This window comes from Bufo bufo, chromosome 2, assembly GCF_905171765.1.
Source record: "Bufo bufo chromosome 2, aBufBuf1.1, whole genome shotgun sequence".
Classification (NCBI taxonomy): Eukaryota; Metazoa; Chordata; class Amphibia; order Anura; family Bufonidae; genus Bufo; species Bufo bufo.
This window is the reverse complement of record NC_053390.1, coordinates 432,829,772-432,973,950: the sequence shown is the minus strand read 5'-3', so window position 1 is coordinate 432,973,950 and position 144,179 is coordinate 432,829,772. Positions and strand designations below refer to the sequence as shown.

The window sequence follows — 144,179 nt, the reverse complement described above, 5'->3', positions numbered from 1 at the left end:
CGGCCTTTCATAGAACTGTACTATCCTTGTATGTAATGCGGACAATAATAGGACATGTTCTATTTTTTTGTGGAACGGAAATATGAACATACGGAAATGGAATGCACACGGAGTAACTTCCGTATTTTTTTTGCGGACCCATTTTTTGTGGTCCATTTCGCGGACCATTGATGGTTCCACATATGGTCCGCCAAAAAAACGGAACGGACACATAAAAAAAATATGTTTGTGTGCATGAGCCCTAAATGTGATCCCTAAAGAATCATATGGCTTGTTTGAGTCAGAATACCCTGGTCTCCAGCCACCATAATGAGGTGTTTGCTTCACCAACTGCCACGTTTTCCCTGAATGCCACCAAGGATGCAGATTTGGATTCTTAAAATTTCACCCGAGAACATTAGAATGGCCTCTAAATGCACAGGGTTGGTCCAGCGGGGAAAGCTGCTCTACACATTTTACCCAAACATGAGCGATTTCTGCTTGTCTGAAGTGATGGAATTTGCCCTCCTGGTATTCTGCTCTACCCTAGTCAAAGAAGACAAGTTGGTATTAAGCAATTTAACTTGAATTCCTGACATCCAATCCCTCATAGTGCTGGACACATTGGAATGTTGCCCAGCAGTATTCTACAGATCAGACTCTTAAATTTATACAGTTTAAAATCTCTGATGCAGTTATTCAGTTGCTGCTTATGTTGTCCACAAGTGAGCAGGAAGGTCAGGTGTCATCTTCCCAGAATAAGAAAGCTTTACTGTCTTCTAGGCTATCTTTATTGAAGTCAGTTAGATGAACAGTATTGATGGTAGGTCAGACATTCCATTATCTCACAAGCATCAAAAAATCCTATTGGCTGCCTTCAGCAGAAATGTCTGACCTTGCTCTGAAGTCACATAAGTCCTCAAATCTTGAAAACACTAATTTGTTCAGTCTAGGCATTATGAAAGAAGTTAAGGTCAGGTAAAGAGCTTACAAGTCTTTCACAGAGCTCAAAAAGCCCTTTCGTCCTGAGGGACACCACCAAAAGTCCCAGGGGCAGACCCACGACTTCCAGGGACATCCCAAGAGAAGCTTTTTTATAGTGACCAATTCAGAAAGAGGCACCTTCTAAAAATATGGCTTCAAGAAAAAGCCTTAGTTCGGTGAGAATGGTTGATCTCCCTTCCCATTCATTTATAAAAAAGAAAAAAAAGAAAATGGGAGAACTGTGCATCGGAATGTTGAGTCATACTGTAAATGTTATCAGGAAATGCCTAGTGCTTCCTTTAGAGAGGTTCCCTTTTCAGAAAACACCTCCTCATTATGTCAACCCAGTCTAGATCCAGTCTTAGATACTGCTAGCTCAGGGAAATATTTCCCTATTGGGTCAGGAAACAAGGGGTGGATAATAGTGTTGGGTGAGCATGCTCGGCCAAACACCATTTTCACTCGAGCATCGCTACGCAGCCAATAAACGTGCAGAGAAGTATTGGCTCCTACTGTAATGCCGTAGCCATGTTGGTTACTGGCATTACAGTGATTGGCTGGCTGGAACGAGTCATCAGGTGCTATATAGCACCCGATGACACGTGGTTCGGCTCAGTCTTATTCAGGGAGAGCTGCAGCAGAAGGGACAAATAGTGTAGGGACAGGAATTGTTAAGTGTTGAAAGGTGTTAGAGACCCAAAAATCCTTTTAACAACTATTGTTTTATCTGGCTGCAATATATATTATTAGCACAACCTGCAATTGTTTGGCTGCTGATGACAGCAACATTACCTGTGCTACATCTCCTGTATAACGTTTGTGCATCCTAAATATCTGTGAGATTCAGTCAAATTTTTTAGCCGCTGGTGACAGCGACATTACCTGTGCTACATCTCCTGTATAGCGTTTGCGCATCCTAAATATCTGTGACATTCAGTCAAATTTTTTTGCCACTGATGACAGTGACATTACCTGCACTACATCTCCTCTATAAAGTTTGCACATCCTAAATATCTGTGACATTCAGTCAAATGTTTTCGCTGCTGGTGACAGCGACATTACCTGCACTACATCCCCTGTATAACCTTTGCGCATCCTAAATATCTGTGACATTGTCTAATTTATTTGCGCATACACTTACAAAACCTGCGCTACTGTACGTGTGACATACTTGCAAGCATATATACCATTTAATAGGCTCACGGCAAGCAGTAAGAGACAGAGGCTGTGGTGCACGCAGAGGCCGTGGCCCTGGACGCGCTGAAACTGGGCCTGCTGCCAGAGCACAAGAAACCCACTCATCCACGATACCTAGCTTCATGTTCCAGTTCGCAGGGCGGCGCAGGACACCACTCTCGAAGTCAGACCAGTGCGACCAGGTGGTCGGTTGGATTGCAGCAGATATTGCTTCCAGTCGGATAAGCACCACCCTGTCTTCCACAAAGTCCAGTCTCAGTAGCCAAGAGTCTGGTCAACAGAATCCTCACCCTGATCCTCCCTTCCTCCCACCATGGAGAGTCCTGGCAAACAAGTGAACCCACACTCGGATATTCCAAGGAGCTCTTTTCAGCGCCATTCCTTGATTTGGGCCTCTCGCCAAGCCCACTTGAAGAGGGACATGAGGAGATCTTGTGCACTGTTTTCCAAACTCTAGAGCATCCACAGTCAGAAGATGATGACAGGGGGGAATGGAAATTAGTGTTTCACAAGGTGATGATGATGATGATGATGAGACACAGTTTCCAATAAGTCAATGGCAATTAGTGTCTCAAGAGGTTGATGGTGTGGATGAGACACAGTTGTCAATAAGTGAGGTTCTTGTTAGGTCAACAAGTCAGGAGGATGACCAGAGTGAGGAATTGGAAGAGGAGGTGGTGGATGATTAAATCACTGACCTAACCTGGGAAGGTGGCAAGCCGAGCGAGGACAGCAGTACAGAGGGGGAGGGATCCACAGCACCGCAACAGGCTGGAAGAGGCAGTGGAGTGGCAAAAGGGAGTAGGGAGGCCACACCAAACAGGCCCACAACTGTTCCCCGGAGCATCCCCTTGCGGCAATCTTCCTTGCCAAAGGGTAGGTGTTCCGTAGTCTGGCGCTTTTTTGAGGAAAGTGCGGGCGATAAAAGAATTGTCATTTGCAACCTGTGCCGTACCAAAATGAGCAGGGGCGTGAACGCTAGCAACCTCACCACCACCAGCATGATCCGCCACATGGCATCAAAGCACCCTTATAGGTGGGTCGAACGCCTGGGTCCACAATCAGTGTCTGCGGGTCACACCATTGCTCCTCTTCCTCTGTGTTACATGCTGGCCAATCCCCTGTCCAAGATGCAGGCCCGGATGCCTCCCGCCCTGCACCTGGACCTTTGCAAGCACCATCAGCTAGCACATCCACTTCTGTGTCCCAGCGCAGCGTACAGATGTCAATACCCCAGGCCTTTGAATGAAAGTGCAAATACCCAGCCACCCACCCACAGGCCATAGCACTAAATGCGCACCTTTCCAAATTGCTGGCCCTGGAAATGTTGCCATTTAGGCTTGTGGACACTGAGGCTTTCCGCAGCCTGATGGCGGCGGCCGTCCCTCGTTACTCAGTCCCCAACTGCCACTATTTTTCCCGGTGTGCCATCCCCGCCTTACACCAGCATGTGTCCCGTAACATCACCCGTGTTCTGACCAAGGCAATTATTGGGAAGGTCCACTTAACGACTGACACATGGACAAGTGCTTTTGGCTAGGGACACAACATTTCCCTGACGGCACACTGGGTGAACATTGTGGAGGCCAGGAGCGAGTCGTACCCTGGGATGGCACAAGTGCTACCGACGCCAAGGATTGCGGGCCCTACTTCCATCAGGATTTCTGCCACCACCTACAGTAGTGACTGCAACCCCTTCTTCTCCTCTCCACTTCCACCTCTGAATTCTCATCTTGAAGCACCAGTCAGCCATCAGTCAGTAGCTGGAAGCAGTGTAGCACTGCAGTGGGGAAGTGGCAACAGGCCGTGCTAAAACTAATTTGCTTAGGTGACAAACAGCACATTGCCGCAGAGCTGTGGCAGGGTATAAGGGACCAGACTGAGCTGTGGCATGGTTGTGTCTGATAATGGCTGTAACTTGGTGGCTCACACACATACCATGCCTAGCCCACGTGTTCAATGGTTTCTCAAAACCCAACCCAATTTGCCTGAGCTACTGGTGAAGATGCACCATCTTGTGCCAATTTCCGAAAGTCATCCACAGCTGCCGCCGGTCTGGCAACGCATGCAGCAGCGCTTGCAATTGCCAGCCCACTGACTGTTGTGCGAGGTGAAAACACGCTGGAACTCCACGTTCCACATGTTGGCCAGGCTTTATGAGCAGCAGAGGGCAGAAGTGGAAAGCCAGCTGCAACATGGTCGTCACCTTTCCAGTCAGCTTCCACTCTTCACAAGCGACGAGTGAGCATGGATGTCTGACCTCTGTGAGGTTTTACGCAACTTTAAGGAATCAAAACAGACGGTGAGTGGCAATGCCGCTATTATCAGCGTAACCATCCCACTTCTGTGTCTACTGAAACGCTCGCTGCTCACAATAAAGGTGGACGCTTTGCATGTGGAAGACGTGGAAATGGGGGAAGACAGTACACAGGGTGATAGCCAGACCACCCTCAGTTTGTCTTCTCAGCGCAAATTGTATGATGATGAGGAGGAGGAGCAGGAGACGGTTGCCTCCGCTATAGAGGGTAGTACCCATAGCAGGTTTATTCCATCTCTTCAGCGTGGATGGGCCGAAGAGGAGGAAGAGGATGAGGAGATTGAGAGTCATCCTCCTGATGAGGACAGTGAAGTCTTGTCTGTTGGGACTCTGGGACACATGGCTGACTATGTTATGCTGCCTTTCCCATGACCCTCGCGTTATACGCATTTTGGCCAACACCAATTACTGGTTGTTCACCCTTTTCGACCCCCGCTACAAAGAGAACTTCTCATCTCTCATTCCTGTGGCGGAGAGGACTAGCAAAATGGTGCAATACTAAAAGGTCTTTGTGGAAAAATTGCTCCAAAAATTTCCAGCTGACAATGCTGGCGGCAGAGTACATAGTTCCTTTGGCAACCAAGGAAGGGAGACTAGGGGAACACACAGCAGTTCTAACAGAGGCAGGGCAACACTCTCCAAGGCCTGGGACAGTTTCATGGCACCCCGCCAGCACCCTCACCCTGATGCGTAGCCTAGTGTCATAAGGAAGGAAAAGTTTTGGAAGATTGTGAAGGAGTACGTAGCAGACCGTGTCAGCATCCTCAATGATCCTTCAGTGCCTTACAACTATTGGGTGTCCAAGCTGGACACGTGGAATGAACTGGTGCGCTACGCCTTGGAGGTGCTGGCCTGCCCTGCCGACAGCGTTTTGTCAGAGCGGGTATTTAGTGCTGCTGGGGGCATAATAACTGATAAGCGCATCCGCCTGTCAACTGAAAATGCTGACAAGTTGACTCTTATCAAAATGAACAAGGCCTGGATTGCTCCTGACTTCTCTACTCCACCAGAGGAAAGCGGCTGAACATAAAGGCACTTTAAATGTGGCTTTTATGGTGTATTGAATACACTGTATTCCCATGCACCCCTTCCACCACAAAAAGAGTACATGGTTCAATCTTGCTTTTCTCGTCCTCCTCCTCCTCCATCATATCAACATGCTTATTAGGCTGCCCTAGCTCCTAACGTTTTAGAGGGTCAGCTCAGCAGCAGACCCTCACCCGTAATGTTTTAGAGGGTCACCAGCAGGCCCTCGCCCATAATGGTTTAGATGGTCAGCTCAGCAGCAGACCCCCACCCCTAATGTTTTAGATGGTCAGATCAGCAGCAGGCCCTCGCCCCTAATGTTTTAGAGCGTCACCAGCAGGCCCTTGCTCCTAATGTTTTTGAGGGTCACCAGCAGGCCATCAATCATAATTTTTCAAGGGTGTGTATGATGCCCTCCTTTATGTGTAATAAAGGGTGTATTGGAGTGCCGGTTCCTTGTAATTTTTGCCAGCCCTTTCACTTAGTGCATAGGCTTTATGAGTGTAGGAGTCCCACTACCTGAACAATTGTACCACAATGTGAATAAGGCCCTCCTTTATGTGATATACAGGTTGTATCGGAGTGCCTCTTCCTTGTAATTTTTGGCAGCACTTGCACTTTATATACAAGTAAATATACAGGAAAGAATTTATCCTCTAAAATGGACTTTATCTTCGGTTTTGTGTGTATTATTGTCAGTCTGTAAAAGTGGCGTACTACTCGGACAACATCGTTCCCAGCAGCGACCTGGGAGTTCCAAGATGCAGACATCCTCCCCATGCTGTTCCCGAACCATTTCAGTGGTGTTTCCATCAATTTCTGACCTTTTCCTGTGAACCAGACACCCTCCCCTCTTCAGAGCAGGGGGTGCCTGGTTTAATGCTTGGGTTCTCCCATTGACTTCCATTGTGCTCTGTAGAGCACCCAAGCATCCCAAAGTGTTCTACTCGAGCACCAGAGCACCCAAGCACTTTGGTGCTTGATCAACACTAGTGGATAAGTCACATTTTTCCTGTGGAAAAAAAAAAAAAAAAAAGTCAGACCATTCAGTAAAGGCAAGTGCTGAATGTCAAATTACTGAACCTTTTTTTTTTTAACCTAAGAAATTCAGCATGGAGGGAATTTAGACCTGAACAAACTCCTATAGAGAGACATGTTTCACATAAAGGTTGACTTCAAAGACGCTTTTCATCTCAATTGCACCAAAACACAGATATTTGCTACTTTTCAGATGGAGGAGCAGGCTGTTCGACTTAAATATAATGGTGTTTGGCCTGTTAAACACCCTGTATACCTTCTCTCGAGTAATGAAGGTGTTAATGGTCATCAGGGGGAGATTGTCTAATTTATTTAGATCTTCTGGTGTTCCATTTAGACAGGAATAGGCTGTTAGAACATTCTCCAGTTGTTTGCAGACATAGGCTTTGTTGTAAATGTTCCCAAAGAAAAAAGGGAAAAAGAAATTAGCAATTTTCTAAAGACTCTGTCTCTCAGAAAAATAGTAAGTTTTAAAGAGAGGCTTGTCACTATGTTACCAGGCTTCTAAACAGCTCCAGGTAATTGTTGCCAAATTCAGTTTTGGTTGATTGCTTTCCTTTGAAACAGCTTGAAATACAGTGGAGTAGTGCAGCTCCCTCAGGAGGTGTGGGCAGAGATGAGGGAGCTTATCCTATTGGGTCTTCCCAACTCTAGCCCCATCGCCAAGAGTCCTACTCACATCACAGTGACATCAGATGTGTTTTTGACTGGATGGTGTTCCTTTTCCCACAGTTTAGCAGTGAGAGGAAGGTTGTCAAAACTAGAGGCTCCACATCAACTTGCTGGAGCGGAGAGCAGCAACATTGGGTTTACAGAAGTCAGTTTCCCCATCTCCCTATCTTTTCTCAGTCTTTGTTCAAAAGGACAGCAGTAGAGTTTAGCGGACACCTGGAAGTTTGGGTTCGACGGGTTCAGCCAAACTTCGCAAAAAAGTTTGACTTCGGGACCCGAACTTGACCCCGAACCTGAACCCCATTGAAGTCAATGGGGACCCGAACTTTGGAGCACTAAAATGGCTTTAAAAAAGTCATGGAAAGGGCTAGAGGGCTGCAAAGGCAGCAAAATGTGGTTAAGAGCATGGCAAGTGCTCTGCAAACAAATGTGGATATGGAAATGACTTAAAATAACATAAAATACGTAAAAATAAAAAATAATAATCTTGATCTAGGAGGAGGAGGTCCATATGGAGTAGGAGGTTGAGGAGGCGGTGGATGTGGCGTGGCGGTGTAGGTGGAAGTGGCAGTGGAGGAGGAGGTAGTCAACACTGGTTTTTGTTTTTTATTTTATTATAATTTTTTTTTAACCACCTGCCATCTGGGCCATTTGCCCCCTTCCTGACCAGGCCAAATTTTGCAAAACTGACATATCTCACTTTATGTGGTAGTAACTTTGGAACGCCTTTATTTATCCAAGTCATTCAGAGATTGTTTTCTCGTGACACATTGTACTTCATGATAGTCATAAATTTGAGTCAAAATATTTCACCTTTATTTATGAAAAAATCCCAAATTTACCCAAAAATTTGAAAAATTCGCAATTTTCTAAATTTCTATTTCTCTGCTTTTAAAACAGAAAGTGATACCTCATAAAATATTTATTATTTAACATTCCCCATATGTCTACTTTATGTTGGCATCATTTTGGAAATGTCATTTTATTTTTTTAGGACGTTAGAAGGCTTAGAAGTTTAGAAGCAATTCTTCAAATTTTTAAGAAAATTGCCAAAACCCACTTTTTAAGGACCAGTTCAGGTCTGAAGTCACTTTGTGGGGCCTACATAGTGGATACCCCCATAAATGACCCCATTAGAGAAACTACACCCCTCAAGGTATTCAAAACCGATTTAACAAACTTTGTTAACCCTTTAGGCGTTCCACAAGAATTAAAGGAAAATGGAGATCAAATTTTTAAATTTCACTTTTTTGGCAGATTTTCCATTTTAATCAATTTTTTTCTTTAACACATCGATGGTTAACAGCCAAACAAAACTCAATATTTATTACCCAGATTCCGCGGTTTACAGAAACACCCCACATGTGGTCATAAACTGCTGTATGGGCACACGGCAGGGCGCAGAAGAAAAGTAACTCCACATGGTTTTTAGATGCCATGTCCCATTTGAAGCCCCCTGATGCACCCTTACAGTAGAAACTCCCAAGAAGTGACCCCATTTTGGAAACTAGGGGATAAGGTGCTTAGTACTATTTTTGGGTACATATGATTTTTTGATCATTCATTATAACACTTTATGGGGCAAGGTGACCAAAAAATTGGTTGTTTTAGCACAGTTTCTATTTATTTATTTTTACAGCGTTCACCTGAGGGGTTCAGTCAAGTGACATTTTTATAGAGCAGATTGTTACGGACGTGGCGATACCTAATATGTATACTTTTTCTCATTTATTAAAGTTTTACACAATAATAGCATTTTTGAAACAAAAAAATTATGTTTTAATGTGTCCATGTTCTGAGAGCTATAGTTTTTTTATTTTTTGAGAGATTTTCTTATGTAGGGGCTCATTTTTTGCGGGATGAGGTGACGGTTTTATTGGTACTATTTTGTGGGACATACGCGTTTTTGATCACTTGGTGTTGCACCTTTTGTGATGCAGGGTGACAAAAATTGCTTGTTTTGACACAGTTTTTTTTTTTTTTTTTACAGTGTTCACCCGAGGGGTTAGGTCATGTGATATTTTTATAGAGCTGGTTTTTACGGACGCGGCAATACCTAATATGTATACTTTTTTAAATTTTTTAACTTTTTTTTTCATTCCTTACTTGGGCACTTTTTTTTTTTTACATGTGAAACTTTTTTTTATTTTTTTTATTTTCAACCTTTTATTTTTATTTTTTTTATTTTACACTTTTCGTCCCCCATAAGGTCATACAAGACCTCTGGGGGACATTTGCTTCACTTTTTTTTTTCCCACTGTTGATTTCTCCTGTAACTGGGGCTGACATAGTAGCCCCAGTTACAGGACAAATGCACCCCTAGAGAGGCTGTACAGCAGCAATCCAGCACTGTACAGCCTCAGAGCAGGGCTGATCGAGGTCTCTGAGAGACCTCACACAGCTCCTGCACACTCCGGTCACGGCGGTCACATGACCGCCGGGCCGGAACAGGAAGCGCACAGCGCTTCCTTCTCTGCAGACACAGCGCTCGGTGAGCGCTGTGTCTGCAGCGATCTAGAAGGCAGGGACACCTGGGCACTGTCCCTGCCTTGTCTTAGGGTTGCCCTGCTGTCACTGACAGCGGGCAACCCGATCAGCAGCTGCACGATTAGCGTGCAGCTGCACTTTCTGAACGGACGTTCTGGAACGTCCGTTCAGAAATAGACGTCCACCCATAGGACGTTTATATCCTATGGGCGGACGTAAAGCGGTTAAATTTGGGTAGTCCCCAAAACATTGGGAAATATAAAAAATAAAACAAAGAGAAAGTGCGCTGGAGTACAACAATGGCTGGGTGAGGCCTGTATACATGTCTATTCTGCACAAGGTACGGACAAGTCCTGTGGGATCCCTGTCTGGTTTATTTTAATGAACGTGAGCTTGTCCACATTGGCTGTGGACAGGCGGCTGCGCTTGTCTGTGATAACCCCCTCCTGCCGTGCTAAACAAATGTTCAGACAATACACTGGCTGCAAAGCAGGCCAGCACCTCCAAGGCGTAAAAAGGCAAGCTCAGGCCATGTGCCCAATTTGGAGACCCAGAAGTTGAAGGGGGCAGACCCATCAGTCAGTACGTGTAGGCGTATGCACACATACTGCTCTACCATGTTGCTGAGATGCTGCCTCCTGCTAAGACGTTCCATATCAGCTGGTGGTGCTAGTTGTTGTGGCGTGCTGACAAAGCTTTTCCACATTTCGGCCATGCTAACCCTGCTTTCTGAGGTGCTGGCGGTGCCCCAGCTGCATTGGCGATCTCTTACTCAGCCTTCGCCTTGTGCTTCCACTGAGCCCCCGCTGTCGCTTGTAGTCGCGCATCTTCTGATCAGTAACAGATGTTTTTACTAAATGTAGTTCCCTGTCAGCAATGCAGAGCAGGGTTTTTTCACCGGCAAAAATGGTAAAATGTCACCCGAGAATGTAACGGATGATTTTTAGAAATTTAGGTCCCTGTCACCTATGCAGAGCAGGGGTTTATTCACAGCAAAACTGGGTTCATGTCACCCACCAATGGAACAGACGATTTTACAAAATTTAGGTCCCTGTCATCTATGCAGAGCAGGGGTTTGTATATGGCAAAAATGGTAAAATGTCACCCAATAATGTAACAGATGCTTTTGCACCCTGCTCCCTCTTCTGCTGTGCTGGTACCTCTGTGCGACCACCGCCTCTTCCTCCGAACTACATAGGTCACTCACATGACCTTGATTCCATGTGGGGTCGAGGACCTCATCGTCGTCCACATCATCTTCCACCCACTCTTTACCCCTGCCCTCCTTGTCGGTCTGCAGACTGCAGAATGCCGCAGCAGTTGGCACCTGTTTTTCGTCATCATCAGAGACATACTGCGGTGGTCTTCCCATGTACTCATCCTGAAACATAAGTGGTTGGGCATCAGTGCACTTAATCTCTTCCACTTCTGGGGCAGGGCTAGGTGGATGGCCCATGGAAACCCTGCCAGCAGAGTCATCAAAAAGCATAACAGACCGCTGCATGACTTGGGGATCAGACTGCTTGCCTGATTTGCAAGAGGGTGAGTTGAAAGACAGATGGCCATGGACTGTAGGTGCCAACTCTGATCTTGCAGCAGGGGACTGGGTGGGAGACAATGTGAAGGAACTGGAGGCACTGTCAGCCACCCAATCTACTATAGCCTGTACTTGTTCTGGCCTCACCATTCGTAGAGCCGCATTCAGGCCTACCAAATAATGCTGAAGGTTCTGTCGCCTACTCGTACCTGAGGAAGGTGTTTCACTTGTGCGTGTAGCTGGCACAGATCGACCACGTCCTCTACCTGCAACAGGATCTCCACCAACACCAGCAGCACCACGACTAGGGCCATGTCCCTTATTTGACGCTCTCCTCATTCTTTGCGTTCACCCACCAAACTAACAGATGGTTTATGTCAAGCAACAATGTAACCGCCAATAGTGAACAATTAAGTTCACTGAGAGTAAGGCGGTGCCAGGGTCATAAAGAGGAAACATTTCTTGGAGGTCACACAACAGTGTGACAGGCGAATTTTATACAATTTCTTCATGGTCACAAAAAATGTGAATTTGTCAACCAACAATGTAACAGCAGTATTTACTGGTTTTATTGGACTGTCAGAAATACAGCGCAGGCCTCATATGTACTATCTAGCACAAAAAGAGAGTTTTTTTTCAACTGACAATGTAACAGCAGTATTTACTGGTTTTATTTGACTGTCAGATATGCAGTGCTGGTGTCAGAAAGAGAAAAAAAAAAATCGCTTTAGGTCACACAAATATGTGACAGACTAATGTAATTGAATTATTTTCACTGGCAGGTATGCACTGCAGGCCGCAGGGGTACTTGACCGGCAAAAAAAGGGAATTTGTCCCCCTGGAATATAACAGATGGATTTAATGAATAGATTTTCCCTGTCAGATATTCAGCACAGGGGTACTTGACAGAAAAAAAAAAATGGGAATATGTCCCCCCCGCAGCCCTGAAGTCACAGACGGATTACCTATATTATTTTCCCTTCCCCTGGCACATATTCAGTGCAGGTGTCCTTAAAAAATGTCTAGATGTCGCCCACTACGCTACCAGAACAGGATTAAAGCAATGTCCCTGGCACACATGCAGTTGTAAGTGTACTGCACTTGCTAAAATGGTTGCCCACGCCCACCTAACAAACAGACTGATTAAAGCTTATTTCTCTGTGGCACTGGGCTCAGGGGTACAAAAATGTAGCATAGCACCCACAAAAATAATCGCTGTAATTTGCAGATTTAACACCAGAATTGTTTCCTAATCTCAGCTGCAGCATCCTCTCCCTACACTAGTAAGAGCAGAGTGACGTGCGGCGCTATGTGACTCCAGTTTATATAGAGCCTGGGTCACATGCTGCACTGGCCAATAACAGCCATGCCATTAGTAGGCATGGCTGTGATGGCTTCTAAGGGCACACTAGTTAAACGCTTTTTTGAAAGGGTGCAGGGCAGCCAATCAAAAAGCGCCATTAAATCGCCGAACACCGAACTCAAACCCGAACTTTTACAAAAAAAACTTAAAGTTCGGTACGAACCCGAACTTTACAGTTCGGGTTTGCTCAACCCAAGACAGCAGTACAGCAGTGTCATACATAAACATGGTGGGGGCATGAGATCAAAGAACCTTTTCAGAGAAGACCTAGAGATGTTAAGGTGGGCCTTGGACAACAAGATGAGCATTTTTTACCATTGTATTTTACTTATTTTGGGCAAAAAATCATGTATTTCAATTTGTCTTTATGAAAAATGTGTTTTAGCTGTTATTCCATTTATATTAGAGGCAACGCTCATGCTGATGCAAAAAGGGATGATGGAAGAACAGCGGTCACATCTCACTGTCCTGTGGCTGTTGGGGACCCACAAGTACAAAAAGTTACATGAAGGATGTAGTGGATTAGGATGAGGAACTATGAATGGAGAAGGAGTTGGTGGTGCAGGGGGACATAGAGTTTTCCCAGCCATATACACTCACCTAAAGAATTATTAGGAACACCATACTAATATGGTGTTGGACCTTCTTTTGCCTTCAGAACTGCCTTAATTCTACGTGGCATTGATTCAACAAGGTGCTGATAGCATTCTTTAGAAATGTTGGCCCATATTGATAGGATAGCATCTTGCAGTTGATGGAGATTTGAGGGATGCACATCGAGGGCACGAAGCTCCCGTTCCACCACATCCCAAAGATGCTCTATTGGGTTGAGATCTGGTGACTGTGGGGGCCATTTTTGTAAAGTGAACTCATTGTCATGTTCAAGAAACCAATTTGAAATGATTCGAGCTTTGTGACATGGTGCATTATTCTGCTGGAAGTAGCCATCAGAGGATGGATACATGTTCTCATTCTGTTTACGCCAAATTCGGACTCTACCATTTGAATGTCTCAACAGAAATCGAGACTCATCAGACCAGGCAACATTTTTCCAGTCTTCAACAGTCCAATTTTGGTGAGCTCGTGCAAATTGTAGCCTCTTTTTCCTATTTGTAGTGGAGATGAGTGGTACCCGGTGGGGTCTTCTGCTGTTGTAGCCCATCCGCCTCAAGGTTGTGCGTGTTGTGGCTTCACAAATGCTTTGCTGCATACCTCGGTTGTAACGAGTGGTTATTTCAGTCAACGTTGCTCTTCTATCAGCTTGAATCAGTCGGCCCATTCTCCTCTGACCTCTAGCATCCACAAGGCATTTTTGCCCACAGGACTGCCGCATACTGGATGTTTTTCCCTTTTCACACCATTCTTTGTAAACCCTAGAAATGGTTGTGCGTGAAAATCCCAGTAACTGAGCAGATTGTGAAATACTCAGACCGGCCCGTCTGGCACCAACAACCATGCCACGCTCAAAATTGCTTAAATCACCTTTCTTTCCCATTCTGACATTCAGTTTGGAGTTCAGGGGATTGTCTTGACCAGGACCACCCCCCTAAATGCATTGAAGCAACTACCATGTGATTGGTTGACTAGATAATTACATTAATGAGAAATAGAACAGGTGTTCCTAATAATTCTTTAGGCGAGTGTATATGGGATGAGGAAAACACTCATTATGGCAGACATGCTGCTGCTGATGACACAACAACCTTGAAACAACTTGGTCAGCAGTCATACTGGTGAACATGGCAAGCTGCATGATTAGTTGCTTCCATGCTGACAAGCATATTGTTAGCATCAAGCAAAGTGATGGCTTTTGGCTAGGCATGCTTTTACACCCTCGCCATAAAAGCAAAACTGTAAAAGTTTTTCTGATACCAAAGGCGAGGCAAAATTGTTGCATTACCAGGATACATCCTGTACCCAGCTTGCCAAAGCTTTCGCCAAGCAGAAGCCTGCCACCTGCATGTCTGACCAAGAGGCCCCTCTCTGCACCCCCACTGAGTCCTACCGTCTCTGCCAACACTACCACTACAAGTAGCAGAAGCTGCTGCAGCTGCAGAATTGTTCCAATGCAGCAGATCTCAGAAAATGGACTATAACACAAACTAACAGTTTCTGAATTGAATGTCTGTGGTGGTGAATAGTTAGTGGAAGTTGGGACTGAACAGTAAGCAGAGGTTTGTTAGATTAAAACGTTGTAGTTTAAAATCTCATTGTACATGCTGAGACCTGACTCACTGTCAGATGGGCTTCACATTCTCTGCTGAGCATATGAGAATATAAAGTAAATGGTCAAGAGCCTTTTTGTATAAGGCTAGGGGCCAGGGCTACACAGTAATATGGGTGTGACAGGTAGAGATGGCCTTGTGGTTCGCCCGGCGGTCTTTTCGCGGCGAACTTTGCTCGTTCGCGTTTCGACGAACATATGGCGATATTCGCACGTGCCATATTTTTTTGCATGGCGCCGAACTTTGACCCATGACACATCCATCAGGTGGGATAGGACAGCCAATTGAGATGTTTCAGCACATGGACACACCCCACAGTTAGGGACACCAAACGCTAGCTAATAGGGTCACAAAAGTCCTTTTAAGGACTGGTATAGATGTGCTATCGATAGGTGTGATAAAGAGTGTGTGATATACTTATAATATATAATTATAATATACTTTCTAACTTGGAAATTATATTATAGTGTATTTGTATTGTGCAGCAGTTGTGTGCAGTTCTGCTGCGATACCGCAGCTAGATAGAGGGACAAACGCTATTGGAGTGACTAATTGCAACAGGTGTGATATACCTGTTGCCCCCAAAAAAACAGCTTGAGGGCTGCGATATACCTTCTTCCACAAAATCCTGATTGAGGGGTTCTATATACCTGTTTCCGCCAAATACTGATTGAGGGGTGCCATATACCTTCTTCCTCAAAATACTGATTGAGGGGTGCTATTGCTATATACCTTCTTCCACTAAATACTAATTGAGAGCTGCGATACACCTGCTTCCACAAAATACTGATTGAGGGGTACTATACACCAGTTTCCACCAAATACTGATTAAGGGCTGCGATACACCTGCTTCCACAAAATACTGATTGAGGGGTGCCATATACCTTCTTCCACAAAATACTGATTGAGGGGTGCTATTGCTCTATACCTTTTTCCACTGTAGGGATTTCCCAAATGGTAGCCTTCAGATAAATACACAGTAGCCTTTTAGTGGTGGAAATCAAAGTAATAAATGTCTTTTATTGTTGGCATACCACAATTCAACAGCCAGTAGTGATCAGCTTACTTCAGCTGACACTTAAAGAAAAACAATTCAGTCTTGAATCTGAACAATCACATAGAAAGTTTTAGGGCACAGTACCGTACTCCCCACGGAGTGGATGGGAACCTTGCTTTGTCCTTTGTCTCTCGGCAGAGACCCTCTGGTTTTCACTTGGCTCCAAAAACACACAGCTACACAGAGCTCCACCATTAGCCAGGTAATCATCACCCCTGACCCTGCTGACTGACTTTTTGTATGCCCGTCAAAACCCGGCCTGGACCATGAGGAACAGCCACCCACCCTGCACTTTGGCTGCTCCCAGTAAGAGCCGGACCGGATTAGCTTTTCACAGCTATGCTAACTATCAAAGTGTCCATCAGCAACTGCTGCGGACATATGCACTACTGGCTCCTACTTCACCGAGGCCAGGAACCTTGGTGACACATATCTTCCATCTATGATGGTCCCTTGTGCCTTTCTACATATTCCCCCCTCTGCCCAAAGCCGGGGGTCTGGGCAACTCCAGCAAACATGCAGTGTACTCTGGATAGGGCATCCGAATTTCCTTGTAGCCTGCCCGGCCTATGCTCTACCGAAAACCTAAAGTCCTGTAGGGCTAGAAACCAACGGGTGACATGGGCATTCTTACCCTTTCTCTCTCTTAACCATTGCAGAGGGACATGTGTAAATCTCCATCCCAGGAGATAGTATCGGAGACAATCAAGGGCCCACTTAATGGCTAAGCATTCCCTTTCAATTATAGAGTAATTCCGCTCTGCCGGGGACAGTTTTCTGCTGAGGTAACACACGGGATGTTCCTCCTCATTTATGACTTGAGACATTACTGCCCCTATGCCTACTTCTGATGCATCTGTCTGAACAATAAATTCCCGGGAGAAGTCAGGGGCTACCAAGATGGGCTGTCTACAGAGGGCGGACTTAAGTTTTTGGAAGGCCTCTTCAGCCTCCGGGGACCACTTGATCACAGCAGATTCTAGACACTATTTTGTAAGGTCGGTCAGGGGTACTGCTATTTCTGCAAACTTAGGAACAAATCTCCTGTAGTATCCCACAATACCGAGAAAGGCTTTGACCTGTTTCTTGGTAAGTGGGCGGGGCCATTTTTGGATAGCTTCCACTTTAGTTACTTGGGGTTTTATTATACCTCTACGATATATCCCAAGTATCGAGCCTCTTCCAACCCCATGGCACACTTGGATTTATAGTGAATCCGGCCTTTCGTAGCGCATCTAGGATGCTCTGAACTTTACTGAGGCGACTCTCCCAATCTTGACTGAAGATCACTATATCATCCAAGTAAGCGGCAGTATATTCTCGATGTGGGCGTAAGATTTGGTCCATAGCTCTCTGGAAGGTGGCGGGGGCCCCTTGCAACCCAAACGGCATCCTAACGTACTGGAAGGACCCTTCCGGTGTAGAAAACGCAGTTTTTTCCCTAGCTTCTCTCGACAACGGAATTTGCCAGTATCCCTTTGTAAGATCCAGGGTAGTTATGTATCTAGCTGGCCCTAGTCTCTCAATGAGCTCATCCACCCCGGGCATGGGATAAGCATCTACTTTGGACACCTCGTTTAATTTTCGGTAGTCATTACAAAATCGCCATTCTCCATTGGGCTTTGGGGCTAGCACTATGGGACTAGACCACCCACTTTTGGATTCCTCAATTACCCCCAGTTTTAACATTCTCTCGACCTCTTTGGAAACTATCTCCCTTCGGGCCTCAGGTATCCTGTACGGTTTTAAATTTACTCGTGCCTGAGGTTCTGTTAGAATTTCATGTTCCACGACCTTGGTTAAGCCAGGGGTTTCTGTAAACAAGTCCCTATTCTGCTGTAACAGGAGGTGGCATTTTTGGGAAGGGGACAGGGTTTCGGCGATTTTTACATTGTCGATGGTGGCGTCTGGTTGGGTCAACAGACATGGGCTCTCAGGAGGGTCCCTATCCTTCCATGGTTTTAACAAGTTGATGTGGTAGATTTGATAGGGCTTTCTCCTACCTGGCTGATGTACCCGGTAGTTAACTTCGCCCACCCTCTTAGTTATCTCATAGGGCCCTTTCCACTTGGCCAGGAACTTGCGCTCCACTGTGGGGACTAAGACTAAAACATGGTCCCCAGGACTGAACTGTCTAAGACGGGCCGTCCTGTTGTATATGTTCGCTTGCGCCTCCTGTGCCTGGAGCATATGCTCCTTCACAATAGGTGTCATTTGAGCTATTCGCTCCTGCAATGTAGTCACATGTTCAATTACACTTTTGTAAGGCGTGACCTCACTCTCCCAGGTCTCCTTAGCGATATCTAACAGGCCTCGTGGATGCCTTCCATACAACTCAAAAGGCGAGAAACCTGTTGACACTTGGGGTACCTCTCTGATTGAGAACAGTAGATAAGGCAACAGGTAATCCCAATCTCTGCCATCTTTCTCAACCACCTTTTTCAACATGGCCTTCAAAGTTTTATTGAAGCGTTCCACCAGACCATCTGTCTGTGGGTGGTACACTGAGGTACGCAACTGGTTAATTTTTAATACTTTACAGAGATCCTGCATGACCCTGGACATGAACGGGTCCCCTGGTCAGTCAGGATCTCCTTGGGCAGTCCTGTTCTGGAGAAAATCTGAAACAGTTCTCTGGCTATAACTTTAGAGGTAGCTTTCCTCAAGGGCACCGCCTCAGGGTATCGGGTAGCATAATCCATTACCACTAATATATATTGGTGCCCCCTTGCGGATTTTACCAAAGGCCCGACTAAATCCATCGCAATTCTCTCGAATGGTATCTCGATAATTGATAATGGTATTAGAGGGCTGCGGAAGTTTGCGACTGGAGAGGTTACTTAGCACGTAGGGCAGGATTGGCAGTAATCCTTAATTTCTTTGTAGCACCCGGGCCAATAAAGCCTCTGCAAAACCCTTTCAAGAGTTTTAGCAGCCCCTAAGTGTCCCCCTAATACATGGCTATGTGCCAGGTCCATTACCATGCGTCGGTATGCTTTAGGAACCTTGAGCTGTTCAACTATTTCTTCCCAGATTTTAGTCACCCGGTACAACAAGTTTTCATTCATTGCAAAGTGAGGGTACCTTTCGTCTGCCCCTGGCTCTTGAGGTGCCCCATTGACTACCCCCACATTGTTTAAGGCCCCTTTTAGAGTCTCATCTCGGAACTGAGCAGTCCCAAAGTTTCCCCGAGACACCTCTAAGTCGGGGACAGTCTCCTCAAGAGCAGACTCTTCCTCATTTTCACCTACCATGGCCGAGAACGGAAAGTCAGGGACCATCTCAGGGTCAAGGAGCACAGGGCTGTCTGCAGCACCAGGGCGTTGCTGCGGTACTGCCTTGGCCCACAGGTCCCAGAACACAGGACAGTCTCGGCCAATGATAATCTCATGCGTCAACCCCTGCACTACCCCTACCTGGTGGTATACCGTACACTCTTCTGTTTTTAAGGTCACCTGGGCTATTGGGTAGACCTTGGTATCACCATGAATGCAGGTGACTCCCAAGGTCTTCCCAGGAACCAACTTATGAGGAATACGGGCCGTTAGGAGCGTGACCAGGCTCCCCGAGTCCAGAAGTCCCTTTGTGGGGTTGCCATTCACATTGATTGTACAAAAAGGGAGTCCTCCCTCAACATTAGGAACCGCACTACACGCAAACAGTGAAGTTCGTCTCCCCACAGAACAGTCCATTTGTTCTGGGCTGATGGGACATTGGGCTGCCATATGTCCCAGGCCACGGCACCTCCAGCAGATGACCTCTCTTAAGGACGGCCGTGGCGTTGGTTCTGATAGACTCTTGGCCGCATAACGTCCACCCCGGGGGGGTTTTAGTCCCTTTTTCTGCACTTCAGTGTCAACCCGTGCCTTCCAGTAGGGGGAGTTCAAAGATCCTGAGGCAGCTATGGTTGGCTCTACAGCATAGTACCTCTCTACCAAGCCTATTAAGTCATCTGCAGTCTGCGGATTTCCTTGTGCTACCCAGCACTGTACCGGCTTAGAGAGAGCATGCTGGAATCGGTCCATTACAACCCGCTCCACCATTTTGGCTGGGGAACAGACATCCGGCTGTAGCCATTTTTGGACGAGGTGCAGTAGATCAAACATTTGGGACCTGGGAGGCTTGCCTCTCTGAAACCCCCACTGGTGCACCCTCTGAGCTCGGACGGTGATGGTTACCCCTAGACGTGCCAAGATTTCTGCCTTTAGTCGGGAGTATTCCCGTGCATCCTGCAACGATAAGTCATAATACGCCTTCTGGGGTTCGCCTGAGAGTAAGGGGGCCAGCACCTCGGCAGATTGCTCAGCTGGTAGTCTCTCACGCTCAGCGACCCGCTCAAAGACTGTGAGGAAGGCTTCTACGTCATCCTCTGCGGTCATTTTTTGTAAGGCAGATTGCACGTTTTTTTCTTCCGCCCACATTCTGTTCAGCAACATACCCCGCTGGTTGTGCTGCCACCCTCTCTCTTAAGGTTGCAATTTGCTCCGCCAGTAGGCGGTTTGTCTCCTGCTGATGTGCATTAGCCTCCTGTTGTTGCTCCAATGCCTGTTGCTGCTGTAGATTGCTCTGCACCATCTGCTTGATAAGATCCTCCATTTTCATTGACTCTTGTTAAAGCTCCGCTGCTGCTTTAACCCAGGACATCAATTGAAAAACTTCCTTTCAACAAAAAAATCCATTCAGTAATTTAGGCCACTGGCCCTTTAAGAGTCCAACCAGAGGTGGGGGGGAAATGCTTCTGACATTTAACTTGTTGCTGCTTCAAGCAATCCTGGGTGTGCCCGCATCCGACACCAATTGTAGGGATTTCCCAAATGGTAGCCTTCAGATAAATACACAGTAGCCTTTTAGTGGTGGAAATCAAAGTAATAAATGTCTTTTATTGTTGGCACACCACAATTCAACAGGCAGTAGTGATCAGCTTACTTCAGCTGACACTTAAAGAAAAACAATTCAGTCTTGAATCTGAACAATCACATAGAAAGTTTTAGGGCACAGTACCGTACTCCCCACGGAGTGGATGGGAACCTTGCTTTGTCCTTTGTCTCTCAGCAGAGACCCTCTGGTTTTCACTCGGCTCCAAAAACACACAGCTACACAGAGCTCCACCATCAGCCAGGTAATCATCACCCCTGACCCTGCTGGCTGACTTTTTGTATGCCCGTCAAAACCCGGCCTGGACCATGGGGAACAGCCACCCACCCTGCACTTTGGCTGCTCCCAGTAAGAGCCGGACCGGATTAGCTTTTCACAGCTATGCTAACTATCAAAGTGTCCATCAGCAACTGCTGCGGACATATGCACTACTGGCTCCTACTTCACCGAGGCCAGGAACCTCGGTGACACATATCTTCCATCTATGATGGTCCCTTGTGCCTTTCTACACCACCAAATACTGATTGAGAGCTACGATATACCTGCTTCCACAAAATACTGATTGAGGGGTGCCATATTCCTGTTATCGCCAAATGCTGATTGAGGGGTGCTATATACCTGTTTCCGCCAAATACTGATTGAGCGCTGCAATACACCTGCTTCCACAAAATACTGATTGAGGGGTGCCATATATCTGTTTCCACCAAATACTGATTGAGGGGTGCCATATACCTTCTTCCACAAAATACTGATTGAGGGGCGCTATTGCTATATACCTTTTTCCACCAAATACTGATTGAGGTCTGCGATATACCTTCTTCCACAAATACTACTCTTCTCTACGGACTTAGGCCTCATGCACACGACCGTTGTGTGCATCCGTGGCCGTTGTTCCGTTTTCCGTGATTTTCTGCGGACCCATTTACTTTCAATAGGTCCGTTAAAAACTCGGAAAATGCACCGTTGTTCATCCGCGGCCGTGATCCGTGTTTCCTGTCCGTCAAAAAAATATGACCTGTCCTATTTTTTTGACAGACAACGGGTCATGGACCCATTCAAGTCAATGGGTCCGTGAAAAAACACGGATGCACACAAGATTGGCATCCGCGTCCGTGATCCGTGGCCGTTGGCAACTTTCACACAGACGGATTGCAGATCCGTCTGCATAAAAGCTTTTTCAGATATGAGTTTTCACTTAGTGAAAACTCATATCCGACAGTATATTCTAACACAGAGGCGTTCCCATAGTGATGGGGACGATTCAAGTTGGAATATACTGAGAACTGTGTACATGACTTCCCCCTGCTGCCTGGCAGCACCCGATCTTTTACAGGGGGCTGTGATCCGCACAATTAACCCCTCAGGTGCCGCACCTAAAGGGTTAATTGTGCGTATCATAGCCCCCTGTAAGAGATCAGGTGCTGCCAGGCAGGAGGGGGCAGACCCCCTCCCTCCCCAATATTATATTCATTGGTGGCCAGTGCGGCCTCCCCTCTCGCCCCCCCCCCAGTTAAAATCACGTTCCGAATCCCCCAACATTGGTGGCCAGTGCGGCCTCACATCTCCCCCCCCCCCCTAGTTAAAATCACGTTCCGAATCCCCCATAATTGGTGGCCAGTGCGGCCTCACCTCTCCCCCCCCCCCCCCTAGTTAAAATCACGTTACGAATCCCCCATTATTGGTGGCCAGTGCAGCCTCACATCTCCCCCCCCCTAGTTAAAATCAGGTTCCCCCATCATTGGTGGCAGTGGAGAGTTCCGATCGGAGTCCCAGTTTAATCGCTGGGGCTCCGATCGGTAACCATGGCAACCAGGACGCTACTGCAGTCCTGGTTGCCATGGTTACTTAGCAATTTTTAGAAGCATTATACTTACCTGCGAGCTGCGATGTCTGTGACCGGCCGGCGCTCCTCCTACTGGTAAGTGACAGGTCTGTGCTATAAGCAATGCGCCGCACAGACCTTTCACTTACCAGTAGGAGGAGCGCCCGGCCGGTCACAGACATCGCAGCTCGCAGGTAAGTAGAATGCTTCTAAAAATTGCTAGGTAACCATGGCAACCAGGACTGCAGTAGCGTCCTGGTTGCCATGGTTACCGATCGGAGCCCCAGCGATTAAACTGGGACTCCGATCGGAACTCTCCACTGCCACCAATGATGGGGGAACATGATTTTAACTAGGGGGGGGGGAGATGTGAGGCCGCACTGGCCACCAATGATGGGGGATTCGGAACGTGATTTTAACTAGGGGGGGAGAGGTGAGGCCGAACTGGCCACCAATGATGGGGGATTCGGAACGTGATTTTAACAAGGGGGAGGGAGATGTGAGGCCGCACTGGCCACCAATGATGGGGGATTCGGAACGTGATTTTAACTGGGGGGGAGAGGTGAGGCCGCACTGGCCACCAATGATGGGGGATTCGGAACGTGATTTTAACTGGGGGGGGAGAGGTGAGGCCACACTGGCCACCAATGATGGGGGATTCGGAACGTGATTTTAATTGGGGGGGGGGAGAGTGAGACCGCACTGGCCACCAATGAATGTAATTTTAACTTGAAGCGTCCCCATCACCATGGGAACGCCTCTGTTAGAATATACCATCGGATTTGAGTTAGATCGTGAAACTCAGATCCGACAGTATATTCTAACACAGAGGCGTTCCCATAGTGATGGGGACGCTTCAAGTTAAAAAGGGGCAGTTATTACACAGTTCTCAGTATGCGTCCCCATCACTATGGGAACGCCTCTGTGTTAGAATATACTGTCGGATCTGAGTTTCACGATCTAACTCAAATCCGATGGTATATTCTAACATAGAGGCGTTCCCATGGTGATGGGGACGCTTCAAGTTAAAATATACCATCGGATTGGAGAAAACTCCGATCCGATGGTATAAAAGGGACTTCTGACTTTACATTGAAAGTCAATTGGGGATGGATCCGTTTGCAATTGCACCATATTGTGTCAACGTCAAACGGATCCGTCCCCATTGACTTCCATTGTAATTCAGGACGGATCCGTTTGGCTCCGCACGGCCAGGCGGACACCAAAACGACTTTTTTTTCATGTCCGTGGATCCTCCAAAAATCAAGTAAGACCCACGGATGAAAAAACGGTCACGGATCATGGACCTACGGACCCCGTTTTTGCGGACCTTAAAAAAAAACGGTCGTGTGCTTGAGGCCTTAGGCAGAGGGTCATTTAGAAAATGACAGGCAGAGGAAGAGGCAGACTGTTCCGCAGGGATGGTAGGGGTCGGGCAGGTGCATCAGGCCGGAGCCTAAGTGGGAAGTTGGAGAAGGCGCGTGCGATAACTTCAAAGGGCGCACCAGAGTTGGTTGAGTGGCTCACTCAGCCTACCGCTTCTACACCCTCATCATCCTCTGTATCTGCACCCTCCTCACTCTCTGCTGTGTGCACCCCCAAAGACACCACCACCACCACCACCATAGCCCCTCCACTCGAGTCAGAGGAATTATTTTCCCATCCATTCCCAGACCTTACCAATGTGCAGCCATTCTTGGCATCAGATGAGGAAGAGGAAGTAGCAACGGCTGCCACCCAGCGGTCTGACGACAGTTCCCAGATCAGCCCAAGGAGGGTGGTCCCCGCTGTTGCTGCCTACTCCGAGATCTCTATTGTCAGTGGTGGTGAAGGTGACGATGATGAGGTGTCAATGGACGTCACATGGCTGCCCACAAGAGAGGAAGAGCGTTCAGAGGGAGATACGGAGCAGCAGATAGGGAGGAGAGGGAGGAGAAGCAGGCAGAACTCGCAGTGCACAGGAGGCAAAAAGTAGACTGCAAATGTATCTGGAGCGAGCCATCCACCATGCACAGTCACATCTTGCGCTCCCAGGACGCCGGCACATGGCTCCGCAGTGTGGGCTTTTTTTAACGTGTCAGCTGCTGACAATAGTGTTGCCATCTGCAGCCTGTGCTGTCAACGCATAAGTCACGGTAAGCCCAACACTCACCTAGGTACAACCACCTTAAGAAGGCACCTGGCCTCCCATCACCGAGCCCAGTGGGAGCAACGCTGTCAGAACCCACAAAGCCACACTCCTGGCACTCCACGTCCTGCCTCTTCTCCTTCTCCTCTCTCCTCCCATTTGATGCCCAATCCACCTTCCACCGTGCCGTCGTCGTTTTCATCTGGCATGAAACAAGCTTCCGTGGCCCAAATGTTCAAGCGTAAAAAAATGATGACCGCCAACTACTGCCATATAAATTGGTGGACTCGAAGGCCTTTAGAAAATTTGTGGCCATTGACACACCACAATTGAAGGTACCCGGAAGGAAATATTTCTCACAGAAGGGCATCCCTGAACCATATGGCCATGTTCAGCAGCAAGTTAATATATCTCTGGAACACAGTGTCAGTGCCAAGATACATCTGACCACAGACACGTGGTCTAGCAAACACGGGCAGGGAAGGTACCTAACTTTTACAGTACTGACCACTGGGGGAACCTTCTGACAGCCGTCAAGCATGTAACCCGTGGCACCCGTGTGGATTTGGTGTTACCGCCACAGATTGCATGCAGGCCTGCCTGTTCTTCTCCTCCTCCTACTCCATCTTCCATCTCCTCCTCGGTTGACTCCTCCTTTTCCACTGCTACTGCCTCTTCCGCTGCACCACCCAAGCTCCCCAGAACCTATTTGACGTGCTAGGTAAGACGTTGCCATGCTGTGCTGTGGCTGTTGTGCCTGGAAGCCAAGAGCCACACCGGTCCGAATCTGCTGAGCTCCCTGAAACAGGGAAAAATGACACACGTGCCGTGCATGGCACACGTCCTGAACTTAGTCGTCCAGCGATTCGTTGCCAAATACCCCGGGGTCCAGGACGTCTTGCGGCAGGCCAGGAAAATCTCTGGCCGTTTTAGAAGAACTTACACGCCCATGGTCGCCACTGACATTCAGTGGCGACACCACTTGCCGTCAGACATCTGATTTGTGACAGCCCGACGCGCTGGAACTCGCAGAAATGTGCCATTAACGACTACCTGTACGAACTCTGCGGCAGGATAGGTTCTGGGGAGCTTCGTTTTTTTCATCACGCCAGTGGCTGCTCATGCACGACGCATGCAGTCTTCTGCGGCCATTTGATGAAATCATCAAACTGTTCAGTCGCAGCCAGGGTGCCATCAGTGACATCGTACCTTACGCCTTCTTTCTGGAGCGTGCATTGCGTTGTGTCATTGATCAAGCCGTCGAGGAGCAGGAGCTGGAAGATGAGGAAGTCACAATGCTGAATTCCCAGCGGGGGCTACTCCATCTGAGACAAGTCAGCAGGAGTCTGAAGAGGAGTCAGAGGAGGATGGTCGCTGGGGGGAGGAGAAGGAGCAAGAAGAGCAGGCTTTAAACTTTTTGGGGATCCCTCGTGTTGTCCGTGGCTGGAGGGAGGAGACCGAGGATGATATTCTCCTGGGCAATGAGCAGGGGCCAGGGTGCTCCACTGCTTCCAATTTAGTGCAAATGGGGGCCTACATGCTCCAGTGTTTGAAGAGGGACCCCCGTATAAAAAGCATAAAGGTCAAGGACCTGTACTGGGTGGCAACGTACTTAGACCCCCGGTACAAGCACAAAATGGTAGACATGTTACCCGCATCACAGAGGGTGTGTCAGAATGCAGCATTTCCAGGCTTTGCTGCGAGAGATGCTACATTCTGCTGTTGCAGGCACTGGCAGAGGAATTTTCACCCACAGCAAAACAGGTGCGGGTACAAATCCTACCGTGCCTTCAAAAAGAGGGAGGTTTGAATATGTGTTGGTCACTTCGGATATGAGATCATTCTTGCAACCAACCCATCGACAGCCGCCCTCCAGATCTAGTCTCAGGGAACTCCTAGACCAACAGGTGTCCGACTATATCGGGTTAACGGCCGATGTGGACGCTCTGAGAAGCGAGGAGTCCCTTGACTACTGGGTGTGCAGGCTTGACCTGTGGCCAGAGCTGGCACAATTTGATATGGAACTCTTGGCTTGCACCTTGTCGAGTGTCCTGTCTGAAAGGACGTTTAGCGCAGCAGGGGGGATCATGGCCGATAAGTGCACTTGCCTAGCTCACGACAGTGTGGACTACCTCACATTTAAAAAAATGAATGAGGCATGGATCTCGGAGGAATTCAACACCTGTGATGACCACGTGTAATTGAATTTCCTCATGCCAGCCCACACATATCCGCCACCACTCAGAACAAAGAACGGTTCTTGCCTTATGTATATACAGCTGCATAAGAGGCCTTTTATGTCAGGTGAATGCCTAATTTTTGGGGCCGACAGTTACATATTTATCCTGTGACCGCCTAATGCACCTCCACCCACAGAATCCAAAGTTCTGTGCTGCCAGGTGAATGCCTATTGGCTAATTTTTGGGGCCTGTACTGGCCGACAGTTACATTTTTTAGCTCTAGCCACATAATCACACCTTTGTCTCATTCCTCTGGCTCTCATTATGGTTGTGTATGAACCGCATTCACGATAAGGACCTTCTAATGTCACAGGGTCATGTGACTGTGCCCCCCACCCCGTACTGTGCCCTTCACCCTGTACTGTGCCCCCTAATACCCTGCATTGTGCCCTCTTACCACACCCTGTGCAGTGCTCCTAGTCATTCCCTGTACTGTGCCCTCTTATACCCTTTTATCCGGTCATGGTATGGCAGTGTTATCCGGTCACTGTACAGAGGTGTTATCCGGTCAATGTATGGTGGTGGTATCCAATAACTGGATGGCCATAACTGTATCCCTTTCCCTGCCCACGCCATCCTTTTTTAGACCTGGCATGAGCGGGAAAAATATGCAGATTGCGGTGCTAAGGACTTTTGCGCCACAATCTGTGTCAGAAATACGCCTAACATAGATGTATTTCTATATAATAAATGACCACCTAATTGTATTATTATTCGGGGGTAGGGCTAATATCTTTATATCATATAGATTCTATTCAGGGGCATACATAGAAATCACTGGGCCCCATAGCAAGAATCTGAATTGGGCCCCCCTAACCCCGCCCACTACCCACCCCTGGACAATCCACCTCCTGTCCTGGCTCCTCCCATACCACACACCATTTGCACACTCAGCATCAGCAGCAAGGCGTTAAAGGGGTCATTTTCCCCCCCTGAGTCCTCTGAGCCTTTATGAGCCCCCTGGCCCCCCTGAGCCTCAATGAGCACCCCCCGGCCCCCCTGAGTCCTCTATGAGCCTGTATTAGCCCCCCCTGAGTCCTCTATGAGCCCCCCTGAGTCCTTTATGAGCCCCCCCTGAGTCCTCTATCAGCCCCCCGCCGAGCCCCTTCTCCCCCCAAACCCCACTGCTTGCTGGCTGCTGCCCTCGGAATACCCATATCATATCCATAAACTAACCACCATAGACTGGTCAGGAGCCGGGGTGAGGGGGGGCTGCACTCACTGCCATAGCCTGATGACTTGAAGGCGGCGCAGCCGTCTGCAGACGTGAGCGCAGAGAGTCAGACTCAGAGACAGTCACAGATGCTACGCGGGTGCACGCACACAGGTACTTGAGCTGCGCCTGCCAGCGATACACTGACCAATCAACAGCAGCCGGATCTTTGCGCTGCAAAATGCTGATTGGCCAGTGTGAAATACAGCATGCCTGCAGCCCAGATCATTAGGTTAGACTGTCTGGGAGCGGTCACTTCAACGCCGGGCGGGGGGAGGGAGTCCGACAAGTGCCGCAAGCGCGCTTACCCGCATATTATGTGTGATTCTCATTTCTCAGAAACTCTGTGTTGAGTAGACGGAGGGGGTGGAGCTTTCCGTGCGCTCCAGACCCCCATGTGCCACGGGCCCCATAGCAATGGCGTGGTCTGCCTATATTGGAGGTACTCCACTGATTCTAGTGTATTATACTGTGCCCTGTATTTCCCAGTAGAAAATGATCCTTGGGAAACACAGTCCTCATCGCTGACCACCAGGACCAGGTAGCGCTCTGTCAGTACATGGCGGCCTCCCCTCTCCATCACGCTGCTCCGCTGTGTACTGGTGCTTATTCTGACACTAGAGCTGGGTTCACATCCATTTAATGCATACCAAAAATATATGCGTTAACAGATGCCTCAGACTGATGCCGTACAGTGGCATCCGTTAACCATACAGTTCCATGGTAGAAAAAAAATGTACGTTAACGTATGCAGTTTTTTAATGGACTCTGCAGGATACAAAAATGTGGAGTGCTGCACATTTGTATACATCAAACTGATAGGAAATAACATTTTTCTAGGCTCCAGCAGGGCACATTTTTGAGAGTTTCCCTTTAAGACGCATAAAAATGGCTCTTGATTAAAATACATATTTCTTGTGGGAATTTTTGCCAATGATCCCCCTCTGGTATGTCACTGTCCATGTTGTGGGACTATTTGTGCACTCATAGTTTGTATTTTGTGGCTGCAAATATGACCTGAAGGTTTTTCAGGTTCGCCTGCTATTAAAGTCAATAGGCGCGATGCGAACGTGCGGTTCGTATCGTCACGGCCGATGTTCGTCCATCACAGGTGCACACCCAAGGATCACAGTGTAGCACTGCAGCCATAGAAATGAATGGCGTTGTAAGACGACAAACAGAACTGCAAAAAATCGAACTCTGGTGGTGCGTGCCACAAACCCAGTTTTGGATTCATAATATAAAACATTAATGCATGCCCTGCTACTTACAGTAATGGTGCATGTGCAAAACTACAGTAGTCTGACGTTACCCGTTGCCATACTGAAAGAGCCTCATCAAAGGCCACATATTTTAACACATGGACGGAGGTACAGATCGTCATCATTATCCTGGTTGGTACAATCTTGTCTTCTTCTCAATGATATTAAACTAAGATTTGGAATTGTAAATCATGTGATGCCAACTGGAGCCTGCCTGACTAAAGGCCCCTTTACACTTCCCAATATCCAGGCAGATTATCACTAACGAGCATTCGCATGAACGCTTGTTAGAGAAAATTGTCCTGTTTAAAGGCACCGCCGATTGCCCAATGAACGAGTGACAATGCTACTACAGCTATTCAATCTTTGCTGCTGTGGAGGGGTTACAATTTGGCCTATTGTAGTCATTTGAACAAGCACACTGCAGTGTAAACTGCCAAAGTACTGTCACTAGCCAGAGATTCTAGTAAGAAAGACTTTAGCAGGATAGCATATAGAGAGTGCTATGATTCACAGCTTTGCCACCCTCCACACAATGTGCACGGTGTCCAGACTGTTGTTGGGTGTAATACAACCTATTTTGCTCTCAAGTAAAAAGAGATTTATTCTTCTACGTCTGGCCTGGTTTTCTGACTCCTGCTACACCACATGCTGGCCATTGCACTACATTCCCTGCTTTGCCCCCACATGCAGAGTTAACATCACGGGTACCCCAACTACCATCAGGCAGGAAACACCAGCATCAGGGTGTGCTCTGAGGAAAGAACGGGTGTACTCTTTATTAGTTGCACCAGCCCTAGGGAGCAACGGCCTGACAGAGACCACCGTGATACATCATATCATTAGAGCCACCACCACTGCCATCCTCCACTCTGGCTCCGCAAGGGCCCGCTGCACATGAAGTGTCAAAATATATAATAAATGTGATTCAAGGCATGTATATCAGTTTTTGGTGCAAATTGAGCCACAATTCTGGCACATTTCGCTTACTAAATCTCCCCCATAGTTTTTAATTCAGAGACAGACAAACACCTTACACCCCGTTACCCTGTTATGGATTTGATGTGGATTTAGGCATGGATTCCTTCTCTCACATTCTGCATCCAATGCAACTGGGTATTTTATATGATCCAGAACAAAATCTGCGCCAATCTTTGCCTGAGCCACAGAAAAAAAAAGTGAGAAGAATGAGCATTCTTCTTGCAGATTCCTCTTGTGAATCCATCAGAACATCTATGGCACAAATCCAAGTGTCAAGATGTCAAACTACCCTTAGAATTGTCCACATCAAATTAAAATGCTGCCCGGTTTGGACAACCCCTATATAGTGGCTGGTCATTCTTGATTTGATCTGCAGTAATGCCTAAAAATACTGAAGTATTACATTCATGGCTGTCAGTCAAATGCATTGACGAGCAAGGCCCTTCCATAGGTAGAGTCCTAAAAGGGAAATCTAGTCAACGTGTGAGATGATCCCATTGCTGATTTGTGATCTCAGCACGCCACTGATTTTTAGAACTTTGAAAATCTTTTAAAAGACAATCCCAATCCATATACCCACATATGGACATCAGATAGAAGGTTCCTTCAGCTTGGGACCCCTGTCTATCAGTGAATGGCAGACATGGATCACTACATTTCCTCTGCAGGGAAAATGTCTGGCTGGCAGTGGCTTCCCCAGCATGTTTGGATGGCTGGAACAGGAGGATCCAGCTCTCCAAATATGGCCATAGGGGTAAAAAGGATGTATCTTTATAGCCCTGCCCATGAATTTAAATGGAGGCAAATTCCTTAGTGCTTAGGATAGTATAGATAACTTTCTTCATAGTACTTCAATACACAGCTTTGAATTCCTCTTACTTCGCCTTCCTACACAGGCTATTCTGTCTAAATGGAGAATTATAGTTGTAAAGCAGCTCATGTCTACTATTGATCCTTTACGGTTTTGCTCCAATGCAATGTGCGTGATGGCATTATTTTGCTTTATAATATTACAGTATGTGCAGTACAGCCATTCATCAATAAACAAGCTCCTGGTCTGTGAATAGATCACTACAGGCATAAACACCATGTGATACTGCTCACAGTATTTAAAGGGGTATTCCGGTTTTAATTTTTTAATTTATTTGTTTACATAATAGGAAATCATACAATCTTCTAATATACTTGTATTTAAATTCTGCATACATACCTTCTTACGTCAGACAGTTGACCCCTATATCCAGAAGAATAGCCCATGTATCAGTCCCATGTAATACATCCATGGTCTAACTGAAACATGGCATCAGTCATGTGACATTCTTTACACCCTCACATTCAGTAAGAAGTGTTACATGGCATACATAAGACACATTCATGTCATAAGTAAATAGGACTAGTGGTGGAATCATCATTTTTTATTGTGGTTATTACAGTAACTACATCATTGTGTGCCTGTCTGTAGTGATTTGTAAAGTGGCTGCCTGTCTCTAAGTGATGTTGTAAAAAAAAAAAAAACAGCACACACAGAGATCTGCTTCTACACGGACACACATGGGGTGCTGCTGCAGGTAGTAATGCTGTATATAGTGTATATGTTCTGCTCCTTAATACACAACTATGCACCTGTTAGATACCTGGTAGTTAACTGAAAGCCAGATCACATGATACTTTTGAGCAGGGCCGGTGTGTAAACTAAAAATGTCCCTGGAAAAAAAGGTAAAAGTGGCCCCATGTTGCAGGCGGATCCAAATTGACAGAAGGCGGGATAACAAAAATAGGCAGGGCCAGCAATACCATAGTGCAGGGCAGTATATTGCCCCAGCTGAACCAAATAGCACAGTGCAGCAGAAAATACTGCCATCTGCACCACAGTATTCAACTGTATCGCTGTCCTGAGGACATCGATACAGTTGAATTGAGGAGGGCACCTGTGGCTGTTGGCCAGATGCTAAGAGGGAATCAGATCATTATGAACCTTACTGGCGGCCATGAAGAGGGCTTGGGTGGCCCCCCTAGGCATCGGCCCACCGTGAAATTTCCCTGTAGGGTGTATGGCCAATCCGCCCCTGCTTTTAAGGGTCACATAACGGCTCACATGACTGACACCATGTTCAGCCCTATCTAACTCTCCTATAGATGCATTTTACAGGAATAAAATGGACTGTACAATTTTTTTTTCTTCAGGGAGAGGCAAATGCGTGGATATAATAAAGGTCTGCGAGCAAAATTTTTAATCGATGTAAATTAGAAAATTATTTGACACCCTATTATCTAAAGAAACAAATAGCATCATTAAAACCAGAATACGTTTTTAAGTCACTGAATTTGCAATGTGTTGGAGGGAGAAGAATTTCTGCATTCTATGGGGGAGATTTATCAAAGTAGTGAAAAGTAGAAAGCCAATAGCAACCAATCAGATTCCACCTTTTTTTTCTCAAAGGAGCTGTAAAAAATGAAAGGTGGAATCTGATTGGTTGCTATGGGCAACTAAGCCAGTTCTACTTTACACCAGTTTGATAAATCTCCCCCAACATCTTTATATACACTGCAGATACCACAGAATGAAGAACAAGTGTGTGCTGTCATGCTACAATCTACCCTGAGATTACATTTAGAAAGCAGGAAAATTAAAGGTGTTCTATCGTTAGGAGGCAACAACCCAATGCTCCTAACCTGTTTGTGGCCCTTAAAAAAAAAGCAAAAAACACACAAGTCAGTGGTTCCATGTGACTGTACCACTGCTCCATTTGAGCACAAGTGACCGCTGAGACCAATGATTTTGTCCACAGCAGTCATGGGACTAAGCCACTTTTAGTCCTGTGGAAAACAGAAGCGGCCAGGAATGGCTCAGTGGCACAGGCAGACAGGTGTTTTTTTTTTTTTTTTAAATGGGGCACAGGTTATAAGCACAGAGGTTGCCGGCTCCTAGGCCCTACCACCCCTTTAAAACAGCTTTTTACTTTCTTATTCTAGGACTGTATGGACGATTGTAGCTCATCTCCGTTGACATGATTGAGGATGGGGCTGCACTGGCACTGTTTCTGGACAAAAACAGCAATATTTTTGTAAAGGGAGTTTGTCATCAACAGGATCAGTTTTACAATGGCCAAAATGCCAGACAGGGCTCCATCCCCAAGTTATAAGCATATCTTTATTTGCTAGAATCACTTCTCCAGTGGAAAAAAGATTTAATTCCATATGTTAATTAACTGTTATGAGCACTGAGGGCAGGCTCGAACCACTTGGTGCCCCACAGCTCTGGCTCTTTCCCCTCCCAGTGCCAATCTCTATATCTTAATTAGAAGGGGCAGGCTTCTGCAACATTATCGCGTCTATCTCTGTCAATTAAGCAGGAGGGGGAGGCGGAGGACTGGAGCAATGGAGCACAGATTGATTTGGGCCTTGGTGCACGTAACAGCTAATTAACATATTGAATATAAGCCTTTTTCGCTGGATTGAAGCAGAGATCCTGGTATATAAAGGTATGACTGAAACATGGGAAGGGGGCTCTATTTGGCATTGTGGGCAGTTTAAAACTGCTTTTGTTGATGACAGACTCCCTTTAAGAAAGGGACGTTTTGAGCATGTTTATATCAATGAAATAATTTCTCTATTTCTAGTTTTTACCGTTTTTTAGCAGAAATCCAGTGCAAAACACAGAAAACATATTATTGCAGAGTCCCTCCTAAGGTTAACGTGTCCTTATTTGCTTCTTCAACAACATTAAGATAAAAGCCTAGAGTCATGTAAGCCGTCAAAAGCCCTGTTCATGCTCAAGGCTTACTTAAGAAGCGTCGTAGTCCAATAACAAATCCTATTAATCCTGTTTCTTGCCTTCCTCTACAGTTTGCTTTATGTCTCTGAGAAAGTAGGCTGGGCTTTGAATACATCGGTAAGCCAGTAGCTGCATCCCAAGGGTGTACAGAACATTCACTATCATGAACTCCCACCATGCTTCTCGAGGGACACGATAAGTATATGGTGTTCGGTGGTAGACTGAAGATCCTATGTGAGCAAACTGAGCCTGTGGAGAGAGATTTAGATAAATGCTTTCCAGGGTCCCATATATAAGACTAACACAGACAAAAAAAACAGCAGATGCTGTTTTATGCAATAACTTTATTTGCGCTAAAAAGCTTACCTGTGCCATTGCACCAGCATAGACAACTGTCCAGTCCAACATCCATGTACAGCCAGGAACCAGCAGACCATAGATGGACACACACAGAAATGGAAGTAGGTAGAACATATTTACCAACATCTGAAAGGAAGAGATATTGTTCAGCTTATTCTTCTGCAAAATGTTACATGTATGTTGAACTACTCTATAAAAAAAAAAGTGACCATTACGTTTTATGAAAAGAAAACATATTTTAACCCCTTTCCAATATTTGCCATATATTCATGGCATAATAGAGGAAGAAGAAATCTCAGGAACTGTGGTTGCTACATCCCCGGCAGATGTCAGCTGTTTAATACAACTGACATCTGCCTGCAATACCCTGGATATGTCTGATCGCAGTCATTTCAATCCTCAGATGCCGCAGTCAATAGTGACTGTAGCATCTGAGTGGTTAGTCAGAGATAGTGGGTTCCCTCTGACTTCCAATGGGCCCTTCCCCTGCCTATTCCTGCGGTAGAACTGCAGGGTGCCAACTGGCTGTCTGAGCAGCCTGAGGCTTTAGGAAAGCTTTTAGCCTGCCACACTAATCTAAAGCCCTGTGGTAGGGCTTAATAGGAAGATGTTACAATCACTATAGACTGTGATACTATAACATTATTTTTTTTAAAAAGTGCAAATGTTATTGTTTTTAAATATCTATATGTTATATAGGCTTTGCAGAGCAGCGCTGGTACAGGCAGGAGCAGAGATGTTTGTACAGCGCTCACTGTAGCTCTGCAGTGGAATCCGTACATCAGTATATCCCGATATGTCAGTGTGGTCTACGAGTCTATAGATTCCACCTGAACTTTAAAGTGGTAAAGCATAAGAAAAACTATATAGATTTGGTATCACTGTGCATTAACCTGCACTGCACAGATCAATAGTGTGCAAGTGCCGACAACGTCATTCTACCTGAAAGCATTCCTCCTCTGACTCTAAAGCCACAGGCACCAACACTTCCGAGTAGAATAACATCAGCGGCGCCTGTGCACTGTGCCGGCGCTAAGTTTGTGAGTGACTGCACAAGCACCAGAATACGGCAAGACAAGATGTCTTGCCCTGTTGATCAAATGGGAGGGGAGAGTGTATTGAGCACTGGTGCGCAGCTGTAGCAGTGCTCCTAGTGCTGCAGCCTGCCCCTCAGTGCTCCAACTAACTAATTTCCATAACTATCAAAGTGATGATATCTCTGCAGCGGTACAAGCTAAACACAAAATAAAGATATAAGTTTAATCTGCTTGCCCGGTTTAATAGAGTTGATCATGCTGACAGGTACTCTTTAAGGGAGCACACTTTAACCCCTTAGGGACGCATGACGTACCAGTACGGCATGTTTACCGAGTCCTTAAGGGGTTAATGAAGCATCACCATGAGGGGGCACTTAAGAGGACATTATACTGTGTGAGAGAAACTTAAGAGGACATCACTGTGTGAGGGGGGCCACTTAAGGGGGCATACCTGTGTAAGGGGGCACTTAATGGGGCATAATAGTGTGGGGGCTACTTAAAGAGCATCACCTTGTGTGAAGGGCATTTAAGGGCTCATTGTGTGTGGGGGCACTTAGGAGCTTCAAACTGTATGGGGGACACTAAGGGGGCAGCATACTGTATGGGGAGGTACTAAGGAGGCATCATACTCTGTAGGGAGCACTAAGGGGGCACCATTACCATCTAGCAGGGGCATCACTACTGTGAGGTGGTTACAAAAAAAAAAAAAAAAAACTTGCCACAGAGAGCTACAGGCCACTGATGTTGTTCCTCCTTGCATTTTTTTTTTGCAGCTCACATCTTGACCCAATGTCAGACCCAGGTACGTGGACCTTTACAAAAAGTACTTGAGTACCCCTGACCTATACTTTTCAAGCAGTTTCTATAATATATTAGGAAACTGCATTGTTAGCAATTCCCTAACTAATCCCATGAACTACTATGAGGCAAATAAAACCTTATTATTAAGAGGGACCCCTTAAAAGTGTTTCTACTCCTATGGAACCTTTACTCCCGTTTCTACCTCAAAGAAGCTTGGTGTTCAGTTGAATACAGCATTTGTTGGCTGCCTAGTCTACCTCCATGATTGATGAGCATCTTTTTGTAAGCGGAAAATAGTTTCTAGGGAGTCATTGACAAGGTTCCAAAGAGCCCCAGCATTCAAGGGCACACTGGTATAGAGGGATTTATACAGTGACCTGTATAATCTTTGCATTATAAGGTTCAAGATAGATTGCTAAAGGGATCAAAAAGAAACCAAGAGCTATCATCCTCTATGTACCCTATAAAATATCTGGTGCCACTCATACCCAGCCACAGCTAAAGAGGACTGACTGTTGCACCAAGACTGAATGACTGGAGGGGTCTGCCAGCACCATACACATTTTATCATTCACAGAACTCCCCAAAAGCATAGGTATCTGTCAACAGGACTCTAATGTGTATGGGCAGCATAAGGAGAAACAAAGAATCTAAATTCTCTTCTCTGTATCTGAAACATTAGTAGTTATTTAACATTAAACACTTACCTGAACTTTAGGATAAGCCACAGGGTCTCTTATATATGGCTCATATTGGTAGATATAGGTAAAGCAAGAATCGGAAGGGCAGTCCAGGGCCAGCTATAGATGTAAATGAAGATATAATAAAGCATAATAAAACACATGCAGTAAATAGGAGGGAATATATGTAAAGTCTTAAATAGCCTCAAATACACACAGTTGTACTACGGTTACATATTATATGGTCAAGAACTTCAATTGAGTCTTAAATATAGAACATGGTTAAAAAAAAAACTTGTAACTACATAAACACACTGCAAAAACTGCAGAGTCAAATTGTGGATGCTCTTTAAACTCTACATGTGACTTCACCCAAAGGTAAGCATCTACCTAGCTGTGCCCCCGTGACCATGATAGTGCTGCACGTTTTCAGCAGAGAAGCACAAAATACAAATGTAGCAGCATGGAATTAGGAGACCACTGGATAAAACTATGGATCGCTAAGACAGGTGTCCGTAAAAAAAACGTATACAGCTCTTGAAGCAGCCATAGCTTGTTGAATCTAATTTGGAACACAGTAATATTAGTAATTTATCTTCATGACTGATGATCAAATGTCAGATTTAAAGCTATTTCTGAACCAGAACTCTGAGGATGTACAATGCAGTCCTTGAACAGCTGTTTGATGGTACATATTGCTGTGGGATCTAAATGAGAAAATTGCAACACAGAGATCCCATGATAATATAGAAAAGAGTTTGATGCGCACTGTGCAAACACTCACTGAGGTAGATGTAGGGGAGGATGGTAGCATGCAGATGCAGGGACGTTTATAGTCAACGTGCGGACGGGAGGTGGTTATGGCTACATGCACACAAACGTATTTTTGTTCTGTTTTTTTGCGGACCGTATACGAAACCATTCATTTCAATGGAGCCGCAAAAAAAAAAACAGAAGGTTCTCCATGTGCATTCCATTTCCATATGTCTGTATTTCCGTTCTGCAAAAAAATAGAACATGTCCTATTATTGTCCTCATTACGGACAAGGATAGTACTGTTCTATTAGGGGCCAGCTGTTCCGTTCTGCAAAATACGGAATGCACACGGACATCATCCGTATTTTTTGCGGATCCGTTTTTTGCGGACCGCAAAATACATACGGTCGTGTGCATGAAGAAACATGACAAAAAACTGATGCAAACTGATACAAACATTATATCAGATTTTGGAATGGATCTTTCCCCCCAAAAAAACAAATTTTGTGTCTGAAGCAAAAAAAACATGATGTGAAAGAGGCCTTAGGCTCCATTCACACGTCCGCAAAGGAGTCCACATCCGTTCCGCAATTTTGCGGACCGACCCATTCATTCTCTATGGGGACGTAATGGATGCGGACAGCACACAGTGTCCGCAATTGCGGAGCATGGCCCCGATCTTCGGGTCCGCAGCTCCGCAAAAGATAGAACATTGCGGGTCCGCAACACACCACGGACGTGTGAATGGAACCTTAAAGAGGACCTGTAACCTCTCCTGACATGTCTGTTTTAGTAACTCTCGGGCCTTTTGCATATTATCCCAGCTGGAAGTTATGAATGAACTGCTAGCGGTTTGCAATAAAGGTCCAGATGGGTATTATCATTTGGAGGTATGTCCCTGCACAGTCTGACACTGACAGCACTGATTGGATAGGCGGAGATTGTGCAGGGACACTCTCCCCCAACTGGTGACACGCAGCTTGACTTCATTGCAAACTGCTAACAATGCATTCAAAAGTTCTAGTAGTAATAATAAAGGAATGGCACATCATAGAGTCATAAGAATAGACTTGTTCTTACAAGTGGGATGCAAGTAGTCACTGAAACAGACATGTCAGGAGACAGTACAGTCTGCTTTAGGCCAGACAAACGAGCGAGTACAATGCGATAAACCTGCAGCACGTGTCAGTGTGAGGTCCCGTTCTGATCTCCGCTCCTCTGACAGGATCACACAGCATTGTAATGATTAATACTGCTGTGACCCTGAGAGTCCTGGAATCTACTGAATTAGGGCTCATGCACACGACCGTTGTTGTTTTGCGGTCTGTTTTACTTTCTCTGATTTAATTCCTCTTCCATTCCGTTATTGCACAAAACATATCTGTATGGTTTCCATATTTGATCCGTTTTTTGCGGATCTGAAACGGAAACAGTAGCTTATTAATCACCAAACACATGAGCAATATAGGCTGGGCATAACATTTCTACAGTATGGATTCGCAAAATACTGATGAAATACAGATGACATACAGATGTGTTCCGTGTGCGTTCCGTATTTTTTGCGGACCCATTAACTTGAATGGGGCCTCAGACCGTGATTTACAGACAATAATAGGACATGCACTACTTTTTTGCGGAACAGAAATACGGAAATGGAATGCACACGAAGTACCTTCCATTGTTTTTGCGGATCCATTGAAGTCAATGGTTCCGCATACGGTCCGCAAAAAAAACGGAACGGAAGCGGAAAGAAAATACATTCGTGTGCATGAGCCCTTACACTGAAATAATGCTGTCAATGTAGATTCAAGGTCTCTCAGGGTCACGCAGCATTATACATCATTATAATGCTGTACGATTCTGTCAGAGGAGCAGAGGTCAGAACGGGACCTCACACTGACACACTGCGAGTTCATCAAATTGAACTCACTCGTGTGTGTCTGGCCTTAACCTCCCTTAGGGCTCATTCACACAAACGTTTTTTGCGTTCCATATACGGGCCGTTTTTTGAGTTCCGTATACGGAACCATTCATTTCAATGGTTCTGCAAAAAAAAAACGGAATGTACTCCGTATGCATTCCGTTTCTGTATTTCCGTTTTTCCGTTCAAAGATAGAACATGTCCTATTATTGCCCGCAAATCATGTTCCGTGGCTCCATTCGAGTCAATAGGTCCGCCAAAAAAACTCTGTATGTCTTCCGTATCCGTTCCGTTTTTGCGGAACAATCTATTGAAAATCTATTTTATGCCCAGCCCAATTTTTTCTATGTAATTACTGTATACTGTATATGCCATACAGAAAAACGCAATGGAAAAACGGAATGGAACCGGAAACACTACGGAAACAAAAAACTGAAAAACTGATCCATTAAAAACGGCCCGCAAAACACTGAAAAAGACATACGGTCGTGTGAACGAGCCCTTATTGTCCAATGTCCTTGAAAATAAGTGTACAAACACTAAATGGGAAATTTTTAAAAGCATCCTAAATTTTCATAGTGATAGGTACATACCTTATGGAAATAAAAGGAGTAGGAACAAGAAAAAAAAACATTGTGGACAAATACAAATGTAAAATGTAGGAAGGAAGAGAAGAAAAAAAAAAATGAAAAAATAGATATAGTCAGCAATGCAGGAGAAAGAGAGGCTTATTACCAAAGAGTGTAAAAACGAACCCTAAACTAAAATGTTCTTCACTTATATAAATAGTAAAAAGATTAAAACCGAAATTGCTGAATGATGCGGGAGGAGTTGTAGACAGTGATGAGGAGAAAACTAATTTATTAAATATTTTTTCCTCCACTTTTTTCACAGAGGAAAAAGAAATGTCAGATGAAATGTGGAGTGTCAATCTAAACTCATTATACAGTATGTCGCCTGTATGATCCAGGAAGAAGTGCAGGAGACAAATCAACTGGTCCACATGGCATACACCCCGTATACTAAAATTAAGTAATGTAAGAGACAGACCCTTATATTTGATATCTAAGCATTTTAGAATGACAGTGTTTATTCCACAGGACTGCGCATAGGAAATGTGGTGCCAGTATTCAAAAAGCAGTCAAAAAGTCAGCCCATAAACTACAGACCGGTAATTTTAACATACTGCTACACATGGGTCTGGATAGATTGGAGGCTTGGGCAGAAAAGGGGCAAAAGAGGTTTAACATTGATAAATGTAAGGTAATGAACATGGGAGGGGGAATTACGAGTCACCTGTACATACTAAATGGTAAAACATTGGGTAACACTGACATGGATAAGGATTTAGGAATTTTAGTTGACAGCATACTAAGGCTACTTTCACACTAGCGTTCGGGGCTCTGCTTGTGAGTTCCGTTTGAAGGGGTTCACAAGCGGCCCCGAACGCATCCGTACTGCCCCAATGCATTCTGAGTGGATGCGGATCCGCTCAGAATGCATCAGTCTGGCAGCGTTCAGCCTCCGCTCAGCAGGCGGACACCTGAACGCTGCTTGCAGCATTCGGGTGTCCGCCTGGCCGTGCGGAGGCGAGCGGATCCGTCCAGACTTACAATGTAAGTCAATGGGGACGGATCCGTTTGAAGATGACACAATATGGCTCAATTTTCAAACGGATCCGTCCCCCATTGACTTTCAATGCAAAGTCAGGACGGATCCGTCTGACTAACCTTTAGACTTAGTTTTTTCTCTGAAATATAATGCAGACGGATCCGTTCTGAACAGATACCATCGTTTGCATTATAGGAGCGGATCCGTCTGTGCAGACACCAGACGAATCTGCACCTAACGCAGGTGTGAAAGTAGCCTTAAAGGGAGACATTGTACACCACTTACATGGCTCTCTAGAACACCTATCCATGATTCAAATGGTACCTTTGTAATTTTCTTCTGAGTTTCACCAGCAGCAAAAATGCACTTAAATCCATATGCAAATGAGGGCTCGCAAGTGCCCAGGGGCGGCGTTCAGTGTGTAGGTGCCCAGGCTGCTCTGCCTTCTTTTTACATTACTCCTCCCCAGCCTCTTCCTTGGCCCGCCCTGCAAGTCCCTTGCATCATCCACAAGACCGGCCGATATCCCACGCGTGCGCAGTGCACCACCGGCGCGAGCATGCGCACTGTGATGCCCATTGTGGGCACGGCGTCACTACATGTAGTGCGCATGCGCCGGCCTCCAGTCCTCCTGTTTGCTTCTGGTCCGCCCTCTAGTCACTGGTTTCATTCCTGTGCTGGAGCATGCGCACTACATGTAGCGATGCCGTGCCCACAATTGGCATCACAGTGCGCTTGCCCGTGCTGGAGGCTCACTGCGCACGCACGGTATATCTGCCAGTCCTGTGGATCATGCAAGGGACTTGCAGGGCGGGCCAAGGAAGAGGCTGGGGAGGAGTAATGTAAAAAGAAGGCAGAGCAGCCTGGGCATCTACACACTGAACGCCGCCCCTGGGCACTTGCGAGCCCTCATTTGCATATGGATTAAAGTGCGTTTTTCCTGCTGGTGAAACTCAGAAGAAAAATACAAAGGTACCATTTGAATCATGGATAGGTGTTCTAGAGAGACATGTAAGTGGTGTACAATGTTATATTTTGGTGACAGACTCCCTTTAAAGGGGTTGTCCAAGTTATTTTTATTGATGACCTATCCTCAGGATAGGTCATCAATATCAGATCGGTGGGGGTCTGAAACCCGGCACCCCCGCTGATCAGCTGTTTGTAGAGAAGGCGTGCCAGCGCTGCCTCCTCTTCATTGTTTACCTGCTCACCGTCACATCTGCAGCACTGAGCAGGTGTAATTATTTCAATGGGACGGCTCGTTCCTATACAGTTCTAGGGTGTAATTACACCTGGCAGGTAAACAATGAAGAGGAGGCAGCGCTGGCACGGCGCGTGCCTTCTCTTTAAACAGCTGATCGGCGGGGGTGCCTGAGGATAGGTCATCAATATGAACAGCCCGGAGAACGCCTTTAAAGGGGTTGTCCAGGTCCAGAGCTGAATCCAGACATATCCCCTTATTCACCCAGACTGCAAGGGTTTATATTTTTACATTGCTAGGCTGAGGCTTCCACCTAGCAGCGTTGCTGGTGATGTCACTGGCACTAATGGGCGGGCTTTAGCGCTGCCCTAGGCTATTTTACAGGCTAGGGGAGCGCTAAAGTTCACCCATTAGTTCCAGTAACGTCACCGTGCTCACTGCTAGGTGGAAGCCTTCACCTAACAGTCCTTATGGAGAGCCCGGTACGTCACCGGATCTCAAGAAAATTCCCATTTCGAATAAGCGCATGGCAAGGGAAAGCATCAAAGCATTTCATATCTCATATCAGAGGGACTGCCTGGGTTAAAAAGGGGATATGTCTGGGTTCAGCTCTGAACCCAGACAACTCCTTTAACTATAGTAACCAGTGTCAGGCAGATGCTGCCAAGGCCAATAAGATAATGGGTTGCATCCAAAGGGGCATAGATGCCACTTTACAATCACTAGTCAGACCACACATGGAGTACTGTGTACAGTTCTGGGCTCCTGTGAACAAGACAGACATAGCAGAGCTGGAGAGGGTTCAGAGAAGGGCATCTAAAGTAATATCGGAAATGGGTGGACTACAGTATCCAGAAAAATTATCAAAATGAAAGTTATTTAGTTCAGAAAAAAAGACAACTGAGGGGAGATCTAATAACCATGTATAAATATATCAGTGGTCAGTACGGACCCATGATCTCTTTATACCCAGGACAATGACTGTGACAATACAATGAATATGTATATGCACAGTGATTTGATACATCACGTGCGCTCTCTCACAATGTTGATCAATGTGGCATAGTGCCATTCACACCAATATAGTGCCATGTATCTCTGACATGACTGAATACAATAAGCAACACTTCATTAAACGGAATCATATTTATACTTACCAGGCCTCTAAAAAGAGTAAATATAATAGCTCCTAAGAGATACACAATCAGTACAATATCTTTTGGGCGTTGAAAAATTCCTTCATTGTGTGCCACCGACACCTGAAAAATATACATTTTTAGGCAAATCAAAAATAGACAGTTTATATTGTATATCACATTGGCGAATAAGGCCAGAGTTACCTTTTCAGCTGGTATTTTTGTAAAGTTGTGCTTTGATCTGAATATTCTCATTCCTGCCCAGACAGGAAGAAACAGGTAGGGGACATTAAGGATGAAGGCAGGGCGTACTTCTGTCCCATACTTCCCTGAAATACAATCACACGACTCTGTAAAAATTCACTGCAGCAAAGAGATAAAAATTCCATCAGAAATGAACAAGACCAAACTATCTCTCTTCATGTCACAGTACAATAGAAGTGACATTGACTGAGTCATGGGTCCCTAGTGAGATTTCATTGCTGTACAATAAGGCATAAACGCCCCCAGATCCACCATCTCTCATCCTGAAAGTGACAGAAGCATACCTTTGTCTCCCAGCGCACTATGAGACATCGACACATAAATCATAGCGACACCGTGGGATATAGGAGACAAGTTTTATTCCTATCTTTTATGAAATCAAACATTAGTTTTAACGGTTTATCCTCAGCTATGAGTCAGTGATGGAGCTGAAAGAGAAAAGTCTTGAGAGGTTTTTAGAGGGTTTTTCAATAACCAATTTAATAAATGTTATTACTCCTATAGCTTGAAAATGCCATGGATATAAATACATATATACACTGTCTTTGAATCTCATTATTGGTTAGCTCTGCTCAGTCACCTGAACTTTGTCCTGTGAGATGGCATATTATTTTGTAGAATTGCTTTTAAATGGTGACTAACTTTTCACACAACTTGCATAAATCAATAGTACAAGTGACCGCAAGAAATTTTGTAATATGTCTTATCAGAGAGAAATCTCTAGTTCTTCTGTTTACCTCCGTCCGACCCCCTAATTGCTTTTCCCTTTGAAAAATGCCTTTTTCACATCTAGTATGGATCATCTCTGAAGGAGGATCATACAAATGCAAGTCTATGGAGAGACTGCACAGCTACATAGAAAGGTTATAGCTCAGTAAAAGGGCTTCCTTCACAACCATCCAGGTGAGTACTTCTCTGTTCTGATCTTCATTATCCTGGGGCTGCTTCTGAGTGACAGTGAGACAGGTAGGAAGGAGATTCTCCTCTACTTTCTGTGTATGCAGTGGATGGCAGCTCGTCTCCACCCATCAAGTCTGAGAGAACTGTAAACTAGATATTCAGCAAGCACAAAACTGCTAAAAATGTCAGATGCAAGTGATATAATGGCCAGAAATATTGATATTCCTCATGTACACACACTGTACTATTGATTAATGCAACATATGCTGAAAGCTCAGTGACACTTTAGGGTTCACTGATGGATTTGTTGGGCCAAGGTGGTGACCCCTGTCAATCTCATTTAGGCTTCAGATGGAGAAGTGCCACCTCAACTTCCGGGTGTAGCCAGACATCAGCGGTGCATGCAAAGTCAGTATTTGTGCTGCTGAGGTAGGAGCCGCAGACAGCCGGAGGGAGCGATAGTGGAGATGCAAGATTGACATGGTCTAGTCAATCAAGGGGGAATCTCTTGAGCAGCAAGGCCAGCACATTGCTGCTCCAGAAGATTTGTTAGAAACAATTTGCTCATCCACAGTCATCACTATCAGATCGATGGTTGTCCATCCAGATGTTCTGCAGTAGCTCTGATGCCGGAAATACACAGTTCTGTCCAGAGCTGGTTACTGTAGCAATGCTGTCATTGAAGAGAATGGGAGCAGTGCTTCAGTAATTAGTAATGCAGTAATCCAAGGCTGAGTTGTTCTAGCTTCGGTGCTGCTGCAGAATAACTGGTCAGCAGGGTTGTCGGACACCCACTGATCAGACAGTGATGGCTTATCCTGGGGATATGCCATCACTGTAAAATCCTGGACAGCCCCTTTAAGGAATACCAAATACAGAATTACAGGAGCACAGACAACAGAGTACTATTATAGACAATAATAAGTGTAGGATGGAGCAGAAAGAAAAAAATTGTACATTTTACTATGTCCAAAGGAGTTATTCACGACTACAATATAAGATTTGTGCAGGTCCAATCAACTGATTGAATAGACCCCAGCCTTCCAGCAAGAGCTGCACCCACCTTCATTGTTTACCAGGCAGGGTCACAACCAAACGCACGGAGCAGTGCCTGGTAAACAATGAAGGGGTAAACAACCTGGATACTTCAGTTTAGTAGGATGTTCAGGCAAGTGAATGACAAATGATGATCTTGGCTTACCGACCACATTCCCAGGCAAAAAGACCACCATGCTCATAACCAGTGAGCCCAGCCAGTAAAGCCCCACTGTCTTGTAGTTTATCCTGGGTAGAAAAACATCAAAAGAAGCAATGACTTGTCAGGATTAGGGTTGGGCGCGAATATTCGAATTGCGAATATTAATTGCGAATATCGGCACTTCGAGAATTTGCGAATATTTAGAATATAGTGATATATTTGTAATTTCAAATATTCGAGATTTTTTTTTCATCAGTAACCTCCCTTCTTGCTTGTGGGCCAATGAGAAGGCTGCAATGTCATTGTCTGAGCTTAGCAACATCCCTAGCAACCAATAGGAAAGTTGTCTACCCCTTACTATATAAGAAACTCCCCAGCAGCCATTTTCTACAGTTTTTTGCAGTTTTGAGAGAGAGAGACAGCAGTGTCATTGTTGTGCTCTGTGCTTTCCACTCATTACATTAGTTAGTTAGTTAGATAGCTCATATATATAATACAGATAGTTAGTGGTAGATAGTCAGTGTAGGTTAGATAGTGATATAGTGTAGCTGATAGGTTCTGCTGTCCATACATACATGCTACAGACATAGTGCTGTGATGTGACAACAATACATAGTGCACCAACCAGTAATATGTAGTCAGACCTGATAAAATGTGAAGTTTCACGTATTGCGCCAAAATATTCGCATCATTAGTGCCGATTAGCGCAATCGTGAATATATTGGAGCACTCTATCTGCATATAAAGCCATCTTTAATGTTCGGCCGTGCCAACCTTTTTCTCCAGTCTCAGGAAACTTCTAGCAGCTTGGAAAATTTAGCAAAACTGACCCACGCCTTTATTTTGCGCACATTACGCGAATATTACATTGTCGATTTTTAGCCATCAAGAAAATAATCTCGAATTAGTGAATATATGACGAATATTCGCCCCAAATATTAGTGAAAAATCGCAAATTCGAATATAGCCCCTGCCACTCATCACTAGTCAGGAGCTAGACATATTTTGTAGTCTCATGGCCGTACACCTAGAAATAACAGTTAACAATCTGACCGGGAAAGTCGATCAACAACAGATATTTTTATCTGTATTTTGGTGTCGGTCTAGCAAATCAAAGGTATGATATCTCCTAGAAAACGAACCTCGGGGTGAGCGCCATCCTGGATTTAGAGTATGCGATGGACACTATCTCTTTCTACTACCTATCTGTAGATAATTTTGGCGTATAGCTTTGTTTGGTTTACAATAGGTGTGCTGGCTATTGATTTTTCTGTGCCCAGTCCTATTGGATTTTCACTGTATTTTACACAGAGTGTTTATTATGTTCCAGAGACTTGAGTTGCATGTCTGTTATTTATGTAACAATTGTGTGTTATCTTTATTACAAAATATCACATCTCTACCAGTAATGCCACCTTTTTCCTTCATACTCCTTTTTAACCCCTTGTGATTGTGCAATTTAATAAAGACTATATGGTGTGAATTGGCTCCTTATCCTATGTGTATATATATATATATATATATATATATCCATGGAAAAGGAGTGCTGCGGACTTTCATTGTCTATATATATATATATATATATATATATATACATATACACTTTTCCATGGATGAAAAGTATATATATTGTGGGAAATATCTTTCCATATATCTTTTAAAGCTTGACATAAAGCTCACCATGTACAGCCTGCTTAAAGGGATGGCCCTAACTGGACAACTGCTTTTTAAGATAACATGAAAGCTGTAGGTTTAGCTGCTGAAGGGAAGCGACGATCTAATACACAGTGAAATGAAGTCCACAGGAAAACAATGGATGCTCCACCATATGCCCTAAGGCAGTGGTTCTCAACCTTTCTAAAGCCGTGACCCCTTAATACAGTTCCTCATGTTGTGGTGACCCCCAACCATTAAATTTTTTTCCTTGCTACGTCATAACTAATTTTGCTACTGTTATGAATTGTAATGTAAATATCTGATATGCAGGATGTATTTTTATTGCTACAAATTGAACATAACATAATTGTCCCCCAAATAAATAATTTAGAAGTGCACAGGGTCCCCCAAATAAATAAATCAGCGGGGCTTCAGGTCTCCCCCAAATAAATAAATCAGCGCTGCTCAGGGTACCCCCAAATAAATAAATCAGTGGTGCATCAGGTTTCCCCCAAATAAATAAATCAATGGTGCTCAGGGTCCCCCAAATAAATAAATCAGAAGTGCTCAGGGTCCCCCAAATAAATAAATCAGTGGTGCTTCAGGTCCCCCCCCCCCCCCCCCAAATAAATAAATCAATGGTGCTCAGGGTCCCCCAAATAAATAAATCAGAAGTGCTCAGGGTCCCCCAAATAAATAAATCAGCGGTGCTTCATGTCCCCCCAAATAAATTAAGCCTTGCTCAGCCAAATAATTAAAATAAAATTAGCCAGGCTCAGCAAGGCTCAATTAAATCATTGGTGGCAGTGGTGCTCAGCGGCAGTGTCATTAACGAAAAAACTCGGACCTCAGCAGACAGGCGGCCCGACTTACCCGTCCAGACGTCAGGCTCCTTCAAGCACAGGCAGTGATAGGACATCACTTCCTGTGCGCGAGGATAAGGGGCCGCTGCCGTTGTGCGGGCGACCCACAATAGGAAGCCTCAGGCGACCCCCCGGAAAGGGCCGATCGACCCCCAAAGGGGTCGCGACCCCTAGGTTGAGAACCGCTGCCCTAAGGGCTCGCCCGTGCTGTGGACCGCAAATTGCGGTCCGCAATGCACGGGCACCGTCTGTGGGGCAGGCGCATGGGGATAGCAGACCCATTCACTTGAATGGGTCTGCGATCCTTCCATTCCATAAAAAGATTTGAGCAAGTTCTATATTTTTGCAGTGCGGAAGCACGGAATGGAACCCCAGAAAGCACTCCGTAGTGCTTCTGTAGTGTTCCGTTCTTCCGTTCCGCACCTCTGGATTTGTGGACCCATTGAAATGAATGGGTCCTCATCCGTGATGCGGAATGGCCATGGAACGGTGCCCGTGTATTGCGGATCCACAGATGCGGTCCGCAATACGGCAACGGGCAGCACACGTTCGTGTGAACGAGCCCTAATAGGGGACAGAGACATGCATTCATTATCAGAGGATGACAAGATTTCAAGCTATCAGAGAGAAATTCTATGGCACACCAATTTTGACTGATATTACAGTGTAGTTTTATTCATTCTTTTTGAACACTTTGTGTCACAAAACATCCAATATTATTCAAGGCATAGCATGTGATTATGTACAGTTGTCCCGACGTTTCGGTCACTAATTACCTTTATCAGGGGATCTGTCTTCCATGCGCCCAGGAGGAAAGGGATGTGTACCATAGACATCATTGACTGCCATTATAAAAATTGTTGCGCGACATTGGTGCAGCAAATGTTGCAGTGTAGTTGTGCCCTATCTGTCGCGCGACAAATGTCGTCGTGTAGACCTAGCCTAAGAGCAATGATCTGTCGAACCCAGCAGTGCGCTCAAGTGCTGCAAGGGACATGAGTCCGATGCTGCTCACTGTTTCTGCCCCCTCCCCCGCCTGCGAATGATGATTGACACTGTTATTTTATGCGTAGGAAAGAAACCTGTCAATCATCGCCTGCAGACAGGGAGAGCAGGGACAGCGAGGCACATCGGACTCATCTCCATTGCAGCGCTTGAGCATGCTACAGGGTTCAGCAAGTCAGTACTGTAAGGGTATGATGCGAATTACATGCCAGGCAGATTTTCGTGCGGAAAAACAACAACATAATACAGTACCAACAAAGTGTATGAGATTAAACAAATCTCAGGTACACTTTGCTATTTTTTCTTAGATGTGGAAAATGACCTGCTGTGCGGATTTTGAAATCTGCAGCATGTGAATTGATGCTAAGTTTTTCTTATGTGTATATCACCCTCCTATAGAAGGGTGAGAGCTGCGGAAAATCCACATCAAATCCACACCAAAAACTGCATAAAAACTGCACACAAAAAAGCACCAAAAACATGATAAATAGTGCGGATTTATGTGCGGTTTTGGTGCAGCCATCCTTAAAGTACTGATGAGCAGTGACAGCTGAAATCAGCGATTCTGTCACTACTCTGTGCTGCCCCCAGTGAGGACATCTAAGTGCAGGTGACAATAATTCTAAAAGGGGTTATCCAATTTCTGAAAAAGCCCTCCCCATATGCCGGGCCCCTGTTTTCCTTGAATTGCTCTATTTATATAATTTGCAAGAATAGGGTCCTCCAGAATTCTGCAGATTTAGGTAAAAATGACACAACACATGTTATAAGTTAATGCTATTATTTGTACTGAATTTTAGAGCTGTCTGGTGAGCTTTTAAATGTAAAAGTTATTAGGAAGTATCCAGATCTCAAAGCAAATTATTTCTTTACTTACCCACGGGCAATTGCTCCCAGCATAATCAAGTACAGCAAGTAATGTGCAGTCCCATCCCATAGGCAAATGAGCATTCCATGTGCAGTACGGAGGTATGGCTCCCCCTACAGGAAGAAAATAGCAGTCATGCTACTGACATATCCATATTATAGTGGAGTTCTCTTGTTGCCATCTCTGTCAGCACACCCTTGTTAAAAGCTTATGATACCATGTCCTTGAGATAATAGCCTAGACTCGTCTCCCGTTGCAGTAAATATCTATGCGGTATACAAGCTCCCCTGTTATAGTGTAGTGTGCATATTTAAGAAGGTGAAAGATAATGCATTAGCGAACCACTGGGTTCACAAAAGGAAGGATCATGCCATAAATGTAGAGAAAATATATAATCCCCACCCTAGGTACTGTGGTTGGCATTTCGTATGCCGGTCTTAATAAAATGTGCATTGGAGTAAGATGTGCCAAATTTATTAAGAAGTACATGCTACATAATAAATTAGGCCCATCTTCTAGCAGTCCATGCACCAGAAAAAAAATGTATGGCAGCTATAAACTGTCATAGATTTGCACTATAATTTATGCCAGTTTATGGTGTAAATCACAGTAAGGCCCCATGCACACCACCATTGCTGTTTTGCGGTCCGCAAACTATGGATGCTGCCCGTGTGCCATCTGCATTTTTTTGCAGACCTATTGACTTTAATGGGTCCGATACCACTTTGCGGACATATTCTGTCTTTTTGAGGAAAGTACACGGAGGATCCGTATGTCTGTTCAGCAAAATGATAGAACATGTCCTATACTTGTGTCCAAAATGCGGACCATGAACCCATTGAAGTCAATGGGTCCGCATAAAAAATGGATCTGCAATTTGTGGACTGCAGAACATATGTGATTGTGTGCATAAAGTCTAGATCTGTCAAGAACAGGAGGCTAAACCCACTCGTGCCAAGTCCCATTGACTTTAATGGGTCAGTGGATAGCATTTTGTGGACATATTCTGTCTTTTTGAGGAAAGCACATAGATGATCCATATGTCTGTTCCGCAAATAGATAGAACATGTCCTATACTTGTGTCCACAATGCGGACAATGGACCCGCAAAAAAGTTGATGGGTCCGCAAAAAAATGCAGATGCAACACGGACGGTATCTGTAACCCCCGGACCGCAAAACGGATATGGTTATGTGCATAAAGCCTAGATCTGTCAAGATACAGGAGGCCAAGTCCACTCGCGTCAAGTCCCACCCACTTTAGGGTTAGCATTATAAGAACATAAAAAGACCCCCACATTTCTTTGCACAAATGATGCTTGCGGTAAATTTGAGTCTTTTGACACCAGAAAAGGCCAGTTTCTAGAGTAAACTATAATGAATCTGTCAGGAAGCAACATCCTGGGTCCTCCAGAGTGAGAAGTGCTTTTTGAAGCCACTCTCCACTCTCTGACCAGTAGATGAGGGGTCAGAACAGCATTCCTTCCATAGAATTCTCTAACAGGGTATTAAAATGAGGTATGAACACCAGAAGCTTCATTTACATTCAGCCATGTGCTCTCAGAGGAGCCGAGACCCACTGGGTAGCCTTAGGAAAGTCAGAGAAAGCTGACAAAGCACTTGTATATAAGATATGCATTGACTAGCTACCTAAGCATCTGTCACAGAAGCACTCAAGCAGTCCCATCCTATCAGACAGCACTATTTTACTGCAATCTCCACATATAGGTCTCCTAAGGGTTCATGTTATGTAGAAGACATTGCAAGCGTGACACGTGGGAAAACTGTGTTGCGTAAGCCCGGTAAATACAGAAGCTCCCATGTATTTCAATGTTAGCAAGGCTTTATGAAGGACCAAGCTCTAATGACTGAAACTACACTATGACCTATGTTGGAGGTCTCAAAGACAGTAGGGAAAAGTGGTAATCTTTTCATTTCTATACCTTTTCCAAAAATTTTATATTTACTCTATATAAATAGATCAAGCCCCATGTATTTCAATGTTAGCAAGGCTTTATGAAGGACCAAGGTCTAATGACTGAAACTACACTATGACTTTTGTTGGAGGTCTCAGAGACAGTAGGGAAAAGTGGCAATCTTTTCATTTTTATACCTTCTCCAAAAAAATTTATTTACTCTATATAAATAGATCAAGCCTTATCCGTCAGCAGCTTTTCTCTCATCAGGATTCCTCTTTTTTTTTTTTAGGAAGAACTTCAATACTTCCATAATATGGTTCGGGGAAGTCCAGTGGGACTAAGGAAGTGCCTTCAGCACCTTTGAACCTGACTTATAATGGCTGCCACTCGCCACTCTTTTTTACCTTGATGAGTCAAAATCAATTGTTTCTTTTAGAGGTCTTTCTTTTTTTTTTCTTTTTTTAGTGTGAAAGTGTAGATCCTTTAAGTTTCATTCATTTCACTCATTCTAATGGTAGCGACTTTAGATTTTCAATCCCAGCTGTCGTTTTTTCTTCAAAACGATATGCAAAGTGCCTGGACTGAAAGTCAATATGTATCTTGCTGAAATTGGCACCCATTCAAAGCAGGTGGCAATTTCTTAGAAGCAATTCTTCTGAATGTTCATTATCAGTACTTACAGAACCACTGGAGAGCATGGCACATCTGCAGTGACTGCACACTTGACTGTAATGCTCACCTCCTTCATGTAGAACTCCATAAATCCGCTGATGTAGCCATCTTCTTCCATCCATATTATTAAGTCAATGACACTCGTGAAGGAGAAGATTGCAAAAACTAAAGATGTTTGGGGAGAAAAAGGAAGGAAATAAAAAATTCTTAAATAGATAAGTGGCATGCCAATGTTTAATAGACTAGCAAGAGGAGGACAGAGACATTAAAGAAACATCAAATGAAACCTTGTGCATTTTAAGGCACATTAAGGCACATTATAAAGAAAAATGAGTTAGAGCAAATCTTCCCACTTCAGTACTTGCAGTGTAGAAGAAGAAAGATTCATCCAGATGGACAGTTTTCATAGTTTTCCTGAGGCTACTCATAAACTGCTAATGTTCTGTCCAAAAAATGCAGCTGTCACAGGGACAACTAAACACCACTGAAAACTTCCCTGACCTGTCTGTAATTTGCGCTCAAAGTAATGGCATATATTACTTGGACTGTAGCCTGCTCATGTGGAATAGATGGCGCAAACACTACAGGGGTCAGTGATTCCTACAACTGTACTGCAGTGAAGTGAAGAGGAGAGACAACTCTCGCAGGGATGAATGGCTGTTAATAGCCCCTCTGGATAAAATCTGTCTCCTTTCCCCTCTGTTGTCCCTTGTTATTTCCCCTGCAGAAGGAGTCTTCTCAGCTACTGCCGAGGCTTCCCTGAAAAGCGAGGTAGAAAGCTTTACTATCGGCTGCAGTGAACAGAGGATCACTACACAGAGACCTAGCTGTGGGGAGAATGACTGAGCATGCCTGACCAGCAGCACTCTCCTCAGTGAGTGGACATGCACATTGCTATGTACTCTGACCACCAGGTGGCACCGTACTATGCAAAGTAAATATAAACTCCTCACAGAATGTAATTCAAAATTGTAATTTTTTGATCTATACTAGCACTCCTCAAACTGTGAGACAGTGAGGTGTGGGGCCTCATTATGATTAAATTTTTTAAGTTTTTATTTTTATTTTTTTATACTGAAGTAAACTGCAGGTGTGCAGTGTTCTGCTCCCCCTCCTCCTTCCCTAATAGTCTAATAACCCATACCACCTCCTCATCATCTTCATGTCTGGGTCAGCAGGAGAAGGAAAGCGCCAGGAGGCAGCATATCAGTCTGGATCACCTCCAGAGTGAGTACCGGCTCAATGCTGTGCACCCACGTCTCTCCTCCTCCACCTCCTCTATGTCACAAAAGGGAATCTGTAAGCTCCAGAACACATCCCAAACTAAATTAAGAGCTGAATATTGTAAGGCCGCCTGCTCACCAGCTCAGCACGAATTTGTGTGCGTTTCTGCACCATATCCCCACCAAAATTAGCAATTTCAAATTGCAGATTTTGGTGCAGATTAAATGCGGTTTTGCTGCAGACCTCACCCTACATTGGAAAAAGGTGAAATCCGAAGCTAAAACATAATTGACATGCTGAGGATTTGGAAATCCACACGGCGGGTCAATTTGCACACCGAAAACATCTTCAAAGTGTGCATGAGATTTGTTGAATCTCGTAGACTTTGCTGGTGCTGTACTGCATTGCAGGTTTTCCGCAAGGGAATCTGCGCTGAAAAACAACACGTATTCCATGACGTGTGCAGGAAGCCTAAGTGGCGCTGAGTTCGATTATGTAATTTTCATCTTCATACTCGGATGCATACTCACACAAACCAGCAGTAAAATGCATCGAGAGGTCTCCTCCTTGAGTCCTCTCCATTATGTGCCTGAGCTCGGGAGTCCTCTCAATGCATTTTACTGCTGGTTTGTAGGAGCACAGTGTCGGAATACAAGTGAGTATGAAGGGGAAATTGCAGTAGCAAACTTTGCATCACTTACACTATACACATTACTCAATTTAAATTATTATTTTTTATTTTTTTTTTGGGGGGGGGGGGGGGGGTTTGGGAGCTGACAGATTCCCTTTAAGTCAGACAGAACATGGCATCCAGCACTGATCACCACAGAGGTGCAGCCAGCCTGGGACTGGAAGCAAGGAATGGAAACGGGAGCGAGGCTGAGACTAGGAATAATTTAATTGTATGGGCAGGCACACCACTCCAATCATATATATAATTGAATATACCACAATGTACGGTAATTATCATTTGTTTGGCCTGCTGGGGTTATTTTGCTGTATTATTTTGCGCCAGTGGGGAAGTGTTTTTGTTTGGCGCCTCTGGGCGCAATATGGACATTATATGATAGTGCTTGTTTGCTGGTGAAATCCAAACACTAGCATGGATTGGTTGGTGAGGCAGGAATATAAAAAGTTTGAAAAGTCCTGCCCTATACAATGTGTTTAAGGGAAACCAAAGTTGGTGATTCACTTACCATAAAATAAAGGATCTTTAGGTGGGTTTTCTTGTGCAAAGAAATATAAGACGACAAACAAAGCCAAGAGCACCAGCACTCCGACGCCAGCTACAACAAGGGGACTGAAACCAGAAAAACACCTTCCATTACAATGGCTTAGAGTGATTTTCTACCGTTCAAAAGGTCTATTGAGTTGCTGTAAAACATAAGCGTACACGTTCTACCAATAGGCCTCAGCAGCTGAAACCCACTGGCTTCAACAGCCCATTTACAGAATGGCTGCCAACTGGTTGAAGGAACAACTAACACAATTGCTTGGTGGCCCATTCAGCAGGAGGAAGGAGCAGCTCTTGCCAAATCTACCAAAAATCTCTCTCCTGTTGACCAGGTGACTTGCATTTACAATTCAAATGTGCTAAAATTGCCTTTTTTTGCTCACACAAAGTGGAGGGCAGGCCTCCTTTCCTGACATGTATGTTTTAGTAACATGTAATATCAATTCTGGAGCATCTATTCTCGTTACTCTATGTAAGGGGTGCACAACCTGCGGCCCCCAACCATCTGGTAGCAGACATGTATGTCTATGTCTTGCGGCTGCTCAAATGTATCTTTTATATTTTCTCCCATTAGTTGGGAGTCCTGGAAGTGTAACTAGACATTTATGGTATATACTGTATGTACATTATGCCATAAATCTAGTATTTCAGTTGGTAATACCTCTTTAAGTTTTATTTTCGGCCCTTGGAATTGGTTCAGGCTGACAATGTGGCCCCCAACCAGGAAATGTTGTGCACCCCTGCTCCCTTTATTATTCCTGCCAGAACTTATAAAGGAATTGCAGGCAGTTTGCAACGAAGGTCCAGATGGATGTTACCAGTTGGAGGTATGTCTAACATTATCCAATCAGTGTTGCCAGTGTTGTACCTGCTGCCTATGGAAATCACTCTCCGAACACTGACTGTGTGAATTAGGCCTCATGCACATGACCGTTGTGTGTTTTGTGGTCCGCAAATTTGGTATACACAAAACACGGAAGGCGTCCGTGTGCGTTCCGCAATTTGCGGAACGGCGCGGACAGGCATTGCTATAACTGCCTATTATTGTCCGCAAAACTGCCTATTTTTTGCGGACCACAGAACGGAGCAACGGACGCAGACAGCACACGGAGTGCTGTCCCCATCTTTTGCGGCCCCATTGAAGTGAATGGGTCCGCACCCGAGCCGCAAAAATTGTGTCTCGTATGCGGACCAGAACAACGTTTGTGTGCATGAGGCCTAAGTCATTCATACCTCCCAACCTTTGAAAATCACAGAGGGACAATATGTGCAACACACATCGCGCAGTATTTTTCTTACTAGGCCACGCCTCTAACTCCGCCCAAAGCATAATTACTGAATCCATCACCACTGCAGTAGCTGGGAATGGGTTAGGCGAGTATAAGTTCCTTTATTTTTTTTACAGCACATGGAGCCCCTGAGACAAATTTTTTCTTGCACTTCAATATCCATTTAAATATTAGCATAAAAATAATCGGATTATAGATATTTTAAGGTCCAAATTGCACCAAATGATGAAGTTATGGTCTAATATACAGGTAGAAACCAGACAGATAGCTTAGTAAGGAGGAGCAATTTAGTTAATTTATTAATGCACATTTACTGTATGCATTAATTCCCCAGGTCAAAAAGAGGGACATTTAGGGATCAAAGAGGGACAGAGGGACTTGGGTCAAAAAGAGGGACACTTGGGAGGCATGGGCATTATGTGGCGTGTTTGGGAAGTAGTTAACAACAATCAATGCTATGATGGCCACAAAACTGCAATAAAATAGCATTTGTTTAACTAATTACTGTAATTTTAGCAAACTTTGTATAAAGTGCAATAGTACAGGTAAATATAAGAATATTTGAAATATATCTTATCAGAGAAAATGCCTCTCTTTCTAGTGGCTCACTCCACCTCCCCCTACGCTCTCCACAGACTTCTATGGGCAGCTATGTAATATGATCCTTCAGTGAACTTGCAGTCCATCTTCGTTTCTCAAGCCAGATTTAGCAGAGAATTCAGATTGAGGCCTCATGCACACGGCCATTGTGCGGCCGTTCCGTGCATTGGGGACCGCAATTGCGGTCCCCAATGCACGGGCTACATCCGTGCAGCGGGCCGGACCCATTCAACTTGAATGGGTTCCGTGGTATGTCCGCACCGCAAAAATATATGACATGTCCTATTTTTTTTGCGGTGCGGAACCACAGAAAGAAACACCACGGAAGCGCTCCGTAGTGCTTCCGGTGTTCCGTTCCGTCACTCCGTTTCGCATCTCCGGAATTGCGGATTCATTCAAGTGATGCGGGGTGCACACGGCCGGTGCCCGTGGATTGCCGACCCGCCGTTTGTGGGCCGCAATATGGCCACAGCCGCCCAATGGCCGTGTGCATGAGGCCTGAAGTGTATGATAAGTGGAGAAAGAAGTATTTATCTCTGATCAGATATATTTCAAAGTTTCCTATGTTTGCCTGCATTATTGATTTATGCAACATTTGTTAAAAAGTTTAAATTTCAGTTTCCATTTAGCCATTATGTTATTTTTCCCACTTATGAATTAACGATGTTATTTCATGATTAATGCACAAAAAAATGAAAATCAGACATCATATAGTACATGACAATCTCCTTCTAACAAAGCTCGAACCAGCCCTGTAAATCAAATAGATCTAAAGCTCCCCCCATTCATTTCTCCAATTGCTCTGCTAGATCTTGTGTGTTCCCTCTAATGCAGCTCTCTCCTTGTAAGGTTAGTTTCAGACGAGCGAGTTCACGACAAGAAACATGCTCCATGTGTGAGCGTGATTTCCCATCCTGAATTCTGCTTTTGTAACAAGGCCTCATGGCATTATACTGATTTATAATGTGTGTCCCTGCCCAACATCATCTGGAATAAACTCTACTGACATAATGCAGTACAATTCATTACAGCTGATGTCAGGCGGGGACACACAGCATTATAAATAATTATAAGGCTACATGCACACGAACGTTGTTTGTTTCCGTGTCCGTTCCGTTAGTTTTTTTTGCGGATAGGATGCGGACCCATTCATTTCAATGGGTCCGCAAAAAACTCGGACAGCACACTGCGTTCTGTCCGCATCAGTATGTCCATTCCGTTGCCCCGCAAAAAAAATAGTGCATATCCTATTTTTTTCTAGTTTGCGGACAAGGATAGGCATTAATACAATGGATCCGCAAAAAAAACGGATCTGCAAAAAAACGGATGCCATACGGATCATCCGTTTATTTTTTTTTGTGGATCCGCAATTTGCAGACCCCCAAAACACATACGGTCGTGAGCATGAAGCCTAATGCTGTGAAGTCCCATTACAAGAACAGAGTTCAGAACAGGAAATCACGCTTCCACGTGGAGCATGTTTCTTAGGCCTCTTTCACACTACCGTTTTTTTTTTTTTTCGTTTTGCAGGCCGTCTTTTGTGCTCCGTATACGGAACCATTCATTTCAATGGGTCCGCAAAAAAAAGGAATATACTCCGTATGCATTCCGTTTCCGTGTTTCCGTATCTCCGTTCCGTGCAAAGATAGAACATGTCCTATATTTGGCCGCAAATCACATTCCATGGCTCCATTAAAGTCAATGGGTCCGCAAAAAAAAACCGGAATGCATACGGAAATGCATCCGTATGTCTTCCGTATCCGTTCCGTTTTTTTGCGGAACCATCTATTGAAAATGTTATGCCCAGCCCAATTTGTTCTATGTAATTACTGTATATGCCATACGGAAAAACGGAATGGAAAAACAGAACCTAAACGGAATCACAACGGAAACAAAAAACGGAACAACGGATCCGCAAAACACTGAAATAGCCATACGGTAGTGTGAAAGAGGCCTTACAGTGAACTCACTTGTCTGAAACTGGCCTAATCGTCACAGATGGTGGCAGTTGAAGGATGGAACTGAGCACGTGCAAACACCTCAGCTATTCATGAAATGAGGTAGACAGTAATATACGGTAATTAAAAGAATAAACAGCAGGTGGCGGTATACCGATAGGCTTTATTGAATCACTCAGTAGCGATACAAAATTTTTTATGGGATGCAATTATAAAAGTATCCAGATCTAGGTGCTGTTTTGAAAAGGGTAGACTAATTTTAAAAAAAATCCAGATGTGTACTGTACAGGTGTATATTGTAGGTGCATTTATCAGCAATGTTCTACACAGAATGCACTGAATAATTTCATTTATCTAATATCTGGGAGGCAAAGGTCACATGTGTATTGCTCCATATTACCAGGATAATAATATGAATCCACTTGTTGACTCAGACTCACATGGGAAGATAGTAGATACGATTTTTTTATTATTTTTTTTGCAGTGAAAATGTAATTTGATCTTTTAATAAAAATAATATGGATTTCAAAACCTTAGAGCGGCTCCCAGGTAAAGGAGCATTGGTTAATGCCCATTTTACAAGCTGCTATATAATACACATTTTCCAAGAAGTGAATTATTTGATGCTTCTGCCTGGAATCAGTGACTTTTACAGGAAGGAGATGGGTATTATATTGTCATGTTTTATTCATAAACTCACAAGGAACGAGTACCTTACAGGACAGCTTGGAAGAAGTAAGGTGAATTCTTCTCTGCCATATTAGAATGTCTGGGAGTCCATTAAGAGTTTGCCAAATTAGCACTAAAAATTGTGACTTGTCTTGAAAAAAGTGACAAGGAAAGTTGGGCCTGGTCTCCAAGGAGGCACAGTAAATTTTGCTAATGGCAGGAGTACATTTGATTTACTGACTTTTTGCATGTCACATGCCCCATACAGTGTCGGACTGGGGTACTTAGGGCCCACCAGTGTAACTGATTCTGGGGGCCCACCTTAGGGCTCCTGCACACAAACTTATTTTTTTTCCATGTCAGTACCGTTCCCTTCACTTCAATGGGACCGCAAAATAAAAAATGTCTCCGTGTGCATTCTGTGTCTGTATGTCCGCATGGCCGTTCTGCAAAATGATAGAACATGTCCTATTATTCTCCACATTACAGACAAGGCTAGGACTGTTCTATTAGAGGCCGGCTGTTCTGCATAATGTGGAATGCACACACCCGGTATCCATGTTTTGCGGATTCGCAATTTGCGGACTGCAAAACAACCAACGGTCGTGTTCATGACCACTTACAGTGATAACATAAATATTAAAGATGAAGTATGATGGTAGACATTCACAGCAAAATGCACAAGCATACATGTGACAGAATTTACACATATATGGATATCCTGCACTTAAGTCAGTCAGAAACCAGACACATGCAGTGCACACCAATCACTCATTGGACAGATGTGGGACGCAAGACACTTATACATGGGTCACATGCTGCACATACACCACTGATACATAGATCATATATAGCACACACCAATCACACATAGGAAACAAGCAATGCACGCACCAAGACATTTATGCCTAACCATATTAAGTGTAGCACACTTAAAGGGTTAAAGGTTTTGTATCACTTCAGCAATTGGCATTTATCATGTAGAGAAAGTTAATACAAGGCACTTACTACAATGTATTGTGATTGCCCATATTGCCTCCTTTCCATCACATTATACACAGCATGTATCCGTGGTTATTACCACCGTGTAATCCAGCAGCGGTGGCCGTACATACACACTATAGGTAAAGGTGTTGGCCTATGTGCACTTCCAGCCTTTACCTATAATGTGTAAGCACGGCCACCACTGCTGGATTACACGGTGGTAATAACCACTGATACGTGCTGTGTATAATGTGATGGAAAGGAGGCAATATGGAGTATCACAATACATTAGTAAGTGCCTTATATTACCTGCATGATAAATGCATTGAGACAAACCCTTCAACCCCTTTAAGCATAAATGTCTGGCATGAAATTTAACAAATCGTAACCTCCTCAGATTGCAGATAATCTAAAGTATATTTAAAAGGGTTGTCCTACCATAATGACCTGTTGCCTATCTACAGGATAGGTGATAAATATCAGATTGCTGGGGTCTGACTGCTGGAACACACACTGATCATGAAAAAAGGGGTCCTGAGACATTAAATTACATTACCGCCAATCTATGTACACAAGAGTCTTAAGACCACGTTCCCTTGATCTAGGGTGACCACGTGTCCCGGTTTGCCCGGGATCGTCCCGTAATTTACGTTTTTGTCCCGTGTCCCGGGAGCCTTCAAACCGGGACAATAGAGAGTCCCGGAATCAACTGCCTGCCAGTCAGTGGCGTCGCCAGGGGGGGGCCAGAGGGGGCCACGGCCCCCCCTACATCATGCTGTGCCCCCCCATGTGCCCCCCCAACTAAAATGCCCCCCCAAGTGAGCCGCCGCCGCCGGGCACAGGGAGATGAGCGCTTCCATTGCGCTCATCTCCTTAGTAATCTGCCTGTGCCAGCGGAGGTGCAGGGGAGGGAGAGGCGTGTCCCTTCCCCTTCCTCTGATAGGCTGCCGGCCTAGTGCCTGCAGCCTATCAGAGGCCGGCGAAGGCGGGGCGATGACGTCATCGCACCGCCCGAGCCTTACAGCGCGGGACACAGGAAGAGTCTGCATCGCATCGCTGACACTGAGGTAAGTATAAGTGGTTTTTTTTGTTGTTTTTTTTTTTTTTACAATAGTGTTACTGGCATTGGGGGGGCTTATTACAATGGGGGGACTTATTACAATGGGGGGGCTTATTACAATGGGGGGGCTTATTACAATGGGGGGGCTTAATACTGGCACATGATGGGGGGGCTTAATACTGGCACATGATGATGGGGGGGCTTAATACTGGCACATGATGATGGGGGGGCTTAATACTGGCACATGATGATGGGGGGACTTAATACTGGCACATGATGGGGGGCTTAATACTGGCAAGTGATGGGGGGGCTTAATACTGGCACGTAATGGGGGGCTTATTACAAGCACGTAATGGGGGGCTTATTGCTGGCACGTAATGGGGGGGCTTATTACTGACATGTAATGGGGGGCTTATTACTGGCACGTAATGGGGGGCTTATTACTGGCACGTAATGGGGGGGCTTATTACTGGCACGTAATGGGGGGGCCTATTACTGGCACGTGATGGGGGGCTTATTACTGGCACGTGATGGGGGGCTTATTACTGGCACGTGATGGGGGGCTTATTACTGGCACGTGATGGGGGGCTTATTACTGGCACGTGATGGGGCTCTTGTTACTGGCACGTGATGGGGGGCTTATTACTGGCACGTGATGGGGGGCTTATTACTGGCACGTGATGGGGCTCTTGTTACTGGCACGTGATGGGGGGCTTATTACTGGCGCGTGATGGGGGGCTTATTACTGGCACGTGATGGGGGGCTTATTACTGGCACGTGATGGGGGGCTTATTACTGGCACGTGATGGGGGGGCTTATTACTGGCACGTGATGGGGCTCTTGTTACTGGCACATTGGGGGGCTCTTGTTACTGGCAGTGGCACGTTATTGAGGGCACTTATTACTGGCACATTATTGGTGGGCACTATAGGGGCATCTACTGAGGCAACAAAGAAGGGGTGTTTTATATGGGGGGGCTCTGTACAGTAGCAATTTATACTGGGACACATTATGGTGGGTACTATGGAGAAGGGGAGACAGGAGTACTATGGAGTCATCTACGGGGGGCACTAAGAAGGGGTATTTTATACTTGCAAATTATGGGGGACACTGAGGGCATCTACTGGGGCACGATATATGGGGCATTTTATACTGGTACATTATGGGGGGCACTAGCAGGAAGGGGGGAGAGGAGCACTATGGAGCCATTTACTGGGGCACTATATAGGGGTATTTTATACTGGCACATTATGGGGGACATTAGCTCAACTGGATGCATTACAAGGGGGTATGTTTTGCACATTATAAAGAGAATTCTTTCTACTGGGGGGCATTATGGTGGGTTTTATTACTCCCCCATGGTATGACCCCCTAGTAGCAGCACCAGCCTCTCCCTGCTCTGCTATCCCTCTGCCCCTTCTCCAAATCCTTATTATGAAATCTTTCTCATTAGGATAAAACACAACATCAGCTCCGCCGAGCCCCCGGCCAAAGTGTTGAAGTGGCGTCCGAGAGCCAAGCCAAGTAACTGTAAGTGTTCATGTGAAATATGCTTTTTTTATATATGTACACTCCTGTGAGAGGCGGGGAGGGAGATCTGTGGATGACACTGTTATAGGGAGGGAGATCTGTGGATGACACTGTTATAGGGAGGGAGATCTGTGGATGACACTGTTATAGGGAGGGAGATCTGTGGATGACACTGTTATGGAGGGGGAAATGGGGATGACACTGTCAGGGGTGGATCTGGGGATGACACATATAGCATAAGATGCTATATACGGTATGTGGCATCCACAGATCCCCCCCATAGCAGTGTCATCCACAGATCCCCCTCTCTATAAAAGGGGATTAAGAGATGTCTAACACATTAAAAATATGACCTGTTTTAGGTAGCCAGTGATTGTGTGCAGGGCACAATCACAAATTACTGAACAATGCACAGGCAGTTATGTTTATAGCAATCTCAAGCATAACTTCGATGCAATGAACTTGCCAGCGTAAGTACAAAGTACGCCGCTGTCACTAAGTGACTTAATTTTTTTAAAAAAGTATCAAAAATCATATTTTTTGGGGAGTGGACATGGGTGCGGGGGGGCCGGGGCGGGTGTCCCTGAATGGCAGTTTGGAAATGTGGTCACCCTACCTTGATCATGGGTGGCCCAGCAGTCGGACCCCCATTAATCAGACACTTATCACCTGTCGTGTCATAGCTGTTGGACCTTTTCACATTCCCTATCATTAAAGGTTTTCTTTGGGTGTAAAAACTAAAACAGAAATGCTCACCTGTTAAAGGGCCTGTGTCCACTTATCCTCTATCCACAGGATCCAAGTGATCCATGAGGGTCTGAACGCTTGAGCCCCCACTGATCCCCCTTCTTGATTGAGTGGCAGGTCAAGCATATGCCCTGCCTCTCCATCCATTTTCTATGGGGTCGCCGGAGAAGGCGGAGTACAGCGCAGGCTATTTCCAGTGGTCCCAAAGAGAATAAATGGAGCAGCAGGACATACAGTTATGTTCAAAATAATAGCAGTGCGTTTAAAAAAGTGAATAAAACTCAAAATCCTTCTAATAGCTTTTATTTCCATACACACAAATGCATTGGGAACACTACACATTCTATTCCAAATCAAAACATGAAGACAGATATATCAAATTTGTGTTGTTCCTTTAAAAAAATTTAAGAAAACTGATTAGACTGTTCAAAAAAATAGCAGTGTTTGTATTCTTCTTTACAAACTCAAACATTCACTATATAAACTGAAAAATGTTTGAGGATTTTGCTTTCCTTTGAATCACTTAAAGGGTTTCTGTCACCCTGAAAAACTCATTATTTTTTTTTGGGCTAGTTAGATTGCTCATAGTGCGATATAGCAGAATATAATGGTATTACTTACTTTCATGCGGCCGATTCTTTATAAAACGAACTTTTATAATATGTTAATGAGGGCTCTACCAGCAAGTAGGGCGTCTTCTTGCTGGTAGCTGCTGCAGAAATCCGCCCCCTCGCCGTGTTGATTGACAGGGCCAGCCGTGATCTCCTCCTCCGGCCGGCCCTGTCAGTAATTCAAAAATCGCGCGCCTCGCGTCATTCGGCGCAGGCGCTCTGAGATGAGGAGGCTCGTATCCTCAGCACTCCCTCAGTGCGCCTGCGCCGATGACGTCTTCTCTTTCGGTGATGTCATCGGCGCAGGCGCACTGAGGGAGTGCTGAGGATACGAGCCTCCTCATCTCAGAGCGCCTGCGCCGAATGACGCGAGGCGCGCGATTTTTGAATTACTGACAGGGCCGGCCGGAGGAGGAGATCACGGCTGGCCCTGTCAATCAACACGGCGAGGGGGCGGATTTCTGCAGCAGCTACCAGCAAGTAGACGCCCTACTTGCTGGTAGAGCCCTCATTAACATATTATAAAAGTTCGTTTTATAAAGAATCGGCCGCATGAAAGTAAGTAATACCATTATATTCTGCTATATCGCACTATGAGCAATCTAACTAGCCCAAAAAAAAATAATGAGTTTTGCAGGGTGACAGAAACCCTTTAACTAATATTTAGTTGTATAACCACTGTTTCTGAGAACTGCTGTACATCTGTGTTGCATGGAGTCAACCAACTCCTGGCCCCTGTGAACAGGTATTCCAGCCCAGGATGATTGGACTACATTCCACAGTTCTTCTCTATTTCTTGGTTTTGCCTCAGAAACTGCATTTTTTTATGTCTCCCCACAAGTTTTCTATTGGATTAAGATCCGGGGATTGGGCTGGCCACTCCATAACGTCAATCTTGTTGGTCTGGAACCAAGATGTTGCACGTTTACTGGTGTGTTTGGGGTCGTTGTCTTGTTGGAACACCCATTTCAAGGGCATTTCCTCTTCAGCATAAGGCAGCATGACCTCTTCAAGTATTCTGATGTATTCAAACTGATCCATGATCCCTGGTATGCGATAAATAGGCCCAACACCGTAGTATGAGAAACATCCCCATATGATGATGCTTGCGCCACCATGCTTCACTGTCTTCAGTGTACTGTTGGCTTGAATTCACTTTGGGGGTCGTCTGACAAACTGTCTCCGGCCACTAGACCCAAAAAGAACAATCTTACTTTCATCAGTCCACAACATGTCTCTTTAGGCCCATCAATGTGCTCTTTGGCAAATTGTAACCTCTTCAGCACATGTCTTTTGTTTAACAGTGGGACTTTACGGGGGCTTCTTGCAGTTAGCTTGGCTTCACATAGGCGTCTTCTAATTGTAACAGTACTCACAGGTAACTTTAGAACTTCTTTGATCTTCCTGGAGCTGATTGTTGGCTGAGTCCTTGCCATTTTGGCTATTCTTCTATCCATTCGAATGGTAGCTTTTCGCTTTCTTCCACATCTTTCAGGTTTTGGTTGACATTTTAAAGCATTTGCGATCATTTTAGCTGAGCAGCCTATAATTTTCTGCACTTTTTTATATGTTTTCTCCTCTCCAATCAACTTTTTAATCAAGGTACGCTGTTCTTCTGAACAATGTCTGGAACTACCCATTTTCCAGCATGTACAACATTTGCTGCCTTCCTTCCTTAAATAAAGGCAATAATTGGCACCTGTTTTTCAAAGAATGAATGACCTCACTCATTGAACTACTGCTATTATTTTGAACATGCCCCTTTCAATAAGTGATTTAATTACAGAGAATCAGCAGCATGCATGTCATGACTGTTGGGTTTCTATTACTCTACTACACCTGCTAGTAAATTATTTGCCATGTAGAAATATCATTTCTACCAAAAACATTGATTGATCACGTTAGTAATGTCTGCTATTATTTTGAACACAACTGTATGTGTGGCCTGACACACCATCAAAAAGGGGGAACAGGACTGGTTCCTGGAATCAGTGGGGGGGGGGGGGGGGGTGTCACATAATAGGACCCCACTAATCATATAGTTATGCCCTATGGTGTGGAGAGGATAATTTGAAAACCTGGACAACCCCTTTAAATCCTCCACCACTCCACAAGTATCTCTTTACATGGCAGCAGTGATGACTGTAAATACGGAATATCCTCACTGCTGTCATGTAAACCATTTGTGTCCATACTGGAGAATGTGACGCACTGTGCAGAATTTTTCAGTCATAGGTCCAACCCCTTTTGCAGGTCATAACCTTTAACAAGCAAAGGTGCTAGAGGAGCAAGGTGAGCAAAGGGCACAAACAGAGTGTCATAAGTGAAACAGAGGCATTAGGGTCACCTGAGGAAGGGTAGTAGTGTGGATTCTGGAGCAGAGGTAACTGGAGAAGAGGCAATATTAGCAGTGCATTTAGAGTGGGGGCATCTGGAGCTGGGGCACTAATAGGGGTGCACCTAAAGCAGAGGCATTAGGGTCGCCTGAGGCAGGGTAATAGCGGTGATCCTGGAGCAGAGGTATTAGGGGTGCAACTGGAAAAGATGCAATATTTGGAGTGCATTTAGAGTGGGGGCATTGGGGGGCATCTGGAGCTGGGTCACTTATGAGGGTGCACCTAAAGCAGAGTTATTGGGGGGACCTAGGGCAGAGTCCCCCCCAATGCCACTCTGAACACTGCAGATAGCAGCACACATTCATAGCTCTGTCTGCTATAAACAAATCCCCATTTCCCCCTTACAGTCTCCTACAGCTCACTACTGTCACACACCTGAGAAATCAGCTCAGCACCGCAGAGGAGTCCTTCTCTCCAGCAGCCAGTTTTCTGACAGCAGGGAGGGCAGGAGGATGGCTAGACATATTCTCTCCTCCTTCACTGCCAGCAGCCCGGGAAGTTTAGACTGCGGGGCCTCCTGTACAATTTACACCAGTAGGAGGCTGCATCTCTGTGCGATACTGCCACTTAGTGGCTACAATAATTATCTCTCCTGAGAAACAAGAGAAATAATTACTCCTCCATCTTATCTCCAGGCGCAGGAGACTGGGGGCCTATCAAGGAATCCCCCGCCTCCCCAGTGGGCCAGTCCGAGCCTGGCCACTATATGTATTAAAGGGGTTTCCCGAGATTCCATTTCCCGAGATTATTTATCTGATGACCTATCCTCTGGATAGGTCATCTGTATCTGATCGGTGCGGGTCTGACACCCGGGACCTCCACTGATCAACTTGTTTGAGAAGACACTGGCATTCAATGACCATTGTACAGCAACCCTGCTTGGTATCGTGCTCGGCCCCATTCACTTCAATGGGGCGGAGCTGCAACTAGGCCATGTGACTAGGGAAGAGCGAATCGACTTCAGATGAAACATCCGAAGTCGATTCGCATAAAACTTTGTTCCAATACTGTACAGAGCAGGAGCTCCGTACAGTATTAGAGCGCATTGGCTCCGATGAGCCGAAGTTATTGCTTCGAAGTTTCGCGAGACTTCGTAATAACTTCCTAAATTAATTTGTACTGTATCCGAACCAGAGTTCAAGAAATGTTTTTTTACAGTACAATTTATGAAGTTATTACAAAGTTATGAAGCAATAACTTTGGCTTATCGGAGCCAATACATTCTTAGGGCTCATTCACATGGCCGTATGAACGGATCCGCACCCGTTCCGCAATTTTGCGGAAGGTCTGCGGATCCATTAATTTCTATGGGCCCTCAAAAGATGCGGACAGCACACAGTGTGCTGTCCGCATCCGTTATTCTGTACCGCAGCTCCACAGAAAAGATAGAACATGTCCTATTCTTGCGGACAAGAATAGGCATTTTCTATTATGGTTGCGGCCATGTGCAGTCCGCAAATTGCGGAACGCACATGGCTGGTATCCGCAAAGCACTACTGCCGTCTGAATGGGCCCTAATACTGTATGGAGCTCCTGCTCCGTACAGTATTTGAACAAAGCTTTATGCGAATCGACTTCGGATGTTTTATCCGAAGTCGATTTATTCATCCCTACATGTGACCGATGAATGGGTCATCACTGGCATAGGACAAGCAGCAAGAAGGCCAGTGCCTTCTCGAACAGCTCATCAGCGGGGGTCCCTTTAAGAAGAGCATACATTATACACTGCTCAAAAAAATAAAGGGAACACTTAAACAACACAATGTAACTCCAAGTCAATCACACTTCTGTGAAATCAAACTGTCCACTTATGAAGCAACACTGAGTGACAATCAATTTCACATGCTGTTGTGCAAATGGGATAGACAACAGGTGGAAATTATAGGCAATTAGTAAGACACCCCCAATAAAGGAGTGGTTCTGCAGGTGGTGACCACAGATCGCTTCTCAGTTCCTATGCTTCCTGGCTGATGTTTTGGTCACTTTTGAATGCTGGCGGTGCTTTCACTCTAGTGGTAGCATGAGACGGAGTCTACAACCCACACAAGTCGCTCAGGTAGTGCAGCTTATCCAGGATGGCACATCAATGCGAGCTGTGGCAAGAAGGTTTGCTGTGTCTGTCAGCGTAGTGTCCAGAGCATGGAGGTGCTACCAGGAGACAGGCCAGTACATCAGGAGACGTGGAGGAGGCCGTAGGAGGGCAACAACCCAGCAGCAGGACCGCTACCACCGCCTTTGTGCAAGGAGGAACAGGAGGAGCACTGCCAGAGCCCTGCAAAATGACCTCCAGCATGCCACAAATGTGCATGTGTCTGCTCAAACGGTCAGAAACAGACTCCATGAGGGTGATATGAGGGCCCGACGTCCACAGGTGGGGGTTGTGCTTACAGCCCAACACCGTGCAGGACGTTTGGCATTTTCCAGAGAACACCAATATTGGCAAATTCGCCACTGGCGCCCTGTGCTCTTCACAGATGAAAGCAGGTTCACACTGAACACATGTGACAGACGTGACAGAGTCTTGAGATGCCGTGGAGAACGTTCTGCTGCCTGCAACATCCTCCAGCATGACCGGTTTGGCATTGGGTCAGTAATGGTGTGGGGTGGCATTTCTTTGGAAGGCCGTACAGCCCTCCATGTGCTCGCCAGAGGTAGCCTGACTGCCATTAGGTACCGAGATGAGATCCTCAGACCCCTTGTGAGACCATATGCTGGTGCGGTTGGCCCTGGGTTCCTCCTAATGCAAGACAATGCTAGACCTCATGTGGCTGGAGTGTGTCAGCAGTTCCTGCAAGACGAAGGCATTGATGCTATGGACTAGCCCGCTCGTTCCCCAGACCTGAATCCAATTGAGCACATCTGGGACATCATGTCTCGCTCTATCCACCAACGTCACGTTGCACCACAGACTGTCCAGGAGTTGGCAGATGCTTTAGTCCAGGTCTGGGAAGAGATCCCTCAGGAGACCGTCCGCCACCTCATCAGGAGCATGCACAGGCGTTGTAGGGAGGTCATACAGGCACGTGGAGGCCACACACACTACTGAGCCTCATTTTGACTTGTTTTAAGGACATTACATCAAAGTTGGATCAGCCTGTAGTGTGTTTTTCCACTTTAATTTTGAGGGTGACTCCAAATCCAGACCTCCATGGGTCGAAAAATTTGATTTCCATTTTTTTATTTTTGGGTGATTTTGTTGTCAGCACATTTAACTATGTAAAGAACAAAGTGTTTCAGAAGAATATTTAATTAATTCAGATCTAGGATGTGTTATTTTTGTGTTCCCTTTATTTTTTTGAGCAGTGTAATAATACATTTCTACTCTTTGGCATATTTTCATGTTAGCTTTGCCAAGCACAATGTCAATCAAAGAATAATGGGCATACTAACATCCAGAACAGCATGACCACCGGTCCTCACCAGCTCCGCCCAGATGACTCTTGGTAAGCCGTTTTATACTCTATCATTGTCACAGGTTCCCTTTAACAGGGCATGTTTAAGGCCTCTTGCACACAAACGTTTTTTTTTTTCCGTTTCCGTTCCGTATACAGACCATATATGTAACCATTCATTTCAATGGGTCCGCAAAAAAAACTGAATATACTCCGTATGCATTCCGTTGCCGTATTTCCGTTCAAAGATAGAACATGTCCTATTATTGTCCGCATAACAGACAAGGATAGTACTGTTCTATTAGGGACCAGCTGTTCCGTTCCGCAAAAAATGGAATGCAAACGGATGTCATCCGTATTTTTTACGGATCCTTTTTTTGCGGACCGCAAAACATTGAAAAAGCCATACGGTCGTGTGCAATAGGCCTAACACTGTAACATCAAGGGGTTGGTTTATCCTCTGAAAATCTAGTGACAGGTTCCCTTTAACATGGGATGGAAATGCTACAGAGTTGATTCCGCACAATTGTGTGTGGTAAACTCTCATTAGACCGGAGCATATCAATTTATTTTATTTTTCCTGACCGGGTTTCATGCAGATTTTCTACATTCACTTCATTGTTGAGAGTAAAAATCTGTACCAATTGATGCAGATTGCCTGCGAACACCCGCAGATTTCAGTGCGGATTCTCTGCACGTAAATCCTGAAGGTGTACATTTACCCTTAGGGTTTGGCTACATCTCAATTTTGAACACGTGCCGAAGTATTGCAGGGTAGCCATAGAAATGAATGTGGTCGCAGTACGAATCGCACATTTGCTGCGAACCCAGAATCGCAAATAATGCAACATCCAAGTGAATGGGTCCACATCCGTGATACGGAGCGCACATGGCTGGTGCCAGAATATTTTGCAGACCCACTGTTTGCGGGCCACAATACGGGCATGGGCTGTATACATTTGTGTGCATGAGCTCTAAGCTGTGTCAGCTTCTGATGCGGTTTTTTGAGCCAAAGCCAGAAGTGGATCCAGCAGAAAGAAGAAATAGAAGTCGTTCTTTTACATTTATTATTCCTTTCCAATCCACTTCTGACTTTTTGTCCTCCTTCACACATCTATGATGATATCTAAGGCCTTGTCCACATTTCCGTGTCAGTGACACATTCGTGAAAAAAAAAAAAACGTACGTATTTCATCCGTGAAGATGTCCGTAAAGGATCCGTGGTTGGTCCTTGTGTCCATTTTTACCATCCATGTGTCATCCGTAATTCCCTGACTTTGCTCAGCTGAAAATTAATTTCCAAAGAATCTCCTATCAGTCTTCAGTGAAAAACGGACGCACCACTGACCCATAGACTTCTATGGGCATGCTTGGTCTGCATCACTGATCAAAGTAGTGCATGTCTCAGTGATTTTTTTTACTGACCCATGGTGAGTAAAAAATTACTGAAATGTGAACAGACACATTTAAATCAATGGGTACGTGTGCTCTCCGTGGAAAATGCGGACAGTACACGTCAGTGAAAAACGGAAATGTGGACGAGGCCTAAGACAAGATGGTTCAGAGGTTAATTTGTGAAGATCCATGTGTTCATTTTATTTGCCCTTATCCGTATTCCACAGACACTGCCAGGCTGAAAACTAATTTTCTGAGCATATCCTAGCAATGGTCTATTATGCCATCCGTGTTCTGTCAGTGATCTAGCTATAGCCTATAATCTGCATGAGGGATCCGTAATCACAGACAAAAACAGGTCCTGCTTCTGTGATGTCACCACAAACCCACTGTGAAAACCATGGATGTGTGAATACAGTACGTGCATTAAAGTCCATGAGGCACATTTACTAAGTGACTTGCGACTGTTTTAGGAGTCCTCTTTTTTAACCAGCCGTGCAACAATATTTTATCACACAGCTGGTTTTACGTCATGTCTGCCGGTTCGGCAGGTGTGGGGGTCATGCCCCAGCAAGTAGACTTATATTTACACCTGAAAACAGGCATAAATGTTACTGAAAAACGTAAGTATGGCCACACAAGATAGATTTTCCAGTGTCTCCAATGAGGATGTCACAGATTGTGCTGCCGATTTCACGCAATGTATTGCAAAGATCCACAGCATAAGGCCTCATGCACACGGCCATTCACTCCGTAGTGCTTCTGTTGCGCACCGCATCTCCCGGATTGCGGACCCATTCAAGGTGCACGCGGCAGGTGCCCGTGTATTGCGGACCCGTCCGCAATACGGCCGTGGCCGGGCAACGGCCGTGTGCACGAGGCCTAGATTAACTGGCTGTAGATTTAAAATGGGCATGGCAGGTCAATTTATCATGTGGATTTTTTCACAGCGTGTGGATGAGACTTCCTAAAACCTCTTATTGGTACTGTAAAACGCTGCCGATTTTCTGCACACAAAGCCACGGTGACAAACCCACAACGCATCCAGCCGTGGATGTACCCTAGATCAAACATTCTCCTTTAAAGCCTCATGCACACGACCATGTCGATTTTGCAGTCCACAAATTGAGGACATATAGATACTGTTCATGTGGCATCCACAAACTGGTGTAAAGGAAAACTAGCTTAGTTGCCCATGGCAACCAATCACAGTCCATCTTTCATTTCTCAGAGCTCCTTTGGAAAATGATTAGTTGCCCATGGCAACCAATCACAGTCCATCTTTCATTTCTCAGAGCTCCTTTGGAAAATTATTAGTTGCCCATGGCAACCAATCACAGTCCATCTTTCCTTTCTCAGAGCTCCTTTGGAAAATGAAAAGTGGAATCTGTTCTACTTTACACCAGTTTTGATAAATCTTCCCCATTGGTCTGCAATTTGTAGACGTATTCTTTGTTTTTGCGGAATTGAAATACAGATGCAGAAAGCACATGGATGACCCGCATCCTTTCTACAAACGGCTAGAACATGTCATGCACTTGGCTGCAAAATGTTGATCACGGACCCAATAAAGTCCATGGATCAGCAAAAAAAATAGACGATGCAACACGGGCTATAGTCTGTATCTGCAATTTGCAGACAGCAAAATACATGCAGTTGTGTGCGTGAGGCCTAATATGAAGGGACTCCAAATTGGGAGAGGTGTATAAATTGTTGAAGGGACAAAAGCTTTCTAATGGTATATTCAGATGTGGCGGTCGTGCGCCACATACGTTTTTACTAGTTGTAATGGTTTAATAAGCTTTATTTCAGAATGGTAAAAAGATGTGTAGTGAGGGATGCATTGCACTACAGAAGACCAACAAGACACCCCAATTAGTCCTCATGACCTGACCCCAGCCCCTTAATCAGTACATATTAGTGGAAGTCGGGCCCCACAGGAAGTGGGTTCCTCAGAAGTGCACATGCATGGTACAGAGAGGCTACTCACTCAGACACGGCTGACATGGAGTTCACCATGTAGGCGATGGGGATGGCGGTGAGGGAGAGTAACAAGGACCCGGTGGGCTCTGGGAGACCCATGGCTGGCAGTTGTGTGTTTCTTCAGGTGTTTCCCGGCTTCCAGCAGGTGAAGCCTGGGACAGGTCTGACTGCAGTTTAGAGCTGTGGGAGGAGGGAGCAGCTCGTCTTTCTGGCCATACAAAGTTCACTGGTTTTGTGTCTGCTCACATATTACGACATGCCCAGGCTGCTGCTGATAACACCGTGCTCACCCACACACAGCTACTGGGACTGTCTTCTCTATATATAGAACTTCTATATGTTCCTTCCCACAATAACCCAGTCATTATACAAAATCAGTGCACTGCACATAGACAAAATGACAGGTAAGGCTAGGTTCTCACACAAAAAAATGAGCTTTTTCAGAATGTTTTTTTAATGCGGTTTGGCGAGGATACTTCTTTGTATCCGTGGTGCGGTTTTTAAAATACCTCATGCGTAAAAAAAAACAGCACTGTATGGATTAACATGCAGATTCCTCTTTGAAAGCAACGGGGAAGTTCAGCATGTATTTTTAGTTCTAAATCCACACCAAAATACTCTGTGTGAACCTAACCTCATAGGTACTACCCCTCACCAATATGACGATTGAGCGGAGATCTGCATGTTTTCCAGTGAGGAAAACTGTCTTTTTACCTCACTTTTGGAGTCCTTGAGGGTTTATGAAATGTGCAGGAACAGAATGTGACTGCTGAGCTCAGCAGATTTAAAGGGGTGTCCCATTTCTTATATTGATGACCTATCCTCAGAACAGGTCATCAGAATCAGGTCAGCGAAGGTCCCATTCCTGCCCCCACCGATAAATAATCTAGTCAAGAACCACCAGGCTCAAAAAAGAAATAAAAAATTACACTTTTTTTTTTTTTCAAAGACAGAGGTAAAAATTCGCCTATTTCTACGGACTGTGCAAAAATTTCTGGATGGTTGGCAACCCTGGCGGTGAGCAGTGTAATTCCATCTCAGCCATCCCATTCACTTCAGTGGGAAGGAGCAGTAACACTCCGTCCACTCTTTCCCACTGAAGGGAATGGTGAATACAGAGCTGAAGTTACACCTGCTCGCAGTGGAGTGAAGGCAGCACTCACACGAGCACTGCGTTCTCTTCAAATAGCTGATTGGTGGAGGTGCTGGGAGTGGGACCCCTGCAAATCTGATATTCATCACCTATCCTGAGGTAGTCATTAATATAGGAATGGGACAACCCCTTTAACCACACCCCAATTTTTCTGCATGATGTTGGTACACAGGAAACATATGAAGCGGGTAACAAGTTTAGGCCTTGTTCACATCTCTGTTTGCAGATCCGGCAGGCTGTTTCAGCACCGAGCAGCCTGCTGGATCCCCATTGACCGCAGTGGCGTCCGGCGGTGATCCGGCATAAATGCTGGGTTTCGGCCGGAAGAAAACAGTTGCATGCAGCAGTTTATGTCTGGCCGAAATCCAGCATGTATGCCGGAAATCGGCTGGATAACCAGCAGTGCAGTAAAGGATCTGGAAGGTTGCTCTGTGCTGGAAAAAACAATCCACAAACAGATGTGAACAAGGCCTCAGCCCACGCTATATGCAGCAGGTACTGGCTGTGTAACAGCTGACACCTGGCCACAGTGACCAGGATTGTAGTAATAATGAAGGACTGGCACTTCTAAGTTGCTATGAATTATTCCTTTATTGTCACACAACAGTGTTTGACAATGGCACTAGATGTGCCGAAACGTGTCACAGATAGAGTGACAATAAAGGAATAATTCACAGCAACTTGGAAGTGCCGGTCGTTCATTATCACTACGATTGCCTGGGATCCCAACCCTAGGACCGTGCACCCACACGCTCCTACATAGTGCCGACTGATCTACATGATATAGTGACCAGGATTGGAGATCACTGCAATCCTGATCACAACCCCTCAAATACTGTGGTCAATAGCAACCATGTCACCTGGCTGGTTAACCCTTTAATGACCGGGGACTTTTCATAATTCGTTTTCCACCATTTCATTCACATAGCCGTATGAGGGCTTGTTTTTTTTGTGGGACAAGATGCACTTTCTAATGGCACCATATACGGTTGCATAAAAAAAAAAAAGAAAGAAACCTTCAGGGATGGTTTTAGGAGGTATTTTTTTTTAACTGTTTCCTATGCGGTAAAACTCACCAGTTTTTTTTATTCTCCAGGTCAGTACAATTGCGGTGATACAAGTATAGCTTTCTTGTGTTTTAATACTGAACATTTTTGTAAAACTTTCTTTTCATCACCATATTCTGACTTCTCTAACTTTTTTGTAGTTATATGTATGGAGCTCTGTGAGGGCTCTCTTTTTGGAGTGTGTACGACTTTTTAATCACTTTTTATTACATTTTTTTGAGGGAGGTGAAGCGACCCAAAAAAAGTCAAAATCGGCCAGTTTTGACTTTTTGGGCGAAAAATATCTTTACATTTGAATAGTATGGGCGTTTGGGCACATGGTGACGCCAATGTGTATTTTTTAGATAATTTCATTTACAGAACATTTTTGGGAAAAGGGGAGTGATCAGAATTTATTTTTAAAAACATTTTTCCCATAGGGAACTACAACAAGCAACCTGATTAGCATTAGAGTCAATAAGAATTTGACTAAAGTTCCTATGGAGCCATACCCCAGGCAGGGTCTCCATAGAAACTAATATGCAGCAACTTTCTGCCACACAGGAGGACAGGGGCTGCCACATTCACGCTCCAGCTCCCCGATCCCCACCAGGGGAGCCGGAGCACCCTCGGAAGCGTGCACTTCTGGGTTTTAGGGCATGCAGATGCTGTGGTCACATTTGAAGGGTTAAAAGTCTGAACATTAGTGTCGGGTGTCTCCAGTACAGCTTAAAAGGGGATATTTCCATCTTGGACATTGGGGGCATATTGCTAGGATATGCCCCAAATGTCTGATAGTGTGGGTCCTACCTCTGGGACCCACACCTACGTTTAGATGAAGTCTGTAAAGTCCCAGAGAGCCCACTGCGCATGCACAGCCACCCTCCATTCACAAGGGAGTGCCAAAAAAATAGCTTTTTTGGAGGGTCCCATTGAAATGAATGGGAAGCAAGGCCACCTCTCCATTCATTTCTATTGGGCTAACGGAAATAGCCGAGCCAGCATTCGCCATTTCCGCGCTCTTATAGGAATGAATGGAGGGTGGCTGTGCATGCACGGTGCGCACTCTCTAGGACCCGCACCTATCAGACATTGGAGTCATAGCCTAGCAATATGCCCCCAATGTCGAAGAAGAGAATAGCCCTTTAACAAGAAGCTAGTAAAAATCCCATAGACTGCTGTAGTACTCTATTGTAGCCTATGGTGTATGGTATGGTGTAAGTGATCAATGATTGTAAAAAATATAAAAAAAAGCCCACAAATTCAAATTGCCCTTTTCCCAATTTTACATATGCCATGAACAGTAAAAAATAAACATGGTATAGTAGCGTCTAAAAATGTCTGAGCCATTATAAAAACATATTTTTGGTAAATGCAGTAAAATAAACAAAAAAAAAAGACTTTCTGCTTGAAAAAGACTATAAAAAACGTTGCACTATTTTTTTTGCACTTTTTGTAAAAAAATGTTTTCGTTTGGTGCTGTTTAAATGGAGCAATCGCTATGGATCTGTGGTTGCTGACAGGCTGAGGCCTTCCAGAGGAAGGTCTTAAAGGGACATTGGTGCTGCTTTTCTATTTGTATTTTCTATCCTGAGAATAATCCTATCCGTATTAAAATCCCAGAAAACCCCTTTAAAGGGCAACTATCAGGAGATTTGTACCTATGAAACTGGCTGACCTGTTGCCCGTGCACTTTGTAGTTGAAGACATCTGTGTTGGTCCCATGTTCAGATGTGTCCACGTTGCTGAGAAAACTTAAGTTTTAATATATGCAAATTAGCCTCTAGGTGCAATAGGGGCATTGCTGTTACACCTAGGGGCTCAGCACTGTCTGCAGTTTGATTGACAGAGCCAAGCAGTGGAAACATGATCACACCTGCCTGGCACTGTCAATTTAAGTGGAGAGGACGCAGCAGTTGCAGAGAGAGCAGAGCCTCTAGGTGTAAAGGGAACACCCTTGTTGCTCTTAAGGCTCACTTGCACACATTAAAAAATTTTCTCAGCAATGCGGGCACATGTGAACACGTGACCTATTTTTTATGGCTAGATTTTGACTCTTGCCCATTTTCTGATACTACAGAGATAATAAAGCTAGAATTATCAGCTTTTGTGAATTGTTATGCATGACATCACCCCTTGCCTGGATAAGAATGGTAATTAAGAAAGCCAGATCACATTCCCTGTAGAACACTTTCCTCGTTTAGGACTTTAGCCCAGGCTTAATAATGGAAGGAGGTCAAACTACTTAGGAAATCCAAAGCATGTTTGATGACTTGTGCCTGGACTCTGCTCTACTCCTTATCTGCTATCCTGCAGATACGCACAGGACTCTTGACCTGACCCATATTCTGCCAGTAAGTTTCATTTTTACCCAAAAATGTAAGATAAATAAAAAGGTAATTCTAAAGTCCTGATCATATATAAGGAGTTATTCTTCTTGTTGAGAAAAGAAAAACCCCAAAATTGGAAGAACCGATGATGCAAGATAGGTACAAAGGGGGGACTTTGTCACGACCTGCACTCCAGAACTCTGGCTTTTGCTACTTTTTGGGCCTATTTGCACAAAACCTTTTTTCCCCCACACCATTCAATCCAGTTTTGAAAAGTGTGGTGCAGTTAGGCATGTTAAAAGTGCAGTTTTTTTTTTTGTTTTTTTTTTTAGAAAATCCTGAAGTCATCTCACCTGTGGACAGAAGATCATCTCCTCAGTACTTGAAACCGAACTTCGCTTCGGTTTCAAGTTTTAGGCCCTTTTTACACAAGCGAGTTTTCCAAGCAGGTGCAATGCGTGACGTGAACGCATAGAACCCGAATCCTGACCCATTCATTTCAATGTGTCTGTGTACATGAGCGGTTTTTTCACGCATCAGTTCTATATTCTATGTTTTTCACGCAGCCCTGGCCCCACAGAAGTGAATGCAAGCAAGTGCAGATGCGATGCGTTTTTCACTGATGGTTGCTAAAAGATGTTGTTTGTAAACCTTCAGGTTTTTTTTATCACGCGCGTAAAAAAAATGCATCAAAAGACATTGCACCCGCGAGGAAGAAACTGAACTGAACGCAATTGCAGACAAAACGGACTGAACTTGCTTGCAAAATGGTGCGAGTTTCACTGAACACATCTGGAGCCAATCTGTCACGCTCGTGTGAAAGAGGCCTTAAAGTGCTTTTCCACTTTAAAAATTAACTACCGAAGTTACTCAGAGTCTCTCGCGACTTCGTGAATAACTTACTTTGGCTCATCGTAGCCCATACATTCTAATACTGTACGGCGACAAATCTCTGTACAGTATTATTTTAAAGTTTTGAGCTAAGCGACTTCGGATTAAGCATCCAAAGCTCACTTCGTTCCACTCTAATTATATCTAAGTAGACATTTCTCTGCCCTGCAGAATGTTCTACACCTTTTGTAACAAAAGACACTGTAGCAATCTCTTAGAGGACGTGTTAGGGTGTGTTCACATCATCTTTTTCATTTACGTTTAGCGTGTATGTCAGGGAACCTCCAGACGTACATGCTAAATGTATCCATAGGGTCTCAGTCAGACGGACTACAAAAAGAGTACCCGTTTGCCCTCCGTCTGGCTGGTATACATAAGTATACTGCAAAAAAAGCAGGGAATAGCGCTATTCCATCCTGCAACTTCCTGTAAGGGTCCATTCACACGTCCGTTTTTTCTTTCCTGATCTGTTCCGTTTTTTCAGGAACAGATCTGGACCAGATCTGGACCCATTCATTTTCAATGGGTCCTGGAAAAAATCAGACATTGAGCTGTCCGTTTTTTTCCAGGACCCATTGAAAATGAATGGGTCCAGATCTGGTCCAGATCTGTTCCTGAAAAAACGGAACAGATCAGGAAAGAAAAAACGGACGTGTGAATAGACCCTTAAAAAAAGGATCCGTTTAACGGAGACTATAATGGCCTATGAGTGACGGATGCCTCTATATAGCATCTGTCACTGGCCTCCGTTAAACGGAAGCCTCAGAGAGCTCCTATGATGTCACTGCCCATATATGGACAGTTGTCAGAGGATCTCCCCAAGGAAGAGATCAGAGGGAGCGCGGTACAGCCCTGCCTGCTATTCTCCTGCTGGCAGGAGTCTGCTCTATACTGGTAAGACGTTCAGATCATGTCTGACATGGTTTGCATGGAGAGGGGGAAAGGAGGGGCAGTTAGCTTGTGAGCTGCAGAACTGCCTGGGGAAAGGGTTAACTTAAGCACACAGTGCATGGGGAAGGACCATGAGGAGGATCGTCATGTGACTGTGTTCAGTGCTGCTAGGTACTGTTACAGAGGGGGAGGCATCACTAACGTATCCCACTGTATCCCAGGTATACGTCAGGAATCCTCCTGGTGTCAATCTCTGACGGAAGACTCTTAACGTGATGTGAAACAACCCTAAACGTGGAATTCTGGTTATGTGAAGTTATCCTCTATCCACAGGATAGGGGGATAACTATTCGATTGGTGCGGACCCCGTACCCTGTGGAGCCCACTGAAGCACGCACGAAGCTGCTCCATCAATTTTCTGGGAGTTCCAGAGATAGCCGAGTACAGCATTCGCTTTCTCTGGAACACCTATGGAAATGAATGGAGTGGAGGTGGACATGCCTAACCAGCGTCTCCGTTCATTTCAGTGGGCTCCACGGGGTACAGGATCCGCATTGGTGGGGGTCTAACAGTTCTCTCCTATTATGTGGATAGAGGATAACTTCACATAACCGGGTTACCCCTTTAACTTCCTGATCCCTTCCATTGAAGGTTAGGTAAGTGGACAAGGTTCTTGTGTTTCCAGGTGCCTTCCAACCAAAGGATAGTGAGGAAGGGAAAATGCATCATCTCTTGGAACGCAGAATAAAGAACTATACAGACATATCCTACAGATTTGATCACAATATGAGACAGAACAGGATAAAAGTATATAAATGGATGAATAGTTTTTTTTCCGGTCTATTTTCTACATTTAAGGTGTCTGCACACAGGCGCAGGTTTCAAAACAGAAATTTAACCTGGATTCTTATGTGGATTTCTCTGCATTTCTGCACCAAATCTGCATGTTACTTGTGGATTTTGTAGCGAATTTGCTCTGATCTCACCTTTTGCATTGCAAAGAGTGAAATCCGCACAAGAGAAAAAAAATAAAAATCAACACGCAGTTGACATGGTGCAGATTTCAAAATCCACATGGAAGCTCAATTTCTGCACTGAAAAAACCCCCAGTGTACATGAGATTTGTCAACTTTCATTCACTTTGCTGGTACTGTATTAGGGTCCATTCACATGTCCACATCCATTCCGCACTTTCGCTGAACGCGCGCGGACCATTAATTTTCAATAGGCCGCAAAAGATGCGGACAGCACAGTGTGCTGTCTGCATCTGTACTTCCGATCCCGGGCTCCGCAAAAAAATAGAACATGCCCTATTCTCGTCCGCAGACACTGACAAGAAAAGGCATTTCTATTATAGTACTGGCCATGTGCGGTCCGCAAAATGCGGAATGCACATGACCGGTATCCGTGTTTTGCGGATCCGCAATTTGCACAGTTGCGGACTTGTGAATGGACCCTTACGCTGCGAATTTTCTGCACCAAAATCCACATGTAATCTGCAATGTGTGCAGGTAGCCAGAGTTCCATCAACAGCACATCCAGGAGGACGAACACGACGGTCTGGTAATATACAGTTAACACTGACCTGACCGTGGAACAAAATTGCCTTCATGACCAGTCAAGTGCATGTTAACAATATAGGACTTGTTAAGTACCTTGTAATAAAATGTCAGTCTTCACACATTTGCTTCCTACTGTACATGACTTAAAAGAAAGACACAGATTAATATCAAGTTAAAAACATATTTATTAAACCGATGTTGTCAATGAAGGGTCTTCTGCGAAAGGTGAACTAGGGTATGAGTGGGCGTGAGCTAAAAAGCTGAACTGATGGTGGTTTTGTATATAAAGCGACAAAGAATTGATTGCCGCCCGCAAACAAGATTAACATATTACATGTATCTCATGACGCAAGTGTTCTTCAACACATTCTCACAGTATGAAACAGAGTTCACCGACCCACTAGTAGTAGGGGCGTCTTGGGTTATTCTACAAATAGAAAAAAAAATTATGTTAGTGTTTAGTTGATACATACACATATGATGAGTTATCAGAGTCATGCACCAGAGCTAAGGGGGTTTAACCCTTGGCCAACAGCTAAGCGTGGTTTGTACAAGCTTCAAAGAACAGGCAGATGATCACCTAAACTAAACATCCTTCATCTCCTATAGTGGGGGAATTACAGGAATATTAATATTCACAATCCTGCCTCCCTTATTACTTACGGGCCAATCACCAATACTATATTTGCCAGAGATGAAGTATAAAACATGTTTAAAACAAAGTGAGGTTCACATTTTTTGGGGGTCAGCCATACGTTCCATAGTCCTTCTATGAATTTTATAACTGCTTTTTTTTTTTCACTTTGTCTTTTTTACATTTGGAAGCTACTCAACTATTCTATTAAAGGGGTTATCCCATCTTCGACAATGGGGTATATCGCTAGGAAATTCCCCCATTGTCTGATAGGTGAGGGTCCCACTGCTGGGACCCGCAACTACAAGAAGAACGGAGCGGAGAAAGTGGTGGAGGGCACACTGCGCATGCGCAGCTGCCCTCCATTAATTTCTATGGAGCCGCCGAAAATAGCCCAGTGCTGGCTCGGCTATTTCAGTCGGCCCCATAGAAATGAATGGGAGCAGTGGCCGCGCATGCGCAGTGCGCTCCTATTCACTTCAATGGGAGAGGTGGAGAGCTGCGCCTGGTGGTGGACGGACCCCAGGAAACCCGGGGTCCTCCAGCCACAGATCTCCCCGGCTCCGTTCTCCTTGTAGGTGCGGGTCCCACCTCTGGGACCCGCACCTATCAGACAATGGGGGCATATCCTAGTGATATGCCCCCATTGTCTAAGATGGGATAACCCCTTTAAAGCTTATAAATGTAATAAGTTTGGTCCTTGTTGATACTGAGTCCCTTCTCTACATTACCATATATTCCAAATGCCAAATACCTGGTGAGACTGGTACTGCTGGGATGTTGGAGGTGTATATGCAATGATTGTATGTGCTGGTCAGTTCTCTTTTTTTCCCCCCACCCCGTGCCCCTGGGTGATTGGTTGAAGTTGAGATCACTTTCTTAGTCGCATGTGTTTTTTTTCCCCTTTGTTTTCTTGTTATGTTAGACTCTAGTGTATTTAACAATGCGGAGTATACTTTGCACTGACTGTATTATTCTGTTTGGCTATGGTTGTGCTATACATATGTATGTATACTTATGTACGTTGCTTTTTTGAATAAACCGTTTCTTGAATTTAGGCCATTATTGGCAAATCTGACATGTGTCATTTTATGTGGAAATAACTTTAAAACGCTTTTACTTATCCAGGCCATTCTGAGACTGTTCTCTCGTCACATATTGTACTTCATGACAGTGGTAAAATTTAGTCAAAAAAATACCAAAAATGTTGAAAAATTAGCATTTTTCCAAATTTCTATTTCTCTACTTTTATAATAGATAGTAATACCTCCAAAAATAGTTATTACTTTACATTCCCCATATGTCTACTACATGTTTGGATCATTTTGGGAATGCCATTTTATTTCTTGGGGACGTTAGAAGTTTAGATGCAAATCTTGAAATTTTTCAAAAAATTTCCAAAATCCACTTTTTAACCCCTTATGGACCTAGGACGTACCGGTACGCCCTATTTCCCGAGTCCTTAAGGACCCAGGACGTACCGGTACGTCCTGACTTAAAATCTGTATTCCGGCGCCCCAGGGGTTAATTGGAACGGGATTTCGGCTGAAATCATTCAGCCGGCATCCCGTAACAATGCAGGGGGGGGTCATTTGACCCCCCCGTATCGGCGATCGCAGCAAACCGCAGGTCAATTCAGACCTGCGGTTTGCTGCGCTTTTTGCAGTTTCTGATCGCCACGGTCCCTGACCGCGGGGATCAGAAACTTTAGAGTGGCTAAAATCATTATTTTTCACCCCCCCCTGCACCCCTGCACGATTTTATGCCGGAGGGTGGTGCGGGGGGGGTGTCGCAGGCGGTGGGGGCGTTGCGGGAGGCGGGCGGTGCGGCAGGCGGGATCGCGATCCCCCGCCCGCCTCCCCATGAACGATCGTTGGCTTCTAGTGGGTATACCAGGGTGCCAGCACATTGCTGGCACCCTGGTATAAACGGCTGACATCTGTGAAGATGTCAGCCGTTTAACCCTTTCCATACCGCGGTCCGTACGGACCGCTGTATGGAAAAAGTTAACTGTCATCGGTCAGGGAGCTCCCTCCCTCTCCATCGGGGGGCTGCTGTGGCTTTGCAGCCCCCCGATGGAGAGGGAGAGAGCCCCCAGAGAGCCCCCCTCAGCCCCGTCCTTACCCTTCCCCGTCTGCAAAGTTCTGAGCAGACGGGGAGGGTTCCCATGGCACCCACCCTCCACAGATCTGTTCAGTGTAAGTAAAATACAGTACAGAACAATATATATTGTTCTGTACTGTATTATACAGACACCAGACCCACTGGATCTTCAAGAACCAAGTGGGTCTGGGTCACAAAAATGTAAAAAAAAGTGAAAAAAGTTAAGATAAAAAAAAAAACATTTATCACTGAATAAAAATTAAAAAAATAAAATAAACTACACATATTAGGTATCGCCGCGTCCGTAACGACCTGATCTATAAAATGGTCATGTTACTTTCCCCGCACGGTGAACGCCATAAAAATAAAAAAACTATGAGAAAATTGAAATTTTGCCCACCTTACTTCCCAAAAAAAGTAATAAAAGTGATCAAAAAAGTCGCATGTACGCCAAAATAGTACCAATCAAACCGTCATCTCATCCCGCAAAAAATGAGACCCTACTCAAGATAATCGCCCAAAAGCTGAAAAAACTATGGCTCTTAGACTATGGAGACACTAAAACATGATTTTTTTTTTTTCAAAAATGAACTCATTCTGTAAAACTTACATAAATAAAAAAAAAGTATACATATTAGGTATCGCCGCGTCCGTATCGACCGGCTCTATAAAAATATCACATGACCTAACCCCTCAGATGACCACCGTAAAAAAATAAAAATAAAAACAGTGTAAAAAAAGCCATTTTTTGCCATCTTACGTCACAAAAAGTGTAATAGCAAGCGATCAAAAAAATCATATGCACCCCAAAATAGTGCCAATCAAACCGTCATCTCATCCCGCAAAAAATGAGACCCTACTCAAGATAATCGCCCAAAAACTGAAAAAACTATGGCTCTTAGAATATGGAGACACTAAAACATTTTTTTGGTTTTAAAAATGAAGTTATTGTATAAAACTTACATAAATAAAAAAAAATGTATACATATTAGGTATCGCCGCGTCCGCGACAACCTGCTCTATAAAAATACCACATAATCTAACCTGTCAGATGAATGTTGTAAATAACAAAAAAAAAAAAACGTGCCAAAAAAGCTATTTCTTGTTACCTTGCTGCACAAAAAGTGTAATATAGAGCAACCAAAAATCATATGTACCCTAAACTAGTACCAACAAAACTGCCACCCTATCCCGTAGTTTCTAAAATGGGGTCACTTTTTTGGAGTTTCTACTCTAGGGGTGCATCAGGGGGGCTTCAAATGGGACATGGTGTCAAAAAAAACAGTCCAGCAAAACCTGCCTTCCAAAAACCGTATGGAATTCCTTTCCTTCTGCGCCCTGCCGTGTGCCCGTACAGCGGTTTACGACCACATATGGGGTGTTTCTGTAAACTACAGAATTAGGGCCATAAATATTGAGTTTTGTTTGGCTGTTAACCCTTGCTTTGTAACTGGAAAAAAAATATTAAAATGGAAAATCTGCCAAAAATGTGAAATTTTGAAATTGTGTCTCTATTTTCCATTAAATCTTGTGCAACACCTAAAGGGTTAACAAAGTTTGTAAAATCAGTTTTGAATAGCTTGAGGGGTGTAGTTTCTTAGATGGGGTCACTTTTATGGAGTTTCTACTCTAGGGGTGCATCAGGGGGGCTTCAAATGGGACATGGTGTCAAAAAACCAGTCCAGCAAAATCTGGCTTCCAAAAACCAAACCGCGCACCTTTCACTCTACGCCCTACTGTGTGCCCGTACAGTAGTTTACGGCCACATATGGGGTGTTTCTGTAAACGGCAGAGTCAGGGCAATAAAGATACAATCTTGTTTGGCTGTTAACCCTTGCTTTGTTAGTGGAAAAAATGGGTTAAAATTGAAAATTAGGCAAAAAAATGAAATTCTCAAATTTCATCCCCATTTGCCAATAACTCTTGTGCAACACCTAAAGGGTTAACGACGTATGTAAAATCAGTTTTGAATACCTTGAGGGGTGTAGTTTCTTAGATGGGGTCACTTTTAGGGAGTTTCTCCTCTTGGGGTGCATCAGGGGGCTTCAAATGGGACATGGTGTCAAAAAACCAGTCCATAAAAATCAGCCTTCCAAAAACCATATGGTGCACCTTTCACTCTACGCCCCGCTGTGTGGCCGTACAGTAGTTTACGGCCACATATTGGGTGTTTCTGTAAACGGCAGAGTCAGGGCAATAAAGATACAGTCTTGTTTGGCTGTTAACCCTTGGTTTGTTAGTGGAAAAAAATGGGTTAAAATGAAAAATTTGACAAAAATATGAAATTCTCAAATTTCCTCCCCATTTGCCAATAACTCTTGTGCAACACCTAAAGGGTTAACAATGTATGCAAAATCAGTTTTGAATACCTTGAGGGGTGTAGTTTCTTAGATGGGGTCATTTTTGGGTGGTTTCTATTATGTAAGCCTCGCAAAGTGACTTCAGACCTGAACTGGTCGCTAAAAATTGAGTTTTTGTAAATTTCTGAAAAATTTCAAGATTTGCTTCTAAACTTCTAAGCCTTATAACATCCCCAAAAAATAAAATATCATTCCCAAAACAATTCAAACATGAAGTAGACATATGGGGAATGTAAAGTCATCACAATTTTTTGGGGTATTACTATGTATTACAGAAGTAGAGAAACTGAAACTTTGAAATTTGCTAATTTTTTTCAAATTTTTGGTAAATTAGGTATTTTTTTGTGCAAAAAAAATAATTTTTTTGACTTCATTTTACCAGTGTCATGAAGTACAATATGTGACGAAAAAACAATCTCAGAATGGCCTGGATAAGTCAAAGCGTTTTAAAGTTATGAGCACTTAAAGTGACACTGGTCAGATTTGCAAAAAATGGCCTGGTCCTTAAGGTGAAAATGAGCCCGGTCCTTAAGGGGTTAAAAGGACCAGTTCAGGTCTGAAGTCACTTTGTAAGGCTTAGGCCTCATGCACACGACCGTTTTTTTTTTAAGGTCCGCAAAAACAGGGTGCGTAGGTCCGTGACCGTTTTTTCGTCCGTGGGTTTTCCTTGATTTTTGGAGGATCCACGGACATGAAAAAAAAGTCGTTTTGGTGTCCACCTGGCCGTGCGGAGCCAAACGGATCCGTCCTGAATTACAATGCAAGTCAATGGGGACGGATCCGTTTGACGTTGACACAATATGGTGCAATTGAAAACGGATCCGTCCCCCATTGACTTTCAATGTAAAGTCAGGAGTTAATATACCATAGGATCGGACGCTTCAAGTTAGAATATACTACGAACTGTGTACATGACTGCCCCCTGCTGCCTGGCAGCACTCGATCTCTTACAGGGGGCTGTGATCAGCACAATTAACCCCTCAGGTGCCACACCTGAAGGGGTTAATTGTGCGTATCATAGCCCCCTGTAAGAGATCAGGGGGCAGACCCCCCTCCCTCCCCAGTTTGAATATCATTGGTGGCCAGTGTGCGGCCCCCCCTCCCTCTATTGTATTATCATTGGTGGCCAGTGTGCGCGCGCCCCCCCCCCCCCCCGATTGTATTAATACCATTGGTGGCCAGTGCGGCCCCGCCCCCCTCACTTTATTGTATTATCATTGGTAGCCAGTGTGCGCCCCCCCCCCCCCTCCCTCTATTGTATTATCATTGGTGGCCAGTGTGCGGCCACCCCGATCATTGGTGGCAGCGGAGAGTTCCGATCGGAGTCCCAGTTTAATCGCTGGGGCTCTGATCGGTAACCAGGACGCTACTGCAGTCCTGGTTGCCATGGTTACTTAGCAATATTAGAAGCATCATACTTACCTGCTGCGCTGTCTGTGACCGGCCGGGAGCTCCTCCTACTGGTAAGTGACAGGTCTGTGCGGCGCATTGCTTAATGATCTGTCTCTTACCAGTAGGAGGAGCTCCCGGCCAGTCACAGACAGCGCAGCAGGTAAGTATGATGCTTCTAATATTGCTAAGTAACCATGGCAACCAGGACTGCAGTAGCGTCCTGGTTGCCATGGTTACCGATCAGAGCCCCAGCGATTAAACTGGGACTCCGATCGGAACTCTCCGCTGCCACCAATGATCGGGGGGTGGAGGCTGCACACCAATGATATTAATACAATAGAGGGGGGGGGGGCGGGGAGGCTGCACACCAATAATATTAATACAATAGAGGGGGGGGGGGGCGCGCACTGCTTTTTCCTATGGTGTGCAGGCACTGCCGATAGATTGCAGGGTGGTCTGTAAGCATGGAAACGAGCAGTGTATAAAGCGATGGAACAATTAATCCAGCCAGCAAAGGAGGCAATATGGATAATAACAATACATTAGTAAGTGGCTTGTATTAACTTTCTCTACATGATAAATGCTATTTGCTGAATTGAGACAACCCCTTTAAGCAATGTCACCCCATTATGTGTGGGTAGGGAATTAATTGAGCAAAATGACAAAAAGAATGTCAGTCTGTCAAACAGAAATAGGGCTACTTTCAAACAAAAACACATAACGGCAAGTTTTATGAGAAACAAGATTCAAGTATGTGAACATACCAGTGGATTAGGCCGGAAGCGATATGCCAGCATCATCCTCTTCCGAAAAGCTTCATATTCATCATCATTTTTCGCTAACTCTGCTGGACGATCTATGCCAAAACCTGCCCCATCCACTGTTGTTGAGCCTCTGAAATGTAAATATAAATGATAAAACATGGCAATGATAACAGTGATGGCCTAACTTAAACGGGTTGTCCCACGAAAAATATTCTACATTGTTCAAAACAGCACCTTGATCTCAATACTTTTGTATTTGTAGGTCATTAAAAACTTAGTATAGCCACTGATTTATTCAATAGATATAGCGCCACCTGCTGTTTGTTATTTTCCTTATTTGTCTGTCCACTGTTAGAAGCTGTGGCAGAGACAGGGAGAGCGCTGCTGCAAAATCAACAAGCCCCCTAAGCAGACAGCTTGAAATAAACCAAGCAGAGCACTTGGAGCAATGAATGGGGATCCAAGTGAGGTACAGGGTCGGTTCTAGCTTTGTTAGAGATCGTCATATAGGATATCGGATTTTTTATTTTTTCCTTAAATCATAGGATTGCCACTTTAATGATAGGGCATCAATGTATAATTGTTAGTCCAACCATCCAGTGTTGAACAGAAAGTAGCAGCTTAGATGTTCGCTGGAGTTGCAATATGCACAGCAGCATGTAGAAAAAGGAGATTTTTTGTGAAACTCACCTGTAAAATCTTTTTCTCGTCTTTTCCATTGGGGGACACAGACCATGGGTATAGCTTAGAGGTATTAGTAGGAGGGACACTATGCAAATACAAAAGAGCTCCTCCTCCTCAGGCTATACCCCCCGACTCCACCAGGAGGAACTCAGGCGTTGCACAAGCAGTAGGAGAAGGAGCAAGAAAAAATTATGGAAACCATCGGACCAAGCCATAAGGTCCAACCATAAACAGAAACTGAATTGAAGACCCCTCCTGCAACAGGCAGAATGGGTGGGAGCTGTGTCCCCCAATGGAAAAGACGAGAAAAAGATTTTACAGGTGAGTTTCACAAAAAATCTCCTTTTTTCCATTAGGGGACACAGACCATGGGACGTCCTAAAGCAGTCCATGGGGTGGGAAAAAATATCAGCACCGCCAGGAGGAACGTCCAACGGTCAAACAGGAACCACAGCCTGCAAAACCCTGCGGCCAAAGACCGCATCAGCCGAAGCCAGTGAATGCAACTGATAAAACTTTGTAAAGGTATGTAAGGACGACCAAGTGGCCGCCCTACACAGCTGAGACGCAGAGGCACGATTGCGTCTTGCCCAGGAAGCCCCCACCGCCCTAGTGGAGTGAGCGGTAATCCTAGCCGGGGGAACTCTACCACAAGCGCGATAAGCCGCGGAAATAGTCGAGCGGATCCAGCGCGCCATGAACGGCGGACGGAAGCAGTAGCCGCGAGATACACCTTCAGGGCCCGTACGACATCCAGGGAATGCAGAGTGCGTTCCTTGGGGTTAGCTGGAGAAGGGCAAAAGGAAGGCAGGACAAGATCCTCATTAAGGTGGAAGGGAGAGACCACCTTGGGCAAAAAGGAGGGGACCGGACAGAGCACAACCTTATCCTGGTGGAAAACCAGAAAAGGCTCCTGACAGGAAAGAGCGGCCAGCTCCGACACCAGTCTGATTTAAAAGCTTGTGATGGGATTTGAACTCTCAGCTTCTGCATAATAGCCCAGAACTTTAATCACCACACTATGTAGCTGTATTAGAAGTTATGGCCACAAGGAAGACCACTTTCCAGGTGAGAACAGTCAGAGAGACCTCCCTCAAAGGCTCGAAGGGGGCCGACTGCAGAGCGCGCAGGACCAAATTGAGATCCCAAGGAGACAAAGGGGGAACATATGGGGGAACCGAATGTGCCACCCCCTGAAGAAAGGTCTTCACAGGACCCATAAGAGCAAGGGACCTCTGAAAAAAAAAAGACGGCCAGCGCCGAAACCTGACCTTTCAGGGAACTAAGCGACAGTCCCTTCTCAAGCCCGGACTGAAGAAAAGACAGTACCATCGGGATGGAAAAGCGAAGGGGAGGGAACCGCGAACTCTCACAAAAGGACAGGAAGGCCTTCCAGGTACGATAGGAAATCCGGGAGGAAGAAGACTTCCTCGCTCTGATCATGGTCGTAATCACTGAATCCGAGAACCCCCTCTTCTTCAGGATGGCAGTTTCAACAGCCACTCCGTTAAACGAAGAGACCGTAAATTCTGGTGGAAGAGCGGGCCCTGAGACAGTAGGTCCTGTCTGTCGGGAAGAGGCCATGGGGCGTCCGCCAGCATCCGAGCCACGTCCGAAAACCACGCGCGGTGAGGCCACTCTGGGGCGATGAGAACGGTCGGGATCCCTTCCGCCTCGATCTTGCGTAGAACCTTTAGTAGGAGAGGAAAACATAGAGGAGGCTGAAGTCCTGCCACAGAGACACCTGCGCGTCCATCCGTACGCCTTCGGATCTCGGGCGCGAGCCAGGAACACTGGGAGCTTGTTGTTGAACCTGGACGCCATTAAGTCCACATCCGGACGGCCCCATCTGTGGCAGATTTCTTCGAACACTTCTGGATGCAGAGACCACTCGCCTGGATCCACCTTGTTGTGGCTTAGAAAGTCAAGTTGTCCACTCCTGGAATGTAAACTGCTGACAACACCGGAACGTGCGTCTCCGCCCACGTCAGAATTCTCGTCACCTCCTGCATCACCATCCGGCTGCAGGTCCCGCCCTGATGGTTGATGTAGGCCACAGCATTGTCCGATTGAATCCTCACCGGGAGGCGAGAGAGAGGGGGAGGGGGAGGGAGAGGGGGAGGGGGAGGGGGAGGGGGAGGGGGAGAGAGGGAGAGGGAGACCTCAATTCCAGAATGTTGATTGGAAGGAGAGACTCTGCTGCCGACCAAATCCCTTGAACCGTGCGAGACTGGAGAACACCGCCCCAACCCAGGAGGCTGGCATCGGTGGTGACGACCGTCCAGGAGAAAGGATCTCCCCGACCTCAGGTTCAATGGGGATTCGACACTGCCCCCTTGATCTGGGAGGACTTGGAGGGTGGCAGGAACACTCTGGCGGACAAGGTGTCCAAAATCATTCCCAGGAAGGGGCGCTTCTGGGATGGGAGCAGAGAGGACTTTGGAAAATTGATTATCCAGCCGAACTGTTCCAGAGTCTGAACAGTGATCCGGGCGCTGTCCTCGGCCTGCGGAAGCGAGGGGGCTTTTATCAGGATATCGTCCAGATAGGGCAGCAAAGGAATGCCCCTGGTACGAAGAAGCGCCATGATCGGTGCCAGGATCTTGGTAAAGACCCGAGGGGCGGTTACCAACCCGAAAGGAAGGGCGACAAACTGATAGTGACGAGCCCCAATAGCGAAGCGCAGGAATCGTTGGTGAGATTCTGCGATCGGAACATGCAGATAAGCGTCCTGGATGTCCACGGACGCGAGGAACTCCCCTGGAAGAAAAGAAACAATAACGGAGCGGAGGGATTCCATTCCAAATCTCCGCACCCGTAGAGATTTGTTGAGCAGTTTTAGGTCCAGGATCGGACGCACCGACCCCTCTTTCGTTGGGACCACGAACAGGTTTGAATAAAAACCTGTGCCCTGTTCCTCTGGAGGAACGGGGGTAATAACCCCCCGGTCCAGATGGGAAGAAACTGCCCGTAAGAGGTCTGAGGCTCTGATCGGATGCCCCGGAACGCGAGAGGTGCGGCCAAAGACCGCATCAGCCGAAGAGAAAAAAACGTTCCGGTGGTCTGGACGCGAACTCTATCTTGTAACCAGACGTTACAATTTCTAGAGCCCATGCGTCCTGAACATGAGTCCAAACCGGCTGATAAGAAAGCAGGCGGCCCCCCACCACGAGGGGTGGGGGCGCCCCTTCATGCAGAAGATTGCTTGGGAGCGGCAGGGCGAGGTCGACTGTGTCCTCGGGCGCCAGGTAGGCTGGGGTTTGAAAGAGGACTGCTTGCGGGAGTCCTGTGACCCTCCTGCAGAGGAAGTAGACGACGACTTGTTCGCAGAGAAGCGGCGAAAGGACTGGTACCGAGAACCGGAAGTCCTCGCCCGAAAGGGGCGCTTAGCCCTAGCCTGGGGAAGGTGAGTGCTCTTGCCCCCAGTAGCGGCAGAGATGAACTCATCCCGTTGAGCCTTAAAAAGTCTGGAACCCTCAAAAGGGGAGGTACGCAAGGGAACGCTTGGAGGAAGCGTCAGCATCCCATACCTTCAACCAGACCTCCCTGCGTTGAATGACCGAGAGGGCCGAAATGCGGGCAAAAAGGGGACCGATGTCCATGGAAGCCTCACAGAGGAATTTGGAGGCCTGAGACATCTGGAGAACCAAATCCAGCGGGTCCACCGACGCACCTTGGTCCGCCAGGTCCTGGTGATGGCGCTGCAGCCACATTGAGAGAGCTCTGGCCACCCATGCCGAGGCAAAGGCAGGTCGCAGGGACGTGCCCGCCAGTGAGAATATGGATTTTGCCAGAGAATCTAGGCGCCTGTCCACAGCGTCCTGCAGAGAAGAGACGTCCAGGACAGGGAGGGCCGTGTTTTTGGCCAACCTGGCTACCGGGGGGTCCACCCTAGGGGGAGAAAACCACTTCTCCACGCTGTCCGCCGGGAAAGGATAGAGAGTATCCATGTGTTTTGGGGCGGAATGCCCTGGCTATGACAGCGGAAAATTCCTCATGGACCGGAAAGATAGCAGCCTCTGGTTTTTTGGGAGGAAAAAGGGCGAACTCCCTCCTAGTGGAAGGAGGAGAATCCCCTTGGAGATTAAAGGTGTCACGGACAGCCGCTACTAGATCAGCCACCATGGTGGAGAGCTTTGGCGGAAGGTACCGCTCCGTGACCTCGTCCGAGCCGGACAATTCCCCTTCAGACCTGCGCTCCCTAAGGGAGGGGGAGAGGAGACTGAGCAAGCTTCTAGCCGAGGGGGAGAAGCGGAGTCATCCGAGGAGGGATGCTGTCGCTCACGCTGCCTCTTAGTAGTCAGTCGTCCTCTGCAGGAACCACTGTGAGGGGACGGAGTGGTTGGCGCTGCAGGATTGGAAACGGACATACGTTCCATGAAAGACATGGCTGCCTTGGCGAACAGGGCCAAATCAGCGGCCGCGCTGGACATGGCAGATGCCCAAGCGGGGGCCACAGGCTGGACTGGGGGGGGGGGGGGGATGCTGGACTGGGCAAGAAAGGTGATTCTGTCCAGAGGCAGGGCAGGAGGCACAGGCACCAGTGACAAAGTGTGAGCAGACACTCCTCCATTGGGGTCTGAGAAGGGGTCTTACCGGACTAGTCTTAGGCATGATGGTCTCTTCACAAAAGAGACTGGAATCAGTACAGAGAAACCAACATCAGACATCATATATAATACATGACAATCTCTTTATACCAAAGCTAGAACCAGCCGTGTATCTCACATGGAATCCAATGTCCTGATTTGTTGTCGCTCTGCTAGATTTTCTACAGGCTAGTAGTTCAGCGGCTGTGTCCTTTCTGTTGCAGCTCTCTACTCAGCATCTGACAGTAGATAGGACTGGTGACAGTTGAAGGATGGAACTGATGATGTGTATCCACCTCAGTAGGTGGAAGTGCACATTACAGTTTAAACACCAGAGGGCGCCATTATTATGATGTAAGGCTAGTTTCACACTTGCGGCAGGACGGATCCGACATGCTGTTTAGCATGTCGGATCCGTCCTGTGGCTGTTCGCCGTGCCCCCGCTCCGTCCCCATTGACTATAATGGGGATGGGGGCGGAGCTCCGGCGCAGCACGGCGGTGCACGGAGAAAGCCGCCGGACTAAAAAACCTGACATGCAGTAATTTTAGTCCGGCGGCCTTAAGCCGTGCACCGCCGTGCTGCGCCGGAGCTCCGCCCCCAACCCCATTATAGTCAATAGGGACGGAGCGGCGGCCCGGGGGCACGGCGAAACAGCCGCAGGACGGATCCGACATGGTGAACAGCCTGTCGGATCCGTCCTGCCGCAAGTGTGAAAATACCCTTAAGAGAATTTCCCACAACTGGAGCATTTTGTTTTTCATGCTGAATTATATTAAAAATAACTTTAATGGTGGCACAGCCCTTTTAATTAGAATTAAATAAAAATACAAGTTAAGGCTCATTCAGACGGCCGTATGCTGTCCGCAAAAATGCGAATCCGTTTTTTTGCTGATCCATAGACTATAATAGTCTGATTTTCACTGACAAGTATAGGACATGTTTCATTTTTTTTCTGAGCCATGCAATGGAAGAATAAGGCCCTATAGAACTGAATGGAACAGCATCTAATCCGCAAAAAAACGGATCCGCATTTTTGCGCACAGCATACGGCCGTCTGAATGAGCCCATATACTGAATCTCAATCTAACATGCTGCCTGCAGACTGTCATGCATGTTCAACGTGAGAGAGATAGAAGATACACACCACATTTTCTTTTGACATTTTCCCCCCATTGCATTTTTATTGCCATACATCTTTACTATATACTTATACGTTAACTCCTAGGTAGTCTAATTTATACTGGAGACTCACTTTTAAAAAGAGACCATGGGGGTCATTTATTAACCTGAAATACGCTTACATTAGGTGTATTTCAGGCGCAGCTGCACCGCAATCTGCAACTTTTCCCCGCTCATGCCAGGTCTAAAAAAGTGGGTGTATCCTTGGAGAAATCCACGGCACACCATATGATTCTTCATCAGAAAAAGTTATTTAATGCATAGTAATTTTACATCATTTTTGTTCCATCCAGAGCAAATAATAAAGCATTATAATCGATCTAGCAGTGCAACCCAACGTTTCGGTCGGTTGTTGACCTTTGTCAAGGGATCTGAAAAGGACATATAGCAAAATTATGATAAGTATCAAGGACCAAACAGTGATGTAAGACTAAATACTACATTCCGAAAAAAAAATAAAGACTTCATTTAGTAGTCACTAGCAAAAAATCATATATTTTTTTTTCTCCCGGAATATAGTAAAGATTTGGTGCTAGTGACTACTAAATGATGTCATCCTGCAAGAGTCTTTTTTTTCGGAATATAGTATTTAGTCTTACATCACTGTTTGGTCCTTGATACTTATCATAATTTTGCTATATGTCCTTTTCAGATCCCTTGACAAAGGTCGACAACCGACCGAAACGTTGGGTTGCACTGCTAGATCGATTATAATGCTTTATTATTTGCTCTGGATGGAACAAAAATTATGTAAAATTACTATGCATTAAATAACTTTTTCTGATGAAGAATCATATGGTGTGCCGTGGATTTCTCCCAGGAATCAATCGACGCATGTCCTCTACGAGCACCCACCATCTAGGGTGTGCAGATCACATTTTTCTTTTTTAAAAAGTGGGTGGGAACGGGCCAGCAGGCCCATCTCATTCATCATTTTCTACGCCTGGATTAGAGGGGTTATTAAGACCGTTGTCTAACACTGGTCTTAATAAATCGCCCCCTATGTCCTTTGATGTATTGCTGTGTCACTGCGCTGTACTACAACGCTTACAAACAGATCCTAATGTTTTAATGTATTTTATATCTTCAGTGTTCCCTTCTGCAATAATCAGTAAAAAAAAAAATATACAAAAAAAAAAAGGGGGAAATTTCCCAGCAATTTTTACTACACAAAATACCAAACATGCATTTGGTAACATTGCCCTCTTCTGGTGAACATAAGTATTACCACACTGTTTTACAAAGGATCAAGTACAGAGCAAAAAAATCTGACCTAATCTCTATCAGATTTCTAAATCTTTGTGACCACATGTTCTAAGAAAGTAAATATGCATGTTTAGTAAAAACGTACTTGTTAACAGGATTCTTTATTCCTTGGCCTTCAGAACCCAATCCATCTCCTTCTTTCCAACCCATCTTCATAAGCATTTGGTATCCTATGTTCTCCACAGTTATCTTAAATTCTTTGTACTCTGAATAGTCAGGTTCACGACCCTCCTACAACACAAAGATCATACTATGGTTGTAGATGAAAAAAGTTGTTACTAAGATGCTTTTACTACGGCTCGGTTCAACAGTCTACTAGACCCATCACATGGTGGACACCAACTGAGGTTGATAGACCCACTGACTTATAATGGGATCTACCAGGTTCCAACGATGTGTCTGTTGTTTAGACAGAAAAGACAGCATGGCATAGAGCTTCTGAGGCAGGAGTGAACAGAGTTCCTAGACTAACACAACTGCACATGATCATTTTATATACACTCCAACGCTCTCTGTTTATGGACCTACTTACCAAGCAGTTCAACACAAAACTTTACTTCGGCTTTGAGCAATCAATTATTTAAAATGGGTTTTCTAACCAAAGTGGTCTGCCTAGGTGCAGTATTTGTACATTTCTACAAAGAACACAGACCTTCTCATTTACCTAATTAAATAAAAAAAAAAAATTTTTACCCATTTGGTTTACACTATGATCTGCACAACCTGTAACTTATGTTATGTTAGGTGCCCCACACAAACTAAAGACAAGTATATCAGAATATATTACAGTGGCACAACCACAAGCATCTCATTAACTGGATTTTTAACCTTGATACCAGGGCCCCAAAAATGTAAAATTTTAGAACAGATCTAATGTCTGGCAATCAGTCTTCCACCATTTTAACAGTCTATTTAAGACTTCCTCTCGCCCCTGAGATTGAACTACTTTCCTTCTTCCCGGACAGTATTCCTGTGGCTCTGCAAAAATATAGAACATGTCCTAATCTTAATAGGACTGTTCTATTATGGTCCGGACCTTCCATTCCACAAGGTGTGCATGAGCCCTTACACTGGATTAACAAGGTAGACCTAATTGCCAGATTGGAAAAACTCATCTTGGTAGCTTTCCTCTCATGAATCTTATCTGAACATATGGTCATGTTGGTCCTCCTCTAGGATATGGCCCTACACTAGTAAGTACAGTTGAGGCTACTTTTACACCTGCGTTAGGTGCGGATCCGTTTGGTATCTGCACAGACGGATCCGCACCTATAATACAAACGCTTGTATCCATGCAGAGCGGATCCGTTTGCATTACCATGAACAAATATATATATATATATTTTATTTTTTTTGTTTATGAGAATGCAAAGGGATCCGTTTTGACTTACACTGAAAGTCATTTGTTTTCAATTGCACCATATTGTGTCAGTGAAAACGGATCCGTCCCCATTGACTTACATTGTAAGTCAGGACGGATCCGTTTGGCTCCGCATCGTCAGGCGGACACCAAAAAGCTGCAAGCAGCGTTTTGGTGTCCGCCTCCAGAGCGGAATGGAGGCTGAACGGAGGCAAACTGATCCTTATCCATTCAGACAGAATGCATTGGGGCTAAGCTGATCCGTTTTGGGCCGCTTGTGAGAGCCCTGAACGGATCTCACAGGCGGACCCAGAAACGCCAGTGTGAAAGTAGCCTGAGCTGTACATTTATAGCATATCAGTGGTACATCTTTACCTCACTCCTCTTGTATTCCTCATTTAGTTCAAACAGGGAGAAGAACACTGAACTAGAATGAAGAACTAAATACCTCATTGAATTTCAAGAGGAATTTTGAGGACATGCTTATCTCCGTCATGATGCTTACTCCATGTCAAACGTGTAGCTTCACCTCCATACCAACATATAGGACATGTTTGAGGTTAACATTTCAGAGCGTTTCTTTTGTCTATTCTTTATATATTCTTAAGTCTCATTCACACGTCAGTGTTTTGGTCAGTGATTTCCATCAGTGATTGTGAGCCAAAACCAGGTGTGGAACCTCCACAGACATAAGGTATAAGGGAAAGATCTGCACCTGTTCTGTGTTTAGAGCCGCACCTGGTTTTGGCTCAAAATCACTGATGGAAATCACTGACCGAACACTGACGTGTGAATGAGGCATTATATTAGACATTTATGTTCTTCTTTCCATATATTTCATACTGTTTCCATTTTGCCTTTATGTAACATTGCTTCTACCACTCTAATAGGCCTTTAAGTGTGGCCTGAATTGGGAAGGAATGAGTCAATCCCTTTCTGACCCACAGCTATTTATTGTTAGCCGTGTTACTATACACCTTGTTATGACTAAGAGCCAGTAACAACTGGGAAGGGCTCAAAATGCGTAAATGGCTATGTCATCTGTTTGTGGATGTGCACCTTAACAAATTTGCCTTTTAACTTTTCCTAGTGGTGGAATTGGGCTTTGGCTAAAACACCACCACCATTGTATGACTTTTCAATAACTCATCATGGGTTTTCATGTTGGACAAACCATTTGGTTTGGTCAGAAAGCTGTAGCCATGTCTCAACATTATTTGGCATCGTTACCTTAAGAGCTTTGAATGTTTCCATAAATTTCTCTAGTTCATCGGGGGGTAAGAAATCTCCAATGAAATGCTTACCACGACCCATTTCAGTCAGCTGTTCTGCCCATTCTGTTGGAAAACAAAAAGTTTTACCACTAATTAAAACTTGCTTCAAATCCACTGTTTCTCATCTGCATGGCAAGAGTTTACTACACCGCTACATGGAATTTATCGATGTTCCTTCATACAAGTTTATGGTGCAGTTACATGTACTACAGCTAGTTATGAACCTTACCCCTGGTCTTGTCCATTTCCATCTGTCTCAACTGGTGCTCCCACGTGCCCAGGTCGTTATCGACCTCTTCGTCACTGTCATATTCATGCTGATGTTGTTTCATGGCCTTCTCCCACATGAGCTGCACGTCCTGCATGGCCTGCTTGTGTTTCATGATCAAGTCATACATTTGCTGCATCTAAACAGAAAACAGCTAGCTGAATAAAGCAAGTCAAACTTTGAGAGAAGAAAAAAAATATATTGTGCAGGTAAAAGTGTTGTTCCACAATCAACACTTATCTCCTGCCCACAGAATATGTGACAGTGTCTGACAGCTCCACCGTGATCCTATGTCCCTCCTTTGAATGGGGTGGTGGTTGAGTATGTGGACTGATGCCTCATTAAAAGTCTATGGTAATGGCAGAGTACAGGTACCGTAATAAGTGTTGATTATGTGACAATCCCCTTTAATAACAACCATTTTTGTCAACAGGAAAACCACCTTAATTTAACCCCTTAAGGCCAAGTTTCATTTTTTTCCTGACTTCCAAGACCCAGAACTTCTTTACTTTTCCATTCACACAGTCTTATGAGGACTTATTTTTGAGGGACAAGTTATATTTTCAATGGCATCATTTAACTTTCTAACTTGTAATGAAAAACGGAGAAAAAAAAATTATCAGGTGAAAAAAAAAAAACGCATTTCTGTCATGGTTTTTCAGGTTTTGTTTTTAAAACATTCACTATACACTAAAAATGACATGACAGGCTTATTCTGTGGGTTGGTATGATTATGACGATAAAGTTATATAATTTTTTTTTTTAACAGTGAAACCTTCGAAAAAACGAGATTTTTGTATAACTTACCAGTAAAATCTCTTTCTCGCTCTTTCCTTGGGGGACACAGAAGACCTTGGGTATAGCTCATCTCCCTAGGAGGCGTGACACTAAGTGAAGACTGTTAAGCCCCTCCTCCCCAGCTATACCCTCAGCCTGGAGAGAGAGACTGCCAGTTGCGTGTCCAAGTAGTGAGAAAAGGCAAAGTCCAAAAAGTGGAACCAACAAGCCAACTACCCAAAGGGTAAAACAAACTCGGAAACAGTCAGAGAAGAACAAAGAATGGGTGGGTGCTGTGTCCCCCAAGGAAAGAGCGAGAAAGAGATTTTACTGGTAAGTTATACAAAAATCTCGTTTTCTCGCCCAGTTTCCTTGGGGGACACAGAAGACCTTGGGACGTTCAAAAGCAGTCCAAAGGGGGAGGGACCACAGCACCAAGGCGAAGCACCCGAAGGCAACAAAAAACCCGCCGCCTGCAGACCAGGCGGCCCAAGGCAGCATACGCCGAAGGCCGAGTATGCACCCTGTAGAACTCGGTAAGGTGTGCAAGGAAGACCAGTGACCACCTTACAAATGCATGGCCGAAGCCTAATGCCTCCGGCCCAGGAAAAACCGACAGCTCTGGCAAAATGAATGGTGACACCAAAAGCAGAACCCTGCCCTTGGTGCGACAACCACAGCAAGAGCCACACTGAGAAAGCGGAGGAAAGCCACCCTGGAGGCCCTCAACCCTTGCGCGGACCTCCTGGGAACACAAGAGACCGAACGTCGACAAGAGTCGGAGATCTCCAAGTAAAAAACTGCAAGGCCCAAACAAACGTCCAAATCGGTGAAGTGTCCGTTCCCGGGGGTGGGAAGGGGAGGACGACTGCCTCAATGAAATGAAGGACAAACATCACCTTCAGAAGGAAGGAAGAGACGGAATGGAGAACAGCCCTGTCCTGGGGGAAGACAGAAGGCTCGGAACAAGAAGGGCCGCCACTCAGGCACCAGTCAGAGACACGATGGCTACAGAAACCCAACCGTACAGGACAGAAGGAGTACAGAGGACTTCTGTAACGACTCCAAGGAAAAATTGGAGCGCCAAGAGCCCAGTATGTGGTTCCCAGGACGGTAACGGAGGGCAGTACAAAGGAACCCAAGAGCCGCTCCATGGAAGAAGTTCCTGACAGGCCCAGAGGGTCGGGGAACGCTGAAAGAGGAAGGACAGGAACGACACTTGATACCTCAAGCAACGGAGTCCCAGCCCCAGGGCCGGGCTGGAGAAAGACAGAACCATGGAGAGAGAAAGGCAGAGTGGGGGAACGCCCAGCTTCCCACAGAACCCCAGGTAAAGTCCTAAGTCCTACCACAGATCCTGGACGAAAACTCGGCTAGAAGCGAACACTAGCGAGCTCACTAGAGTCGCCTGGGCAAGCGGGCGAAAACCCAATGATCAGTAACACGGGCAGAACGGTCAGTAGAACTGGTCCCGTCGGCCCCGAACAATGTTGTCCCGTATCCACCCGGAGTGGGGGAGCAGACGGACAGGAACCGAAGGGTCCGCCCAGCAACCGCCCGATGCCAGGACAAGACAGGCTAAAGCCCAAGCCGATGTAGCCACCACAGGAAGACGGACTAAATGGTAGTCCTCCCAAGTTACCGAGAAGGTAAATCCATAGCAGAAACATTGCCTAGAATGGAAAAAACGCAATCTGCACCCAGCGGGAGGACAGAACGCGGTAGACCCGTTAGATAGGTACACAGCTAGTACAGTCAGTGTGGACAAGACACCAGAACCATCCACCTGAACAACCATGCTCTTCCCAGAGGGGAGGGCAGAGAAGGAACATCCTCTGAAGCGTGGCCGGAACAGAAGCCACATCGGAGAGATCCGTACCGAGTGGGAGCCAAACAGAACCGGCGAGAAAAGGCAGTCGAGACAGAGGCCGGGATAACACCCTCCAAAAGAAAGGAGGAGTGGGCATAGAGAAGCCATAGGACAGCTCAAAAGCAGGACCCCGCTACACTGAGACGCCCCGTTCACCGCTTCGCAGAAGGCGAATATCCTGAAGAACTCAAGGTGGATGTCCTCCGGACCTGGGTAAGCGAGCACCCAAGAGAAGTTGGGTGACCTTTCCCAAGAAGAGCGGCCCGAACCTGGTAGAAGGAAATAGTAGTAGGCGAGGGGACCGTAGTCCCACCAGAGCCAACATAGAATGCGAAGGGCGCTGCAGACAGCACTCTCGACCATGTGACCACTAGCGCAGGGAAACAATGCTGCGGGAAGACGAATGAGCACCGCCCAGCTCGGAGCAGTAGCGAGCAGGTAGAGGCCGTCTACTTATCTATAAGGCATTCATTTATTGTTTGTTGGACAACACCTTAGGCTTACACAGGTGGACAGAATGATCTCTTTAGAGAATAGTGCAAGGCTTGCTGCAAACACCGTCTCCCAAGAGAAAAAAATATGTCGCAGGAGGAAAGGAGGGATACGTACGAGTAGCCCCGTAAGCAGTGAGAAGGCCAACCCACCTACGGGACGAGAAGGTATACACGGCCCAACAACGCACAAAAACGTCCACTCACTGCCAAAATATCACTCAGCGAAGGCCAGCCAGAGTGCCACAGTATCTACGGAAGTGCAAACTGAAAAGGAGTTATGCACAAGACTAGTATGGTATGCGATGGAACGCAAAACTGACCGCCCCGAAAGGGGGGAAATGTACCTGGCAAACTGCAGTCGGCAAGGGTGCAAAAGCCCGCCCCAAAAAAAAAAGGGGGGAATGCCCAAGGCCGTACCTACGTCAGAGAAGTAGGGCATACCATACTTCGCCCCGAAGGGCGCCATGCACATAGCCACACAGTATCCAGCAGGAATGCAGGAGGTCCACCTAGTGAAAGGGGGGCATGCACAGGGCTATCCTAGCATTAAGTGAGTGTGCAACAACTCACCCAACACCGAAACTTCGTGAGAGTGTAACTACTCCCAATGAAGGGGAACATGTGCAAGTCCAATACGGCACATACAAGGACAGCCTTGGATCTCGTGAGCGTGCAAAATTCCGCCCATGGAATGAGGGATGGTCACGCACAAGGCCAGCACGGTATCCAATGGGAGCGCAAGCGTTCCACCCATGTTAGAGGGCCATGCTCAAGGCCAGCAACGTATCCGGTGAGAGTGTAGTATGCCGCCCAGAAAAGAGGGGGGGGGGGGGGGGGCATGCACACGGTCAGCATCGCATCCAGGGAGAGTGCGATCAGTCGGTGAGAATGTGTGCATGTCACCTGAAGGAGGCGTGCCCATGGCCGGCAGCGAATCCAGTGAGAGTGCGTACACCGCCCACGGAAGAGGGGTCATGCATATGGCCGGCAGCGGATCCAGTGAGAGTGCAAGCACCCCGCCATGTATGGGGTTCATGCACATGGCCAACAACGTACCGGCGAGAGAACATCACCGACCGAGGGAGTGTATGAATGCCGCCACAGGGAAAATCCAATGAGAGTGCATCATACCACCTATGGAAAGTGGTCATGCACATGGCTGGCAGTGAATCCAGTGAGAGTGCCAAATGCCGTCCACGGAAGGGAGTCATGCCTATGGGCGTCAGCGAAATCAGAGAGTGCAGCATTCCGCCTATGGAAGGGGGTCACGCACATGATCGGCAACGAATCCAGTGAGAGTGCAGCGTTCCACCAATGGAAAGGGATCGTGCACATGGCCAGCACCGTATCTGGTGAGAGTGCAGTATTCCGCCTAAGAAAAAAGGGGTCATGCACAGATCGCAACGAATCTAGTGAGAGTGTAGCGTTCCGCCTATGGAAGGAGGTCGTGCACATGGCCAGCACCGTATCCGGTGAAACTGCAGTAGTCCGCCAATGAAAGGGGGATCATGCACAAGGCCAAACCGTAGCCAGGGAGAGTACAGTATCCCGCCCAGGAGGGGGGTCCCGCACATGGCAGTACCATAACTAAAGAGGGTGACGAATGCTGCCTACAGAAAAGGCCGCATGCACTTGACCAGCGCCGTATCGTGAGAGAGGGCTAGAAGGGTAAAATGACCCTGGCAGCGCCGCAGCCGGGGAGTGCGACATGCCGCCTAGGGAAGGGGGGCATGTACTGACATGAGGCTGCAGCGTCCTGCGCAGCCCACAAGTTATATATATAAAAAAATTCTTTTTTTTTTTTTTTTTTTTATATATATATATATATATATATATATATATATATATATATATATATATATATATATAACAGAAAAGGGGAGCCACCTACAGGGGCACTGGGGGGTTCCATACAGGCCCATCTGAAGCCGGCCTGTACCCAAAGGGTTAAACAGGGATCCGGCCAGGAGGGCGGCGCTGCGATCCCCTGGGGGCAGCCATACAGGCCCATCTGAAGCCGGCCTGTACCGCGGCGCTGCGATCCCCTGGGGGCACCCATACAGGCCATCTGAAGCCGGCCTGTACCCAAAGGGTTAACAGGGATCCGGCCTGGAGGGCGGCGCTGCGATCCCCTGGGGGCGGGGGAACCTCCCGGCGGGAAGAATTCCCGCCTGGAGAAGTTCCAGCCCCCTCCAACAGAGGCCTAGTAATTGTAGGCCGTGAAGCCGGGGCCTAAATTATTAGCGGCGCCCGGCTGACCGGGGCCGCACAGTATTCAAGTACCGGCCGGGGAACGAAGCGGCGCATGCACATGCCGGCCGCGGGTGCCCACCCCGCGGGCCGGAAGAGGCGGGGACCCGGATAGAGCGCCGGGATCGCGGCCGTAAAGCCTGCGGTGCCCGGCCGACCGGAATGTTCCGACGGTCGGCCTGGGGCTGTTGAAGCATAGCGCTCATATTGCAGGCCGCGGGTGCCCACCCCGCTGCCCAGAAGCGAGGACCCTGCGCTCGGCAGCCATTTTACCCATGGAGCGGGCCCTGGCTTATAACAGCGCACCATGTGGCCAACAGCCACAACCACCTTGCCCTTGGGCCGGTGCCCGTGAGGGCAGAGGAGGGTCAGGAGCAGCAAGGCTCTGGCCCTGAAGCAGTAGCCGGTAAGAGGGAGGGGGACCCTGAGACCGGGTGCCTGTGAGGGTGGGACGCCTGCATAACCCCTCAGTCAGGGGCAGCTAGTTGCGGACCTCTGCAGCTCCCCAGGCATTCTTCTTGTAGGGAGAAGGGTGCCAATGACCTATGGAGGCCAGGAGAGAGGGAGCAGAATGTCGCCCTGCGGCAGCCCAGGGGCCAGCCTAGGTCTAGCAGGGACAGAAGGGTCCATAGGCCCAGTATAGGGTCAGGCACGCAGGAGACCGGGGGGGGACGGGGACGTTGGGCTGGAGCAGCCAATCTCTCACCATAGACGTCTTCACCCTCGGTCCGTTCCAGCAGGGTCGCCCCTTCAGCTACTGGCACCGTAGTGGCAGGACGCTGGAAGGGGGACTTGGCGTGCGGGCGACCCTTGCGCTGGCGGGATGTAGGGGAGCTGGGCTGCCCTGATCCACCTTGCCTTCTGTGGGGGAGGCAGCCGTGCGGGTGACCGGCACTGGCGCAGCTCAACCCCGGGAGAAACAGAGAGGTCTAGTGCGTCTCTGTTGTCCCTGATGATCTGGAACAAAAAGAAAAGAAAAAAGTAAAAATCTAAAATTTAAACAAGGAGAAACCAGCCCTGCAGAGCAGGGAGTGTCTTGCCTCCTTGGACACTAAGCAAAAACTGGCAGTCTCTCTCTCCAGGCTGAGGGTATAGCTGGGGAGGAGGGGCTTAACAGTCTTCACTTAGTGTCACGCCTCCTAGGGAGATGAGCTATACCCAAGGTCTTCTGTGTCCCCCAAGGAAACTGGGCGAGAAATACAAATTAACGTCTTTGTTTTCGTCTACTTTCTTGCAGGATAAGCTCCAGGTTTTATTAGTACCATTTTGGGGTACAATATGACTTTGATCACTATTTTTTTTTTTTTTTCATTACAGCAAAGGAAAAACATTTTTATATTTGGACATTTTCACCCCCGAAACAAGTGTCTACAGATGGATACATTATCTGGCTTGGCTATATTCTCTTGTCAAATCCCAACGCTTGTTGGAAAGTCAGATTTTGACTCATAGGGAGCCACTTCCAAGAGGTGGCTCTGGCAAGATGGTTTTCTTCCTTGAGGAAATACCTCTTTGCAGTGTGCATACAGGTTTCTAAATGTTAAATTGGGATAGGGTGTGATTAGAATGTTTACTATTTGTGGGTTCTTAGCATTTTTGTAATTTTTAGCCCCTCAGGGGACCTGAAGATGCAATCTTCTAATCGCTTGTAACATAGACTGAAATAGCTATTGCAATCTATGGGATATTTACAGGCTCACAATTATGCCATGGGAACAGCTTTGCAGACAGCTCAGTATTACAGACCTGGGAGCCTTCACAAGACCCCAGGCTGGAGGACAAAAGGAGCCCTCTCTCTCTTTCTAACCGCTCAGATGCTGCAGTCGCTATTGACCGCAGCATGTGAAGGGTTAAATGATCAGGATTGGAGTTCTCTTTAATTTTGGTCATTGCAGCCGAGTGCTGGATGTATTACAAAGCCAGCAACTGCCGCTTATAGGGCAGGATCAGCTGATGACCATACACCTCTCGCACCCCGCTGACCTACTATCACGTCACAAGTTGCAAAGAGGTTAAACGGTAGATGATTGCTCAGGACTGGTTAATTTATAGCTGCATCATTATATAACTAGATGTGTGCGAGTGGTCAACTAGACAGAGTGGTGAACTTTCTATCCTACCTCCTGCTGTTCTTTTATTTGTTTCTTTTGGGCCTCTGATAATTCCGTGACTCCAACCAATCCCACCGGTTTTCCATTCTGGTAACCTAAGCCTTTCAGGTCCTGGGCTAAAAATAAGAATTAAAATTCTAGGCTCTGAATCCAGTAAATGGGTAACAAGCATGTATGATTTCCAAAGTGAGTAGAAATCTCACCTGTTAGAAGACTGGTATTGGGGGGCTCATTAATGACAGTAACAACAGGGAGCTCTACTTTCTCTTCCTCTGGCCCCCATCGACTCTTTCTCTTCTTTTTCGCAGCTGCTTGCTCTGCGGACTGCTGTTGCGTTGGTGGACTAATAGTAGATGAGGAAGCGGGGGACTGAGATACTGCAGAACAGGGCTCAGAGGAAAACTTACGCTTAAGCTCTAATAAGGTATGACTGTCCGTTGAAGATTGCTTGGCTCGTCTGAATTCTTCCACCTTGATTTTATAATATTGGTACCCTTTGCCATTAGCGTCATATAAAAACCTTCAAGTAACAGATAAAAAAAATTTTTTTAAAAGGAAAGACATTTTTATATTAAATTAGAAAAAGATAAAAAACAATCTATTCTGCCTAAAAGAAATAGAAACTGCACATGTGGAAGCATGTTGCTCTGTGACAAGACCAGAAAACACCCCATTCATCAAATCTGTATCAGGCATTCTGCCCCGCAATCAGGATAATGACTGTTATGTTTTCTCATTTATAAGAGTATGACTCCGCTTTATAATTCAATAATATCTTAGTCAACTGGCACAAATAGTCGGAATGGCCTTAATATATCTATTACCTGAAGGCAGGATTTTCTCTGTTATTCTGGAGAGCAATGGCTTCAACCTCAGGGCCACCATCTGCCACAAATCTAGCTAACTTCTCCGCAAACATCTTGGTTTCTTCATCCTCAGGGACTGAAAGGGAAGAACATTATTAATCAAACTTGACAGTTTACATTATTACCACAAAGAGTCTTAAATGTCTGTGACAGACCCCTCTCTTAATGTTGTCTCTGAATAGCCATATCACCCAAGAAGTCCGTATTCACGGATCGGGTGATTGGCGCACTAAGCAGACCAACCGCAGTACCAACCACAGTCATTGCACCAGCAGTTATCAGCCATGACTCCCCAAATCACATGCACATTCAATTTAGTGGATCTAATATTAGAAGAAAAAGCAGCATCTAATAGACAACATTCAACCTGTTTTCTCTGACAGCTGAAATACTTTATCACACATTTTTGCACCACTATCGTATTATTTTGGAAGCCAAAAAACTGGCATGTCTGTGAAGGTTCTCATTTATCCAGGTCATGGTATATCTGTAAAGAATAAATCAATCAAGGCAACTGGATGGGTCCGCACCCGCTCCGCAAAATTGCGGAAAGGATGTGGACACAGTAAGTCCAGTTGCCTTGATTTATCCCTTACAGATAAAAAACTGGCATGGAGGTTTGATAAATTCTAAATTATATAAGAAAGTTGTGCTTCTTCAGTATTAGGAAAAAAGGGTCTGCTTTTTTTCTCTGAGAAACAGTGCCACATTTGACCGTGGGCGGTGTCTGGTATTGCTGCTCTGCTCCATTCGCTATAATGGAGATCTGCTGAAATACTAGAAACTGCACAAGGGCAGATGTGATACTGTTTCTTGAAAATAAAAATATATAAAAATCAGAGCTGTTTTTGAAGAAAAAAGGAATGCCACCTTTAAAGGGATTGTCCAGGATTTAACAAGTGATTGCCTATCCTTGGGACAGACATAATGGGGCAGGTCATGCACCCCCGCCGATCAGCTCTTTTGCAGTAGCTCCGGTGCCAGAACTATACAGCTCCATCCACTGTATAGGATAGAGATGGTTACTGCAGCACTGCTGCCACTGCGGTGAATGGGAGCAGTGCTGCAGTAACCAGCTCTGTCCACTACACAATGAAATAGCTGATCGGCGTGGGTGCTGGGTAGGGATGAGCGAATCGACTTCGGATGAATCATCCAAAGTCGATTTGCGTAAAACTTCGTTAGAATACTGTACAGAGCGAGCTCTCCATACAGTATTAGAATGTATTGGCTCCTATGAGCCAAAGTTATTACTTCAGAAATTACATTTCTACTGTAAAAAAAACTTAACAAACTCGGTTTTGGTTCCAAGTGGTACCTTGAAACCGAACCAGAGTTCTGTAAAAGGTGTTTAACAGTAAAAATTAATTTCTGAAGTTATTACCCCAATTCACATGTCCGCAAGTTTTTTGCGGTCCGCACATGGCCGGCACTATAATGGAAATGCCTTTTCTTGTCCATGGCTGCGGACAACAATAGGACATGTTCTATTTTTTTGCGGAGCCGCAGAACGGAAGTGCGGATGCAGACAGCACACAGTGCATGTGAATGGGTCCGCACCCGCTCCGCAAAATTGCAGAAAGGATGTGGACCCATAATGCGGACATATGAATGGACCCTAATACTGTAAGGAGCCCTCGCTCTGTATAGTATTCTAACAAAGTTTTATGTAAATAGACTTCAGATGTTTCATCCGAAGTCGATTAACTCATCCCTAGTGCTGGGTGTCAGACATTGATTGACTATCTAAAAGGATAACCCATGGACAACTGTTTTAAACGTAAAAAAAAAAAATCTTCAATGGTTCTAGAAATCAAAGCTCTTCAACCATGCTCAGACTTGTTCCACATGTCCTAGCCCTGTGATGGCTAACCTCCGCCACTCCCGCTGTGGTAAAACTACAACTCCCAAGAGGTACACTTGCTAGGCTGTTCTCAGAACGCCATAGAAATGAATGGAGCATGCTGGGAGTTATAGTTTCACCACAGCTGGAGTGCCGGAGGTTAGCCATCACTGTACATATCCTGTCATGCCACAGTGCAAAACTATGAACACTTGGAATATCTATGCTTATATGGGAGACTGTTGAAAACCTTGTGAAATATTTAAAAAGCACAGACCTTTACTTGGCGCAGCTTTCTGTCTTTGACTTTTCTGTTTATATTCCGCTATCTTCTTTCGGTAATATAGGAACTCTCGGCCATTCTGATCATGCAGAAATCTGCAGTAAAAGGAACTGAGCATTAGTCTTAAGATTGCCATTTGAACAGGCTATGTACACCTTTAGAGGCATGTGTTTTCTTTCATTATTGCATTCTGCTTGTCCTGGGATAAAAAAAAAAAATTCAAATTGGCCTTTAAAGGGTTATACCCATCCTTACATTGGTTGCATATCGCTAGGATATGCCACTAATGTCAGATAGGTGTGGTATCTGCTTCTGTCTCTAGAACAGGCCCCCTAGCAATATGCCACCAATGTCTAAAATGGGAATACCCATTCAACAGTTTGTCTTCTACCGTTTCTTTTCACTGCTCTGCACACTGTTGCTTCTCCTTGTCATAGGGTACTTTCACACTAGTGTTTTTACTGGATCCGGCAGGGCTCAGCAAAAATGCTTCCGTTACTGATAATACAACCGTCTGCATCCGTTATGAACAGATCCGGTTGTATTATCTTTAACATTGCCGAGACGGATCCGTCATTAACTCCATTGAAAGTCAATAGTGGACAGATCCAATTTCTATTGTGGCAGAGAAAATGCATCCGTCCCCATTGACTTGCATTGTGGGTCATGACTGATCCAACTTGCTCCGCATCCCAGGACGGAAAGAAAAACCACTGCATGCTGCGGTTTGCTCTCCGGTATGAGAACAGAATGCATTTTGGAGCATTCCGTTCATAATGCTCATAAATAATAATTTAAGCTGAACTCTATCAGTTTGCTCATAATTTAGCTTTATTAGTTCTAAAACGGCCCATTTACCTCTCTCCCTACCTGACAAGAAACACATTTTCATGATTTTTTTGCATGCTTGGCTTTGGAACTCTTGATGCATACTCTGTGCACACTTTTTGGAGAAGGATTTGAGGCAGATTTGCATGTAAGTTTTGACCCTTTTTTTTTTTTTTTTTACCCTTTTTTCAATTACAAACTCGCCATATTGGAAAAAAATTTTTTAGATTTTAATAATAATGACGTTTTTGGTCACTGTGATGCCCATGATGTTTATATTTGTTATTTATATACTTTTTTATTCTACGGAAAGGAGGGTGATTTGAACTTTTATATTCTTAATTTTTTTATATATATTTAACAGGTTTTTTTTTCACTTTTTTATGCTTTTGAAGCTTGTATTTGAGCCTACAAAATCCTTTTTTTTTTTTATTCTGAACAATCATGGATCTTTTAGAGTTAGACCCATTTTATTTGAGCAGAACTGCTAATTTCTTATGTTGGCCTACCACCTGCTGGCCAAAATAAGAATTGCAGCCTCGATATCCTGGGCATTGAAATCAATTACGGGCATCCTCATTGGCCGCAGAGGATGCCGGTAAGAAGCCTGCATGCGCTTGCGGGCGTCATGTTTGCACTTCGCTCTAGCGCCGTACATGTATGGCGCTGGTAGCGAAGGGATTAAAGCATACATTTTTATTTTTTAAATTTGCCAAGTTCTTCTGTAACTGGGGCCAACATATCAACCACACTTACAAGAGAAATATAACCTCCTGACATGCACTGCAGGGCTAATCTGGGTCTGCATACACAGCACTTATTGAGCACTGTGTACACAGCGATGGGGAAGGCAGGGAGTTTGGGGGGAGCCTTGCCATCATTGACAAAGTGCCCCGCACTCCTGCATGATCTATGCATAGCTGTTAACTCTGCAAGGGCGTTCAGATATGTCTATGCAGAGTTAAACGTTGAGAATCCAAACATGTATAGTCTATGGGTGGCCCACAAGTGGTTAAAATAGCGATGGAGAGCTTTTAGGTGAGTACAGGTGATCCAGCATTGTTTTTTAGAGTTACTGCATTCACTGTTAAATACATTTATATTCTAAGCTTGGACATTTTCTGACATGGCAATACCAATTATGTTTACTTGTTTATTGTTTGGTCATTTTTATATAGAAAATTGTAAAAGGGAATGATTTGTATTCTAACACTTTTGTTTAATTTTTTTAAAAACATTTTTACTTTAATTTTAAGTCTCCTTAAGGGACTTGAACATACAATTGTTGGATCGCTTATACCAGACTGTAATACTATAGCACTGCAATGTACAGTGCTTGTGACGTCTTCTTATTAAAGTAGCTATCCAGCCTAGGACCAACTGAGACCTGTGACCACATGAAAAAAAAACAACACCACCAACCACACTCACGCGTCCACGGTCCTGCCATTCACAAGACTGTCTGGGAATGGGGGCTTGGTGTGGGAACGGTGGGACTATGGACAGGTGAGTGAGTTTTTATTTTTTTGTTTTTTCTTTATTTAAATTGGAACAGATTCTAGTGATTCAGTTGTTCGGCTACAAGGCCAGACAAGCTCTTTACAGAGGACCTGCTGTCACCTCTCCTAACATGTCCGTTTTAGTAACTACTTGCATTCTCCATGTAATAACAATTCTGGAACATCTACTGTTATGACTCTATGTTGTGCCATTCCTTTATTATTCCTGCTGGAATTGATCAATTAATTGCTAGCAGTTTGCAATGAAGGTAAAGCTGGGTCTTGCCAGTAGGAGGTGTCCCTGGACAGCGTGAGACTAGCCAATCAGTGCTGATAGAGTCCGACTGTGCGGGGGACACAACGCCAACTAGCAACACCCATCTGGACCATCACTGCAAACTGCTAGCAACACATTCATAATTTCTAACACAAACAAAAGAATGGTAGAACATAAGAATAGATGCTCCAGAATTATTACATGAGGAATGTAAGTAGTTACTAAAAAACTGACAAGTCATGAGAGGTTACAGGTCCTCTTTAAGCACAGGTGTTTATAGGAAGATTACAAGGGCAGGCCAGAGAGTCTTCACAAGGACCTTGGCTGCCATAACAAACAATCAGTACCCCATGACTTTGCTATGGAGGGGGCCCCTTCTTCTGACTCAGCTCACATGCCACAGTCAGGGCCGATGCAACCATATAGGCGAACTAGGAGTTCCCCTAGGGCGCCGGCCTGCTGGGGGCGCCCTGGTGGGCTCCCCCTGACTGGGGCTGCAGCCCTGGGCGAGCGGCTCTTGAGCCGCCCCCAGCGCCTTTACAGGGGGGCCAGGAGGTGGAGGTCCTTCTTAAATATTGCAGAGTAGGCATCTGCTTACCCTGATGGCAGGTGCCTGCTCTGCCAGTAAATTACCGGAGGAGAGGAGGCGGGCGGCAAGGGAGGCTGTTCTAGCAGCTTCCCACTGCTCCCTCGTGCGCCCTCTGTGATGCCGGAATATGACGTCATTCCGGCCCCGGCATACTAAACGAGGACTGAGGAGCTGCACCACACTGGACCCCAGGGAGGTGACTGTTTAAGTGTTTGACTGAGTGAGTGTTTGCCTGTGTATTTATGTCAGTGAGTGAGTGTATGTATGTCTGTCTTTCTGTCAGTAAATGTATGTGTGTCTGTCATTGAGTGTCTGTGTATGTCAGTGAGTGTGGATGACTGTCGGTCAGTAAGTGTGTGTGTTTGGCCTCATGCACACGACTGTTATGTGCATCCGTGTCAGTTCCGTTCTCTGTGATTTTCTGCAGACCCATTGACTTTCAATGGGTCCGTTGAAATCTTGGAAAATGCACTGTTTATCATCCGCGTCCGTGATCTGTGTTTGCTGTCCGTCAAAAAAATAGGACCTGTCCTATTTTTTTGACGGACAACGGTTCGCGGACCCATAAAGTCAATGGGTCCGTGAAAAAACACGGAGGCACACAAGATTGTCATCCGGGTCAGTGATCCGTAGGCTACTTTCGCACAGACTGATCCGCAGATCCGTCTGCATAAAAGCTTTTTCAGATCTGAGTTTTCACATCGTGAAAACTCAGATCCGACAGTATATTCTAACACAGAGGCGTTCCCATAGTGATGGGGACGCTTCAAGTTAGAATATGCTACGAACTGTGTACATGACTGCCCCCTGCTGCCTGGCAGCACCCGATCTGTTACAGGGGGCTGTGATCCGCACAATTAACCCCTCAGGTGCCGCACCTGAGGGGTTAATTGTGCATATCATAGCCCCCTGTAAGAGATCAGGTGCTGCCAGGCAGCAGGGGCCAGACCCCCCTCCCTCCCCAGTATTATATTCATTGGTGGCCAGTGCGGCCTCCCCTCTCCCCCCCCCCCCCCCCTAATTAAAATCTCCGGGTGATTTTAATTAGGGGGAAGGGGGGGGGGGGGGGGGAGGGAGGCCGCACTGGCCACCAATGAATTTAAAACTGGGGAGGGAGGGGGGTCTGGCCCCTGCTGCCTGGCAACACCTGATCTCTTACAGGGGGCTATGATACGCACAATTAATTAACCCCTCAGGTGCGGCACCTGAGGGGTTAATTGTGCGGATCACAGCCCCCTGTAACAGATCGGGTGCTGCCAGGCAGCAGGGGGCAGTTATGTCCACAGTTCTTAGTATATTCTAACTTGAAGCGTCCCCATCACTATGGGAACGCCTCTGTGTTAGAATATACTGTCGGATCTGAGTTTCACGATCTAACTCAAATCCGATGGTATATTCTAACGTAGAGGCGCTCCCATGGTGATGGGGGCGCTTCAAGTTAAAATATACCATCGGATTGGAGAAAACTCCGATCCGATGGTATATTAATAGGGACTCATGACTTTACATTGAAAGTCAATGGGGGACGGATCCGTTTGAAATTGCACCATATTGTGTCAACGTCAAACGGATCCGTCCCCATTGACTTGCATTGCAAGTCAGGACAGATCCGTTTGGCTCCACACGGCCAGGCGGACACCAAAACGATTTTTTTTTATCTTTCCTTCATGTCCGTGGATCCTCCAAAAATCAAGGAAGACCCACAGAAGAAAAAACGGACACGGATCACGGAACTACGGAACCCGTTTTTGCGGACCGCAAAAAAAAACGGTCGTGTGCATGAGGCCTTTGTCAGTGAGTATATGTGTGGGTTTGTCTGCCAGTGAGTGAGTGTCTGTCAGTGAGTTTCTGTGTGTGTGTCTCAGTGGGTAGGTGTATGTCTGTCTGTGAGTGTATGTGTGTCTGTCAGTGTGTTTGTGTACGTCATTCAGTGAGTGTCTGAGTGCGTGTCTGTCTGTCAGTGTGCGCGTGTGTGTGTGTGTGTCTCTGTCAGTGAGTGAGTGACATGAGAGGGCGGCAAAAATCCTTGCACCGGCCCTGGCGACAGTCGCTATTGAACATGGCATCTGATGGGTTAGTGTCTGATAGGAGTTATCTCCAACTACCGATACTGCCTTCTGGTGTCAGCTTTGTAACACAGCAGTCACTCACTTGGGGGTGACAGGAGGAGGGTGAAGCAGGGTCGCTAGTGGGGTGACAGGAGGAGGGGGGAAGCAGGTTCGCCAGTGGGGTGACAGGAGGAGGGGGGGGGGGGCAGGGTCACCAGTGGGGAGACAGGAGGAGCAGGGTCACCAGTGGGGTGACAGGAGGAGGGGGGAGCAGGGTCACCAGTGGGGTGACAGGAGGATGGGGGAGCAGGGTCGCTAGTGGGGTGATAGTAGGAGGGGGAAGAGGGTCACCGGGGACCAGTCACATGAGTCCATGCTCCCTACGTCTCCAGCAGCCCTGCCATGTTGCCCAAGGTCCTCCGGCAGGGTGCTCCGTTCCCCTTACTACAGCCACCACAGGAGCCGGCCCCTCCTCCTTCCAGCTCCCGCCGGCTTCCCCTGCCTGACCCGACTTGTATTGCTCTGGCGCGCTTATACCAACCAATAACAAAGCTTCTTGCTGTAAGGAGCTTTGTCATTGGTTATTTCAGGCACAGGCAGCATCGCTGCGCTGCCTGTGCCGTTCACAGCGCTCACTGCGCTAATGAATGTGGGGAAAAAGTCTAAGGCGGATTGTTACGCCTTAATCTTTTTTCAGGGAGTCGCACGGGCCGCATGAAACAGCATCGCGGGCCGGATTTGGCATCACTGCTTTAAAGGGGTTGTCTCACTTCTGCAAATGGCCTTTATCATATAGAGAAAGTTAATACAAGGCACTTACTAATGTACTGTGATTGTCCTTATTGCCTCCTTGACTGGCTTGATTCATTTTTCTATGACATTATACATTGCTCATATCCAGGGGTTACAACCACCCCGTAATCCAGCAGTGGTGCCCGTGCTTGCACACTATAGGAAAAAATGCCAGCCTCCCCGGCGGCCGGGACAGGGGGAGTAAATATAGGCTGCCGCTTTTTCCTATAGTAACTGCCTTGTGTTAACTTTGTTTTCATGGTAAATGCCATTTGCTGAAGTGAGAACTCCTTTAAATCAAAACACCATACATATACAGCATTTTGTGCCTAGGTCAGGGACGTCACATTCATTGGTTACATTCTGTATGTGCAGCTCAGTCCTATTCATGTAAATGGACCTAGGCTGCAATACCAAGCATAACCTATACAATGTATTGCGCTTTGCTTGGTATGCTGTCAAACCAAACATAGTTGTTTTTTTTTATGTTTTACCACTTTTGTAGAAAATAAGAAAAATTCACAAAAATAATTTCTTTGTTTCATTATATAAAACTTTTTATTTTTACCTAGTCGGAGCGGTGCGAAGGCTTGTTTATAGTGAAATGTATTTCGCATTTTGGTGTATATATAAATGGTTTCATCCCTTTTTTTTTTTTTAAGGGAACCTATCACATAGAACCTGGTGTCTGAGCTGCAGGCAGCATGTTATAGAGCGGGAGGAGATGAGCGGACTGATTTACCGTAAAAGATTCAGTGTAACTTGTAATTTATACATTTATATCCTTGCTCTTTCTGGACTTTGATTTCAAGGAGGCGGTCCCATCAGTAATTAATAGTCTTCACCCTATGACTGGGCATAGCTGTCAATCACAGATAGGACCGCCTGCTTGACTTCAAAGCCCAGAAAGAACAAGAATATGAAAATAAAATTCAAGTTATACTGAATCTTTTCCCATTAAATTCTATATCAATCTGCTCAGCTCCTCTTGCTCTATAATATACAGGGTGCAGAAGGAAAGGAATGCTATACGGTTTTTGGAAGGCAAATTTTGCTGGACTGTTTTTTTTTTCACACCATGTCCCATTTGAAGCCCCCCTGATGCACCCCTAGAGTAGAAACTCCAAAAAAGTGACCCCATTTTTAGAAACTACGGGATAGGGTGGCAGTATTGTTGGTACTAGTGTAGGGTACATATGATTTTTGGTTGCTCTATATTACACTTTTTGTGAGGCAAGGTAACAAGAAATAGCTGTTTTGGCACAGTTTTTATTTTTTGTTATTTACAACATTCATCTGACAGGTTAGATCATTGATATTTTTATAGACCAGGTTGTCACGGATGCTGCGATACCCAATACTTTTTTTTATTTATGTAAGTTTTACACAATGATTTCATTTTTGAAGCAAAAAAAATCATGTTTTAGTGTTGGCATAGTCCTAGAGCCATAATTTTTTCAGTTTTTGGGCGATTACCTTGGGTAGGGTATGATTTTTGCGGGATGAGATGACGTTTTTATTGGCACTATTTTGGGGTGCATATGACTTTTGATCGCTTGCTATTACACTTTTTGTGATGTAAGGTGACTAAATATGATTTAGCACAGTTTTTATTTTTGGGGTTAGGTCATGTGATATTTTCATAGAGTCGGTCGATACGGACGCGGCGATACCTAATATGTATACCTTTTTTCCCCCCTATTTTTTACCAATTTTTTTTTAACTTTATTTGGGGAAAATGACGTTTTTGTTTATTTTTACTTGAAACTTAATTTTTGGGGGGGAAAACTTTATTTTTTCACTTTATTTTTTGTCCCACTTTGGGACTTGAACTTTTGGGGGTGTAATCCTTTACAATGCATTCCAATACTTCTGTATTGGAATGCATTGGCTGTATGAGTAATACTGTGTGTATTACTCATACAGCTTCCGGCCTGTGAAATCCAGGGGGCTGGATCTTACAGGCACGTCACAGGAAGGCAGCGCGATGCGGGCGGCAGTGATCGGAAATACACAGGACGCCCTGTGTCCTGAAGAGGTTAAAAGACCATTGCTATGGCTCACCCGTCTCCGGCTAGGAAACAGAGGGACGGTCCTTCACACTGCATGCCTGCATTAGGCTTCAGAGTGAGGAGGCGTGTCTCTCAGTAATCCAATCTGATTGGCTGGCAGGGAGCTGCTGGCTACAGCAAGTTTGTATGTGACCTGAGGGAATGCAGTTTTGGCCTTGGAGAACTGGCAGAGGAGCCATCTTGAAAAGAGCCTCATAATGTAGGATTCAAAACAGCCGTAACTAAGGGGAAAACAGTGGTAAGTGAAGAAACTAAAGATTGCTTTATGCATAATGCTGCTGCAGCAGTAACATATGCTAAAATAGATTTTTGGATGAAAATATGACAGTTATCCTTTAAGGTAACCATTGCCATACAAAATGCAGACAATCTTTTGCTACTCACCCAAAAGACGGATTGTCCTTGTAATCTTCCATTGCCATTTTTTCTAGCTCTCTGCCCCCTTCAGCTACAAATCGAGCCAACTGCTCCACCACTTTGCGTGTTTCTGAGTCCTCTGGGGGTAAAACTTTAAGCAGGCTGTCAGTACTGGGATTCAATTCACACAGCAAACAGTCAACAGGCATTTAACTGCTAGGAAGAGTACCAAGGCAAAGGAAAGGAAGGGAACAAAGCAGGGATGAGAAAGCAACAAATGCTCAATTGTCAGCCCTTGAGGTCCGCATCCCTGTACATTGCATTCTATATACACAACGTCTCACTTTATGGATATTGTAATCTAGTAGCTTAAGCGTCCTATAAACTAATCCAAGGTGTATTTTTAAGGGAGAAAGAAAAATATACAAAAAATGCAATTATGATGAAGTGTAAAAGAAATATTGCATTCTGTAGTCTAACATGTATTTCTTATAGATATGCTACCTAATACCTAAACATTATGCTGTCAAAAAAAAAAACAACACACTAGTTATGACCTTTGTAGGCCAAACTCAACTACGAGTGGGTAATGTGATACAGATATCAGTAGTACAGCTCAGCCCTTAATATCTATAGACCGATTGACCCAAAACTGTTTGAAAATAAAAATTATGTCAATACAGTAGTACGGACTTGGAGGTAAATTGCTTACGGTTGGAGTTTTTATAAAAAAAAAAAAAAAAATCTTCATACATTCCACCCAATTTCCTACTACATTTAATGGCCTGAATGTTCTTACTTCACTACATCAATAACAGCAGATTAAACTATGAATGGTCTTATTTCTAAAAGACCATTTATAAAAGGCTCATGGCTTTTGGGATGGCTACAGTAATCCAACGCTTTCCAGCTTCATTTAGGAATACAACTATTTAGTCGCATCAGTAAAAAATAGATCCATCTATTAAAAGGGTTGTGCCAAGTTTTTAATTTATCCTATATCCACAGGATAGAAAATAATAAGCGATTGCTGTAGGTCCTACCACTGGGACACACTGATCCCGAGATCGGGGGTCCCGTTCCCCTCATCTGATAGAGCGACAAGTCAGGCAAGCGCTCTGTTCCATTCATTTTCTAGCCGTGTACACGCTCGGCTATTTCCAGCACTCCCAAAGAGGATGAATCTAGTGGCAGGGCGCATGCTCGACCTGCTGCTCCATCAGGACCCCAGTTCTCGAGATCAGTGGGAGTTCCAGTGGTCAGACCCCCACGGTCAGTTAGTTATTCCCTATCCTATCAAACTTGGCACAATCCCTTTAACATACTTTAGTTAAGTTACGTATACTCGGGTCATAGAGATTAGCATACTGTATATTGGGTTACTGCGGTGGATAAAAAAAAAAAGTTATCCATGAAAGTAAAATCTTGGTGTCAAAAACTAGCAGTTAGGGCTTCGTCACACACAAATTTGCAGTGGCATTTTTCACCACAAAAAAAACCATTGAAACGGTCTTCCATATTGCGTGCATGTATATGGTGTTTTTAGTGGGTTTTTTCCCCAGAACAATTGTGTGGATGGTTTCGAGACAGAAGGACAATTATGCCTGAAAAACACATCATTGCTTCAACATGCTGCCTTTAAAAAAAAGCCAGAGAGAAAAAAAAAACACCTCCAAATGGCATAAGAATGCTTGTATGGTGCATTTCATATTTTTTTATAGGCTTTCAGCTAAAAATTGGAGCTGCAACCAAAAGGGGCAAAAATACCGGTCCCTGTGTGTGAATCCAGGCTTAACATGATTGTTACTACTGCTGCTAAATTAATATTAATACTACAGCTCTCTAAACCCGCTTTACTTTCTTAAACATCCTCAGCTTGCAACTTACTTTTTATTTCTAACCACTGCTGAAAGTCCTCTTCATCGTCATCATCATCCTCCTCAGGAGACTTAAAGACAGTGCTACGATTCATCTTGGGTGTTTGCTTCGTATGCGAAAAGGACTTCATTTGATTGAGCATGCTCTCAACAGAAGACCCATGGCGTTTTCCTATTAGAAGGGGCTTCTTCTGAGCTAATGAGCTGCCGCTAGAACTTGCTGTGGAATTTTCTTAAAAGATTTAAAAAAAAAAGGACACAATGTTCAAAATAATGTAAAATGCAAGCCTATAATGATCATTTCCATCCAAACCATTGTAGACCTCTTTATAAAAAGTGTGCGAAGAGATCATACAGCCTAACAGATGATTATAGATTTTAACAGATCTACCTCGCTATATCCAGCCTAAGGGTATATTCACATGTACTGTACATTTTCCACATTTCTTACATGAGGATTTTGGTCAAGAAATCGCCCCTTTGTGTTGCAAAAGGAACCACATGTACAGCAAGATATGCGGATTTTACGGTACATGTAACTCCATCCTAAACGCCAACCCCCCTCCCAATCAAACCCCGCTCCTCACTCCACACTTCCATATAGCCAACATATAGAAATGTAAACCGTCAAAACATGAAAGATCCCCACAGGGGCTACAAGCCGGCCAAATCTAGCAACTGTGCAGCCTCTGTAGGTGTAGAGAAAAGTTGCACAACCTCATTATGGACCACCCTAAGTTTGGCTGGATACAACATCGCATACTTTATGTGTGCAGAAATTAACTTTTTTTTTACATCAGAGAAGGACCGCCTTTTAATTTGTGTCTCACGGCAAAAATCCGGGTATATTTGAATGTCGTTCCCATCGAACCCAACATTAAGTAGTTCTCTTTTACGTCTGAGTATCCAATCACGATCTTTGGAGCAAACCAATCTAGCTAGTAAAGCTCTAGGGAGTGCACCTGGGGGGGGGGGGCTTCCTCAGAGGGATTCTATGTGCACGCTCTACACAAAACGTAGAGAGATCATAATCCGCGCCCAATGTTTGCACCAGCCACTTTTGCACAAAGTCCGCTGGGTTATCTTGTTCCACCCCCTCAGGGAACCCCACCAATCTTATATTGTTCCTCAGAGATCTGTCCTCCAAGTCTATCAATTTATTTTTCAACCCAAGATAGTCCTGATCCACACCCTCAAGACGTTTTTTGTTAAGCCCAACTCCTTTTTCACAGTTCCTGTGTCCAACTCCAGCTCTTTCACTTTTTCTCTCAGTTTTGTGAATTCATCCCTAATTATGGTGATATCGCCCTGTAACGCTGCCATTGTGGTTGTTAATTGAGAAACGGTACTATTAGTCGTTGTTCACTGCCCCAAAAATTTCAGCTAATTTATTATTGACGCTATCCAGGCCTTTCCTATCAACCTCCTTAGCTTCCATAGAAACAACCGTTGTGGCGGTGGGCTTATTTCGACCTATTTCAAGATGTTTTGGGCGGTGGGGACCTCAAAAATGTATCTAATCGTGCTTGGGGGCTACTCCCGGGGCCTCCTTTCGAGGGACTTGCCCTATAACCCAGCCCCCCGTGCCTCCTAGAGTGGTCCTTTAAACAGGCGCCTTAGAGACTACCGATATTACGGCTCAACCTCCTGAGGATATCTGCAGAAGCGGAGGGTAAGAGGGCAAGGAGATGCTGAATGGGCCGAACAAATAGGCTCACGACCTCAGGCCACAGACAGCGGACCAAACTTCCCCCCCAGTCTTCCAGCCGTCCCTCAAAAGAGACTCGCGGGCAGCAGGTCTGGATGTAGCGGGATACCGGGACGTCACCTGATCATCGGCGAACTGCCGGAGCAGTCGGGGCAGGCCGCCTAGAAGAGCAGAGGGCGGTGCAGCAGCTTCCTCCTATCGTCCGGTGTCCGGCATATGGCGTTCCAGAGAGGCTAGCGATGCAGCAGCCGATGTAGCAGGGAGCAAGGAGCAGCACGTCTTACGTCATGCCGCTATGTGTATTTACTTAAGTTTTACACAATAAAAGCTTTTTTAAAACAAAAAAAAATGATGTTTTAGTGTCTATATTCTGAGCCATAGTTTTTTTATTTTTTGGGCGATTGACTTAGGTAGGGTCTCATTTTTTGCGGGATGAGGTGACGGTTAGATTGGTACTATTTTGGTGGGCATACGCCTTTTTGATCGCTTACTGTTGTACTTTTTGTGATGTAAGGTGACAAAAAAATTGTTTATTTAGCACAGTTTTTATTTTTTACGGTGTTCATCTGAGGGGTTAGGTCATGTGATATGTTTATAGAGCCGGTCGAAACTTTATTTTTTCACTTAATTTTTTTGTCCCACTTTGGGATTTCAACTTTTGGGGATCTAATCCCTTTTACAATGCATTCCACTTCTTCTGTATTGGAATGCATTGGCTGTATGAGTAATACTGTGTGTATTACTCATACAGCTTCCGGCCTGTGAGATCCAGGGGGCTGGATCTCACAGGCACGTCACAGGAAGGCATTGCGCAGACTACCATGCCATCAGGTCCCCCCTACAGCCCCACGGGGACCCGATGGCACCGCCGCCAGCCGCCACCGCAACAATGAAAAGCCGCAAACCGCAGGTCTGAATTGACCTGCGTTTTGCGGCGATCGCCTTGCATTTAGCCAAGGTGCCTGCTCAATGATTTGAGCAAGCACAGGGTTCCGATCACCGCCGATCGGAAATACACAGGATGTACCCGTACGCCCTGTGTCCTTAAGTACCAGGACATCAGGGCGTACCGGTACGCCCTGTGTAAGAAACAGGTTAAGGACCAGCTCAGGTCTGAAGTCACTTTGTGGGGCTTACCCCCATAAATGACCCCATTGTATAAACTACACCCCCTCAAGTTACTGAAAACTGATTTTACAAACTTTGTTAACCCTTTAGGTGTTCCACAAGAATTATATGGAAAATGGAGATGACATTTCTAAATTTCACTTTTTTGGCAGATTTTCCATTTTAATCCATTTTATTTCTTTAACACATCGAGGGTTAACAGCCAAACAAAACTCAATATTCATTACCCTGATTCTGCGGTTTACAGAACACGCCACATGTGGTCGTAAACTGATGTAAGGGCACACAGCAGGGCGCAGAAGAAAAGGAGCGCCATATGGTTTTTGGAGGGCAGATTTTGCTGAATTGGTTTTTAGATGCCATGTCCTATTTGAACCACCCCTGATGCACCCCTACAGTAGAAACTCCCAAAAAGTGACCCCATTTTGGAAACTAGGGGATAAGGTGGCAGTTTTATTGATAGTATTTTGGGGTACATATGATTTTAAATTGCTCTATATTTCATTTTTTGTGAGGCAAAGTAACCAAAAAATGACTGTTTTGGCACGGTTTTTAATTTTTACAACATTTATCTGACAGGGCAGATCATGTGCTATTTTTATAGAGCAGGTTGTTCCTACGGACGCAATGATATCAAATATGTCTACTTTCTTTCTTTCAGTTTTACATAATAAAGCATGTTTTTGTGTCTCCATATTTTATTTTATTTTCTGCCGATTGTCTTGTGCAGGGGCTCGTTTTTTGCAGGAAGACTTGATGTTTTTATTGGTACCATTTTTGGGTACTGTGATATAGCAAGGGGTTTTGTTTGGGAAGGCAGGTATTTTCCTCCCAACATGGGCGGCTGGGCTGATTTCCAGCCAGGTGAGATCAAATACCGGACTGGAGTTTAAGTGCCGGTCCGGGTTTTGGTAGCACCTGGCTGTCCTTTAAATAGGCAGCTGGGCTCAGAATCAAGGTCTCTGTTTTGGGATCTGAGGCATGGTGCCGTACTAGAGGGCTGAGCGCCGCATGCGGGGAAACAGGCCCCCTAAAGCCTGTTGTGGACCGCTGAAAAAACCTGCTAACAAGGTGACTGTTTTGTGCTTTGGAGTTTCTTTTGTGTGAAAAATGCTGCTTTATTTTTTTTCCTCCTGTGTGAATAAACACTTAAGTTTTGCCTCTGTTCTGCGTCCGCTTACCCTGTCTACCAGAGCGAATACTCACAATACATATGATTTTTTGATCATTAATTACTACACTTTATGGGGCAAGGCGACCAAAAAATTGGTTGTTTTAGCACAGTTTTTATTTTTACAGCGTTCACCTGAGGGGTTAGGTCATGTGACATTTTTATAGAGCAGATCGTTACGGACGTGGCAATACACAATATGTATACTTTTTCTTATTTATTTAAGTTTTACACAAAAATGATGTTTTAGTGTCTCCATAGTCTGAGAGCCATAGCTTTTTATTTTTTGACCGATTGTCTTAGTTAGTGTCTCATTTTTTGCAGGATGAGGTGACAGTTTGATTTGTACTATTTTGGGGCCTTTTTATTTTTTATGGTGTTTATCGGACGAGGTGGATCATGTGATATGTTTATAGAGCAGGTCGTTACGGACGCGGCAATACCAAATATGTCTATTTTATTAATCTTTTTCTATTTTTAACTTTTTTTTTATTACTTAATTGGGGGATTTTTTTTTTCCTTTCATGTGAAACCATTTTTTTTTTTAAACCGTTTATTTTTCTATGTTTTTTATTTTACACACTTTGCGTTCCCCATAAGGTCATACAAGACCTTTGGGGGGACATTTAACTTCACTTTTTTTTTTCCACTATTTATTTCTCCTGTAACTGGGGCTGACATAGTAGCCTCAGTTACAGTGGGAATACACTCCCCGGAGAGCCTCTCAGTGCAGGGCTGATCGAGGTCTGTGGAAGACCCGGCAGCTCCTGCACTCTCCCGGCCCCAGCGGTCATATGACCACCGGGCCGGGAAAGGAAGCAGCACATTGCTTCCTTGTTGTATACACAGCGCTCATTCATCGCTGTGTATACAGCGATCTAGAAGGCAGGGACTAAGGACTAACCTAATCAAAATGATAATGATGCCTCAGCTTTTATACCTGTTGCATAACTCGCCAGTATGGCTTCCTTTGAGACTCTTATTTGGTAAATGCAATATTTAGGGATCTTATATGGAAGAAAGGCACACCCCGCATTAAATTAGCGACTTTATGTAGACCCAAGACTAATGGAGGTCTGGGAGTTCCAGATCCATGGATATATTATCTGGCGGCACAACTGCAGCATATGAGAGGATGGGAGTCGATGGAGGGCTTGGGCACAGCCAGCAAAATTATTCAGGCTATGGTGGGGAGTGATAATCTAAGGGCATCTCTGGAGGATGGCACGTTTCACAAAATGGGCAGTACATATGGGATATTGCGCTCCATTCATAATACGTGGTGGAAGGCTAGGGAAATTATGGATATACAGGGGTACTCTGATCTCACCCATATTTGGCCGAATTTCATGTATAAAGAAATACATAAAGTTAACGGAGTTCAGGTGTGGAAGGAAAAAGGGCTTAAATATATGAAACAATTATATGATATTAATGTCCTCAAATAATATACTCAGTTGCAACAGGAATTTGAGTTGCAAAAGTCACAATTCTATCTATACCTGTAACTTAGACACGCATTACGAGCCCAAGGAAAGGTGGGGGAAGTACGTCCAGCGCAGAAAAACTCAGTAATAGATTTGGTAAAGTCTAGTGGAGGTTCAGCAGGAGTTATCTCGTTGAATTATGCCTGTCTTATGGAAAAAACAGTTTAAAAAGCAGGAGTTTACGCTATATGAGAAGTGGAAGAAGGATGCTCCAGATTTAACGGAGGAGCAATGGGACACTGTCCTAGAAGAATTTACTCAGGTAGCGGTGAGTGAGGCTCATAGGGTGTCTCAACTCCTGTTGTGTTACATCGCGTATATAAAACACCAGTCCTTTTGAAGAAAATTGGGTACAGAATGGATGATTGTTGTCCGAGATGTGATGTGGCGAATGCGGATCTTATTCACTTAATGTGGAACTGCCCCAGACTAAGGAGATACTGGAAGGGAGTGGAGGGGATAGTAAGGAATGTATTCGAAGTTAGAATTGATATGTCGATTGTGACCTGTATATTGGGATGTGTGGAACTGTCTGAAGTGGCGCCTGAGAAAAGATTCGCTATCCTCCGAGTGTTGTATCAGGCGAGAAAGGTGATAGCGTTTCACTGGTTGGATAGACAGCCGCCAGGGACGAGTGAGCTGGAAAATAAAGTGCATTTGCTGGTACGTCTTGAAAAATATGTATATCATAAAAGAAACGGTTTAAAAAAATTTGAAAAAATTTGGTCACTATGGATCCAACATTACAATATTCAAGTGTAAGGGAATGGGAATGTGTGTGAATGAGGGTATGGAAGAGATTAAAGAGGTACAAGGTGTACTCTAGAGATATCTGTGGGGTTTTGTTTATTTGTTTATTTGTCATAACCGTTTCGGGGGGCTTTTGAAATGTGTACGCGATGTAACATAATATTAGACATGTGGGTAAATGAATAACGCAGATTGTAGCTTGAAATGTGGATTTATACTGAAATGTAACCCTGTATTGTGCTTTGAAATATTGCCTTGCTGACATGATGGAACCTAATGTTATGGTGGGACTTTGATGGATTGCTCTTGCCCTAGTGGGTTTTGTGGGAGGGGGGGGGATTTTTAGATGTTGTATCTTTTGTTTTGAAAATATTCAATAAAAATTATCTGATTTAAAAAAAAGAAGGCAGGGACACACAGGAACAGTCCCTGCCTTCTCTCTGGGGTGCCCTGCTGTCACTGACAGTGGGAACCCCGCTCGGCAGCCGCACGATTAGCATACAGTTGCCATCTCTGAATGGACGTTTATATCCTATGGGCGGATATGAAGTGGTTAAGTATAGCCTCTATCAGAAATAACGTGGAATGGAGGTTCCAAGACCCAGAAAGGGGGTCTGAAATATGGGATCCAAGAAAATTTGATATTCATTTATTTTCTTTTTTTTACGATAAAAAGATTTTTCTTCCACTCACGAAGGTGTCATCAGAAAAATGATCTATTGTTTAAATCACGTTTTTATGTTAAACATAATTTTTTAGAATAGCTGTTCGGTTTTTTTCTTTTTTAAATTATATAATCCTGCAATTTTCACACTGGCCACTAGGCCTAAACTATGTTACAGGGGTTGTCCGCTTTTTTTTTTATATTGAGAACCTATCCTCAGGATTCACTTCAATGGGAGCGAGTGGTCCCACTGAAGTGAATGGGACAGCATAGCTGTTATTACATCTGCTCACCACTGCAGTCACAACAAGCGCTACAGTTTCTTCAAACTGCTGATCACCGGGGGTGTCGGGAGTCGGACCCCTGCTGATCTGATATTGATGACTTATCCTCCTTCCACCTCATGTGTTTTTTTTTTTGCCTTCCTCTGGATCAACTTGCAGGATAACAGGCTAAACTGGATGAATAGATGTCTTTTTTTAAGCCTTATAAACTGTTACTATGTTACTATCCTGAGAAGAAGTCATCAATGTAAAAAAAAAAGTGGACAGTCCCTTTAAGACTTCCTCTCTTTGGAGAGCAGATACCTGGGCTATAGAGAAAAAGGACAGGAGCCTATTGAGTTATATGGGAGTTTTTTAGGCATGCTCTGCTACCTGTGCAGAGGTCAGGAGGGACCTATTGTGAATGGTGTATCCTGTCTTATCTACACACAGGTGTTACCTGTCATTCTAATTCTGCCTATAAGGGTCCATTCACACATCCGTGTGTGTTTTGCGGATCCGCAAAACACGGACAGCGGCAATGTGCGTTCCGCATTTTGCGGACCGCACATTGCCGGCACTAAGAGAATATGCCTATTCTTGTCCGCTATTGTGGACAAGAATAGGACATGTTCTATTTTTTTCAGGATCGGAATTGCGGATCCGGAAGTGCGGGTCCGCAATTCCGGATCGGGGGCGCACCTCGTGCAGCCCCATAGAAATGTATGGGTCCGCAATTCCGTTCCGCAAAATGCGGAATGGAATTGTGGATGTGTGAATGGAGCCTAATGATAACAAGATAGCTACTGGAAAACTACCTGGGAAATCAGGACCTATTATACGGCCTAGTGGCCAGTGTGAAAACTGCAGGATTATATACTTTTTTTTTTTTTAACAAAAATAAATAAAAAATCTAAACTAAATATATTTAATAGGTCATTTTCTGATGACACATTCCCTTTAAGCCTGCCTGAACACAATGGTAGCACCCAGTATTAAGATATAATGGATATGTACTGTATATGAATTTCTGCTGAAATAGCAGGTCTATTGGGACACCCAGCATCTCACATAGAACATATTCCTTTCAAATGAACGGTGAAGGTGAACTATGATCTAATATCCTTATTGTATAAATTATAGTAAATCGCACATCACAATTTTATACCCAAGCAACTTACTCACCTGTGCCTGACTTTTCTTTCTGTAGCTTTAGAAACTGTTGTAAGAAGCTGCCATCATTTGCAAATTTATTTGATGTGGAGGAGGATGCAACTGCAGAGCTGCAATTCAAGATAAAGTTAAAAATAATTCAGTGTATGCACAATATAGTTTGCAGGTAATGGATCATATTTAAGGTACGACCACATAGAAATTCAACAACACATCTGCACAAAATTGTGCGCAGCAGATGGTGTGGATTTTGTTGTGGAATTCATTTAATCCTGCATTGCTAAGAGTGAAATCCACTGTGGAAAGATGCAGCATAATTTGACATACTAAGGATTTAACCCCCTTATGACCAAGTGCCGTATAAGTAATGCACTTGGTGCTGGGTTTTAATCCAGACCGCCGTACATACAGCACCGGAATAAAGCTAATGCAATCTAGCAGCCAAAAACCCAGAGAAGAAGACAGAACTAGTATATTACCAGCTCTGCCTTCTCCTTTCCTAGGTGCATAGTGAACAAAGGAAAGTGACTATGCTGCTTCCTCTACTGGACCCAGTGATCACTTGATCAAGTGACTTGGGCATAGGAGAGCTGCAGGATCTTAGCATGCCCTGATCAGCTCTGCAGGTGTAGGGGACTGTTTTCCCCTTTAAATAGGGCTCTTTTGGATCCTCCAGTTACAATGGAAATATTGCATAATGCAATAAAAAAAAATATATATATATTATTATATATATATATATATATATATATATATATTATTATTATTATTATTATTATTAATAATAATAATAATTTGTGAAATGCTAAACTACACATTATATATAGAAACGACCAAAACAAAATAAGAAAACATTTTAATAATATTTTGGTGTCAGTTTGACTATTTAAAGAAAACAGAGCTAAAAAATATTATTTGCAGATTTTCCCAAATAAAACTAAAAAAATAAATAAAACAATCGCTAAAAAACATATTAATAAAAAGCCCAACGCGTCACTGAATTTTTTTTTTACAAAAACTATTTTGGTAGCTCAAACAAACAAAAGTTAACTGTTAAACCTTCACGTCCGATCAGATATTGACCTATCCCGAGGATAGGTGTCGGACCCCCACCTATCATATACTGACCTATCTTCAGGATAGGTCATCAATATATATGGCCAGACAACTCCTTTAGGCCCCTTTCACACGGGCGAGAATTCTGTGCGAGTGCAATGCGTGAGATGAACGCATTGCACCCGCACTGAATCCGGACCCATTCACTTCAATGGGGCTATTCAGATGAGCGGTGAAAAAATCGCAGCATTCTCTATATTGTGCGTTTTTCACACAACGCAGGCCCCATAGAAGTGAATGGTGCTGCGTGAAGATCGCAAGCATCCGCAATCAAGTGCGGACGCGGTGCGATTTTCACGCATGGTTGCTAGGAGATGATAGGGACCCGATCTTTATTATTTTCCCTAATAACATGGTTTTAAGGGAAAATAATAGCATTCTTAATACAGAATGCTAAGTAAATAAGATATGGAGGGGTTAAAAAAATAATAATAATAATAATTAAACTCACCTCAGCCACTTGTTCGTGCAGCCCGGCTTGACTTCTTTCTTCCTCTTTAAGGACCTGGGAGGAAAAGGACCTTTAGTGACGTCACTGCGCTCATCACATGGTCCAACACCATGGTGATGGACCATGTGATGAGCGCAGTGACGTCACCAAAGGTCCTTTTCCTCCCAGGTCCTTAAAGAAGAAGAAAGACGACGAGCCGGGCTGCGCGAACAAGTGGATAAGGTGAGTTTAATTTTTTTTATTTTTTTTTTAGCCCCTCCATCCCTTAATTACTTAGCATTCTGTATTAAGAATGCTATTCTTTTCCCTTAAAACCATGTTATAAGGGAAAATAATAAAATCTACACAACACCGATCCCAAACCCGAACTTCTGTGAAAAAGTCTGGGTTCAGGTCTGGGTACCAAACATGCAGATTTTTCTCACAAAAAAAAAAAAACTTGCATTTTCCTGCAACGCACCCACATCTTTTCCCACAACGCCTGTGTGAACCCAGCCTTAAAGGGACACTAACAGGCCCAATAAGCATATTTAGGTATATATATGACAGTACAGGTCTTATAAAGTGTATTAGAATCATCTAAGTATCCCCCCTGTCCACCTTATAAATACAGTAAACTGAAGTTTTATAACCTGCTGGAATCATCTTCAATCTGCCCAAGGGGAGGCGTTTCATCTCCACTTGCGCCCAGCCAGCCGCCCCCAACTGCCGTTTAAAGCGCCGCCCAGCTCATAAATATTCACTTCGCTGGGCGACGCACTAATGTCCCCGGCGCAAGATCTGGCGCATGCCCAATACAATCCTATGGGCATCGGCCTCCGGCTCATCTTCAGCGCATGCGCCCGGCACCTTCACTGGCCGGGATCACATCGCGCCTGCGCACAGTCTGCATCTCAGAGGCCGATGCAGCCTCTGCTTTATGCACATGCGCCGGGCACAGTTCATAGCAGCGCTTCAGAGCGCTGCTCTGTTACATCTCAAAAGGGGTTAATCAGTGCGCAGGCGCGATATGATTAGTGCGGATTAGTGCGCCGCCCAGCGAAGTGAATATTGATGAGCTGGGCGGCGCTTCAAACGGCAGTTGGGGCGAGGCTGGCTGGGCGCAAGTTGAGATGAAACGCCGCCCCTTGGGCAGATTGAAGACGATTCAAGCAGGTTATAAAACTTCATTTTACTGTATTTATAAGGTGGACAGGGGGGATACTTAGATGATTCTAATACACTTTATAAGACCTGTACTGTCATATATATACCTAAATATGCTTATTGGGCCTGTCAGTGTCCCTTTAAGGTCTTTTCAGACCTGGTCATTAAGGGGTTTAAAAAAAAATAAAAAAATATCACACTAAGGGCCAATGCACACGGCCGTTGTTGGGCAACATCCGTGCGGATTCCGCAGACGGATCCAGACCCATTCAACTTGAATGGGTTCGTGGTCCGTCTGCACCGCAAAAAAGTAGTGCATGAGGCGGTGCAGAGGCACCGACAGAAACCCAACTCTGTGGTGCTTCCATACCTCCGTTCCGCACCGACCTCGCGGACCCATTCAAGTAAACGCACTACGGACTGCAACGGGCAACGCCCGTGTGCATGAACATTAAATGTGAAGTCTTGTGCAGCTTTCACTATTTACAAGATTAGTAAATCTCAGCCATTATGTTACTAAAGATTTGGAAGGGTATACTACTTACTCTGTGCCTTGAACGTGGATCTTCTGTTGAGACTGCTTGGCTTGTTGCTGTGCTTTGGCCTCGATTTCTCGTTTCTTTTTCTCAATGAGTTCTTCTTGGTACTGAATATATGTACTTGTTTTTGCAGGCTTTGAGGGGGCCGATGCAAACCTCCTGCCACCTATACCTGAAGTCAAGAGAGATGTGTCTGTACACATATACACTGCAGTCGTACATATGTATATTTAGCTATACAGAAACTCTTACTCGGGCAATAAAGGGGTTGTCCTGTCACCTATACATATCTAAATAAGTCAATACGAGAAAATCATCTAAATAGCAGCAGCCCCCATATCAACCCCGTTGCTCCCATTCTGTTTCCTACCCTCTGATGACGTCCCAACATATACACTGCTCAAAAAAATAAAGGGAACACAAAAATAACACATCCTAGATCTGAATTAATTAAATATTCTTCTGAAATACTTTGTTCTTCACATAGTTTAATGTGCGGACAACAAAATCACACAAAAATAAAAAAATGGAAATCAAATTTTTTAACCCATGGAGGTCTGGATTTGGAGTCACACTCAAAATTAAAGTGGAAAAACACACTACAGGCTGATCCAACTTTGATGTAATGTCCTTAAAACAAGTCAAAATGAGGCTCAGTAGTGTGTGTGGCCTCCACGTGCCTGTATGACCTCCCTACAACGCCTGTGCATGCTCCTGATGAGGTGGCGGACGGTCTCCTGAGGGATCTCCTCCCAGACCTGGACTAAAGCATCTGCCAACTCCTGGACAGTGTGGTGCAACGTGACGTTGGTGGATAGAGCGAGACATAATGTCCCAGATGTGCTCAATTGGATTCAGGTCTGGGGAACGGGCGGGCCAGTCCATAGCATCAATGCCTTCGTCTTGCAGGAACTGCTGACACACTCCAGCCACATGAGGTCTAGCATTGTCTTGCATTAGGAGGAACCCAGGGCCAACCGCACCAGCATATGGTCTCACAAGGGGTCAGAGGATCTCATCTCGGTACCTAATGGCAGTCAGGCTACCTCTGGCGAGCACATGGAGGGCTGTGCGGCCCTCCAAAGAAATGCCACCCCACACCATTACTGACCTAATGCCAAACCGGTCATGCTGGAGAATGTTGCAGGCAGCAGAACGTTCTCCACGGCGTCTCCAGACTCTGTCATGTCTGTCACATGTGCTCAGTGTGAACCTGCTTTCATCTGTGAAGAGCACAGGGCGCCAGTGGCGAATTTGCCAATCTTGGTGTTCTCTGGCAAATGCCAAACATCCTGCACGGTGTTGAGCTGTAAGCACAACCCCCACCTGTGAACGTCGGGCCCTCATATAACCCTCATGGAGTCTGTTTCTGACCGTTTGAGCAGACACATGCACATTTGTGGCCTGCTGGAGGTCATTTTGCAGGGCTCTGGCAGTGCTTCTCCTGTTCCTCCTTGCACAAAGGCGGAGGTAGCGGTCCTGCTGCTGGGTTGTTGCCCTCCTACGGCCTCCTCCACGTCTCCTGGTGTACTGGCCTGTCTCCTGGTAGCGCCTCCATGCTCTGGACACTACGCTGACAGACACAGCAAACCTTCTTGCCACAGCTCGCATTGATGTGCCATCCTGGATAAGCTGCACTACCTGAGCCACTTGTGTGGGTTGTAGACTCCGTCTCATGCTACCACTAGAGTGAAAGCACCGCTAGCATTCAAAAGTGACCAAAACATCAGCCAGGAAGCATAGGAACTGAGAAGTGCTCTGTGTTCACCACCTGCAGAACCACTCCTTTATTGGGGGTGTCTTGCTAATTGCCTATAATTTCCACCTGTTGTCTATCCCATTTGCACAACAGCATGTGAAATTGATTGTCACTCAGTGTTGCTTCCTAAGTGGACAGTTTGATTTCACAGAAGTGTGATTGACTTGGAGTTACATTGTGCTGTTTAACCACTTACCGTCACACTAACGCCGAAAGGCGTCATTTCTGCAGCGCTCCCAGGTCACACTAACGCATATAATACCTGAGTGGTGAACTGGATAGCCCCAACGCACGTTTCGCGTTAGCTTCTTCAGGGGACAAGGTGTGTGTGTGACACACACCTTGTCCCCTGAAGAAGCTAACGCGAAACGTGCGTTGGGGTAGTTATACTGCCCTGGCATTTTAAGGGCCGAATGCGTGAGAAGTGGTTTGAAATCAAAATCTGTAAAAAATGGCCGGTGAAATCCGAAAGGTGCTCTTTGGAATGTGGGCCCCTTTGCGCACCTAGGCTGGGTGAGAGAAATATCTTGGCAAAAGACAACTTTTCCCATTTTTTTATACAAAGTTGGCATTTGACCAAGATATTTCTCTCACCCAGCATGGGTATATGTAAAATCACACCCCGAAACACATTCCCCAACTTCTCCTGAGTACGGTGATACCACATGTGTGGCACTTTTTTGCAGCCTAGGTGGGCAAAGGGGCCCACATTCCAAAGAGCACCTTTCGGATTTCACCGGTCATTTTTTACACATTTTGATTTCAAACTACTTACCACACATTTGAGCTCCTAGAATGCCAGGGCAGTATAACTACTAGGGCTGCGCATCTTCACTCGTCTCACGATTCGATGCGATTACGATTATCAAGTCCACAATTCGATTCGATTCGATTCGGCGATGCATCACGATGCATCAAGATTATTCCCCAAGTCCCCTTGTTTTTTAATTTTACATCAAAAAATTAATTCAATCAGTCAGAAATTGCACAAAAATATTTATTTGTATCTGCTATTTAAACAAATCATACCAAGTTCCCTACATTGGTGCTCGAGGCTGTGATTAATGCTACTTTCACACTTGCGTCAGAGGATTCCGGCAATCTGGACGCAAACGGATGCATTTGTCAGGCGGATCCGTCTGACAAATGCATTGAAATACCGGATCTGTCTCTCCGGTGTCATCTGGAAAAACGGATCCGGTGTTTATTTTTTTCACAGATTTAAAGGTCTGCGCAGATCGGAAGAACGGATCCGTCAATGCAGCAATTTTAATGCCGGATCTGGCACTAATACATTTCAATATAAGTTTAAAGCTGGATCCGGCAAGTGTTCAGGATTTTTGGCAGGAGAGAAAACTGTAGCATGCTGCGGTATTCTCTCCGGTCAAAAAACGTAAGAGGGACTGAACTGATGCCTCCTGAACGGATTGCTCTCCATTCAGAATGCATTAGGATAAAACTGGTCAGTTCTTTTCCGGTATTGAGCTCCTAGGACGGAACTCTATGCCGGAAAAGAAAAACGCAAGTGTGAAAGAACCTGAGAGACCATCAGTATGTTAGTCCTGGAGGTTTCAGGTTGATAGATCCTGTGTATGCTACATTGTATCCACAATAACCATCCTCTCAGTAGGGACTGATACACGTGTGAAGGGGCTCTGATGGTGCAGGATCAGTAACTGTCAGTAAATCTGACACCCCAGCAGTTTCAGATCCCTGCCCTTAGCTGAGAGTTGTCAGTGTGGATCACCTCCTGCTGGGAGCAATCTCCAATAGTGTGAGATAAATGTAGACATTCCCAGACTGGCCACTAGGGGCCGCTGTTTGACCGCCTTTCATAGACCCGGAACCTAAAGTTCCGTCCACTGTAGTAGACGGAGGGGAAGAATAAGAAGAGACACAACCGAAAAAAATAAAGAAGAAACATGGCGCGGGCGGCAAAGGTATGAGAAGCGGCAATATGAGCTGTGTAGGTGGCAGGCGCTTTGGAGGTAGATATTACCTACTCATAGGTGACAGAACTTACCTCGCCGCCAGCCACCGCACGTCCGCACTGCCGCCTGCTTCTGAGTGTCTGACTGGGAGCCGGAGATGCGCGGAAACCACGCCTCCGGCTCCTCCTCACTTAGACCTGGCTCACTCAATGTTGTGGCCACCCCCTCTGACACGTCAGCGGGAGGCGGGAGGCGGGAAAGAAGGCGCCCAAAAACTTTTTTCCGACTCGGCTGCACGGCGGACGCGACGCTGACGTCATCAACATGCATCGATTATTTAAAGCAACCGCATCGATGCAGAATCGCCGGGGGTCGAATCGCGATGCATCGATGCATCGATTATATTCGACAGCCCTAATAACTACCCCACAAGTGACCCCATTTTGGAAAGAAGACACCGCAAGGTATTCGCTGATGGGCATAGTGAGTTCATAGAAGTTTTTATTTTTTGTCACAAGTTAGTGGAATATGAGACTTTGTAAGAAAAAAAAAATAAATCAAAAAAAAAAAATCATTTTCCACTAACTTGTGACAAAAAATAAAAAGTTCTATGAACTCACTATGCCCATCAGCGAATACCTTAGGGTGTCTACTTTCCGAAATGGGGTCATTTGTGGGGTGTTTGTACTGTCTGGGCATTGTAGAACCTCAGGAAACATGACAGGTGCTCAGAAAGTCAGAGCTGCTTCAAAAAGCGGAAATTCACATTTTTGTACCATAGTTTGTAAACGCTATAACTTTTACCCAAACCATTTTATTTTTACCCAAACATTTTTTTTTATCAAAGACATGTAGAACAATAAATTTAGAGCAAAATTTATATATGGATGTCGTTTTTTTTGCAAAATTTTACAACTGAAAGTGAAAAATTTCATTTTTTTGCAAAAAAATCGTTAAATTTCGATTAATAACAAAAAACGTAAAAATGTCAGCAGCAATGAAATACCACCAAATGAAAGCTCTATTAGTGAGAAGAAAAGGAGGTAAAATTCATTTGGGTGGTAAGTTGCATGACCGAGCAATAAACCGCTAAAGTCTGTGGAGTGCTGATTTGTAAAAAAGGGCCTGGTCTTTAGGGGGGTATAAACCTGTGGTCCTTAAGTGGTTAAGTGTTCCCTTTATTTTTTTGAGCAGTGTATGTCATCGCTGAAAGCCAGGATACAGAGAATGGTGAGGGATTTGGGAAATGCTGGAAGGAGAGTGGCAGAGGATCAGTTAGGCCTCATGCACACGACCGTTGTGTGCATCCGCGGCCGTTGTTCCGTTTTCCGTTTTTTTTCGCGGACCCATTGACTTTCAATGGGTCCGTGGAAAAATCGGAAAATGCACCGTTTGGCTTCCGCGTCCGTGATCCGTTTTTCCAGTCCGTGAAAAAAATATGACCTGTCCTATTTTTTTCACGGACAACGGTTCACGGACCCATTCAAGTCAATGGGTCTGTGAAAAATCACGGATGCACACAACATAGTCATCCGTGTCCGTGATCCGTGTCCGTTTTTCCTATCATTTTCAATGCAAACTTGACTTAGTTTTTTTTTTCACTTTTCATGTCCGTGGATTCTCCAAAAATCAAGGAAGACCCACGGATAAAAAACGGACACGGATCACGGAAAAACGGAACCCGTTTTTGCGGACCGCAAAAAAATACGGTCGTGTGCATGAGGCCTTAGGCTGAGTTTACACTTCAGTTATTTGGTGAGTGATTTCCATCAGTGATTGTGAGACAAAACCAGGTGTGGGTCAAAAACACAGAACAGGTGCAAATCTTTCCCTTGTACCTTATCTCGCAGTAGGCTGTACTCCTGGTTTTGGCTCACAATAAGGGTCCATTCACACGTCCGTATGTGTTTTGCGGATCCGCAAAACACGGACATCGGCAATGTGCGTTCCGCATTTCGATGGCACAAGAATAGGACATGTTTAAATTTTTTTGTGGAACCAAAGTGCGCATGCGGAAAGCACATTCCACATTGAAAATAAATGGGCCCGCACCTGTTCCGCAAAATTGCTGAACGGATACGGGCCCATTTTGCGGACATGTGAATGGAACTGACCAGATAACTGAAGTGTGAACGTGGCCTAAGGTGAGGATTACTTCTTTCATTGTTTTCTTGGCTTTTAAAAGGGCTGTTAAGGATTAAAAAAACATGGCTGCTTTATTCCAACAACAGCTCCACATCTGTCCAAGGGTTGTGCCTGGTACTGCAACTCAGCTCCATGAAAGTGAATGGGCCAAGCTGTAATAAAACACCCAAGCTGAGCACAGGTCAAGTGCTGCTTATGGAAGCAGCCATCATTTTCTAATCCTGGACAACCCCTTTAATGGTTTTAGAGATTTTAAGTGACTGGACAACACCTGTTCCAGCCCAACCATGAGTCTACTCACCCAAACTTACAGCCTCATAAGGATTTATGATGATGCGAGTTCGGGTCAGTAGACCTGCAGCCAGGCTGAGACACTCTGCCAGTAATAAGGGAGCATAGACGCAGTGTTATAGGCTTGTGTGACACTCGCTTAGGCCTCTTGCACACGACCGTATGTATTTTGCTGTGCGCTCAAACAGATCCGCAAAAAATACAGATGATATTTTGCAGAACGGAACAGCTGGCCCCTAATAGAACACTACTATCCTTGTCCGTGATGTGGACAATAATAGGACATGTTCTATTTTTTTGCAGAACGGAAATACGGAAACGGAATGCACGTCGAGTACATTCCTTTTTTCTTTTTGCGGACCCATTGAAATGAATGGTTCCGTATACGGTCCACAAAAAAACTTAACGGGCACGGAATTAAAATATGTTCATGTGCAAGAGGCCTTAGGCGAGTATACCTTTTACATTAAAATGACAAGGCTGTCTGAGAAAATCTGTATATAAATAATCGGACGCCAGTCACTGGCACAGACACAATGGATACATTTTGGTTGTCTTCACCTCATGCTCCTGAGGGAGTTGAGGAAGAAGCTAAAAGAGCAGAATTCTGGCTCAATTTGCACCAAAAACTGGTGTACATGCCTTGCACCAAATTTATTACATCTAAGGGTCCATTCACACGTCTGCAATTTCGTTCCGCATTTTGCGGAACGGAATTGCGGACCCATTCATTTCTATGGGGCAGCACGATGTGCTGCCTGGACAAGGAATTGCGGACCCACACTTCCGGGTCCACAATTTCGTTCCCGAAAAAAAATAGAACATGTCCTATTCTATTAGTGCCCGCAAAATGCGGAACGCACATTGCCGCTGTCCGTGTTTTGTGGATCCGCATAACATGTTACGGACGGCTGACTGGAGCCTTAGTGTCTTACAGAATAAGGGGCAAGGCTTAAATTACCAATAGGTGATGTAAAAATTAGACCAAAGCGGGACATTTACTAAGCCCTTCTAGCCACTATTGTGGAGTAAAAAAAAGTCACAAATTTAGTTTTTTAATTGCCGTAAAAATGGGTGGGGCTTAGTGTGAGGGGTCGAGGCTTGGCATGGCACGTTGGATATACTATAACTTTTGCCACAAAGTGGGGCAAGTTATAGCTGAAGTGTACACCAGTCTGTAGCTGATGTAGACTTCAGTATCTGGCACATGGCGGGCAGAGATGTGGCTGACTCTTAATAAATTACCATGCCAGTACAGGGAGACCAAGATTGACAAGTAGGTATGCCAGTTTTGATAAATGTCCCTCTGATATATCTGGCACATCTTTACACTAACTAGCATTAGACAGGATTGGGTAATCTGCCCCATCGTGCCCTTTATGTAAAGTGGATTCTTTACCACTACCCTAAAGGCAGGTTTACATAGGCCGAGGAGCAGTCGATTGTCAGGAAGGAAGAGATCATGCAGCGATCTCCTCCGCTATTGCTCGTCCTCATACATCTGCATTGTTTCTGGGCGGCAGATCGCGTTTTGCCCGTGATCGATGGTACATTTCGATGGGCAGATTGTCGGGTCGAGCATTTACAGGAACGATAATCTGCCCGAATATCAGGCCGTGTAAATCCACCTTAATTCATAGCGGTCAGGTGAGGGCAGTTACCGCAGGTGTACGGTAGAGCCAGATTTGAACAAGCTCTTAGGCTAGGGGCAAAACACCACGTGAGAAACGTATGTGCGACTTGACTGCAACTTGCTGTCATGCAACTATTCTAGAGCTGAGATTTGGCTGTGAAAAAATAAATAAAAAAAATCACAGGCAAGTCGTGCGCAACTTATATTAATGGAGTGAATATCACTGCGTGCGACACAAAATTCACCATGTCACGGTGACACTGCTTGTTGACACCATTGAAATCTATTGTACGGAATGTTGCACGACACGTGTCGCTGTGTAGTCCTAGCCTAAGATCACGCGGTCCTATCTGAGGGCAGCATAGGCTGCTTCCTATATGTCCGCTAACCAGTCTTTTATCCTTCTGTTCCCTCATTAGCTCGGGGTCAATTTTGGGTTGAGTGGCATCACCACTGAAACATCTCTGTTCAGCTATGGACGTCTTTGTCACCAGCTGCGTCTGGCTCCAGCATACTGGTCGGTCACAACTATCCTGGGACCTAGGTTCCCATTGTGTCTAGGAAAAGTATGAGAAATATCCCCATGGGTAATGGGGGTCTATCGTTTGGCAATCACGTTACAAGGCTCTTCAGCTAGCGGTCAATGGAAAGGGCAGCTACTCTCCCAAAAACATGCAGGCTCAGTCCAAGTGTGCATGATTTTTCAATGTGGAGAGGTGATCAAGGCGCTGTCGGATCCCAGTAGAAGTGACATCAATTTCAACAGGAACTAATGACTAGGCATGTGGAAATCCAACACCCAGATCCTTTTTTCCCTTGACATCTACCACTGAAGGTCAAGGCACCCTCCATACACATTTTCTTGAGCTGCTGAGATTGGCAGGTCCCACCATCTTACACCGGTGTTTAGAGCCTCCAGCATGGTTCACTTTCCTGTATTTTTGATTCTTGTCGTTAAAAATGAAGCTCTGATGGACATCTGGTGGGATGTTGCAGGGGTAGACGTTCCAGTAGTAGACGCACCCTACCCTACCTTTCCTCAAAATAAGGTGGTTGTAGACAAAAAAGAAAAGAGAAGGCGCTCATAGGGTGAGTATGTAAACGATTGTTTCTCCTATCATATAGGAGGTAATATGCTCACCTGTTAGAGTTGCACCAATTGGGTGCAACTACAATTAAGGCTGAGTGCTTGTAAGGGTTGGTTAGTGCCGCCGGCTTTGTCCAAACACCCTTCGGTCGGTGCCGAACCGCCGAACGGGTGAGTATGGGAATTGTGGGTTTGGTGGACCAAGAAAGTCCAAGAAAAACGGACAGAGTAACGGGCGCAAATCCACAACCAATGGTAGAAAACAATTTAATCGATCGCAACAGACGCCCCACGTGCTGGGATACGAGCGGCTCCATTGTGATCCACCAGACTTGACAAAGGGGTCATGCACCCCGAAACGCGTTGTCATCCTGAATAAACCAAATTGTTTTCTACCATTGGTTGTGGATTTGCGCCCGTTACTCTGTCCGTTTTTCTTGGACTTTCTTGGTCCACCAAACCCACAATTCAAAATAAGGTGAGCAGCTCAAGATGACCAGCATTGAAAATTGCATAACGCCCTACTCTTCTTCAATCCTGGGATATCTGGAGCCAAGAACAAAGGTAAGGAAGACCACATTGATGACCTTATCGCTCAGGCTTTGGTTGGGTAGATGAGACAACTCCTTTCAGTTGTCGGGCTGCTGAGGAGCAACTGCCAGTAAATCTCAGCTTATTCAAGCATATCGGACAGCAGGAGCGGAGAAACAGCTGGGTGGTTGGGTTGTGGTGCATGGGTCCTACTCATCATGCATAGTGGCCTCCACAAGCCAATCACCCAGCATGCCTGATGTCCAGGCGTGGACAACCCCACTCAATAAGCAGAGGTCCTCTAATGGAGCACACCTAGAGCTGATTATTGGGGTTCCAACATCAGGACCCCAAACCCTTTCACGGAAAATAGAGACACTGCAGCTGCATACCTGTCTCCATGCAGCAGGAGTACACCTATACAAATAGAGCCTGGCCCCATAGACCTGCAGTATCGCCCCCCGTCCTGTATGCGGCGCACTGTACGCACAGGAACCGCCAATCACACTCCAGGGCCCCTCGCTTTAAACCAGGGCACAGGTCCGGGCGCTGCTGTTATATTACCTATGCCCTCCCAAGCCTAGCGTACCTGCAGACTTCCTGCTCTCCATCTTGCTCGCTCTCCCTCCCCCCAGCGCCGGCTCCTCCCACAGTAGCACATAGCCTTATTACAAGCGCCACTCTTTCCGGAACGAGGCATGCCGGGAGTTGTAGTCTTTAGGCGGAGGTTTTCTTTTTCTTTTTAATTCTGCCGCTCTATTGTCAGGATTGATGCTTGAAATAAAACTGGTCTGTTTTCTCTTTTAGCTTGCAATGTATATGTGGTATATTGTCTCTTGCTAAACCTTTCTGAGTATCCTAGAAAGATAAAGGAGTTTTTATTTTTACAGTACAGGGGAGAAAAACGGTTCCGTATTTAGGGCCTGTTCACACAGCAAAATCTGTTGTGCATTCTGTGGCAGAAATGCTGCGATTTTTCCTGAACGCAGAGATGGTGTGTAAAAAAAACAACGCTTATGGGCACAGACCCATTGAAATGAATGGGTCAGGATTCAGTCCGGATGCTGTCCATACATAAGCATCCGGACAGAAAACCCGCTCGTATGAACGATCTAAAGGGCATAAGAAAGAACAGTTTTTATAAATAGCCTGGAGAACTCAAGTGCAGCGCGGCCTACCATTGAAAACAATGGGAGGTAGATTCTATACTACTGCTGGCAGGTTTTTGACACAGATTCTTCGCCAAATTCCGCCGGCAAAAAACTCTGAACGGGGCATTTTATATTATTACACCCTCCTATTTGCACCGCCCCCTTACCTTTAGGTAGAAAAAGGGAGCAAAGTAACTATAATTAGCTCTCAAATAGGCTTTGGGTCTTTAGTGAAATTCCTGTCAGTGTTCATCGCAGGATGGCCACCACCTGCCAGCCCCCAGGAACCTCTCTGACTTATAAAGGCTGTGTCACGCAAAGCATTGTTTTTTAAGCAACTACAGTATTTGATGGAGTTAGGGGAAGTAGAAACCCCTCATTCATATTTTTCAGTCAGTGCTGCCAGTGTCATACTGTGCAGGGAGTGGTAACACCGATCTGTACCTTTATCCATAAACTTCTAGCAGGAATAATACACTAATGACATAACACAGAAATACACTACTCTCAAAAAGTTAGCGATATTTGGCTTTCGGGTGACATTTATTGAAAACGTAAAAAGTTCAGAGATATATCATGAAAGTAGGGCATTTAAGTAGAAGCATGCAATGGTGATTTCCTCATCTCAAACAATTTATTGAAACACCAGTGGTGGGTATACCCCTACAGAAATGTCAGTGTCTCAATAACTTGTCATGTGTCCGTGAGCATCAATAACAGCTTGACGACGACGTCTCATGCTGTTCACAATTGACTTATTGTCTGCTGGAACATGGCATCCCACTCTTCGTGAAGGGTGGCCCTCAGGTCATTGAGGTTCTGGGGTACAGAGTTACAAGCCTCTACATGGCAACTCAGCTGATCCCATAGATTGTCAATGGGATTCAGGTCTGGAGAAAGTGCCGGCCACTCCATTTGAGGTACCCCAGTCTCCAGCAGCCGTTCCCTAATGATGCGACCTTGATGAGCTGGGGCATTGTCATCTATGAAGATGAAATTAGGCCTGTGTTGTTCATACAATGACTGAATTAATGATGTTATTCAAGTAGTATGGGCTTGTCACTGTACCATTCACAAAGTGTAGGGCAGTTCTGTATTGACTAGACACACCTGCCCACACTGTAACACTACCACCAAAGGCAAACAGTGGCTGATGCATAGCGATCTCCTTGAAGTCTCCAACATCGTTGGCGGCCATCATTTCTGCTCAGTGTGAATTGACTTTCACCAGTGAACAGCACTGAGACCCACTGGTCCCTCGTTCAGCGTAGATGCTCCCTGGCCCATGCAAAACGATGACGCCTGTGGTCAGGTACCCTTGCAGGTCGTCTAGCGCACTTGTTCCCAAAGAGGAAACCATCTTAGATAACACAAGTGG

At 45.3% G+C, this 144,179-nt stretch overlaps 2 protein-coding genes and 1 long non-coding RNA gene across 3 annotated transcripts; 1 reads left to right on the top strand and 2 right to left on the bottom strand.

Moving 5' to 3' along the window:
• Positions 1 to 33,997: 33,997 nt before the first annotated feature.
• TM6SF2 (transmembrane 6 superfamily member 2) lies at positions 33,998 to 74,299 on the bottom strand. Its single transcript, XM_040417415.1, has 10 exons — positions 74,104 to 74,299; positions 55,445 to 55,548; positions 53,092 to 53,189; positions 50,445 to 50,548; positions 46,047 to 46,129; positions 43,886 to 44,010; positions 43,703 to 43,804; positions 37,084 to 37,176; positions 34,545 to 34,664; positions 33,998 to 34,427 (listed from the first exon to the last, which is right to left on the bottom strand). The coding sequence occupies exons 1-10, from the start codon at positions 74,193 to 74,195 to the stop codon at positions 34,221 to 34,223; spliced, it is 1,128 nt and encodes a 375-aa protein (XP_040273349.1). The 5' UTR covers positions 74,196 to 74,299; the 3' UTR covers positions 33,998 to 34,220.
• Positions 74,300 to 82,136: 7,837 nt separating this feature from the next.
• Positions 82,137 to 142,295, bottom strand: SUGP1 (SURP and G-patch domain containing 1). Its single transcript, XM_040417413.1, has 14 exons — positions 142,240 to 142,295; positions 132,280 to 132,445; positions 129,034 to 129,131; positions 120,688 to 120,909; positions 118,828 to 118,951; positions 110,333 to 110,433; positions 108,171 to 108,288; positions 107,550 to 107,866; positions 107,356 to 107,462; positions 99,806 to 99,983; positions 99,533 to 99,639; positions 97,028 to 97,173; positions 89,223 to 89,352; positions 82,137 to 82,396 (listed from the first exon to the last, which is right to left on the bottom strand). The coding sequence occupies exons 1-14, from the start codon at positions 142,259 to 142,261 to the stop codon at positions 82,370 to 82,372; spliced, it is 1,863 nt and encodes a 620-aa protein (XP_040273347.1). The 5' UTR covers positions 142,262 to 142,295; the 3' UTR covers positions 82,137 to 82,369.
• Positions 115,399 to 136,134, top strand: LOC120989360. Its single transcript, XR_005776255.1, has 3 exons — positions 115,399 to 115,409; positions 129,260 to 129,262; positions 135,995 to 136,134. It is a non-coding gene; the product is annotated as an uncharacterized LOC120989360 (long non-coding RNA).
• Positions 142,296 to 144,179: the final 1,884 nt, after the last annotated feature.

Excerpts from the sequence above, each read along its gene's own strand:
- SUGP1 (XM_040417413.1), bottom strand. The coding sequence starts at position 142,261 with ATGGAGAGCAGGAAGTCTGCAG. Across the intron at positions 132,446-142,239 it reads GGAGAGCAGGAAGTCTGCAG|GTATAGGTGGCAGGAGGTTT; the intron begins GTACGCTAGGCT and ends TCTTGACTTCAG. Across the intron at positions 99,640-99,805 it reads GGAAATGGACAAGACCAGGG|AATGGGCAGAACAGCTGACT; the intron begins GTAAGGTTCATA and ends GTTTTCCAACAG.
- TM6SF2 (XM_040417415.1), bottom strand. The coding sequence starts at position 74,195 with ATGGGTCTCCCAGAGCCCACCGGGTCCTTGTTACTCTCCCTCACCGCC. Across the intron at positions 43,805-43,885 it reads CAAAAATACCAGCTGAAAAG|GTGTCGGTGGCACACAATGA; the intron begins GTAACTCTGGCC and ends TATATTTTTCAG. Across the intron at positions 34,428-34,544 it reads ATGCTGGTGCAATGGCACAG|GCTCAGTTTGCTCACATAGG; the intron begins GTAAGCTTTTTA and ends CTCTCTCCACAG.